Source organism: Marmota monax, unplaced genomic scaffold (genome assembly GCF_021218885.2).
Source record: "Marmota monax isolate L192 unplaced genomic scaffold, Marmota_monax_Labrador192_F-V1.1 WCK01_AAM20220418_F8-fsc00052, whole genome shotgun sequence".
NCBI classification, from domain to species: domain Eukaryota; kingdom Metazoa; phylum Chordata; class Mammalia; order Rodentia; family Sciuridae; genus Marmota; species Marmota monax.
In genome coordinates, this window is record NW_026693473.1 from 10,678,486 (window position 1) to 10,800,381 (window position 121,896).

The 121,896-nt window shown below is 35.9% G+C and overlaps 1 protein-coding gene and 1 pseudogene across 4 annotated transcripts; both read right to left on the reverse strand.

Moving 5' to 3' along the window:
- Positions 1 to 37,258: 37,258 nt before the first annotated feature.
- Opa1 (OPA1 mitochondrial dynamin like GTPase) lies at positions 37,259 to 121,029 on the reverse strand. Of its 4 annotated transcripts, XM_046457874.2 has the most exons (31): positions 120,790 to 121,029; positions 113,102 to 113,420; positions 112,360 to 112,456; positions 111,136 to 111,243; positions 110,614 to 110,667; positions 109,891 to 109,952; positions 102,352 to 102,462; positions 97,739 to 97,792; positions 92,104 to 92,208; positions 90,289 to 90,375; positions 88,339 to 88,452; positions 85,170 to 85,250; positions 84,973 to 85,047; positions 84,587 to 84,658; positions 84,399 to 84,498; positions 83,942 to 84,072; positions 81,517 to 81,589; positions 81,343 to 81,415; positions 80,323 to 80,438; positions 79,287 to 79,351; positions 78,504 to 78,580; positions 72,644 to 72,809; positions 70,195 to 70,347; positions 68,814 to 68,922; positions 67,470 to 67,549; positions 64,110 to 64,250; positions 61,644 to 61,760; positions 60,432 to 60,525; positions 59,886 to 59,996; positions 42,650 to 42,724; positions 37,259 to 40,328 (listed from the first exon to the last, which is right to left on the reverse strand). In XM_046457874.2, the coding sequence occupies exons 1-30, from the start codon at positions 120,819 to 120,821 to the stop codon at positions 42,660 to 42,662; spliced, it is 3,042 nt and encodes a 1,013-aa protein (XP_046313830.1). In that variant the 5' UTR covers positions 120,822 to 121,029; the 3' UTR covers positions 37,259 to 40,328; positions 42,650 to 42,659. The 4 variants fall into 4 exon arrangements, with proteins under 4 accessions (XP_046313830.1, XP_046313831.1, XP_046313832.1 ...); XM_046457875.2 differs by lacking the exon at positions 110,614 to 110,667 and having other exon boundaries at positions 120,790 to 121,028; XM_046457876.2 differs by lacking the exon at positions 102,352 to 102,462 and having other exon boundaries at positions 120,790 to 121,028.
- Positions 92,227 to 97,732, reverse strand: LOC131424676 (glycoprotein-N-acetylgalactosamine 3-beta-galactosyltransferase 1-like; annotated as a pseudogene).
- Positions 121,030 to 121,896: the final 867 nt, after the last annotated feature.

The window sequence follows — 121,896 nt, forward strand, 5'->3', positions numbered from 1 at the left end:
TTCACTTTCTCAGCATTTTGAAGAAGGAAGAAAGGGCCGAGCGGAGAGGGAGCATGTCAATTTACAGGTTGATTCAACCTGTTTCAGCTGGCAGCTGGGGTGGTGGGGCTGGGGACACTTGACCTCCATATATCTTCCAAACAAAGTGGGAGGGAAGGGTTTCCTGCCATCCTTTGTCATCAGGCAGGCCAAGCCTGGCTAATGGGAACTGTCACCTGGGCCTTTCCAGGTCAGAAACGAAGAACAGCAATTAACTCCTCTCAGGGGCTGTGGCCCTGAGCAGGCCCTGCTAGGCCAGGTAGCTAAATCATTAAAGACACAGTTCTTTTCTGTGATAAATTGTGCAGGCGCGTGAAACCCGCTGCTGGCCATTAATCTGGGCTAATCAGGTTGAAAGCTGGGTTGTTTTATTTAGTAATTAACGGGTTATGTGAAAAACATGATCCATGGCCTGGGGTGCATCTATAGAGCAGTGTCCGGGAGGAGAGAATGGAGAGCAGCAGGGATTCTCTGGAGAGCCACTCAGGCCTATGCAATTACAGCCATTGGCAGGGCCTGAAAAATGACCCTGGGCTTGTATTGACACCCAGGGAAAAAAACATTCCTGCCAACAGCGCAGGCGGAGTCTTGAAGGCCGATAATTGCTCTCTCCCTCCAGCCCCTCGCTGCTGCCTGCTAAGCCAAACCCAAAGTTTCAGAGATGCACGGTCATGAGGCAGGGGCCATACGGCTCTGCATGGCTGTGGGCGGCCTGTATTTGAAAGCAGGCTGATTGAAGAATGGTGCTGTTTGCAGAAATGATGGTCCCGAAAGGAAGGGGAGTGGTGGGAGAGACAGAAGTGTCCTTCTTAGCACATTAAGATTGTGGCTCAGAGCTGGCCAGTGGGGGTTGACCAGTTGGCGACTAGATGGATGCAAATGAAACTCAGGATAGACGGTCAGTGCCTGAGCTGGGAGCACAAAGAGGGGGATGTGATGCCACAGAGAGAGCCAATGTCACTCAGGAGCATGTGTTCAGGGTAAAGAAGAGAAGGCCTTGCTCAGGGCCCAGGGAGGCCAAGCTGGAGGTCAGAGCCCAGGGTGCCTGGTGCCACTGGTACAGTCTTCCTGGATGCTCTTGAGGCAGCAGAGACCAAGCCTTGCCTATTTGCCATCTCAGCTGTCCTCACCTCTTGCCTGCTTTCTCCAGGACCTGCCTCCACACCAGGTGCAGGACTATCTTTTGCAGTGTCTGTGGCAATAGCTACCTCCTGTCTCTGGTTCAGTCTCCCCATGGAGCCAGGGTGATCTTTCCAAATTACAAGTCAGCCTAAAACCCTTGGGGCTCCCCTGAACGGTTTAAAGATAGAAATCACCATTCTTAATAGGACTGACAGGGTCTGGCATGAAGTCAAGGCCCTGCTTGCCTTTGGCCCCTTCTCTGGCCAGTTTCTTCTCCTTTGTCCATGAGACCCAGTCACACTAAATTTCACTTGCTTCTTCAGATATACCAGGTTCACAAATCCACAAATCTGTGCCCTCCTCTCAGAAATCTCTTCCCAGTGCCCTCGTCAACCCTAACTCCTACTTCATCTTTGGTTCTCAGAAGAAATGGAAAACTCACCCAGCCCTTGAACTGGGTCAGGAGCCTTCCTTGAGATGCTACTGCTCTGTGCTCTCTGAACAATCTTCACTTTGTGGTCCATATTGATTTGCTTCTCTCTTCCCCTCCAAGCTCAGTGAAGACAGGGACCACATGCATATTGCTGTTAGCTTTGCATTTCCAGCTCCTAAAATAGTTTTTGGTACAAAGTAAGCGGTCAATAAAATGTTGAGTGACTGACTGAATGAAGATATTCATTGACTCAGGAAGGCCTTTTGAAGGGTGTTAAATCTCAACCTCACAAACACTCCACAGATGGCTAATAACTTCTTGGGTCATGCTGCAAGTTAGTGGCAGACCAAGAAGGGTATGTTTGTCTCCTGCCTGGTCTGGGGGTCTCCCTGGGTCACCCCAGCAATCTACTCCATTTGGATTCTCACTTGCCACCATTCACATCTTCTTTGGAAGATTTGTTATTTAAATTCCTTGTGGAAGGCCCTCAGTCTTTTTGATCAACTTAAGCAATTCCTCCAGATGTGCCGCCTATTCCTATCAGTGGGAATATTTGACATTTCAGCATAACATCAATGACTAGAAACAATGTCAGGAACTCCTGAATGTTTACATTAAGCTTCAAGAGTCCCCAGAGGCAGTTTAGTTGACAGTAAAAAGTGAGCATTTTGGAGCCAGAGAAACCTAGGTTTAAATTCTGGCATTGCCATTTATTAGCTATTTAATTTTGGGAAATTTACTGGAACCCTCTGTGCTTTTCTTATTTCATCAATAAAACAGGGAGTGATAACAATAATAGTGGCAAGTCAATTTTTTTGTTGTTAATAAATGAGATGCTAATAAAAAATAAAAGACAATATGTATTTAGTTCTTGATACTATGTTTTCTATGTCTTATCTTACTCTCCAAGCAACATATTCTTCTTATTTCTATTTCATGGGTGAAAACGAAGTATAGTACAGAAAGTTTCAATTAATTGTCCAATAAAGGTCACGGTCACAAAGTGGACAGCCAGAATCTAGACAAGGGCCATCTATTTCAATTTTAACCACTTCACTGAACCATTCCCAGCACTACCTATGAAGCCCAGGGCTGACATAGGTGCTCCATCCATGTTACCTGGTTTGAGTGGTAGCAGCAGCAAAAACAACATTAGAAGTCACATTTTGTCAAGTTCTTGGCTTATAGCAGGCACTCAATAAATGGAAGATTGCAGAACTATTTTTTGCCTAAGGAATCTGTGCCCACAAATTTTTTTTTCCTACTTTTTCTATCCTTTCGGTAAAAGGCATCTGTTGGAAACCCACCCAGCAGTTTTCTGGGGAGTGACTGATGATATTCTGGTCTTCCAGGAGCCAATTCTGTGTGGGTCAGGTGTCCTGGCACTGGCTGGCTTCCAGAAAGTTAGCTGCTAGGACAAGATGTGCCAGGTCCTGAATGGTTGGTTTCGTCTCCTTCCAGGCGCAGGGCTAAGTCCTGTGCACACAGATCAGAAGAATATCAGATCAAAATATCCAGGGTCTGGCTGGTGCAGTCCCTGGAGGAGCATGCAAGACCTGGGGATCTCAGCTGTCCGTGGAACAGGGTCCTGGGTGTCAGTTGGAGAGCACATCCTGATGGTGGCCTCCTGTCCCTTCAAGAATAGCCATGTCCTAGAGAAGACATTCTTACTGTCTTCTTCCCTCAAAGATGGGCATCTTTCACTGGTCTTACTCTCTAGCTAAGCAAGGGCAGGTACCAGCCACTCAGGTCCCACCTAACAATATACCAATGGCAGCTGCCTTGGCAATGGGAGTTCCTTGAACCCCAGAAAGAGTAGGGTGCCTGCTTGGGGATCTCCTATGAGGGTGGATGTTAGCATGAAGATGAAGAGCCTGGACCCAAGAGGTTTGATTCCAGGCTCTGTCTCTCGCTAGTTCTGTGACTTTTCTTAACTTCCCAGAGCCTCCATTTTTCCCTCTGTACTAATGGGAATAGGACAATACCTATTTAATAGAGTTAGTTCTGTGATGATCCTAAGAGATAACCTTCGAGAAGCATAGGGACATAGTGATTGTTCAGTAAAGTTCAACTAGGTATTCTTGTTAGTAGAACCTTCTTACCCAGTGCAGGAATCCTTGCCATAGCTAACCTACAGCTGCTCTCTCTTTGGCCACTTCATCAGAGTGAGTGATGGAAGGCTCACTTTCTTCCCATGCTGCTCTACTGTTGCCCAACAACTCTGATTATAGGATGGTTCTTCCTTCTCTATGTGGCAACTAAAAACGATACATGGCAAGCCTGAAATGAAAGGTATCCAAGATTTATTAAATGAAAAAGATCCAGCTGCAGAATAATATACTCATTAAAGTGAAAATTGCCCTGCTCAGCCCTGAGACATCTCAGTGACTAGTCATAGATATTGACCTCTCTCTCTGGCTGATTGGTTCCCTAGAGGGACTAGAGGAATTGCCTTCTCATGGTGGCTTTTTAAGGCAGCAGGGAAGGCTGATGGGCAATTGGAGGTGGGTTTAGGTGGGAAGATTCCTACCTTCCTGCTGGTTTATTCTCAGAGCAAATCAGCCCCAGGAGCTTGATGAAAGGAAGCCCACTGGCCTCAAAAAAAAAAAAAGTGGTTTAGGGCCTGGGGGGTGTAGCTCAGTGGTAGAACACTTGCCTAGCAGTCTTGAGGTCCTGGTACTGGCGATTGTCAGTACCACCACCAACAATAAAAAAAGTTATAAAAGTAGTTTAGATCATGTTTTTGGAATCACATCCAGGATATAGAATTAATGGGGATTCTCAAATCTGTCATTTAAAAATTTCCCTATATTCTAAAGAGTGGGCCAGGTATCTCTTATATCAAACATGGTTCATGCACCTTGGGCAATCTCAAAGAATTTTCTTTTAGAATATTTTAAGAATTTGACTGAACACTTCTTGTCATCCTGGGATGATGGCCTACAGCCACCCACAGCACCTGTTCCCTCCCCAGCCCCTGGGGGAATCAGATTTCCTCTCTGCAACCATTATACCTGGGGAGGATTGCATTAGTATTATGTAACCACTGCATTAGCATAAAGAGAAGGCTTGTCTTGTCTACTGACATTGCCTCTGCCGAGGAGGTTTCTGTGGGCTCCTGCAAGTCTACAGATCTGGGCCACATGACTATGTAAAGCACCAGTCATTCTTTTATTGGCTCTTACAACAAACCCATATGGTGGAGCCATTGGATCTCCATTTTACAGATGAGGAAACTGGGGCAAGTGGGAGAAAGCACCTCATCACACAGTTCCATGTGGAAGGAGGAGCCCTTAAGTCATGCTTTGAAGAAGCACAGAATTCAACCTGATCAAGGAGGCCAGGTGGTGGGACAGCACCAGCAGAGTGATTTCACAAGGCATCGTCACTTGCAAGAGAAAGAGAAGGGGAAAAGAGACACAAAGCAGATAATTGAGTCAATCCCTGTTGTGCTAAACATTGCCCCAAAGATCTGGATCCTCAGCATCTAAGAGAGAGCTGAGGCTACCTGACATAGCCACTCTGCTCATTTGGATTCTACTCTGCAGTCTCTACCTTCGTACCAGGTACCAGGTGCCAGGTACAAGGTAGACAGAAGGTCCTGTGGAAAATGTAGCCTGAGCTTAGGCCAAGGGGCCTGTTTAGGGAGGCACAATTAAGGGCATTGTCTTATGCTGCTGCTGATGGGACCCTTCCCCACCCAATGGGACCTGAATCTCTGGAGCATATCTCAAGTGGCCACCTGAGAATGGGAAAAGCTTTTCCTTTTCGAGCCAAACTTGATAACTTAGAACATTTATGAAATAAACAACCTGTTTTAGTCAGCTTTTTCACTGCTGTGCCTAAAAGATCTGACCAGAACAACTGTATAGCAAGAAGAGTTTATTTGGGGACTTATGATTTCAAAGGTCTCAGTCCATAGACAGCAAGCTCCATCCCTTGGGGCTCAAGTGAGACAGAACATCATGGTGGAAGATTGTGGCAGAGGAAAGCAGCTCACATGATGCAGAAAGCACAGAGAGACTAAGCTCAGCTCACCAAATATATACCCCAAAGGCATGCGCCCAGTGATCCACATTCTCCAGCCACCCCCTACCCACCTTCAGTTGCCTCTCACTGATTGGGTTAAGACTCTCACAACCCAGTCATTTCTCCCCTAAACTTTCTTGAATTGTCTCACACATGAGCATTTGGGGGACACCTCAGATCCAAATCATAACAACCTAAGAGTTTGAAGTGGGGGAGGGGAATCTTTCATAAGATGATCTCCTCCTGGGCTAGGAATACAAAGGAAGCAAGGTTTGCAGTCCATTCTTCTAAGTAAATGTTTCTTCCAGGCCTCACTTTCCCCATCTGTGGAGCAAAGGACTTTGAGTTTCCTCTACTCTGTTCCTAGGTGACCGTAAATCCCATACCTTGATTTCCTGTGTCCCCACTTGCGGAAGCCCGAGGTGCACATATCTGAAATTTTATTCAAGAGGGAAGCTTTGATTTACAGAGGGAACCCCGGCATCAAAAGCAAGAAAGCACTCCATTTTTCTGCAGCAGCTTCAGATGTGTGCTGGGAGCCACATCATCTGCACTGTTTGTTACCTGATGATATAATTATGCAGGAGTTCCCATATGTCCCTCAGCTGTGGCCTGCCACAGCTTTGGCCTGCGGCGCCCCATAGATTCCTCCAGGTCTAAAAGTACCTATTTCAGGTCCTGGTGCCAAGTTCTACCTGTTTTTCAGATTTCAGCAACTGAGGAATAATGTTTTTTAAAAAGAACCTAAAAAGTGGTGCTCTCTTATAATCCCAGTGGCTCAGGAGGCTGAGGCAGGAGGATCGCGAGTTCAAAGCCAGCCTCAGCAAAAGCAAGGTGCTAAGCAACTCAATGAGACCCTGTCTCTAAATAAAATACAAAACAGGGCTGGGGATGTGGCTCAGTGGTGGAGTGCCCCTGAGTTCAATCCCTGGTACCCCCTCAAAAAAAAAAATCTTTAAAAATACACGAGAAGACACACACACAAGCATGTGCACACACCTACACATATTGTTCAGCAAATGTGCTCTTGGGCCCTGTGCTGGGTGCCAGGGCAGCAGGATCGTGAGGGCGCAGAGAAGACAATCACTCAGGAAGTGACATCAGGGTCTGGTGACTTACATGCCCCGTGCATTGGGCATTTGGCATCACATCTGATCACAGGAGACTCAGACTGAAGACAGAAAGCTCACCTCCCCCATTCATAGAGCTGGGGAGGTCACAGAGACCAGGCTGCTGACCCACCGGCCCCTCACTCGCTGGTCTGATCACGTGCAGCTCCCTAGGGACCCCATTGTCTGAACAGACAAGCCAGGGTTCATTTGGGAAACCCGTCCCTGGGAATGGAAAGGGAGATTTCAACCATGGAGCTGGACTTTTGTGTTCATACAACTGTGTTTTGTTTCGGGGTTTTGTCTTTTTTCAAATAACACTACACAGAGAACCCTAAGAAAGTCCCCAGGCTGTAGCAGGCAGAAGCATCATTTCTTTTTATTCCATCAGCCAGGGGGAAAGGAATAAAAAAGAGAAAAGAAAGAGAAGAAAGGGAAAGAAGCCCCATAGGACCCCTCCTGTGTCCTTCCCATCAGCCACGTGGGTTTGCACAATTAAATCTCAATAGTTCCTTCCAGGGCTTTGTGGGGCTGCGGATGCCCCATGAGGATGGTCCCTGGTGCTCAGAGTGACTTTGCTCTTCACATCAAGAGATGAGAGGTCGAGCTATGCCTGCAGCTCCTTCCAACTGCACCTCTCTGCACGGACCCCTCCAGGGGCTGAGTTGTGTCCCAGCAGCAGGGGAATCCCATGTCAGGCAGTAAGGGACCTAGGCTGCAGAAAATGACTTTATTTGCCTCTTAATTTAATTTTTTTGTAGTTGGCAAAGAGAATTTATCACAAATGTTTGGGTGGTTTAGAGCAGGAATAAAAAAAAGTGTATTTTTTAAATTTCAGATCCATGAGGGATCATGTAAATTGGACATAATCTAGTGTTTTCTATTTTAAAAATCCTGAATTTCCAACTAATCTGGTAATAAATTATGAGCATGGAACTTAAAATATTTTAAGTGTGTGTGTGTGTGTGTGTGTGTGTCTTAAATCTAAAGCTATAGTATCCAATAAACCTCTGTCCCATTTGTTAAACAAAAAATGTAGGTAAGTAGAAGTAAAGCAAAGAAATTCTCTGGAATGGGGGTCCCTCATATTTCTCCCCTCTCCTCCCCTTCCATCCATCCCCTCCCCATTTCCAGGGCAGCCTCGGGCTGTTGTTTCCTTGGTCCCTCAGCCCCCTTCCATAAATCGATGGTTTCATTCCTAGGGATTTCTCAAAGCCCACTGCCTGCACGGAGCATCGCTTGATCCTCTCCCTGACCCTCTGAGAGTGACCTTGGCATCACCAGAGCCCTTGCAGATGTCTGCCTACATCATTGTTTTTCTACTTCATGCACTGATATAAGAGCTTTGCCAATTAGTTTATCCTCAAACTTGTTCTTGTCAAGGTCAGTAGCTGAGATGCATGTGTTCCCTGGTGCCACTGCCTGATGTGCAGTAAGTGCTCCACCTGTCTGGGCTGAACTTTAGGGCACAGGATGCGAGGCTGAGCCTGGCTAGCTGCCACCTGCATCCACCAGGATATTGGTTGTGGTGCTGGAAGTTACCTCTACCACTTTGTTCAACAAAAGTGTATTAACCCCATGAATCTGCTCAGTGTAAAAGAACTCATTTGGTCTTGAAGGGGTGTGTGTGTGTGTGTGTGTGTGTGTGTGTGTAATTCTGGTCTTCCTGGTGCCAGAAGTGGAATGAGACTCTGCAGGAGAGGTGTAAAAGACACTGGATAAGAAAACGGTACAGGTCTGAGTATGAAACTGTGACCAGAACGGAAAGGAAGCCCTCTAGGTCACCTGGGACATGACGGTCAGGTGGTACTGAAGAGTCTGCCATGTGAATTAGTGGAGTCCTTGAAGTTTTTCAGCAAAGAAGTGCAGTATCAGTTCTTTCTGAGTGTGACCACTGTTTTGCTCACACTGGACTGGGAAGGGAGATGCCAGAGACAGAGACTCTTGCACAGGTGACTGAGCCACTAGGCCATAGTGAGGCAGGGGAGGGCAGAGTAAGAGCCACACTGGGGGAAGGAGCCTCTGCAGGGAGCTGCTTGGGTGTGAGCCATAAAGTCTGGTCAGGTGCCTCACCTGGGCCCCTGGTGCCCTGTTGGTGTGTGCTTGTAACTATCTGACGCTTGCCTCCTTCAGGACTGTGTATTGCTTGAGGCCTCAGAACAGCACTCATCCCCTGCTTCTGGCCCCGTGGAACATGCTCAAGACTATAAATGTTGAATGAATAAGAGTAACTCAAATTTATACAATGTCATTAAAAAACACCAACAGTGAAAGGTAGGTCTCTTGTTTGGAAAGGAGCTAAATTTTGGGTAATGTGGCCCCTGGGTTGATCCCTGTCCCTGGAAGGGTGCAGCTCCTAGAGGCCTCCCAGCTTTGCCTTGCCTCTTGTCACCTAATGCAAATCCAGTGAGAGCACTAGGCCAACCTGGTTTCTAATCCTGCTCATCATGATAGTCAAGGCCAAGTTCGTGGGATATCTGCCCTGTGCTGGGCCCTGCGATATGACACATCATCTCATTTCATTCCACTTCATCTCATGATGATCCTTTGAGTAACAGGTTATAATCCCATTTTTCAAAGGTAGAAACTAAAGCTCAAAAAATTCAGTGACTTTCCCAAGGTCACACAAGATATGATGGACCCCAATTGTTATACCGTGAGCTCCTTGAGGGTGGAGTATGGAATGCTCACCTTCCTGTTCTCCAAACCTTGTCCATGATCTGCAACTTTAAAATATTTGTTGAATGTATGGGGGCTTCTGACTGATGATATATTTGGGAAACCCAGGGGGACGTAAGCCCCCTTCCTTCTAGAATTCCTGAAAACTCTGACTGCAGACAATGCTTTCAGGCATCCTTTTGAAGAGGTATGGCCTTCAAAGCTCAACCTACTTCTCATTAAGTCTTTATTGTGAGCCAGATCTGACACTTAAAACCAGCACGGTCACCTGCTACTAGGCACAAGAGCAAACTTTCCATCAAAAGCTGAACAAGCTTCTTTTATGGTGAATGCATCTGAAACCTGCTCACTACCCAGCCACTGTCCCTAGCCTCTCAGCTCTACCCCTCCCGTCTCCAGCCCTTTGTCAAGAAACTCAGAGGAAGGGACAGTTGAACTCAGAGGGGAACGTCTTTGTGGCTAGAATGAGTTAGTGCTGGGGCTGCTGGCCCAGCCACTGCTGCTAAAGTTTCAGCTGCTGTGACCACACAGAGCACGCCTTGTTCTTTCATGAAAGTTCTAGTCCTAGTTTCCTTACAGGGATGGGGAGACTTCAGCAGAGCCTTTGTGACCAAAGAAATCTCCTGGACAATAGGGGCACCCTCCTATAAAGTGCCAGTATCACCCTAGAGAGAGAACTGAGGCTCCCTCACTGCACAGCTGCCCAACACTTGTAGACCTGGAAAGTTCCATGAGAGCCCAAGAGAAACAGAGGGCTTGGGACTCTGCTGTGCCAAGCTCCTCTTAGGCCAGATCACCATACTTAGAGAATGTTGCTAACACCAGCCACACCACGTGAGGACAAGATGACAGTACACCCAGCTGAACTGTCTTGCTCAGGAGCTGGCTTTTCTGTCTGGTGTAATGAGTGAACTCTCTTTTCTAGAGTTGTTTTTTTTTTCCCAAGAATTTTATGATCAAACACAGAAAGTTTAATGGGAGATGGTAAGGATGGAGATGGGTGAGACTTAACTGAGCAATTACCTAACGTCAGTTGTTATAGGAAGCACTTCAACTATAATTAATGTTCATTAAGCACCTGTTATGTCCCAAGCACCTTACCTGCATTATTTCAGTCTATATTCATAACTGTCTTATAAGGAAGGTAGAAATATTATCAACCTCATTTTATAAATGAGGATGCTTAGATTCAGAGAAGTTGAGTGACTTGCCTAAGGTCATACAGTTTTCAAGTGGTGAAGCTGAGATTTAAAGGTAGGATGTGAATCCATGTCTGTGCAACATAGAATCCCATCTATTTTTTTCTTCATTGAAGTACAACTGACTTATAATAGACTATACGTATTTTAAGTGCTAATAAGTTTCAGCATATGTGAAACCACATCACAATCCATGTAATAAACATCCATCAACCCAAAAGTTCTCTTGTGGGCTTTTGTAATACCTTCCTCCTGTATCCAGACAACCAAAGATCTGCTATCACTATATATTAGTTTGTAATTCCCAAAATGCATGGTTCCTGGAATCATACAGTGAGTAATTTTTATTATTTTTTAAATACATCTTTTTAAATTCAGCATAATCATTCTGAGAATCACCCACACTGTTGCTCACATCTGTGGTCCATTTCTTTTGACTGCCAAGTGGTGTCCATTGCATGGTTGGAAAGAGCAGTTTGTTTATCCCTTTTCCTGTTGGTGGACACTTTGTTTATGTCCAGTTTGGAGCTGTTACAATTAAAGCTACTGTGAACATTTGTGTGCAAATCTTTATATAGACACATGATTCTCTTCCTGGTGGGAAACACCTAGGAATGGAATGGCTGCATCATATACGAGAGTTGTGTATTTAACATTTTGAGAAACTGCCCACTATTTTACAAATGGTATGTCATTTTACATCTCCATCATCACTGCATGAAGACTCCACTATTCCATGATCTTGTCAACACTTGGTGAGGTCATTGTAGCCAATCAAAGAGGTGTAGAGTGTGCTATACTATCTCCCGGGTGCTCTCTGCCATTGGGTAAATCTCTCTTTAAATATATTGTGCATGTTTTTATTTGTTTCTTTTTTATTTTGTCTGATTGAGTTTTGAGAGTTTTTGTATATTTTGAATATATAAAGTCCTCCCTTAACCTGATATATGATTTGCAAATATTTTCTTCCAGCCTGTGACTTGCCTATTAATTGTCCTACCAGTGTCTTTTGAAGAGAAGAAGTTTTAAATTTTGCTGAAATCCATTTATCAATTTGTTTTTATGGTTTGTTAGTTGTCCTATCTAGAAAAATGTTTGTAAAGGATTTTTCCTGTTTTTTTTTTCTATAACTTTTGTAGCTGTAGTTTTTATATTCAAGTTTATGACCCATTTCATGTAATTTATGTACAGTAGTTGCCTCTTATCTGCAGAAGATACATTCCAAGACCACATTGGATGCTGCATCCTTGAATGGTACTGAACCCTATATATATTTTTTCCTTGACATGTACAATTGTGATAAAATTTTGCTCATAAATAAGACGCAATAGAGATTAATAATAACAAAATAGGACAATTATAACAACTTACTGCAATAAATGTTCTATGAATATAGTCTATTCTTCTCAAAAATTTCTTATTGTACTATATTCACCATTCTTATAGTAATGTGAGATGATACAGTGCCTATGTGATGAGATGAAGTGAGGTAAATGACAAGGTGTTGTGACATAGTGTTAGGCTATTACATAAGGATTACTTGAACACAGGCACTGCAATATCATAACAGCAGATCTCATAACCAAACAGCTACAGAGTGATTAACAGGTGGGTAGAGTATACAATGCAGACACACTGGAAAAAAAAAGAATGATTCCTGTCCTAGAAATAGAGCAGGATGGCTAGAGATTTCATCATACTACTCAGAATAGTATATAATTTTAAAAATATGAATTGTTTATTTATGTAATTTTCCATTTAATATTTTCAGACCACATTTCTCTGTGGGTACCTGAAAACTGCAGAAAACAAAACCAGGAAAGAGAGGGGATTACTTTAAATGTCATGGTGAACAAAGGATTTGTTTGTTTGTTTGGTTTTATTCTTTGCATGTGGATGTCTAATTGTTTCAACACCACTTGTGAAAAAACTATCTACTTTGCACTTTTGTCAATAATCAAGTGCCTATGTGTATGTGGATCCATTTCTATACTTTTCGCTGTTTAATTGATCTATTTGCCTGTCTCTATGCCAAATCGCACTTTCCTGATTCCTCTAGCTTTCTAGTAAGTTCTGATATCAGCAAGTGTTAATGCTTTCAGTTCTTCTTCGGCAAACGTGTTTTGACTTTCCTATTCCTTCATATTACTGTATAAATTTTGTAATCAGTTTGTCAATTTCCATTTAAAAATCCAGATGGAATAGTGATGCAACTCAAATCTCGAATTACATGCTATCATTCTGAACTCTTACCACAAATTGAAGATTTTTGTCATTATTCTTACCATTTTTTAATAATGTAAAATCCAAGACTCACACGGGTTATAGAATCTTTTAGTGACACTGTAAAAACTTAACCAAAGTCAGCTGCCATTCTTACTACCAGACACCACATCATAGGACTTAAAGGAGCCAGGAGGATTGTAAATCACATCCTCAGCTGGAATTTCCCACTGGAATGAAGCCATCATTAGGTGTTTTCTTCATTGAAAAATAGCTTTTCCAAAATGCCTTCTTCATAATACTCTTTTAGTATCCTAGTTCTTCAGTGAATGGGAACAATACACACATCTATGCCTGCAGTGCCTCCTCTCCAAGCCTCACTAGCACCACCGTGATGGGAACCCATTCGCCTGACTCATTTAGAAATGCTCAACTATCCATTACTTAAAAGGCATGCACTCTCCTGCTCAGAAACACCAATGACACCCAAATGCTACTGAAATGAGGTGTTTTGTTTTGTAGAGTTATGCACATTGAGAGCAGAAAGCGACCTTAGAGATCATCTATACCAAAACAACAGAGAAGCAATGTCCAGCTGTTTTGTTTCAGATGTGCAGGTTGATAATCAAGCAGAAAAAGTGACTTGAAGGCAAGGAATTTGTAAGTCCATTCCCACCAGGTATTCTAGTCTTGATTCTGTTTTGTTTTCAGCTTTATAATGGGGTTTGATTCCAATCTCTTATGTTTTTTTTTTCCTCTAAAACTGTAGAAGACTGACCCTGACAGGGCTTTCCCCCAATTGCTTTCCATTCCCTGTCCCTGCACCATCCTCCAGGCTGCCAGTGTCCACACTCTGTGCCTTGGCTTCTCCTGGTCCCTCTGCCAGTGGTGCCTTCTCCTTCATCTGTCTACAATGGTTTGTTCCTGAAATACCTTCACTCTCTACATTTGATGCTGATGTTAAATGCCACCTCTTTCATGAAGCCTTCTCTGATTGTCCCAGTTGCATAAGTAGGTTCTCCACCTACCACCCCCGGTTCTTATCATCCTGGGTCCAAGATGAAAACATACCAGATGGGATGAACAGCATGTTGGTGTCTATAGAACAGAAAATGAGTGAATTCAAGGACACAGTAACAGACACATAAAATCAAAGCCAGAATGAAACCCAAAGAGACGAAAAGAGAAAAGTCAAAAAAGCCTGGGGAGTCAGTGATCCGTGGGACAACTTCAGGTAGTCTTTAAGGAGTCACAGGAGAAAGGGGGTACCTAGAGTAATATTAAAGAAATCATGGCTAAGGTTTTTCTGAGTGTGATAAAAACTATATACTCCCAGACCCATGAAGGTCAACAAACCCCCCAGCACAAGAAACATGAAGTACAATCAGGCATTATTTTAATCAAATTGCTTAAATGTGGCTGCTATGCTTTGTATATAGTTGGTCCCTCAAAGGTTTATGTGTTGAAAGCTTGGTCCCCAGTATGGTGGCACTGAAAGTAGTGGGTCTTTTAAGAGGAAATGGGTCCTTTAAGAGATAATTAGATCCTGGGAGCACCACACTTAGAAAGAATTAATAGTTCTCACAGGACCAAGTTAGTTCCCCCAAAAGCAGGTTGTTCTAAAAGAGTGAGCCTGACTCCTCCCCATTCTCATGCTTCCTTGTCCCTGCCATGCACAGCAATTTCTGCAGGTAACGATCTCCCTTTCTGCTTCTGGGCCATGTTGTGATGTAACCATGGGGGGCCCTTGCCAGTGCCAGCACTGTGCTGTTGGACTTTTTAATCATCAGAATCATAAGCCAAATAAATCTCTTTTATAAAGTACTCAAGTATTTTGAGAAAAAACCAAAGCAAAAAAGTCTGTAAGCAGCTTAAGAAGAAAGATGTTATCTACGTAATGGGACAAAATATAGAATGAGAGCAAACTTCATGTTGAAATGATGCAAGTTAAAAGTTTGGAGCAACATTTTTCAAGTTCTGAAAAGTCAACCAACTTCTCTATATCTAGACAAACCATCACAAATAAAGGGGGAAATAAAAATTTCTTCAGACATATAAAAGCTGGAAGAACTCATCAGCAGAACATCTACATCATAAGAAATCTTAAAGGAAATATAGGCGTTGGGTAGAAGGAAATGATACTAACATCATCAGGAGCTGCAGAAAGGAATGGAGAGCACCAGGAATGGTAATTGCACATGTATATGCATAAGATCTTCTCTCATCATTTAAGTTCTTCTACAAGATTATTTTAAAAGATAATTGCTTAGAAAACTAAGATGTCCCTCTCAAAGATTTTTCTCAGATTCACAGTACCTTCTGTTTCCATAATGAAAATCAAGACACAGAATGCCTTCTTCTCTCACAGGCTTTTCTTGAATTATATTTTCTACCTGTAAACTCAGACCCCCACCTCTGATTGTCTAAAAGCTCAGGTATTAGCAGTGCTTGTCTGGGTACATAATAGTCACTTGTTTAATGTTTGTTGAATAAATTAATGATGGCATTTGTTAATGGGGGAAAAAGAGATAAGTGCCATTTAAGACAAAAATAATAAGATATTGGGCATCCATAGAAATAAAATTTATAACAATAGCACAAAGATTGAGAGAGGAGAAATGGAAGTATATTGCTGTAAGGCTGTTATATGTGAAACATAACATTATTTGAGTTAGATATATGCACATAAACCAAAGCTAACATCCCCAAACCATGTAGCTATAGCTAATATGCCAATGGAGGAGATTAAATGGAGAAATAAATTACAGTCAGTTAGTGTCATGAGCCACCCATGGGCTGTGTATGGACTGTCACACATCACTGCCTAATTGAATAGGAAAATCTGGTGTCTGAGAACTTCCAGTGGACATTTCCTCAGGCTGACTGCCCAGAGACATTGTGAGCTCTATTCAAGTTCTGCCAGGTCCCACACAGCAGCAGAGATGGGGTGACCTGCAGCTGCACAGCCCCTCTGAGATGGGTGTGACCTGCTAAGATGCCAATCAACCTGCTGACTGAAGGACATCACCAAGCAAGACTCCACTCTTGAAACCTTACCCTTGCTTTTTAAAATAAAACACAGGAGCCATTTTCTAATTGTTTAGCTCCAGCTCCTGTGTCCTGCGTCGACTGAACCTATCAGGGCTCCATCTTTAAAACTATCCTTTCTGACTCTTTGTCTTTTGTTCTTCACTAATTATTCTAGACTTCAATTTATCAGGATGCTTATCCCTCCGAGCAGGCAAGAATTCCCTGGCAAGGTGCTGGCCACCCAGTAATAAGTTAGTTCAAAAGAATGAAAAAAGAGAGGGAAAAGGAGAATAAAATGTCAATCAAACATGTAGAAATATCAAAATGATAGGTTGAAAACGATTGGATTTATACCCAACATGTCAATAATCACACTAAATAGAAATGGTCTAAACTTATAAATTAAAAGGCAACGTATGAAACGAATATAGAAGACTTAACAATTGGTGAGTCTGATTGAAAGGTATTCCCATATATTTTCTTATAATTTTTCTATAACTTTGAAATTATTTTAAAAATTAAAATTAAAAAATCATAACCTTTGTAATTATTTTTTAAAGCAATAGATACTGTTTTTCTTTTAAATTTCTCTTCTTAAGTTCTTACAGGCTCTTGCTTTTCCATCTCACTGAATTCTGGTGGGGTTGTGGCTCTGGGTAGGGAATCAAGACCTGAATTTCAATTCCTGTTTCACAAGGCATATCACTTGATCTCTCAGAACCTCAGCCTTTTCATCTGAATATGGACACAATAAAACCTACCCCACAGGGAGACAGTGTGATGTGTACAAGGATGTCCAGTGCTGGTCAGTCAGGAGCACTCAGTTAAAGGCTTGATGCTCAACAGAAGCCTGGACCCAGGAATCTTGAGTCATTTTTAACCCATAGGGTGCAGTTGAGAAAACCCTTGTCTCTGGAGTGAAGGCTTAGGCAAGACATAAGAAGAAAAAAAAAAAAAAAGAATGCCAGGGGTGGTCATTGATTAGCTCCTGGACAATCTGCTGTCCTCACCCACCTCCAGGGGATCCTTCCTGGATCCTGATGGCTGAGAACCATTCAAGTGCAGTACACACCAATGACTCTTTCAACAGCCCCAGCAATGAGGGAGAGTGTGCCACACCACACAGCCAACCCCTGTGCTAGTTCTGTCCACTCATCTCCCTGCTCATTAGGGCTGAGACCCTGTGATTTCACAGCTGGACTCTGGTTATAGACCTGCAAATAGTCTCCTACCCTCCATTCTTGCTTTGTCAGCTTCCTTCTCATCTCCAAATTTACTCCTATCTCTGTACTATAGCCAAAATGATGTTAAAATATATATATTTTTAATAGACTGTGTTTTAGAGAAATTTAAGTTCTCAGCAAAATTGAGAGGACAGTCATAGATTTTGCATATGCTTCCTGCCTGCCTGCATGCATAATCTCCCCCATTATCAGCATCTCCCAATTGGTACAATTGTTATAATTTATGAGCCTGTAATGATACATCATTATCTTTGAAAGACCACGAGGGTTACACTAGGGTTCAGTCTTGGTGTTAAACATTCAATGAGTTTAGATAAATGTGTAATGACATGTATCCACCATCATAGAATCAAACAGTTTCGTGGCCCTAAAACTCCCCTGTGCTCTGCCTCTTCATCCCTCTCACTTCTAATCCCTGGCAACCACTGATCCTGTGCCCACTGTTTGCCTTTTCAGAATGTCATACAGTTGAAATCATATATATGTAGACTGTTTTTTATATTGGTTTCTTTCAATTAGTAATACACATTTCTGATTCCTCCGTGTCTTCCTCCATGGCGTGTGTGTACACTTGAGCACATGTGTGTGTACATGCCCATATGTCCTTTGTCCAGATATACTAAAGTTTATCCACTTACTTATTAAATTATATCTTGGTCATTTTCAGGTTTGAACAATTATGAATAAAGCTGCAATCAATATCTGTGTGCAGGTTTTCATGTGGACATGTTTCCAACTCATTCAGAAAAACGCCACAAAGTACAATTGCTGGATCACATTGAGCATATGCTTAGTTTTGGATGAAACTGCCAAACTGTCTTCAAAATGGCTGTACCATTTTGTGTAATCAGCAGTATCCAATAAGGGTTTCTCCACATCTTTGTCAGCATTTGGCATTGTCAGTATTTTACATTTTGGCCATTCTAAACCACATGCAATCATATTTCCTTGTTTTTATCTTTGCTTGTTTGTTTGTTTTGTTTTTTGCTGTAGTGGGGATTGAACCCAGGGCCTTGCACTTGCTAAGCAAGCACTCTACCACTGAACTACATCTCTAGACCTTTTTATTTTATTTTGCGACAGACTCTCACCAAGTTGCCTAGGCTGGCCTCCAACTTTCCATTCTCCTGCCTCAAACTCCCAAGTAGCTGGGACTACAGGTGTGCACCACTGTGCCTGACTCTTGTTTTTAATTTGTTATCCCCTAATGGCATATGATGTTGTACAATATTTACATGCTCATTTGCCATCTGTCTGTCTTCTTAGGGGAGGTGTCTGTTAAGATCTTTGATGCACTTTTTAATTGGGTTGCATGTTTTCATGTAAGTTGTCAAAAGTTTTTGTATACTAGTTTTCTGTATACTAAAATATACATATATCTGATATACTTTATCAGATTTTTTTTTTTTTTTGCAAATATTTCCTTCCAGCAAAACAACCTTTGGAAAAATCAATTTGGATTATGTCACTTTCTTGCTCAAAATCCTTCAAGGGCTCCTCATTTTCTTCAGCATAAAAACCCAAACTTCTTAGTTTGTTCCAATTTAAATCAAACCCAGACTTCAATGTCACCCCCAGCCTTCCTTAAAGACACACACTTGGTTCCAGTCAAACTAGACTGTCCTCTGCTACCTAACCCTCTGCATGACATTTATTATGGAGCACCTATTATGTGCCAGATACCATATGATGTATATTTTTATAATTTCTTATTATGACCATGGTAAAGTAAGGGTTTATTCCAAGAAGACAGTTGAACTGAAGGACACCTGGATTGGTTCTGCTCTCTTTGACCTCCCATAGCACTCAGTGCCCTCTTCAGAGAGGACTTCTCTAAAATTATTTCTTGCCTGTGATCAGGATTCTTACTGTTCCTTATGTTCAATTTATACCAAACCATGTGAGCCTCTTGAGATGAAAGCCCTCTCTTGTTCGTATCTATTTTCAAGAACAGGGCTGAGCCAGGAGTCCGAACTGAATGAATGGAAATCTCCTGTGCCTGAACCCTGTGCATTCCAGCAGCGTTTTGGAAAGAGTCACCTGGGCCTCCGCACACACCACAGTCTGCTTCCAGGGCATTGGGTGACTAGGCCTGGGGTGTTGCTGGCACCGTGTTCTGGAGGGAAATGAAGCAAAGACCTCAGGACAAGGGAGGTGATAAAGTTGCCAAGACTCTGGGTCCCTGCATGGAGGCCTACAGGCTAAAGGTGACCACGGGTCCCTCTTCCTCTAGTTGGCAGAGTCTCTTGACTTTCTAGCCACTGTGGATCAGCATGTGTGCTCTGGTAAGAGGGTAGCATGGACCCAGGCTCTGGGTTTGGGTTTGAGGGAAATTTAAAGGTTCTATCTCATTGTTGGGGCAGCTGGGAGCACATAGTCTCTCAAGTCATCACCAACCCAGCTCCAGGGCCTGGCACGCAGCATCGGGCAGCACACTGCAAAATGCAGACCTCAGATCCTCATCTGTAAAACAGGAGTCATGATGGTTGGGCATGGTGGTGGGGACAGGGGAAGGAGGGCAAGGCCACTTCTGCAGCAGCAGTGTCCTGGGGATGTTGCAGGGGTTGATGTGAACGCAGGAGAGAAGTAGATGAAACCGAAATTTTGCATGGGAGTAAACAACTGTTGGTGCTGCTGTGGTTGTTTGTAACTGTGTTTCCTTGCTGGGAATGAGGTGATTTTTTTTTTTTTGTCCCTTGACAAGAGACACGAAGTCCTTTAAAAAAAGCCTTCTTGGGGATACATTTGTTAGCTTACTCCTTTCTGCCTGTGGATACCTCTGCGAAAGCATCATTAAAGTCTCCCTCCCTGCTGTCTTCATGTCTAAATCGGAGTCCTCGAGAAAGCCCAGACAGCTGTGGAAGCTATTCCTCGAAGGGCTGAGCTTTGAAACAAGTGATGAGAGTCTGAGAAGCCAGTTTGAACAATGGGAGACACTCACAGACTGTGTGGTCATGAGAGACCCAGACACCCAACGCTCCAGGGTTTATCACTCATGCCACCGTGGAGGAAGTGGATACAGGCAGGAATGTAAGACCAAACAAGGTGGTGGAAGAGATGTGGAACCAAAAATATGTCTCAAGAGAAGATTCTCAAAGACCAGGGGCCGCTTAACTGTGAAAAAAATCTTTGTTGCTGGCATTAGAGAAGACATTAAAGAACATCACCTATGGCCAGGCATGGTGGCACACACCTGTAATCCCAGTGGCTCAGGAGGCTGAGGCAGGAGGACTGCAAGTTCAAAAACCAGCCTCAGCAAAAGAGAGGAGCTAAGCAAATCAGTGAGACTCTGTCTCTAAATAAAATACAAAATAGGGCTGGGGATGTGGCTCAGTGCCTTGAGATCAATCCCCAGTAAACCCCTTCCCCTCCAAAACAGAAAAGAACATCACCTACAAGATTACTTTGAAGAGTACAGGAAAATTGAAATGATTGAAATCATGACTGACGAAGGCAGTGGAAAGAAGAGGAGCCCTGCTTTTGAAACTTTTGATAACCACAACTCTGGATAAAATTGTCATTCAGAAACACCATGCTGTGCATGGCCATACTGTGAAAGCAAGAGATGGCCAGTGCTTCGTCTAGCAAAAACACAGAGGCAGTTCTGGAAACTTTGGTGGTTATTGTGGTGGTGGTGGTGATGGAGGAGGAAACTTCAGTGGCCATGATGGCTTTGGTGGTAGCCATGGTGGTGGTGGATATGGTGGCAGTGGGGATGGCTACAATGGATTTGGTGATGATGGTGGTTATGGAGGAGTGGCCCTGGTTACTCTGGAGGAAGCAGAGGCTATGGAAGTGGCGGGCAGTAATACGGAAACCAGAGCAGTGGTTACGTCAGGAGTGGTAGCTGTGAGAACTGTAATGAGGGGAGGAGGCGGAGATGGCTTTGGGTGGTACTGGAAGCAATTTCGGCAGTGGTGGAAGCTACAATGGTTTTGGCAATTACGATAATTAGCCATTAAATTTTGGACCCATGAAGGATGGAAATTTTGAAGGCAGAAACTCTGGAGGTGATCCTTGGTCAAACTAGAAAACCAAGGTGGGCTGCCATAGCGCAATAGCGATGACAATGACAGAAGGTTTTGATACTGCCAGGAAACAAAGCTTAGCAGGAGAGGAGAGCCAGAGGAGTGACAGGGAAGCTATAGGTTACAGCAGATTTGTGAACTCAGCCGACACACTGATGGCAGGGCCTCGCTGCTACACAGAAGACATGGTTTAGACAATACTCAGTCCTCGAGGGCTGTAATTGTGATTCATCATGTAACAGGTTATTTTAGTTTCTGTTCTGTAGAAAGTGGAAAGTATTCCAACAAAGGGTTTTCATATAGACATTTTTTTTGCACCCATGCTATTGACAACCAAATTGATAATTCGACCATGAAACTGAATAAATGTATCTTTAAAAAAAAAAAAAAGGCCTTCTTGGACTGGGTGTGGTGACAGAGGAAACCTGGCCCAGACACTCTCTGCAACTCGTCTCCCCTGTGAGGCCTTTGTCCTGAGCTGAGAGTGCCAGCTCTGATGTGCCTGTCAGCCATTCCACTCCCCACGCTGCGTCCCCACGCTGTGTCCCCCCCACACACATAGAAAATGCTGTAGGCATGCTAAAGGGAAGGGAGATCTGGTGACAGCGTGTCCAGAAGGTTAGTCTCCAACCTTCTGCTTTAAATCTGCCTGGGACACGTTTAAGAAAGAGTGGGCCACATTTAGGACCCCAAAACAACAAAAAAATTTAAGATACCTCTGGTGGTGGCATGGCTTTGGGATGGTGGTATGGAGGAAGGAGGCAGGTGAGGCACTGTGGGCCCAACAGAGGCCATTGTCTTAGAAGGTACACCTGAAGCTGTGTGTTGAGACTGGCTCACAGTCCTCCTGTGTCTGCACCTCCCATGCTTAAGACCGGATAGTGGAGGAGCCAGGGATCGTAGACTTCCATTGGCAGAGGCTGAGAGACAGGAAGACCAACTCTGTTGTTCAGTGGAGTCAACCATTGCTGCCAGAGCTTGGAAGGGGCTTGCATGAGAGTTAGAGGTGGAGCCAAAAGCCAATGGTGCCTGGCTGAGTTGGAACTATGCCCTGCTGGTGGAACACATGTAGTATTGGTTTTCAATGCCACGTTTCAAAATCTTGGGGCTTAAAATAGTCAAGACTAATGTATGCTAGAGGTCTAGATAGAGGTTACCTTTGTTGCAGAGAGTGCCTGGAAGGGGACACAGGTGGGTCAGGGTCCTTGACATGGATGCTTGATACCAGGGAGTGGCAGTGTGTGAAGAGTCTTCCAGCTGTACAGATTATATGTATACACATGTGGCCCAGGCACAGTGGCACACACCTGTAATCCCAGTGGCTCAGGAGGCTGAGGCAGGAGGATCGTGAGTTCAAAGCCAGCCTCAGCAAAAGCGAGGCACTAAGCAACTCAGTGAGACGCTGTCTCTAAATAAAATACAAAATTGGGTTGGGGATGTGGCTCAGTGGTCGAGTGCCCCTGAGTTCAATTCCCAGTACCAAAAAAAAAAAAAAAGAATCTTGTGACTTAGCTACAGCTTGGCTGCTCCCTGAGGTATGTTTTAAACACCCCCAGCCGTAACCATGGCAGGGGAGAAGGTTGGAGGGCTGGCTGCTGGTGCATATTGGCAGAGCAAACACACGGGCCTCCCAGCACACCATCCTCTCTGTGTACACAGGGTGTTAGGCCAGGCTCTGCAGAGCTGCACTTCATGGTAACAAAGACAACAATGCCACCATCTCCTAACTGTCAATAGCATGCCTTACTCAAGTCTTTGGTCCAATATTTGCAGAGCCGGAGGAGCCACGTCTGCTTTGCAATATTGACTTAGATTCATCACTTACCAGGAAAACCTGAGTGTCTGTGCTGCCTGCTCATCGGCCGTGGCCTCAGGCAACACGTGTGGGGTCGTGGAAAATCATGACTTGGTTTCATGGCCGTTGTGGCTGTTGTCTTTCCCACGTTCCCTGGGAGTCAGGATGAGGCGGGAGTCAGGAGTTTCCAGGCCGCTGATGAAGGTCACCTGAGTCCTCTGTAATGCCACCTGCAAGATTTGGGAAGAAAGGAGTTGGGAAAAATGAAGCTCAGAACCCTCATCTCTCCAGCTGCAGCTTCCAGGACATGGCAACTAGAAAGCTTTTCTTTATGACAAAAATTTTTCTTTTTCGTAAGAAAAACAAATTTCTTTTTTTATGATTGGGCTAGACCCTGTAAATGCCAAGCCTGTGAGCCTTCCCTTCAGGACTTGGCTTCTCCCAGGAATTTCTGAGTGAGACACTTTATTTTTTTATTTGTTTTAATTAGTTATACATGACAGTACAATGACCTTGACATATCATACATTTGAATCAGATGGGATATAATTTCTCATTTTTCTGAGTGTCCAGGTTGCAGAGTTACATTGGTCATGCAGTCACGTAGATATCCACAGCAGACACTTTACACTGACAAATCCAAGAGACTGCTTTCCAGAGACTCTGTTGCCAAGGGAAGCAGTGGCTCCCCCTTTGTAAGCTCCAGGGTCCCTCAGCCCGGCTGTGACCTGTGACCTCCTGGCTCCCTGCCTCCCTGTCAGCTGGTGAAAACAAGGGGCCAGCCTGCATCAGCTGGACAAACGAGGGCCTGGACACACTGCCTGGAGGCTCTGCTTTTGCAAGGGGCTGACCCCTCTCTGCAGGTGCTGTGTCCCCAAGGCAGCCCGACTGCCCCTGCCCCGTCAGGTGGCAAGGAGCTTCCATGTCCCTGCTCTGAGAATGTTTCTCTTTGCTCCCTTTTATCAGAAGTGCTCTGACCAGCCTCCCTGCCCTGCCCTTTCTCTGCCTCCAGGGCCCACACATTCAGTGAGGCCCCCACAACCATTAATTTAGCCAATTTCCTGGGCCACACCATCCCCTGGGGACCCCACTTTGGTGGGCAGCAGCGGAACAAGACTCCCTGCTGTTTCCCTTCCCTTTTAATGACATGGGACAAGCTTCCTTGAGCTGACTCTGGGAGGCAAGCCCCAGGCCAGCCTGGCTGCCCTCCGCGAAACAATGCACACATGTTCCGGAGAATTCCCTCCTCGCCTAATCCGGGCTGGGAAGAAAAGGGCTTTTCTTCTTCTTGTCAAAGGGAGTCTTCGATGCTAAGATACCATTTTGTGTCTCAAGTCATGTCACGGGACTTCTGCCTCGGCCTCGCTGCCTGCTCTTTAGAAATGAAAGACACAGTCCTTGATTCACCTCAGGACAAGTGCCCCCCACCCTGCCCTCCTCTGAAAATAAAAGGGGGCTGGGGGCCAAGGGAAGCAGGAAAAGCTCCCCACGCCCACTGTTCCTTTCTCATCCTGGCAACCTCTGCTTTCCGGACTGTTTGCGCAAAGGATGAGCAGAGAGGGCAGAGCCTCACCTGCTGATCTCAAGGGTCATGAATATTCTTATAATCCCCTGGAAAGAAGGGCCCTTTCATTAGTGAAGCAGATCCTGTCCTGGCGGCCTCAGCTCTGCCACCTCCTCCTACCCACTGGCTCTGGCCTCCTGTCTGCTGTCCTCTCCACAACCTGTGTGGGCTTTTCAACCTGGGCTGGATGGAGACCCAGGTTTCCACCAGGCATCGCAACACTACTTTCCATCTCTAATCCACTTCCCTATTTTATAACAATAAAGAGGTTACAGACATGCAACCTGCTGCTACAAAGGAGCTGGCTTCGGTATACAGAGAACAAATTTCCTGTATTGCTGGTGGTTGCATACATTTATGTTTACACAGTAACCTTAAGTGATGAATGGATTTGAAGTAGCTTTTGGAAATACCCACGAAAATTCAGATGAAGAATTCAAAGTTAAACGGGGGAAAGTAGCAAAATGAAATTAAGTCAAAGAACAAGTTTAATACCATAGACAAGACATGTAAAGGCAAAGTTCCCTATCAGCACAAGGATAGGCTGAGGGCTTCCTAGCAGCCAAAGAAAAGGGAGAACAATGGTTAAGAGAAGCTAAGAGTGTGGTTGGTTTTAGTCAGGAAAAGCAGTTCTCCCTCACACTGAGTCTGAGATACCTCTATCAACTTGTGGGACCGCAAACAAAACACCATACGCTGTGTTGAAAGTGTCTCCCCTAACATTGCCACACTAAAGATATCATTTCATCAAGCCATGCTAGAATTCTCTGAAGTTGGATTCTCTGCATATTCTCAAGAAAAACAGGCCTCTAAGGCTGTTCAAGTTTTCTTTGGAGTCCATAAACACCACCACCCAGGCAGTGCCACACAGGTATTACTCTCAGAGACCTGTCCTGAACATACTGATGCAAGAGACAGGCTGTAAGCTGCACTGTCCATTGAGTCCACCACCCACAGTCCCAGCACAAACAGAGCCCCAAGGAATCCACAGAGCAGAGCTGGGCCTGGGCAGCTCCACCGGCTGATCTAGGCTGGCTGGGGGAAGCAGTGCCCTGAAAAGGTCAGGGTCACCGTTTGCTTAACAGAGAGCTCAGGAAACATCTCTGGAAAATAAATCATACTCCGGCGTCAGGGTGAGTGGACCCTGCAGGAAGAACACAAGATTCCATCAATATTTCTGATGTCAGTCTTGTCTTTGGTTTGGAAACAACTGGAACTTAAGTTACACCAAAATAGTATCCTAGTAACTATTGGTTTTGAATAGTTAATGATGAACCCTCATCATTAAATGCTAAGCATTTAAGTGCTATAAATTATTGGGCTTTTAACCTAAAAAACCCTGAACACACAACATATACACACTCTCCTTTTTCTTTTTTAATGAAATGACGAAATCAAGACTTAGAGAAGAATTTGACAACACACAGCCAGGAAATTAGCAGTGCCAGGATTACAACTCAGTTCTACAGATTGGAGGTCTCACAGTGTTCACAGGATACCATCCAGGAAAGAAAATCAGATTAGAATTGAGCTATGGAAGTCTTTTGGTTCAGAGACCATTATTATAACAAACCAGCCTCGCCATATTGTCCTCCAGGGATTCATTTTTTGCTATATTTGTTTCGGGATTGGGCCTCTAAAATCCTTTACAGCTAGGACATTCTGATAAACTCATTGATTTGATAATAACTTATTGTATTTGGCACTGCATTGTGGGAAAATCAGATGAAGTCTCTGATCTCTCAGAATTTACAATCTAAATGGGGTAGATGGACACTAAGAACGTAATTAGAAACATGGCATGTAGTAGGAAGTCACAGTTCTGGGTGCTCCAGAGGCATCAAATTAGTCTGAGTAGGGGTGAGGTCAGGGAAGAGCTCCCAAAGGAGGTACTATCTAAGCCAAACCCTAAGGATAAGTAGCAGTGAGTGGGACACATGGGGGTGGGGGTCGAGAAGAGCACGTGCCCAAGCCTAGGGTGGCACCCAGTGTGTTTGAAGAGTCTATTTAAACAGACCTAGAAAGTTTGTGTGACTGAGGTTCACAGAGGGGAGGCTGGAGAAGGCAGAGGTATACCTCTCGGGGCCTCCAAATGCCTTACTGGTGATTTTAGGTCTTTTCATGAGGACAATCAGTAGCACAGGTTTAAGCAGGAGAATAACAAGTACATGTGTGCTTTAAAACATCATCTGGCTGAAGTAGTGAGGGTGGGCTGGGGGAAAGCAAGAGGGGAAATGAGGAGGTTCTGCAGGAGCTCTTGGCCAGACCAGACGGGGAGAGGCATGGAGGGCTGAGAGATGTTCAGGGGTCCAGTAGGCTCTAGAGAATGATTTGATGTATATATTGGGGGAGAGGGAACACTCAAGGACAACTCCTAGTTTCTGGCTTGGGCACAAAGGAAAATATCACCATTTAGTGAGGTAGGGCAGAATGGACTGAGTGCAGATTGAGGAGGATGATACTGGGGTCAGTTCTGACGGACCTTTGAGAAATGCAAGTGAAGAGGCTGATGAGGCTCCAGTTTCCTCACCAGCCTGGACTCACTGGTGATTAAACTATGGTTGGAGCTTTAACAGTAGCTGAAATCCAGGGACAGTGGACAGACTGAGGGAGGACCAGGACAGAGCTCTGAAAAGCACAGGAAGAACTGGCAAGGGAGACACTGAACACCCAGAAAGAGGGGAAAACCAGGAGTACATGCTGTCATGGAAGCCAAGAGACATCTAGTACTTCAAAGAGGCAATGGCCAAGAGTGCAGAATGCAGTGGTGGTCATGAGGGTAGCCTGGACACTGTCCAATGGATGTCATGACATGGGTGCCACTGGGGATCTTAGGCAGAACAGTCCTGGTGGAGTGGTACAGGTCATCTGGACACAACTCACACACGGGGATCCCTGGCTGGACCACCTTCTAGAACTTCACACCCTGGCTGGACCACCTTCTGGAACTCACCATTCACATAGATACATCCTGATTTCAGGTGAAGAGACAAGAGGTAATTGTCATGAGAGCAGATCTTCAGATATTTTACACAAAGGGTAATTTCAAATAAGTCACTGCTTTGTATTCTGAGGTTTGGCTATAGGATCAGAGGCTACACTACAGAATAAAAACAGTGATTTTTCAATTTTTTTTTAGTTGTAGATGGACACCGTATCTTTATTTATTTCTATTTGGTGCTGAGGATTGAACCCAGGGCCTCACACGTGCGAGGCAAGTGCTCTACCACTGAGCTACAGCCCCAGCCTGATTTTCAAAATCTTAATGTTACAAGTTTTGAGTACCCCAAGTGTTTGTTGGTTGTGTCTCTTGATATTTATTATATTTAAAGTTAAAACAGAAAAAGATTAAATACTTATCAATTTATTTAAAAAATCATAATCATATTATCATAAATAACACGAGAAATGCATGTAGTGGTGAGAGCATTGTTTTCATTTTGGCATTTCTCTTGAATGTCTGTCTTGATGAAAGATGACTGAATTCTCATATCTTCTTGTGCATTAAGCCTATTGAAATCTGTTGTTCTGGTTGAAGTATAGGAAGAAAACTTAGCCTCACAGTTATGTAATAGAAAACATAAGAATTTAATAATTTTTTCAGGTAATTGCAAATCTACTGTACCTACAATGTAGAATCTGAAACAATCAATGAACTTGTCAAATTCTGTGAGCTAAAATCCATTAGTGTGCCTCCCACTTTGTAGGGATCTCTACCCATCCCTGATTGGCCATTTGTAAATATGGATTCCCTGGGTTATGCAGATCTTCCAGAGGTTGGTGTATATTTATTCTTCAATATTAAAAAATCACATTAATTCCTATCACCACCATTTCATCAGAAATTTACTGAGAATCTGTCAAGTGCATGATGGCAGATAAAAAGCTTTTCAAAATTCTCATTTTTGTTTGAATATGCAGCTTTATTGTTGGCAACAGTTACAAGAGGGCTGTTTTCCTTGAAATGACACTCACTCTGCTCATTGGGTGAGAATCCACCTGCTATATGATGAAGTCTGCATTAACAGAAGTTGTCAGTCCATGCTTTGAAGCAAAATATTCCTTGAAGAAAATGGTAGTTTAGTTTACAACCATAACTATCAACACAGTGATAAGGGCACATTAGCATTATAAAAAATCATGCTGTCTCTTGGGACTCTAAAAGGATCTCAAGGACACCAAGGGTCACAGAACACTCATGGTCCACTGGTGGTGCAGAAGGAGAGTTGGCATCTCAGAAGGCAGTTAATTATCAAGACTCTCTTTAATGCCAAAACCAAATAAACAAACTAATAATAATAATAAAAAAGAGAACAACTTGATAGTTAAAGGAATTAGAAATGCAGACTGTGCTGCAGTTTTAACTGTGTTAGAAATTTAGCACAGGAACCAGACTATTCCATTAAGATTTGATTAATTGCTGGGTGTGGTGCAAATGCCTGTAATCCTAGGGACTCCAGAGGCTGAGGCAAGAGGATCCCAAGTTCCAAGCCAGCCTTGGCAAGTTGGTGAGGTCCTAAGGAACTCAGTGAAATCCTGTCTCTAAAATAAAGTAAAAAAAGGGCTGAGGATGTGGCTCAGTGGTTAAGTGCCTCTGGGTTCAATCCCCAGTACCAAGAAAAAAAAAAAAAAGAGAGATTATTCTTGTCTGTTAATATCTTTAAAAGACTAGAAATAATAACTCTGAAAGCTATATGTCAATTAAGGAGAGTTTTATTTATAAAAGATAGTTTCATAAAAACAGAATCAAAGCTTTCACAAAGGTTCAACATGACAAGGGCCTTTAGTAAAAACCAATCAAATCCTCTTATCGATGGGGGAATAAAGCAGATTTTAATTTTAATTTTAGATAGCTCATTCTGTCAAGAATGTGGATGGTACATGAGAGGTGAAAATGATGGCCAGTAGCAGTAACAGAGGTGAGGACATGGGTCGAGTGAACTGTGCCAGGATCAAGAATTGGAAGGAGAAGATGGTAAAAAGACATGAATCAGATGAGCTGTGTCAGAAATGCTAGATCCACACCCATCCACACACATACTTAGCAGATAGCAGACTATCCCTTATGATACAGCAACCGTGAGTGAGATGATTTTATATAAGCTGTGCAATAAATATAAAATAATGATGATGATTCTGGTTTACTTCTTTCTCAATGAATTTTAAAAATAAAATGTGCCTTCAACATTCAGAATTCATTAAAATGTATAAAATGGGCATGAGAAATGCCATTTTCCCCTGTTGACATTCACCCGTGGGCCTTTCAGAGTTTGAAATAGTTTGTATGTTTAGAACAAAAAGCTTCTGTACATATATATATGTGCATCTCTTTTCAAACAAGGTTTGGACTTATCCATGGAGCTGGAAGTAGTGCATAATGGCATCTCTGTATGAATACACACACATTTTTGCAGTTTTTTTCATTGTCACCAAAAAAGTTGATGAGAACAACATAGAAGAGGAAGAGTTTATTTTGGCTCACAGGTTGAGAGTGTTCAGGCAATGTACAGCTGACTTCCTAGCTCTGGGCCTGAGATGAGGCAGAATATCATGGTGGAAAGCAGTTCAGATCAGGGCAACAGGAAGCAGAGTGCCACTCACCAAAGATAAAAATATAAACCCCAAAACATGACCCCAGTGACCTAACTCCTCCAGCCACACCCTACTGTATCTATAGTTACAAACCAGTTAATCCATATCAGTGAATCAATTCACTAATTAGTTACAACTATCATGATCTAATTGTTTCACCTTTGGAAACTCTTGCCTTGTCTCATGCATGAGCTTTTGTGGGTCATCTCATATCTAAACCATAAAATTCCACCTCTAGCCCATGAAAGCTCATAATCATTTAACAATGGAAAATACACTTAGTACACTTCAAAGAGTTCCCAGGGTCTTAAAAGTTCCAGCATTCCTCAAAAGTTCAAGTCCAAAATCTCATTGGAAACTCAAGGCAAAGTTATAAAGATCAAAAGCAATATATGCATCTCCAATATATAATGGCTCAGGAGAAACATTTCCATTCCCCAAAGGACAAATAGGAGTATAGGATGGGACCAAAGCAAGACCCAAATCCAGCTGGGCAAACAAGTCCTGTAATTCCATATGGAGTGCCTGAGGCACATGGCATTGTGATGTTTTCCCCAAAGGGCTTGTGTAGCTCTGCCCCTTGTGGCCTTGATGGTTGCAGCCACATGGGCTCTCTTTTGGCTTGTCTCTGCTTGATTCCTACAGTGGTCCTTGGCAGATGTTCCACAGTACTGGCATCTCTTAATCTTGGGGGTCTCCACTGCAGCTTTGGCTTTCTTCTTAGGTCATGAATTGCCCTCTCAAGGGCATCCTGCAGGTGACTAGGATCTTGCAACACTTTGTCTGGCCTCCCAGGCCTTCCTTTGAAATCTTGGTGGAAAGCTCCACAATCCCATAACTTCTGCATCCTACATTAATGCATAGGTAAGACCACATGGATGATGCAAGGTCTGCTACCATCTTGAGCAGTAGCCAAGTCTCCTGTGACCAGCTTGCAGCAGCCTTTCAGTGCTTGGGTGGCTGAGCACAGCAAAACAACTAGGCCCCTCTGGGCAAGCAGGGTGCCCCCATGGTCTCAAAGGCATTTTTACCTTTACAACCTTGAGTCTTAAGACAGGTGTGGCCTTGTCAATTCCAAGTTGCTCTCAAGCCATCTTTCCTATTGTTTCTGGGTAAAGTATACAGTGTCTCTTTAGTGGTTGTAATAGTTTTAATAACCTCAATTTCCTTAGCCCCAGTTTTACACGTACTTTTCTGGTCAAACTTCAAGTTTTTCAAAATTTTCTCCTCCTGATTATCATAGTAAACTTGGCAAAAAAACCACCCATAATATCTATGTCACCACTTGAATGCCACATTAATGAGTCCATCACTTTTTTTTAAACTTTTATTATATTTCTGGGTGTAGATGTTTAAATTCATCCTCACAGAAAATCTCAGGACACGGGCAAAATGTAGATAGTTTCTTTGCCAGAATGTAACATGAATGGCCTCAAGTCCACATTCCAATAGGGTCCTCCTCCTCTGACACTTCATGAGCCCAGTCTTCACTGTCCACAGTCAACGGACATTTTGGTCTTCTGAGCTCCCACCACTGAATTATGCTTATGGCACTCTGAAGGTTTTCCAGCTTGCATCTCTAAACTTTTCAAAAATTCCTTCCCCTGCAAACCAGCTCCAAAAACTTCTGAACCACATGGTCTGGTTAGTCACAGAAATAACCCCTCCAATTGGTACCAATTTGTTTTAGTCAGCTTTTTCATTACTGTGACCAAAAGACCTGGCATGAACAACATAGAGGAGGAAAAGTTTATTTTGGTTTATGGTTTCAGAGGTTCAGTCCATGGCTGGCTGACTCCATAGGACTGAGGTGAGGCATCATGGTGGAAGGGCATGGTGGAGGAAATCAGCTCAGGTCACAGCAACAGGAAGCAGAGAGCTCCACTCACCAGGGACAAAATATAAACCCCAAAGACATGACCCCAGTGACCTCCTTCCTCCAGCCACACCTTACCTGCCTGTAGTTATAACCCAGTTAGCCCATATCAGTGGATTAATGCAATGATTAAGTTATAACTATCATACTCTAATACTTTTATTTTCCATCTAAACCATAATACTGGACTGCATGAAAAGGAACTGTTACCTCAGGGTGGTGGAATAGGTGGGAAGGAAACTACTACTACACCTCCATCCCATCTGTACCTGCTCTTTTTCTAGGATCTGGTCAAACTAACATGGCCTCTCATAAAAGGCCTTATCAATTAGTGAGCTGTGTAACTTCAGACAACCTCTTGTCTGAAGAGTTGATCTGTTGGTAAAATGGTTATGATGCCAACCTTGGTATGTTAAAACAAAAACAAAAACAAGTGAGGCAATGTATTTAAAATACCTGGAGCACAGTAGATATTTAATAAATGAGAATTTCCCTCTAGTTCAGCCTCTTAATAAAGCTGCATGTCAAAGAAGGACTAGAAGTCATGTTATTTTAAGAAAGCCTCATCAGCAGCATCACCAAAATCCACTGAGGCTAGAGATCAACAGAAAGCTGTAATTTAGCTGCTAGAATTTGAAAATTGAGAGGTTTCACATCAATACTCAGAACCCCAATTTATCTTGCAAAATGCCTGGCTGTGGAGGCACTGAATCATGGCCCTATACCTAATTCTTCATGTGACAGAACAGAACATGCCTGGGCATCAGGATATAAAGTTTGTAGCTCTAACACTAGCTTAAAAAATTATTATTTTCTCTGGGCCTCTTTTCTTTTTGCAAAATTAGAGCTATCACTGTTTTAAAGCTGTAGTTCATTTTTTAGATAAACAATGAAAATCCGAGGGCAAAAAAACTTCATATCACTTTTCTAGTCACACCATACTCTATACAATTAGCCAGATATTGGGAGGCTTTTAAACTACTTTAGAATATATAAATAATTGGTTTGCACAAAAGATTATTCAAACTACAGACATCAGTATAAAAGCCACAATGATTCAGAAAGGGGAAAATCTTTTTAAAACAAATAACTATTTTATGCTTAAATACATAGGAAGATTTGAGCTTCCCACTATGAGATGATGAACATGCAGACATGCTGCATATCCATCTGCTCTAGAAAGTTCCTCATTTCCATATTCTCATCTTGTAGCTGTAAGGAGGTTGAGCATGCCACGCCTCATCTGTGGAGGCTTTCTGCTTGGCTGGCTTCAGACAAAGTTACCATTAACTCCCCAACCTGCAAGAAAATGATTTGACACAAAGGATTCCAAAATGTCCTCCTCTCCCCCTACAAGCCTGCAAACAAATGGTACAGGAATGAGGTCAGAAAGGAATCCCCGCCTACCAGGCCGCTGAATTCATTTACCTACCTCAGAGCCCATTCAGGGAAAGGGGTGGGACAGGGAACAAGAGATGCCTGGAGGCCAAGTGGAGTTTGGGGGTCGAGCGCTACATTACAAGATTTGACAGGCCTTTGCCAGCCTTCAGCTTCTTTGTGTCTCTAACATAATAGAGAAACACAAACTGAGCAGCCCAAGATCTGTGGTTACACCCTTGGACAGAGCACACTCTTTGCAAATGCTAATAGTATTGTAGCATCCTGTCACCCAGGAACACAAAAAAGGATGTTGATTTTCACATGAACCAGAACAGGCCCATTGTACACAAGTTTGTGACCAACTTGTAGTATCTGCACATCAAAAGTCCAGCCAATCATAGAGTACACAGCTGGCGAACTGTATCAAAGGGGGGTGCCCAACGAGAACATCCAAGTCCAAATGCTTCATTCCACCAATAGGGTACCATAACATAGTACTTTTGACATGAACAAAAATTACACTCCACAATCTTGATTCAGCTATAACCATAGTAATTACAAGAATGTAAATGTGTCAAATGTTTAGAAAGAAGAAACAATGTGTGGAAATGGAAGTGGTTTTGGGCTTGTACCCACAGCCTCTGAAATGGCAGAGGCAGCAAATGTCAGCGATGTTCAATACACACTCATTTTTGAGGTATTCTGAAAAGATAAACTCAGGAGAGTTTTGGCAGAAAAGTAGCAATTTCTATTCTAATAGCCTTGGGAAGCCAGAGATATCTCAAGGCAAGAAAATTAAAGAAGAAATGTATATAAGATTTCTGGAAATAAATTTAGTTGAAATTGTAATGGCTTCTACTAATAACTTTCAAAAGGGTTAGATTTATTGGACAAAAGAAGACAGTCAAAAGGAATAATTTGAGAAAATCAAATATTCAATCAAGGTTTTAAAAACTGGGGTAAAAGTAATTGTTTCTTAACAGGGCAATTCAAAAAAACTAAGAGGCTCTGCATGGGTAGTGAGAATTAACATGTTGAAGAGAAATTGCAAAACTCTAATTTTTACTCCTAACACTTAAGGCCTTTCTTTGGCTGACATAAAATTTTAACTCCCAAATCTCATCTTCTTCAGTACAGCTGCACGAGGAATCACATCTTTGTTGGTAATTCCATTCTTGCGATGCAACAACAGCTTTGTACAGTCAGGGCTACTTCTATTATTAAATGAGCTCATTTTGCCCTTTTTAGATGTATCATGTGCCCTGACGGAAAGTGTTCCTGATAGCATAAACATACTACCTTTCCTAAAAGTATTTCTGGAAGGACAGTGCATTTCAGAGAGTACACAGGTTTGTAATAATACTGCTTATGATAAAGGATGCAAAAAAAAAAACCACCCTGGTTTCTTTGCTCTGGATTCAGATTTTCTACTTAACTCCAACATTTCAAAGGAAAACATAAAATTTCCATAGGACTAATTTGGCAAGATAGGATACTGAGAGTTAGGCTTCAGGGGAGTTTCTAGACCCCAAAATTCTAATGGGCAGTTATAATACTCCTCTTTGTTTTCTAAGTCCAGCTAAGACTTTATAGGAGCTTCGTAAGGATGTATTCATACTCCAGGGATGGCTGCAAACTTTTGGCACTTCTCGACATCCTTCCTCCAAACATGTAAGACTGACAACAAGAGGTGCCTGATGTGCCTCTTGATGTCAGTCTTGCTCATGGCAATGAGAAGGCAGGCTCACCATTGTCACTGGGTGTATGCTACTTATGTCCTTGAGACCTCGATATGGTGATTTCTAGTTTTTACTATATATAAATTAATTGTAGAAAAAGATTATATATATATATATATATATATATATATATATGGCATGCAAGGGGATAGGCTGTATACATCATGGCAAATGTGAGCACTTCCAACGTAAGTTCTCTAGACAAATACATTCTTTCCATATTTTTAATTGGTACATTATATTTATACATAATGGTGGATTCTTTGTGACAAAGAGGAGGAAACTTTGCTGGTACAAAATTATCCAGTAATCCTGACATCAATGAACTTAAGTGATAACAGATTTATTAGACTTTTGCAATATACTATGTTTTTCCTTCAAATAGATGCATCATATACTATTTGTTTGTGGAAGTCAAGGACATTAATATTAGATAAAGAGGTAATAGGTAAGTAGTCCAGATAGTATTACTTTCTGATGATTTGGCCTGATTCTCAAATAAACTTTAGTGAAACAAGAAGTTGAAATGAACCTATTCCACACAAATTATTTCACAAATATTGCAGATCTCATGAGCTTTGGTTAAGTGTGAGATCACATAAGCCATAGTGAATAAAATTCTTATTTCCATATTGTTCCTCAATGATTCAGTAACTGTAAGAGTAAATTCTGCTTTGAATATTATAAAGTGCAATGTGTATTCCCAACAGAGCCATAGAGATCTATCTCTGGGCTCATGCTGACTAGGTCTTCAGCAGTGCCTCTTATCTCATTCTCAATTCCTTGTTACACCTAGGTTAATGAATAAAAATACAAACAAGAATTTTTTTCTTTATCACGAAAGACAAAGGAACAACTTTGATTTAAAACTGACTAAAAGTAGTGGTTAGCTGGATGTGGTGGTGCATGCCTGTAATCCAAGCGGCAGGGAGGTTGAGGCAGGAGGATTCCAAGTTTAAAGTCAACCCCAGCAACTTAGTGAGACCTTAAGCAACTTAGCAAAATCTTCTCAAAAAAAGCAGAGGTGGGTGAGTGGGTCCTGGGGATGTGGCTAAGTGGTTAAATGTCCCTGGGTTATATCTCCTTATCAATGACTTGACCCTAAATGAACCTTAACATTGGCCCTACAGAATGTGAACATCACTCACAAATAATCTTTCAGAGAGGGACTATGCACAAACTCCCAAGTTTTAAGCTAGGAATTCTGTTATTTTAAGAAACAGGTTTAACTTAATAACTTATGATATAGGTGTGTCTTACCCTCAGTTCTTCAGGCTCAAGATCACCCAGTTTACTTGATATTGTCCTACTTTTTTTTTCTTTTAAATATATTCTTAGCTGTCAATGGAGCTTTATTTATTTATTTATTATTTATATGTGGTGCTGAGAATCAAACCTATTTTTTTAAATAATTTTTGCAGTGCTTGTCTTAACCCTCAAGTTTTCCATATTTATCAATTTAGTTTAATGTGTGTATAACATGACAATCCTAGTTATCATAAATTGGGTATGTGATTATTTTAAAATACTTTGTAATGTGATATATCATATTTGTAAATGATAGTTACATTAATTCTGAATTGAATATGCTAAAAGAAAATATAAACTGCTCTTATAAGTTTTCAGTAACTAAATACTTCAAACTTCTTGAAGATTCTGAACTTGAACTACACAAAAGATTAAGAGCTAGCATGACTGAAACTTATCTTGCCTGTGCACCTTCCAAATGAATTTTTTTTCTTTATTTTTAAAAAAAGGATATTGACATTTATTGATCAAAAATATAGTCTACAACTACTGAGTCCTCGTTATTGAAACAATCATGACTTTTGAGTCTTAGTAAACCTCATATACGACTGAATATGTTAGCATCACTAATGAAAATGATGGCCACGGCAGCAGAATGCAATTACAAAACATGTTATATATTTTACAAAAAAAAAAAAAAAATACCAAAATGCTTTGACAAGTATTGAGATATGGAAAAAAAACCCTCACCAGTTGAAAATGGTAATTTTATAACTGTGCAGTGTCAAGTATGTGGAATTTAAGCTTTTGTGTAAAGTATGTGGAATTCAGCTACATTTGTTAGACCATGAATTTGGTTACACTATAGGGTTCCTCATTAGAAACAAAGAAAATTTTTAAAAAGATGCTCTTCAATAATAAAATTATAATGTGATTTAATTATCTTTTAATTACTTATCTACACAAATGACCTTAGATCAAGCACAAGCAAAATATAAGTTGCAATAACATCTACATGTAGTATGAGGTTTTTAAAAAATAATACAAAGTTCATTCACAGTGTACAAGTGAAAAACAAGCTTTAAATATTTAAATAACACATAGCCATGATCATTCAAAAGGTGAACACATTTTTAAGCATATTTCCATAATGCTAATATATCTGAAAGTAAAATACATATCAGCCTTGAAAATTGAGATAAAGACCATTACTATGATCCCATTTATTGAAGAGAAAACATCATGTTTGTTTTTTCAGGTAAATATATCTAAAATAAATACATACAAAATTATTAACTAGCTAAGGAATTCATCTTTAAAACCCATACACTGAATCTTGTATATGAAATTCCCAAATTGTAACATGAGGAAGCAAAACTCTCCGCAATGTTTCCTACTCACTTTTACATTATTGGTTCACATTTGGTCACTAAATAATTTATGTGAAGGAGTCCTTCTGAATAAAGCCTGGAAAGCAGAATAACACAAAGAGAATTTAATTAAATGACAAGACAGGCTGACTGCTCTGCCTGTGACTATGGCCACAGTCAATTAGACAGTGAAGAGCAAGAGCTACACCACTTGCTTCACCTATACACACTGATTAACATCCTGTCCAACTAATTTTGGCTATCATCTGTTAAAAATTCTTCAGCCTCCATACAAAGCTGTATTCTCCCCATTTTTTGAAAATTCTGACATCAAACAAATGATTTCTTGTCCTATTTGTCTTCACTTCTGCATATTGAATATCTGAAATTATTTTTTTTACCTTGAATTTCAATCATTTTAAATTTTTGAACTATAGACACAACACACAAGATTTACTGTTGAGACTGAATTTTATTTTTTTCTCTTCACAGCATCTGCATTTAATAAATACCTGTTTTTTGAGGGCGGGGGAAGCATATTTAGTGTGAGATCAGCTAAAATAAAAAAGAAAAGAAAAAACCACGAAAGAAGCCAATTTTAATGAAGGGGACAGATAGGAAGAATGTCAGTATTCATATGGGATTGTTAATAATACGTTTTTATGATCTATTTAACATATTTAAGTTATAATATTGATCTCCTCAAAGAAGCCGTTTCTTCGTCCCCACCACCATTTTTAAAATTTATACACATGGAAGTGATAAAAATTACTAACTAACACGAGGGCATTTTTTTCCCCTCTAAAGTTCACAGTAACAAATATGGTCCTATTTCTTTCTTTTTAAAGAAATAGGTGTGTAGTTGTAAGAAGTATTTTACAACTTCATGAATATTACCATTGTAAGATGTCTGCTTCAGTGAGGGGTTACCTACCTATTGTAGCTATAGGTAGTAGTAGAGGTAGAGGCTAGCTAGAGTGTTCAAGCAGTGAAGCCATCTCCTAATCCTTGTATAGAACATCACAAAGTTCACTCCCTTTCTGCTGACCACTGTCCATAGACCCCCCAAAACCCACAAAATGTTCTTGACTACTCATCTACAAAATAACAATATGTATACTGCTGCTAGCTGCTAAAAATTGGATCTACTTATCTTATCAAACAGTGTAAAGCAAATATTCACGGAATTTCTAGTTTCTGAAATATTTTGTGACATTCTCCAACTCTGTATATGAGGTGTCATATCTTAAGGGATTATCAATTTTTCCTGATTAAAAAAAAAAGTGGGAATTGGGCAAAGGAATTGTTATCAACAAGGGAATTATAACAATTCCAAGAAAACATAAAATTAAGTAAACTGTAGAATAAAAACTGTTATACAATGGGCATTTTTATTAGCATAATAAAGACTTAAAAAGGTAGCAAATGAGAAAGACATTTTAAGTTAAAAAAAAAAAATGGCATATTTGCTTTAAAGCCCTTTAACCAATAAAGATTATACAAAACACAAGAAAATGTTGTGAGGGTATTATTATAACTGAACTGCAAAGAATTAAACTTTAAATTTTTCTCTAAATTTTCAGCTGAGAGAGGGAATGGTCAACATCATTCTAATTGTTGAAAGTTTTTAAAATAGTATATGGAGGCCCTGGGAGTGTAGCTAAGAGTATAGCATTTGCTTGGTACATGCAACGCCATGGGTTTGATCCCCAGTACTGAGAGAAAAAAAGAAAAAACTCATATGAAAGAAAGTCTTTTCCTGATTCCTAGTTCAAATGTTTGACAATATTCTAAATAAAATTAGTCAATTGATTATCCTTCATCTTTTTCATCATTTGTCATAATCCAATGGCTCTGTCAATAGGAAAAAGAAACCACTGTTAACAGGAAGTCTAACTTAAGTATACAATATTCAAAATGAATTAATTTCAAATGGATATAGGGAGTGTAAAAATAGCAACTGAAGGTAAGCTGCTACTGACAACTTCCAAGGCTAACTTCTTGTCTAGCAATGAAGGGTTGAGGTTCCTTTCAATGAATATACACTGAATTATTATAATCCAAATTAACCTATCCAAGGGGTTCTTCTGTTACCCAGTTTTCTTTCATGTGGTGAATATAAATTGAATTATCACGCTCAAATAGTTCCTGGATATAGAACATTAAAGATACAGACAATGACTTAGCAGGCTACCATCATTTTATATACAATTGATAACTTCTTAAAAATTGCTATGTTTTATTCCAAAACAACTAGCATTACATTCCTGGAAAAGAAACTTGACAGTGAGTAACATCTGTTAATAAATTTAGTGCCACCACAAATAAGACAACAGCAGAGAGCAAGTTTCTTATCTTCAAGGAGTATACCTAATGGTAACACCAATCTTATAATCCCAATTTGTCACTCCAGAACAACTGAATAGGATGTCAATGCCATTTCCACTGTTCTTTCATTCAAGGCAGCTGATGGTTAAAGTGCCTGTAACGCACATAAATTATTTGTATCCTATGACTTTATTGTATGGGTAGAAAGGTGGAATAGCAGAAGAAAAAGAGGCAGGACAAAAGACTTTGAAGTTTTCTTTCTCTAGACGTACGTAGAGGTGATTACATTGTGAGTAGAATTCTGTAAAAATAAACCCATTTGATAAATTTAGGTATAGGGAGACAAATGCAAAACTTCTAAACAAACTTTATTACTGCATGATCACAAAAAAATTGAAGTTTCACTAAGTTTGCAAGTTTTATTGAAATTATTTAGAATATCATCTACCATAAAACATTAGCATAATTTTATCAAGTATGATGTCTGAATGAAAATATATTAGAATTCATTTCTTTTTAAAGAAAAAGTTTAAAATCTAACTAGTAGAGAAGACTACACAGTTGTGTTGGGTATAAACATCCTCAGTAAATATTAGAATTATAATTACTTCAAACTATTTTTTTAAAAGCAAAATGAAGGCTAAGGAACTCCACATACATTAAAACTATAATTGAGCAATTATTTCTCCCAATGCTTGGTAACTTTTCTAAAATGATTGGAATGAAGAAAGGTTACCACTCTGCCAGATTTACTGTTTTAAATGGATCTTTAAGGTAAAAAATAGATCATGTGTCCAATTCATAGATATTTTGCAAGAGTTTAGAGTCATAAATCACAAGGATTGCTAAGGGCCTTAGAGACTCCAGGCATGTAGGAAACAAGAAAAATTGGGATGGTTTTCCTATGTGCAAAGTCTCTCCACGCACCAGTATCATCACAACCTGCTTTTTAGGATTGTACTATACTTGTTCCTGAGACACTCTGGCAGAGAAGAGGAATATCTCTAGCAGCAATCGCAATTAGATATCACACTGACCACATTAGAGGGCAGACATTATTAGATAAAACATTGGCTAATTGGAAAGCTGAGACAGGAGGATCACGAGTTCAAAACCAGCGTCAGCATTGGTGACGTGCTAAGCAACTCAGTGAGACCCTGTCTCTCAATAAAATACAAAATAGGGCTAGGGATGTGGCTCAGTAGCCAAATGTCCATGCCCCTGGGTACACTGGTAACCCCCAAAACAAACAAATAACACTGGCTGGCTTTGAACTTCCTCAGTTAATTACAAAACCCAGAAATGTAGCTTGTAGTTTTAATGGATTTGGTTTCTGTGGGTTTTCATAAATTATTTTCCCCAAAGGCCATATCTATAAATGAAAATGTCATGTGAACACTGGTGCCAAAAAGGAGAAGATCCAGATCACGAAGCACTAAAAATGTTCATCGCTAATCCTATCTAGTCATACTAATTACCATGACCAGAATGATACTGGAACATTTTATGGTTTTAAATAACTTTTTACACATGGAAGATGTAGAAAAATTTATAAATGTAAATAAACACCTTTAAAAGCACCAAAGTTATATTTGGCTTGTGTTAAAGATAATTCTGCATTTTTGTATACTTCTATATATCTGTTCTTTAAAGAAATAAGCAAAACAAAGCAACAAAGCTTTCCTTGAAATGTGTTTAACTCCTTCCTTTCTCATTTATTGCTGGAGTACTGTTATAAATGATGTATGATCTGAGCAGTACCTCTCTTTTTAGTTTGCTTTCTCAAAAATATTTTCCCTATAGTAGAGAAGAGGTGGTAGTTTTGCTAAGACTGAACTGGGTGCAGCCAGGGAAGTAACTTTACATTTCTACTCCTTCCAGTTCCCACCCTGTCACATGCAGGCTGCTTGTACACAGCTCACAGATAAGGAATGGAAATTTTACAATAAATGATAATGGCTTAACCATAGCATTTTTTTCCCTTCAAATTCTTCAGTAAAAGCAAACAATTACTGATTATAATGCTACTAAGGGAAATCCTTAAATATGTATTTTATTAGAAACATGCTTAGAATGCCAGACTTCACAGAATCAGACAAGTGTCAGTATATCAAGATCAGTAATAAATTCTAAGGCTGTGTAAGTTAAACAGAAAAAGGTTTATCTAAATGCTTTTAAACAAAAGAGAAAAAGATTAAAAACAATTATTAAAATTACTATAGACAAGCCAAATAAGAAATTTTACAAGTTGAATATTTAACATATACATAATTATCCAATAATTATGAATAAGGGATAAAACAAATAACACAGTTCAGTTTTTAACATGCAGATGATGAGTGATCTGCAGATTATAAAATATCTTAGCTCTTTACATTCACCTTTGTTCTGCCTATAATGAATGCTGGAGGATATTTTTGGTTCAGCCAGACGGCAATCAAGTTTTTTAAAGGAACATTATATACATGAAATTCAGAAGCTATTTCTCAGATTCATGCCTTAAAGTTATTACATTGTAAGGAACAATCAGGATATAGTCAAGCAGAGTAGTAAACTGCTAATAAAAATTTAGAATACAAATTTTGTACTTGGTACCAAAGCAGCAGCAGATTTTTTACTCACTTAATACCGTTTACTTCTCCTGATGAAGAGCTTCAATGAAAGCATCAAGTTTTTCTTGAATTTCTCTAACTTTCTCTATGGAGATAAAAAGAGATAATGAATGAGTTAGCTAAATAAAAACAAATTTATTTTTTAAAGGCATGGCAAACCACAGGAGATAATCACTTACTAAAAGGTCTAATATACTTATTTAACTATCTGAAGAATAAGGAAAAAGTTAGAGCCCCACTACCATACCATCTGAGGTCCACATAATGTTTTTTGAAAGAGGGAGGACAAGATGTGTGTGCTTTGGAATCTATTAAAAGTTAGGGATTCTTACAGAGAATACATGTATAGAATAGATGTACCATTCTGTATATAATTTTAGTAAGTTCTCATATTCTTTGAAGCCCAAGCAAGGACTCAGCAAATCTAAAACAAAAAAATTTAGCAAGACCATTTTAAGAACTCAAAAAAAAAGCGGGGAGGGGGACCAAAAAAGAACCAAAAAATATATTTTAAAAAAATGAAAATACAGATGGATTTCTAACTGTTATTAGACTAGGAAATGACTTTTTAAGTATAAAGTAATAGGAGAAATAACAAAGGAAAGATCAACCATTCTGATCACATAGAAATGTATGCTTTCACTTCTAAATATCACAAGATTAAAAGGCAAAGAAAACAGTGGGAAATATTCACAACATACAGAGAAAGGTGATAACACTTTAAAAATACACACAAAAAAGTACTTTTCCAGTTGTAAATGAAAAAAGTTTTAAAACACCAGAGCCAGTAAAGGCAGATTTACAGTATTTACTTGATATAAGTTTTTCAGGTTTATAGACTTCCAAATGAAATCTTGGAAATGTACATTTTTCTCTACAAATGTGAACAATCTGCAGTATATAATGATCTCTTACTGAAAGTGGAAAAGTCATGATTCATATTACTGACAACTTAATCCTGCATCTCCTATATTATGGTTTACACTAAGCATGATTACAAACAGTTTTGTAATATAACTTAACATATTATGGAAATTATCAGATAAAGTGAGCTGACTGGTTTAAAGCTAATGATCTACAGGTAAAACTGGCAAGCATTCTACTTGTATCCACAGAAAAATCATAGATGATACAGTTCATATTCAGCATTTATATTTGAAAGAAAATAATCTGCAATTAAAGATACAAGTGACTTTTTTAACAGCAAGGGGCATTAGTGATGAGTACCCAATAAAAGAAAGAACTGTTCTTTTTGTAGATTCTTAGCATCGCATGCAATCATTACAAAGCCTTCTATGGCTGTGTATTAAGACCGTAATATCACAATCATTTTCTGACAATTTAGTATTTCTAACTTTTGATTAAATTAAGATTAATATAAAACCTATGGGGAAGAAGGGTCTCCTGTTTTAATCAAAGTATTTGTTGAGCATAACTATGATAATAGTTATCACAATGGTGACGTTACTTCCTTATAGACAAGATTAAACTAGAGGACTGTAGAGAAAAATAATCCCAACCTATGTCTTAGTTTAGTCCATACATTTTGATAGGCTGGCTTTCATTTCTTAATAGCAGTCAAACTAGTAAACATAAGTACCTTCCCAAAATAAGGCTACATTGTTAGTTTTTAAAATTATTCCGTCTAGTTGCTTAGAAACAGTCAAGTCTGTTTTTTGCAATGAGTAGAAACGTTTCACAAAAGTACAATTTATCAGTTAAAGGATTTTTTAAAAGGGTGTACAGGAGGAGGATAAAGTTTTCTAAACTGTCTCACAGAATTCTGGAAATGGACAAAGTCTTTAAAAACTTGAATAGCACAGCACACAGAAACCTCAGAGGCATTTAGAGGCTCAGTAGTGCCTCTGAATGCTTCCATGATAAATACTTCTACTTGGGCATATCGTACCTTATAAAGAGATTTGATACATGATTTGAGAGCAACCAGGCAGCTAGCCACACTTTTACCCTATTAATGACTTCTACCCTCAGCTGGACAAAATATCTGTAGGCATGAGGTACAGTGGTATCACTTAAAAGAACTATTTAACATGAAAACCATAGAATTTAAAAAAAAAAAAAAACCTGTCAAATTTCCCTTAAGAAGTTACGCTTTTATTAAAAAATCTTATATTTAGACTATCAGGACATAGTACCACCATGCCTTGAAACCTCAAGAATGACACAAAGGGAACTTAAGTGGGGAGCAATTGTGATGGGTGTCATGAACAGAGGGGAAGCTTACAAGAAAAAAATATCAGTTGTCACAGATGTATTCTTTTAATGCTAACTAAAAAAAAAAAAAAATTCATTTATTTGTCATTTTTTCACCTGCCCAATGCACTTATTGTACACGAAGATATCCTTTCTTTGGGAAGCATTCCTTGGTTACTCTTTCACTCAAAATCTATGAAGTATCTACTATGTCTGTGGTAATTTCAAATGTGACATTTCAGTTGCAAGTGGTGGCACACACTTATAATTGTAGTGACCTGGGAGGTCTGAGGCAGGAGGATCACAAATTTGAGATCAGCCTCAGCAAAATTTAGTGAGACCCACAGAAACTTAGGGAGAATCTGTTTCAAAATTTAAAATAATTAAAAAAAAAAAAAAAAAAGACTGAGCTTGTAGCTTAGTGGTAAAGTGTCCTTAGTTCAATCCTTAGGGCAAAAAGAAAAAAGAAAAAGAAATTTCATTTGGTCCTCATTCAATCCTGTAGGTGTAACTACTAAAGATGTGGATGTTAAAGCTTGAAGAGTTAGCTCTGTCTGTGTTCCTATAATTCAAATGTAGTATGATTCAGTATCATAAACTGAACATCAATAGTAATAAAGCAAATACTATTATTTTAAGTCTATTTGTTACAAATACTACCTTTAATGTGAAATAAGATATATTTCAGTTAAAATCAGGAATATGAATATAAATCAGATTAAGTGTTTATAAAGCAAACTCCCTTTCCTATTAAAATTTTATAATTAAAGAATTCTGATAGAATTTGTGATTTATTTGATAAATGAAACCAACTCAGGAAGGGATTATCAAACTACTATTTCTGTTACACAATTCTAAATGAAGTGAATATGGAGTCTACTTTCCATTTTACCCAATGTTTACTTAAAAGATGAGCTATTTCAAACATCAATTCATTGTGCTTCTTGATTGAGTCATGAATATTCCCATAATCCCCGACTCATAAACCGCCAGTCTCAGTGAATGAAGTTTCTTCTTTTTTCTTCTCTTTAGATGACTTGACACCCATTCACATTTTGGGTCTCTTTATCTCCACATGAAATGATACTGCTACTCTCATTTTCTTTTTGAGTCTTCTGATACTTGCTCTAAAAGTCTCAAATATAGACTAATCTGTAATTAGGTTTTGAATACACTGTGAATGCCAAAGGCCAAACCCAGGAGAAGGTTCACTTCAGTGGTTAATACCAGTTTAGAACAGGAACAAAGAGCTACACACAAAACACTACCACATGCACTGAAATAAACCTTTTACAACTTTTGATGTTTTTAAAGAAAGCATGAAGAAACAAGCTGCAAGCTTACTACTGCAGGGTACTTTAAGCAAACCACACATCCAAAGATCCAAATGTCCTCAACAGAACTGTTTTATAACATGCTGCATAAGCACTTTGTACCATGCTTTAAGATACCTCTTAGGTGAGATTCTGTTATAAAGAGCTGTTCACTTCTAGACTGAAAATTAAAGGAACACTTCTTACTAGTATATGTTGTTCCTTAAAAGATTTGCCTTTTATTAGACAATTATACTATGCAAGTACCTTTTAGAAGAAAGAATATAAAGTGTGGGGAAACATAGGGGAAAAAAAGAGTAAAAACAGATTCAAGATAATGAACATGATAGTTAAAATCTTCGATTAGACAAAGGCAAAAAAAGTGCACTTTATAGCTGATAAAAGGAAGAACCAGAGATACAGTCAAATGGGTACGCCTCAATCTAGCATTTATCTTCTGAGTCTTGAACACTGTTTTTTTTCCCTTAGAAACAGGCATGATTATTTTTCAAGACTCATTAATGAAGACAAACAGAATTCTACCTCCTGTTACATGAGGAGGAGGCACCAATTCATATCTCCTGAAAACCTAGTTAAGACTGGCATAGACTTCCAAAGCTGGGGTCCTAGACTTCTGGGATCTGTGAAGGCTGGGTTATTTCCATTATTTTAAAAATTCAAATGGAAATTTTTGTTTGGGCTAGAATTACATCCACTTTCTTCATGACTGTTTATTTAGGTTGATTGGGAACTATAATTGATAGCTCCATGTTTCTAATTTAAAAGCGTGTAAGTGTATTATTGTAACAAAATCTTCTAAGACTCGACTTCACAAACAGTAATGAAAGGTTTGATGACCTCTCCCCCCTTTAAATCCCTGTTCTAATCCTCTGATTATCAATGGGGGAATATTTTATATCATTTTTAGAAAGGAGAGAACATAATATGATGTATATCACCTCATAGCTTACACTACAATGTGGCATTTTGCCATTACCCTTACAACTGTGGAGAAGTCATAGTCCTCGTTCTAATTGATCACATGCCTATAATTATATCTTTTAAAATTTTTCTTTCTGTTTACTCCTTGGTGTCTATTTATTTGATGTTAACATTCTGGAAAAAAATGTAATCATAAACTGCAATATATTTTCACAAAGCTATATGATTCATCTTGGAAAGATCAATTTTATAAAAGTTTTTCTCATGAATCAATGTGGGGAACAGCAGGGACTGCTTTTATGAATTCCCTACTTAAAATCATTGAGCCTAGTACAATACTTGCTCTGTAATAGATGTCCATGAATATTCATTCAGTGTTCAGAGTTGAGTGAACCAACTTAACCATAACTTAATTCAAACAGTAAAGATGATTATTAAAATATTTGCTATTTTATGACCCCTAAACCATATGATTTTGAAAGAAAGTTTGTCTTAAGAAAGTCCGTGAGGTAAATTACAACTTATGTTTGAGCCAGGCTCATTTTTGACTAATATGATCAAAACCTCTTCAAATACTTTCTACATATTTTGAAACCTATTCTCCAGAAGACTTCAGTATGAGTACACACAGATTAGCCTTGTATCCATGTTTTCACACTTGTTAGACCCTTCACCTTTTCAAAGTGGATGGTGAACCTAATTTCAGCTCACTGATTATTGATCTGCTTTAATTACCAACAGAGTATTATCATTCCAGGTGCTTGTCAATATCAACAAATATAAAATATTTTTATATTTTATAAATAATATTCATGGAATATTGTCTATGTGGTATGTATAATTCATCTAGTTCTTTAGATATGTTTTATCTTTAGGTAAATTTAACCAAAGAGCTGTGAATTTGGACTGCATCATTTTCATTTTTCACAGATTCCTTATGAACTTACACTGAGGAACATTACTATGAAGAGTCCATGAAATGCATGATTATATGTAGGCATTTGATTCACATTCTTCAATTCTGTCTCTACTTTAAGAGGACGGATGAGCAATTTCTCTCAGGTATGTGTACCTGGCATACCTACCCATCTCGTAAGTACCTGTCTGACAGTCACCATGAATCAGGTAACCAACTTAGTTTTCCAATGTACACCAACCATTCTGCCCCTAGCAAAACATGTGGAACCCTTGAACATGTTATTTTGAGGGGTTAACAATCTTAATCCAAACTTCACTTCATTTGCTTTAGATTTTCCCTTTCTTCCCATTCAATGTTTTCACTTAAGTATTTTTATTTTTTGCATAGAATATGTTTATAAACTGCCTCAAGTCCTTTTAGGGATACGCCAGGAAACTGATAAACAAACTAACAAGCTTGTTTGTAGGAAATGCCATTAGCCAACTGATTTACACAATATGCCATAATATTGTAAAAGTGGTCTTTTTATATTAGTAATGCTTTCTAAATCAGTAATTTAAGAACATTTTGCAGGGTGGGGACAGGGACTACATATTTGTCATATTTAACCTTCTAGGAATAATTTCTACATGGGCAAAGGAATTTATTTTTATTTATGCTCAACAGTTGGAAAGCTCAACATTATAAATACCTATAGCATTTGTTTTCAGCAATAGAAGTAAAAGATAATAAATTTTTATGGAATTCATGATCATCTTTTTAAATATAAAAGCTATACAGATTCTACCATAAGATTACAATAAGATTATTGTAATCTTATCTACCATAAGATTACTGTGAATTATTTTGTATGAAGTACATGAAATATTTCATATTATAACTATCAATTCAAATTATGAGCAATAAAATCTTTAAAAGTTTTTGTATAACTAATTAGAACAAGTAAAAAAAAGTTATTTTACATATGCATTTAACAGTTTTATTTTCTCCAATAAAGGAGAACATACTTGCAAAGCAGGTAAATAAATTCCATTTGCCTGCTTCTGCAGGAAAATCTAAATATCAATATATTTTTTAAAAATTTAGGCAATTAATTAGGAAGACTGAAAAGAAATCAGTGAAATATTCTGTCTCAATAAGCTTAAAAAAATTGATCATGTTTTTCTTTTCTATTTTCCTCCATTCTCAAAAGTATATTATTGCTCTGAGTTTTGTTAGGAGAAAAGGTGAAACATTTTAAGAAAAGAAAAACCACCCAGGCAGCCCTTAAAGAGATAGGACACCATTTATCACCTGCAAAGACAGATTTATAAGAAGAGGGCCCCTTCTGTTCCTTTAAGACTGCAAAACAGATGGGAAGTGAATGGACAGTCAATGGGAGGAGAAAACACATGGGAGGTGCTGCTGTATGTATGTTCCCAGCATAAGAAAGAGGTCAAGATTGTAACTGCATGACTGGGTCCTGGAAAGGGTCTTTCTTCAAGCTGTTACAAAGACAAACGCTGTTCCTCATCCTGCTGTCAAACTGTTATAAATATTGGTTTGTCAAAAGACCTTCAGTGCTGAAACTTTAAAAAAGGAGGCGTAACAGACAAATGAATCATGAGAATGATTCTTAAACAGATCATAAATGTAATTTTAAAAGTAAAAGGAAATAAGATCAGAGAATGTACTGATTCATGAAACCAACTAAAAATTCACGAAAAAAAATACAGAATTAAAAATCTCGGTATTTAATAGTTACAAATTGAGATAAAATGCAAAAATGAAATAAAAGTCATATTTCCTAAAATAAGATGTTGCATTAGGACAAAGTGTACTAAACAAGAAGAACAGAATTCATGCTTTATTAGGCTGACTTTACAACTTATGTTATTCATCACAACAATCCTGGAAGGAGGTATAGTGTATAGGCTGAATATCCCTTATCTGAAATACTTGGGACCAGAAATGTTTTAGATGCTGCTGCTGCTGCTGCTGCTGCTGATGATGATGATGATGATGATTTTGGAATATCTGTTTAGACTCTATGGGATGAACATTCCTAATATGAAAATTTAAAATTCAAAAGCCAAGAAAAGTGTCACATTAGCACTTAAAACTGGATTCTGGAGCATTTTGGATTTCAGACAAGAAATGCTCATCTTGCATTGGTTCCATAAGTTGAAATACAGCTCAAAAAATGAAAATAACTTCAGAATTACTTTCACATATCTGTTAAATTAGAAAATCTTTTAAATTTTACACCGCAATTTCTTTTTCTCAGTAGAAAAGGAAAATCAAAAGTTAATATTGCAAATGACAAATATTATAAACTCGAATTACTTTTTTTTAAACAAATGAAATCATTATGCATATCTTGAGGAAATACACTTTTTCTAGATTCTTAATGACTATTTTCACTAGGAGAGTAGGCTCTAAAACTAACAAAATCCAAAAACAATTCCAAAAAGATTTTATCTCTAACATATATTGTTAGACCCAGCTTTATCATAACTACTTATATAACTGGCTAAAAATCATTAGGCTCAATGAACATCAATTTACCCGCAAAAAAAAAAAAAAAAAAAAAAAGGAAAAAATGTCTTATAAGCTCCATATGACTTTAAAAGAAATGTAAGTTTTGTAAACTGTAAAGCACTATACAAATGTGAGGGACAGATGAAAGCTGATTCCAAAGTATCAAATGATGCAGTTACAATGGGAATATTTTCTAATCCCAAGTGCTAATGCTTTCTCTTATTTTCAGTAATCTTGGAAAAAAATCTATTTCAGCAGAAGTGAGAATAAAAGATCACAAAGTTAAGAAGCAAGTGCACTGTTATAAGTAGGGCATCAGGCAAACAGAGTTTTCCTGAGTAAAACAAAATTAAGATCAGAAAGTAGCTGGACTATATGTAAAAACCAATCATTAGTTTTATGATGAGATTGATTTGAGCATTGAGAATGGTTTGGGAGACATAATGAAAACATAAATACACATAGGAAGGCTAAGGGTCCTAAATATAGGTAGGGGATTAACTTTCAAAGGACAGTGATTCTCAGTACATGTTACACTACATTCAATATGGTTTCTGAAATATTTGGAACTATATAAAGTAAATGGAACCATAGGTTTTATTAATGTTGCTTGTTTCTCTGAATGAACATTTTGAACTAAATTTATGTGAGGAAAAGTAAGTGAAATTTAGCTTATTCTGACAGATGAGAAACTAGAAATAAGGGCACTGAAAATGAAGATATAGGGGTATAACAGGAAGTCAACCAGAGAGCACTCTTAATGAAAACTGTGTTCCAGAAATTATAAATTGGTAGGACTACATTATAAATTTTGTTAAATTACAATGTTAAAATGGTAATCTCTGATTGGCAACACTTAAATAAATTTTACCATCTATATTTTTGTAATTCACTATAATACATGTGTACTAGTTTTGTGATAATAACAATTTTAAAAACCCACTAAAATTATGATAGTGTACTTGGTAAAGATCTGTCTAAAGACATATACCTCAGGGTATAAAGTAGTACAATAAAAGGAGATTCTAAAGATTAAAAAAAAGAAATCAAGTTCTTGGCGCAGAAAGGAAATCTAAGTTAAAAACAGCAAACTTCTTTCTATGACACAAAATACTAAAAGTAGGGAATAGATGAAAGAAATGTTCTAAGGAAAAATTAGAACAGAATGTTCTGTACACAGGTGGAAACAACGAAAGAGAAAATCTAGTATTTAAAATATGCTAAACAAGCTGGAAAACTTCACTAGTACAAGAAAGATTTCAATTCATTTTCGGAGGACAGACCCAAGATTGGAAGTTGCAGTAAATGAGAATTCACTGTGAATTACAACCACTGAGGATGATACCATGATGTGCAATTATCATGTGGATCTCATGCAATGTCTCTTGGTACTTACATAACCATGAAGAGGTTATCTGGGAAAATATCTGTTACTTTGAAGACTGTGCATATCATGTACTATCTTCCCTTCCCATGGACAAGATAATTAAGATTATAAAATTTCTAAGGTAACTTTTAAATTGTGCTAATGGGGGGTAGGGATAAGAGTTTAGAAATGTATAAAATTTAGAAATGTATAAAATCATAAAAAAATTAACATTCCTTTCGCCTTAGCCCACCCCTCCAACCACCCTGAGAACTGTACTTCACAGAGGCTACTAGTTCGGTGGGTATCAATTCACCAATTTTTAAGCTCTCTGTCAAAAATGTGTTCATATCTTGCTTAATTTTGTTTTTTATAATTGTTGCATAGGTCAGTGGATTGTTTTCTGATTATATTTAGGTTTCTGTTCTATTTTTTTCCATTTTGGAAATGGGGAGAATACTCAAAAACATAAAAGTTAAAAAACCAAACCAAACAAAATTTAATACAAATAAAAATATTCACTCTAATTTCTCTCACTGAAAACCACAGTAAGCATTACTAGAAGGGGAGAAACAGCCTAATCTCTAGGTTTAAATATGTGCACTGGCTTTTTGAAAAATCAAAGAATATTTTCACAATGGCACATAAATAAAACTTAACTTTAATATAAAACTACAGATTCAATCCCTAGATTACTGAAGCAAACTTTCTTGCTTTTATTAGTACTTTTAACAAAAGCTGAGTTTAGAGTAAAAAGAATATACTTGCTAACAAAGTGTTGAGTACCAGTAGCCTATATAATAATATGGAGCAGTAAATATCCTTTTAATCTTGTACCAATTTATCGATATCCCACAGTCATGATTTTCAAAGAGACTCAGGCCATGAAAAATATGCTCCATTCTAAAAGCCCATTTTGATTCTGGATTTCCTCATCAATAATTTGGAAAGCTAACTACCATAGCCTTGTCATATGGAATTCTGTGTATAAATGACTACTTCTCTAACACATAGGAGTTTCCCCAAGGATTATTATGTTTTGTGAAAACTCTTCTTCCTCTTTGTTTCTATTTATTTATTTATTTTTTTTTTGTGGCTAGAACACAAAAAAAGCAGAACCTGCCTCATTTTGCAGACTTAATCCTTTACTATCTTCCTTAGCAGCTTTCATCTATCAATTTCACTTTACTATTAAAAAAAAATTACAAAGGTAGAATTTAAAACGGCAATCACTTTTACCCCCAAAAAAAGATGTCTTAAAGAGTCCATGTACATAATGCATGAATTTAAAAAGAAGGGGAAAAAAAAATATTCACTCAATACTGAAAAAAAAGTTTAAGCACTGATAGCTTAAACCACTGATGACCTATAAATAAGAGGCTTCTATGTAGCTGAAAGCGAGACTACAAAATATGAGGAAGCAAGTGGGTGAGTATAAAAGTGAATATAGCAAATGTAAACTGCTGTATGAGAGAAACGAGATGACAGTTTTCTGATGAGAGAGAGTAGAAGAAGGTTTCTTAGGATGAAAAGGGCCTCCCTCCTCCTCCTTTTAAGTCAAGAGAAGGGGATTAATGAAGACTCTGTACTAAAAGATCATGATCAAACATTCACAGAACTTGTATAATATATAACATAAGGTATGGTGAACTGAAGACTGAACCAGATCACATGGTCAGAGTGGGTCAATCATAACAGACATGAAAATATTTTCTTTAAATGGTTATTTTGGTTGACTTACAGTTGCTAATAATGGGAAGCCTTCATTCTGTTCAATTGAACAATCCACTGGCAGTACCTGAATAAGGTTTTTAATAACCGAAGGAAGGCAAATATGTAGACAGGAGGGAAAATAATGGTTTAGGTTCAAGTGATAATTATCGAAAAGGAGGTACATAAGAAAAAAAAAAGAAAGGAAAAATACTGTTTAAAGAAATGCTAAAAGCTAGGAGAGATGAAACAGTGTTGAGGCCAAACAAACACAGTAATAGTATGAGAAACAAACGAGGATATACGAATTATGGTCCTTATAGTGCATCATTCCCGCCAGAGGACCTTATTGTATTCTTTATGATGCACCCCCACTTTTTTTCCTTTTAAAAAAGATTTCCTCTGGCCAGGGATGGTGGCTGCATGCCTATAATCCCAGCAGCAGCTGGGGAGGCAGAGGCAAGAGGATAGCGAGTTCAAGGCCAGCCTCAGCAAAAGCAAGATGCTAAGCAACTCAGTGAGACTCTGTCTTTACATAAAGTACAAAATAGGGCTGGGGATGTGGCTCAGAGGTCAAGTGTCCCTGAGTTCAATCCAGGGTACATACATACACACACACACACACACACACTCTCTCTCTCTCTCTCTCTCTCTCTCACACACACACACACACACACACAAAAAGATTCCCTATGGATCTAGATATCTAGAACTCTACAGCTCAATGTTACCTTCTCCACCTTTAAATCCTTTTAAAATCATTTTCTTTCATAAGTCTTTAGAATGAAAATGAACATATTATTGTAGTTGGAGTTCAAATTAACTTACCAAATTTTCAACAGTCATATTATCGGACTTAAAATTTTTATCCCAATTAAAAAAAAAAAAACAAAAAACAATAAATTGTCTTGTTGTGAAGAGGAAGAACTCTCCAAGAGTACGGGTCCAGGAGTAGGTGATGATGGATGTTGGTGGGATGACAAAAATTACCTTTGGAGTCTTGTCAAAATATTCATGTCAGAGCCAAACCTCTAGGAAAATAGTTTTTTACATGTGTACATGTAACTTACTTTTCTGTGAAATATAAAGTTCCAAATTCTAATAATATTTTTGGGGTGATTTTCAGTCTAACAATATTTCAGGGTCACTGTTTTTATCTACCACACTCAAAGATATGATATGCATGGGAGAAGTTTAGGAATGTAAAGTGACCAATGGAAATTAAGTTCAAGAGTTATCTTAACATTTTTCCTTTCTAAATACATTAGAATAAAACCATACTGGCTAACTAAGGGTTCCATTTAGCTATCTGATTTTTATTCAAGTTTTACCATGACATAAAGATATTCTATAGCTATTCCATAAATCAGAATAATGTTTGAGTTCAAAAAGGTCTTTTTAGGTTTAAGTAGCTATATTACATTCCTCTTCTCATCTTAGCTTTTAAAATAATAGTTTTAGATTATTTTGCTGCCTTCTTTCCATCACTTCAGAAATGAACTAGTACATTTAATAATGCAATTATTAAATATTAATATGAATAAAAACATTTTCATTATAAAAATGATTTGTTATTGAATATCTGGTAGCTAAGAATAAAAAAGAATCTTCCATCTATAGACTGTATTTTTAAGTTTTAGGATCACAAATGAATCTTATGCAGATGAAGATACAAAGGTTCTATCTTGGCTCCTTTCTAATTATCCAGAGAAAGCATAGGATGAAGGATAAGAGGAGACTGGGAACGTGAAGAAACACAAAGAGGAGCCCTAACAGCATTGTATACACCCAAGAGAAACAAACTTTAAGTTTCCAGAAACAATTGCTTGCTGTCTGGGAGATGCTCAGGCATCAAACAATAAAGAACAGTCAACAGAGGCAAGAGGCCGAGCACGCTGCTGTGATTCCTTCTCTCTAATCCCTCTGAGCTCCAGTAAAAAGGCCAGCTGTTGCCACCTCGCGTAGGGAGTCAGCAGAGCAAATTAACTGCCGGTATGGGGGAAGTTGAGGATATTGGAAAATTCTAATTTACCAGCCTCTTTAGTTATACTGTTTTTAACACTAAGGATATCAAACTATACCATTACAATAAGCCTGTACAATGGAAACCCGAGTAAAGAAATTTATCAATGTTGACACATTTCATTACTAAATATGAAGTAATACACTGAAACTTGTTAGAAAACATTTCAATGCTCCCAATCTACCTCAACAAAAAGCCTACATTTAGAATAATGGCCACTTTGTTCAATTAAAGATTCCATATCTGTCACAGCTGGACTTTAGGACTCTAAATATGAACACAAACACACTAAAAAACTGTCTGAATTTTGGGCAACTTAAAGGCTACTTAATTATGCTGCAATTTGACAGAGTATATCTGGAGATATATTTATAAGTCATATAAAGAAAATTAATTCATTTAATCTGTTTATGGCTTCACATATACTTTGGAGTTCTTTGACCTAGATGTTCTATCAAAGTTCTCATATAGTTTGAAAGCTTTTTAAATTATAGGAAGTACACAGGATAACTGTGAAGATGAAAGTCATCATCACTAAAATGTATGTCTTTCTGACCCACCTTGTGGAGGATACTGTTAATCATGGAAGCAACCCAAAAAGAATAATTCTGTATAATTATATTTTTTCAAAGGTTTGAGTTTTCCCCTATAAGTTAGTTCAGTGCAGTATTAAAATATCAGGTTGAAAGTTGAGCAATCTAAATGATAGTTAATGGCTCTTTAATTTTTGGGTATTAACGATTACACAGAGAATACCAAGTAAAAGTTGGGCTTTAGTGAATGAAAGACAGAAACCGAAGTCTCAAGCAATTTTATAATAATGGTCCAAACACTCACAATAACCTAATTAATAGTTGATACAATAATCACAGAATAAAGAATAAAAGAACTCCATGTTGTACTGAGGATGCTTAGCAACAAACAGTATGAGCCATTGTTACCGTGCCCAGATCTCAGTTTCAAAGGAGGGATGGGGGAAGAACAAATTACAACAAAAGTTTATTAAATCTTGGGGCTGGAGTTGTGGCTGGCTCAGTGGTACAGTGCTTGCCTGGCATGTGTGAGGCACTGGGTACAATTATGGCCACCATATAAAAATAAATAAAAAAAAATAAGAGTTCATCCACAACCAAATATATACATAAAATAATATATATATATGTTTATGAAATCTTAGCATTCATTTGTTTTATATGACAATCAAAAAAATTTTAATTTATAAATCAAAATCTATTATAACAGAAAGGACAACTCTGAATTGAGCCATAATACCAATCTTCATCTTTCTAAAGAAAGTATTTTAAAAGTGGTCTATTTCAACAAATAGTTTGGTCATGTTACTAAAAATTACACTAGGAGTTAAAATGGATTCCATCTAAGTTGACATTATATTTAAAAGGTTGTAAAAAATCCTTTGAAATTAATCTTACTAGAAAGTCAAAAGAATCTCAGAGGTCATAATGAATATATTTCAATACTGGACAATTCTAAGTGTAAATAGGTACTGAAAAAAAAGGAATAAAGGTACAAAGATGAGCTGCATTCTTATTAAATTGTCCATGAAGTAACTCAGTCTTTTGATATATTCAGGTCATGTTTTCAAATGTCATTTTCAACCAAGATCCTTACATTAGTTATAAACCACAAATCTTTTTTTTTAAAAAACCCTTTGTGTGAAGATAATGTCAGAATTACAAGAGTTACAAGAACACTACAAAAACATTTTTTCCTGAAACATTACTGTCTTTATGTCCCATTACTCCAAAATATTCTATTATGTACTACCTACAAATTAGGATATTTTTCTAAATAATTCCAATTTAGTAATCAAAACTTGAAAACCAATACTGGCATATTAGTACCCAGAAATGCTCAGATCTCATTTAAGTTTCACTGATGGTCCCATTTATGTCCTTTAGACAAAATTCAAAAGTTCAGGATCAGACACTCCACTAAGTTTTCATGTCTTTAGTCATTCTCAGTTTTTCCTTCTCTCTCATGGTCCCAGTAGCTGAAGATTATGTAGACTGTACTTTAATTTGGGTTCTTCTGATATATTGTTATGACTGGATTTAACTTATGCATCCTTACTAAGAATATCTTGGAAGTGAAGCTAGGGTCTTCTCATTGCACTCTGTAAGGTGGCACATGGTTTTGATGTGAACATTACTGATATTAACTTTGACCACTTGATTAAGGTAGTGAGTGTCAGGTTTATCCACTATAAAGTTACTCTTTTCCTTAATGTATTTTCTGTGGAGATATTCTGTATGATCATAGAAACATCCTGCTACTCACCACTGATTTTATTCACTTATTGACATAACTATCAATTTATGGATTCCTATTTCATTTGATGAGTTAAGATTTGTTATTATTATTTATTTTGTCATCTAAATTGTCCCAGGTTTGGCCAGTTAGAGTCTCAACAGGGCCTCTGTGTCCTGTTGACATGTCCCCATCATCCTTCAAGCACTTCCTTACTTTTAAACCCTAACATGCTGCAGACTTATCCTGTCCTCTCCCTGCCTATCTCCAGAGATTCTCATTTCTAAATATGAATCCTCTTCTCTGTGCTTCTTGAGACATTTTTTTCCTTCCTCATTTCTTTGCTCTTCTTAACTAGCTTCATTTCAATAGTGAATATATCTTTTCCAGAATGAGGAGAAACAATGTACTATTTCTGATGGACTCATTTTAAAGTAAAAATCAATGAATCACTGAAGCAATGAAATAATTTAAGACCCAGGTAAGCTTAAGACTGGTAAAAATATGATGCATCAAAATTTTAATCATCCTCACATTATACTACTCTTCACTATTTTGAAATTATAATGAAAATTCTTGATAGCTGCTCTTTCTCTAAACTTTATAAGCTAACATACTACCCTCTTAAATGAATATGCTGTATTAGAAACTTTGGTCTGTATGATACAGTATTGGCTATTAAGCTCAAAATTTCAGACTGCAAGCATCCATGATGATATTCCCAAGAGTTACACCAAAGATAAACAATAAGGTGAAGACACTTTCAAGACTCTTTTTCAACTACTGAACAAAATCATGGCTCATCTCCTTTAGTGTGAATGATGAAGCTGAGTCACTGGTGAAACCAACCCTTGCTTATGAATATTATTTGGTACATTAACACCACTATAATTTTATATGGACAAAAGGAGCACTATGAAGCCATAGGACTACTTGCCCTTAAAAACCATCAAGAGAACTTGGCTTGATAGTACACAGAATTTGAGTTAGTAATATTCTTTCTTTAAATAATCAAACTGGGAGTGGAGTAGAGGGTATAGGATTATGTAGGCTCTATTATAAAATATTAGAAAAAAACGTCATTTTTCAATCACTTAAAATATACATGCTGATAAAATTCATTGAAATATTTTACTGTCTGATAATTATCCTGAGGGATTAAAAAAATTGTACACAATTGTGACAGTGACATATCTAGTACTAATTTAGCATGAAATTATGAACCAGGGACTTCTAAATACTTGCAGAACAAATTCTCTCAACAATCATTATGATAGCAGTCATCTTATAAGTAAAGGAGACATGACTTTGGGAGATTCTGCCTAAGATACAGCTTATAAACGCAGTTCAGATCTGAGTGCAGGTTTTCTGTGTTAGCACATACTTACCTCTAATGCCAAAGTGGCATGAGAAACCTAAATATAAAGACAGATGACTAGAAACAGAGATGTAAATGTGTGGATGTGCATCTGTACATGATTAGATGTACACAAACACAACAGTATTTCTAACTCTCTACACTGAGAATACATGGGAATTGTGATATTTCAATAATAATGAGACTATCCAGTTCTCAGATCTTGATTTCTAAATAAAAATCTCTAAAAACTGAAAGCTGGGTTAGGGAATGAGCCTGGAACATTTTGCTATCTGGAAGGATGATGCTGGGACAACAAGTAAAACTTGAACGGAGTCTGAGAATTACATACAGCAATGTCTCAGTATTAGCATCCTGATTTGGGTAGTTGCTAGAAAATCCTTGTTTCTAGGAAATACACAGAAAGTACTTGGAAATGATGGGACTTTAAGTCAGTTTCTTACTCTGACAGTTCCAAGAGAAAAAAAAACAAAGTTCCTTGTGGATAGATACTTTAGCTTTCCTATAAATTCTAGATTAAATGGAAAAACAAAACAATGTAAAAGGTGAAGGGGGAATAGGAGGTAAGGTAGGGAGCAGGAGGATCTACTTACTGAGGTCTTCTGCCAGTTGAACTCGTTTGCCAGTCAGCAATTTAACTTTCTTCTCATTGTCTTCAGCAAAATCTTCCAATACCTCTTTAACGTTTTTCTCTAATCGCCTAACTGTTCAAAGTAAATAAAAAACTTGAGGAGCACTGTTTTTATGATGCAAAGAATGATAAAATTAACCATACATGAAGAGTAAGTCATTTTTTAATCATTTATCAATTTTTGCATAAAGAAGGTAGATGCTCGGTATGCTTTATCTCCCAACCTTTTTGAATTACAATTTATTTTTACTATTTTCGGGGCAAATTATAATTTTCAGCTTTTCTAATCAATCTCTTTTTAAGGAAGTATTTTGGAATTGTTTTATTAAAAATGTCAAGTTAGCCGGGCATGACGGTACATTCCTGAAATCCCAGTGGCTCAGGAGGCTGAGGTAGAAAGACTACAAGTTCAAGGCCAGCCTTAGCAACTTAGTGAGACTGCAAGCAACTTAGTGAGACCCTGTCTCAAAAAAAGGTCAAATTAAAAAGCAGTTTCTATGTGGCTTACCTTCAGTATTTGTAAGTTGTTGTCGTAGAGTATTTGCAGTGATAGCAAGCATGCGCTGTATTCGCCAAAACAAGACCACATCATTGCATTCCAGCTGAAATATTAAGTAACTAAGATTAACAAATAAAAAGTAAAAATGAAAACCATGACTGTAAATATAACTATCAAAATCAGTATTTATCCTAAGTTTTAACAAAATATACTTCTTTACTGTAGTTTATATAAACTACAGAATTTTTTCTATACAGATTGATAAGATCTTGCATGATTTGGATTCTATCTCAACCATACCTACATAGCTTTGTTTTAATTTCTATGAGTAAGCAAATAAACTTGGTAAGTAGAAAATTTCATTGTGTTACAAAAGTAGAAATTCATAATGTATACTCTCAATTTATATTTAGGTTTAGTTAACAACCATGTTTGTCTTAAATATGTCCTTAAGTTAACCTCTTTTCTTTGAGTGTGCAAGTCATTTTTTTTAAAGCTTATTCTATTACGAAATGTTCTTTTCAACAATTAAAGTTATGCAAGAAACTTGACACTTTTATATAGGTTCATTTAAACACAGATTTATTTTAAGCTGCTGAAAACAACAGAAAAGTGTTTTGGAGGTCTCACAAATACAGCTTTTTCAAAAGGATATTTAAAAGTACTTTTACTTATAAAAAAATGGTCAAAACACATCAGTCTGCTGCCATCTAGGGGTTACTTAGAAAAATGTTCTAAACTATAAAACAGTTTATTATGACTTTAGTTCTTTCAAAGAATCATTTAAAACAAGATTCTAGTGATATGAAGAAATAATTAAGATATATGACAGACTTCAAATAAAATTGCTTTGCTGTATGATTTCTATTATGCAAATGGATTATACTACACACATACACTCCCCAGAAAAAGTTAAATCTCAGAAGCACATAGAAATGCTAACTAAAATAACTTTCAAGTCTAAGGAGTATAAGTGATTATTTATTTTACATATTCTTTTACATTCTTTAGAGGCACTGGGAATGATACATATGGTAGATGTAGTCACTACCAAAGTAGCACATATATTTGAAAAGATGAGTTAGAATACCTTTTATAAACTATATATATTTTCTAGATGAACAAAGGACTTAAAATTCATATTAAAATTAAAGCTTAATTTTCAATATCTTTAAACAACTATTGCTAAAAAATATTTCCCTTTGTTTTGGAAAACCTTACCTCAGAATCTACAAAATGCCTTTGGTAATAATAAAAGCCTCTTCGACAAAGGTTACAATGATTTAGAGCTGTTTTTAAGAAATGTCTTCTATAAACTTGATGCCAAGTATCCTTAATCTAAAATATGAAAACAAAAATTAAAGTGTTATTTTATACTCTTCACATTGATCAATCACACCAAGAAGTTATACATAAAATTTATTACAAAAATGTTAATTAAAAGCAACAGCAAGGTTGTTATTTTATCAACCTTCTTTATTCACTTACATTGTTTTTCAAGCCAAAATTACATTTACTAGTTCATGTATTTCAAAACATGCAATGCTTTAAACAAGCTTGTTGTTTTATTCAACCAATTTGTAGAACAGATAGCGCGGGAATTATCCTTGCCTAATCAGGACAAAGGAAACCAAGGCAAAAAAGAGGTTGAAAGGCAGAGTTAGGACCAGGAATCTGATCTTGGAACAACAATATTTCTTTCTTGTTGGTGCTGGAGATTGAACCCAGGGACACTTAACTACTGAGCCATACCCCCAGCTCTTTTTTATGTTTTATTTAGAGACAGGGTCTCGTCAACTTGCTGAGGTTGGCTTTGAACTCACAATCCTCCTGTCTAAGCCTCCCGAGCTGCTGGGATTACAGGTGTGTGCCACTGTGCCCAGCTAATATTTCCTTTTTGATAATTAAACTTCACCGCTATCATACCAGTAGGATCCCTACCACTTTATTACTACATAATAGTATTAGAGCTCAATGCTTCTTCATACCTATTGTCTTTCTTTGAATATAACACGAATAATGCTAAGTAGAGAAAACAAGTATCAACAACATGTTTTGACAGATGGGCAAAGTGGGGCTCAGAGAGTTATCAATTATTAAATGTAATGTAATGAAACTGTACTAGAATTTACAACTCCTGATATCCAATATTCTTGTGATAGCATTTGGCTTCTTATTTTAGATTTTTGTAAGACATACGAAACAAAGCACCACTTAAAAAAATAGATTTCTCTTGCTTACAGAAAGGAAGATATATATATATATATATCTCCATATATATATATATATATATATATATATATATATATATATACACACACACAATCTATATCTTTAGATTTGGGCAAAAGCTTAAAAAAATCATACAACATTTTCTACTCCACTATTAAGAGAAAATCCTTCCAACTGTATTAACCAAATCAACATAAATTTAAAAGTATCAAACTGAATATAAGAAGAGTATCACTTAAGCAAAATATTTGGGACCAGACATATTTCAGATTTCAGAATTTTTTGAAGTATCTGTATACACACAACAAGGATTCTTGGGGACAGGACCCAAGTCTAACCATAAAATTCATTTATGTTTATATACACCCACACAGCCTATAGGTAACTTCATACAATATTTTTAGTGCCCCTGAATTTTGACTATAACCAGTTACATGAGGTTTGATTAGAATTTTCTTTTTGTAGCATCAAGTTGGAGCTAAAAAAGTTTCAGATTTTACAGGATATCAGATTTCTGAATTAGGGATGCTCAATCTGTTACAACTTTTTATTAATAAGAGTAAAGACCAATGTAGACAAATTAAATCTATATTCAACTAAAAAATCTCATATTCAATTTATAAATAATGTTAGTTTTATAACAGCTTTAACTACTTTCATATTGACCAGTTTTTTCTTTTCTTGTGAAATTTAAAGCAAGTATATGTATTTCTCAAGTGCAGAAGAAATATAATCTTTAAAAAAAATCTTCTGGGTGATTCTGAAATTTTTATATGACTGTTCTCCCCACTAGATTAACTTTTCTAACTGGGTTTCACTTAAGCTAATATTAAAAGGAGCTTCTGAATCCTTTATTTTCTAGCAGGAAATGGAGACCTGTAAAGTTTTATTTTGTTTTTTAAAAATTTGTTGCAAATAATCATTATGAAGGTAAGCAAAAAGTAGTCTGAAGTTTAGATTGTCCTCTTATTTATCATAAATAAAGAAAATGAGATAAAACACAAGTCTTATCCAATTCAATAAAAACATTCATATTTTTTCTAAATCTATCATATGTATACTTGACTGCAAAACATACACAATATATGTGCAGAATGAGCCATATTTAAACAGAAATTCTATTTTGCAATCTAAAACAGTGTGACGTGATGCAGAGATACGGGTCAGTTTCATCCTTTTTTGCAAGAACTGCTGAACTTGCCCAAGAAAATCCAATTTTCTAAATTTCAATTTCCTATTTATAGATTATCCTTTAAAAAGCAATACTGAGCATAACATTTCTTCACAAAATAACTTCATATAATAAAAATGACCAAGTTTTCATGTCAGCAAACGTGGAAATAAAGTAACATTAAGCAGTTAGATATCTATGTAACACATTACAAGCAATAACATTGTACTGCATAAAACAATGATTAAGAAAGCAGATTTGTATTTTTCAGCAATATTTATTACCAAGCTTGGATCTACTTCTACTCCTCGGGATTCCAGGTTCTTTCGGACGGTGGTTATCTCATCACTTGCCAGATAAGCTGGGTGTTCCTCATTACATTTCAACATCTTCTCCAATTCATTCTTTGTTTCATTGTGAACAGACTTTAAAATGTTGAAAAGAGGACTATGCTTAGATGCTTTTACTTTGGCACTTGTAAAAACAGAGTCCAATTTTAATAGGTACATCGCTATTGCATAATAGGTGACACAAGCTTAATCACAGCAAGAAAAAAACACAGTATCTAACACAAATATGGGTAAGTGATCTATGAATGCAGGGCAATTTGCCTTAAAAAGGGGAAAAAATAGGAATCAGACCTATTTATTAAATTTTACTCTTGCTGCAATGTTTTACTATTGAAGTCACAGCACCAGGTATCTTACTATATACTTCCTTTTCTCCACCTACTTTAGGCTTAGGGAAAAGAACTCTGAAAACGAGAAAAGATGATGTTCTGTAATGCCCAAGAGAACTCAGATCTGTTGACCTTTTTTTCCCCTGATTAAATACAAAATGCTAGTTTGACATTTTAAAAAAGTCTTTTCATTAAAAATCACACTTCAGACTGTTCCTGTGAGGTACTTATCATTCTTAAATGATTCACTTTCAGCCTCTTCTCTATAATTGTTCATAAAGCTCAGCAAAGGAGGAAAACAGATATAACACACATAAACACACATTATAAGTTTGAAAACAAGACTTTTATACTGTGTCAAATTAATTTTTCATTTTTCAATCAATTGTATGATTAAAAAAAAATCTATTACTCTAAACAAGTTACAACAAGACTTTGCTCCAAACTGTACCACAACTATGGAATATAAGTTTTTAAACAAGAATAACACTTTTAAATGCAACTAATTAGCTTGTAAATGGAAGTACCAATTACTACTCTCTGAAGATATGGCACATTAGGAGAAATATTAGGAAAGAGGCATTCACTGTTTGGTTAAACATTTCTATTCAGTCTGAGGTAGGAAGGAAATCTCTGTTAAAGGAGTTCCCTCTAACTCGCCCTGACCTGCATTTTCACTTCTACCTTCCTAGACATCAAGCACTTCACCATGACACTTAGTCTTCAAAAGACAACTGCTCTCTTATTTATCCTGAAAATTAATTCAGCTCAGACAGGTGAAAATGTTTCAAAGGGTATAATTTTCCTAGGAATCTAAGGAAAAGATAAAATAAAAAATACTTTTCAGAGCATGTAGCATGTATTTCTAATTTACAGGACAATCTTTTTTTTTTTTTTTTCCTTTCCTGCTAAATCCTGTTACTCAAGACAGAACTGTAACACAGCTACCTAAACTTGCAATATGAGACCTGGAGCTATTCTCAACCTCTTCTAGAATTTGTTTTCTATGGTAATTTCTGAGTGTGAGATATAGAACCAACCAGGAGTAGGAAGGATTGAAGGTCAAAAGAGAACCTGACTCACAAGTCTGACACGAGGCTATCTTTTGAAGGAAAAAACTAATATAAAGACATCTCCCCAGGTGATTCAGAAGTGTCTCCCCTCCACAGCCTAAATGTCGCCTCTGTTCAGTCAGCTGGGTACACATGTTGCCCTGTAATTTTGGGGAGAGAAAGCTCTTCTCTGAAAGGTTTTCATTGCTCATCCAGGCTTACACATCTTTTGCAATGACCTTAAAATAAATTCCTTTACTTCTCTTCCAATTCTAGTAAACAAACAAACAAAAAAAATTTTAAAAACCCTGATAATCAGGAATCTTTTCCAAGTATGTTCTGGCAAAGGATATTTACCACTAGATGCTAAGGCAAGTTCTGCTACTGTTGTCTATTATGGATATTTTAGGCCCAATTTCACCTAAGCTTGAATTGAAAATTCATTCAATTTTCTCTTGAGTTTATCTGTCTTACACCAGCACTTTGTAATCAATCAATGCCTCTTCCTGTCTCAAATGTCAGAAGCCTCTAATGGATTCCCCAGAAATCCTCCTCTGACAGATCCCCTCCTCTCAGCCCATATGTACAGGAGAGATAATTGATGTATCCTAAACACATGTTCTAATCACCCACTCTGTCTACCTTCCCAGCTTCTCTGCAAGCTCTTAATGAGTCATTTTCCACAAAAGTCTTAAGAGGAAAAAAGAGAAGGAGAGAGGAAGAGAAAGATGGGGCTGGGGGAGGGAACTGTATTCAATATTTGAGCCAAGTTGAGAAATCGGATATCTTATGAAACAAGAAATGTGAAAAATTAGAAGAAAATAGGGTGTTGATTATATAATTCAACTATTTAAGATGATGTATAAAGAACAAAGTGTATGTCCTTAGGTAATTTTTCATTATTTTTATCTCCTCTCCCAATTTTTCTACTTTTTAGTCATTTTTTTCTCTAATTAAATGGGTACAAAAAAACAAAACAAGAACAGAAAGTAGATTGGATGTTATCTTTTTCTTACAACTTCACTCATTTGTATATTTAGATTCTATATTCTATTTAGACTCATTTAAGGAATAAGTGTAAGAACAGAGGTATAAGCCTGAAAGTGAGACAGGAAAACAAGCTAAAAATAAAGAAGGAAAAAAAGTGGTGAAGGCAGGGATGAGGACATGAATGACATACATTTTTCTGCAATTTACTTATTTTTAGTTATTTATCATTAGACTTTTCCATTTTGTTCTTCTGAAGTGCTCTTTTAACGTTTACTAAAGGAACAAATTCTGTAACTATGTCCTGTGTGAATCTTTATATTACATTGCAAACACAGGAACAAAATATACAAAGCAATAAAATAATTCGAATAGATTTCCAACAGAAAAATCTAGGGAGAACAAAATACGGCAAAAATCATTATATTATTTTTCTTCCTAATCATATTCTATGCATCTTTTGAAATCCTTTTCAGTTTTTTCCTGTTCATAACTAATCCTTTTTTTTTTTTGTAGTTGTAAATGAACAGAATGCTTTTACTTTATTTGTTTATATTTATATGGTGCTAAAAATTGAACCTAGTGCCTCACCTGTGCTAGATAAGCATTCTGGCACTGAGCTACAGCCCCATTCCAATCTTTTTTTTGTTTTCTTAATCTCAAGTAGAGAACTGAAATAAACAAAGTAATAAGCCAAAAAAGAGTCATGCTTTATCTTCATTTTCTTTTATTAACAGTTACTTGACTTTTAAAACCTTCTCAGATAGTTTCTTCTTTATTTTAAAGATTCATTATATCTTAGAAAGGCAAATATAAAATATTTTAAATTCTCAGGATTAATCTAGAGCCAGGCAAAGATTATATTTTAATGCTTGAATTAAAATGAACAAAATTATATTATTATGAGACCACAGAGTCATTTTTACCTGTTCTTGGGTCCGATTTTTCCAGTATATCCACCTTTTTCTCCAGTCTGGGCCTATCATGTTTTCAATTGCATTTTCAGCTAGGAAAAAACAAAAAAAAAAAACCTTAAATTAATTCATCAAAGGACTTAAAAACAGCATACTAACAGGGACACGGCCACATCAATGTTTATAGCAGCACAATTCACAATAGCTAAACCCCGATATTCCGGAGTTAATAATTTAGATGATCTTTTTTTTTTTTTTTTTTAATATTTATTTTTTAGTTTTCGGCGGACACAACATCTTTGTATGTAGTGCTGAGGATCGAACCCGGGCCGCATACATGCCAGGTGAACGCACTACCGCTTGAGCCACATCCCCAGCCCGTTAGATGATCTTCACCTTTCTTTTTTGCCATATGAACTAACATCTAGGTTGGTTCCACCTAGATGCCCTTCAGTAGATGAATGGATAAAGAAAATGTGGTATATATACAAAATGGAATATTATTCAGCATTAAAAGAGAATCAATTCATGGCATTTGCAGGTAAATGGATGAAGCTGGAGAATATAATGAAAAGTGAAATTAGCCATTCCCCAAAAACCAACTGCCGAATTATTTCTCTGCTTTAAGCATGCTGAGCCATAATATGCTCTGTGTGTGTGTGTGTGTGTGTGTGTGTGTGTGTGTGTGTAGGGGAGGATTAAATGAACTCTAGATAGGACAAAAGGGAAAAGGGAAGAGAGGGGGCATAGGGTTAGGAAAATTAGTGGAATGCGATGGTTATCCTTACCTTAAGTACATGTAAGAAAACATGAAGGATGTGACTCTACTTTGTGTACAACCAGAGATATGAAAAATTGTGCTCTATATGTGTAATATGAATTGTAATGCATTTTGTTGTTATACATAACAAATCAAATTTTTTAAAAAAGAATTTTATTACTTAACAAGGATAAAAATTATTACTAACAATGATCTTACTTTCTTAACTATTTCATGTCAATATAAAATCAGTTGAAATAAAGGAAAAATGTTGATTGATATGGGTACATGTATAAGAAAGAATTATGTGTCTAAAATTTATGAAAAGTACAATTGCTTATAGAATTCCTAAAAGTGTACCAAACACAAATATTCTGAATTATACCTTTTTAGAATATGAATACATGTAAACATCATGTATCAAATTTATTTATTCTTTTTAGTAGTCATGAAACACTTGACTGAAAAATCCAACAAATATTCAACTATATGAATGACGAAAATCTTGAAATGTTTTATTTTTACACTGTTCACTACTGCTTCACCACTGCAAATGTTCAGAACTCAATTCAGAACCCACATTCAAAGATACTTACTATCCTTGAGACGAGCCTGAAGAGCCTCTTCCATAAAATAAATAGCTGCATCCCACTGCTGCTTATCAGAAATGGACCGGTCTTCTAAGGCATTGTGCTGAATCACCCTCTGAAATACAAGCAATGAAAAAAGCTGGGTTTGACTCAATGTCTCCTTATTTCAGTAATTTCATATTAGCTTAGTGAATATTCAAAATAACAGATGTATTTAAAATAGCATAAAAACATATCCCTTCCATCAAAATGCAGGAGTTCTTTTTATTTGCCTGCTTATTTATTATCTTTCTGTCTAAAAAAAAATAAACAGTGGAGATCCTCTCCTGGCTCACATTAAACAAGTTAACTATGAATGAAGGGGAGATAAAGGTAGTGGTAGGTAGGTATAATATGCATTGAACTGCACAAAATGCAACAGTCAGAACCCCGATATTCAGGGGTTAATAATTTAGATAATCTTCACCTTTCTTTTTTTTTGCCATATGAACTAACAGTCATTAGTATTTTTTAAAAAAAGAGGAAAAATTAATAACTATTATTTCATTGTTAAAAGCAATAAAAATAGTAATAGGGTAAATAAATGCTTAAAAGACCTAGATCATATATGTTAGATATTTGTTTTAGCTGAAAATTTGTTTCCAAATTTTATAACTTTTGAATGAATGAATGCAAATGGCATCATTCTCTAAGAAACCCAGTCTTTAAAGCACTTAACAAGAATAAACAGTTTTCCCAATATAAAGACAAATATTTCTTCAAAGCAAAGTTATAATTACAACCAGTTCATGGTGAGATACATACGTTTCTATAGCACTGCTCAATCCTTTCATTCAACAGTACCTCTCATGACTCTCTAAGCATGGCAGATACTTAATAAAGGTCTGATTATGATGGTGAATATTGGATGTTGGTCAGGAACTAGACTCTGCAGTCTGAGCAGGCTCTGAACCCCAGCTCTGCCAATGACAATTGGGCTGTCCAAGAATTACATCAAATAATGCTTGCAAAATGCTAAGCAGAGCTCCTGGCACAAGGCAAACACTGAACACATGGTAAAGATTTTAGACCCAGTTATCTACACACAGGCGAATAAAATGACTAACGGATGACAATATGTGGAAGTTTACGGGAGCCCGCTTACTGCAAAGTTTGACTCATTTCTGAAATGATAGCCAAGATGAAATAGCAGAGAGTGATTTTAGAAGAGCAGAGAAATGTTAAAGGGAAGATTACAGAAAATAAATCTATTTCCTTACTTTAGTATTTTAAATTAAGAATTTAATATTTAAAAAGGCATATAAAAATTATCTCCTATGGAAAAAACTCAATTTGAGAAATCATGTTAAAAATGATGCTGACATCCTAATTAAAAAAAATGACATACCAAACTATCTTCTGCAAAATCATTCCACTTGTGGCGTTTAATACTTTCTTCTTTTACAGCCTCTTTAAGTTTATCAAATATGTCATCATGTTCTTTTCCCTTGGGTTCTGTCATGAAGCGGGAAAATTCTTCCTGTAGGGTCTCCCAAGCAACCTACAATTATTTAAAAGAAAAAACCCCTGTGTTTATACTACATACTTTAATATGAAAAATAATGAAATCAAGTCAAACAGATGTGATAAATCAGCTTATCAGGAAATGCATATGAAGGAAAGTACATTAAGAAAAAGGCAGCAAATATAAATTATGGTCTAGGTAGTGGGTGGGACAGGTTTGGCTTCCTGACATGTTTGACTATTTAGACACAGTGTATTAAATTTTTAGAAATTAGTCACCAACATTTAAAAACTGAGTGACTTCATATAAATTTTATGGACAATCTGGAAATAATATACCCACATTCCCACATGACAACACCTGGTAGAGCTGAATAGGGGCCACTTCCTTTAGATGAGGTTTGCATTCCAAGTCGGCTAGAAGATTTAGTTAACTTGTTTATCTTTATCATCATCATCATCATCATCATCATTGTCTTTATTTTGGTCCTAGGGATTGAACCCAGGGGTGCTTAACCACTGAGCCACATCCCCAACCCTTTTTATTTCAAGACAGGGTCTTGCTAAATTGCTTAGGGCCTCTCCAGCCACAGGTATTACAGGTTTGTGCTACTGGGCCTGCCTTAGTTAACTTGTTCATTTCAACCTGTAAGACAACTGAGTTTGCTGGCTTCTACACCATAAAAAGTTCAAAATTTCTTATTGAGTCAACTATCTTCACATCTTGGCCTTTAAGCAAACACATGAAAAAAAGGCATAATTACTTTCAAAAATAGCTTGAATACAAACAAGATACAAGCATTATTCACTATTGTATTATAGCTAGCTCCTAATAATCTAATAAAAGGAAGAGTACTGTATTAAAAAATAATTAAGAACTAAATCTGGTTATGATTAGGTGGGCTTTTAAATGTTGGACTTTGTTTATCACACCCTCATTCTAAATATAAGAAGTTATGGCATAAAGACAAATGATTGTCAAAAGGACACAGTGCGTTGTGAGGTATTAACATCTGCACTTCCTGACCCTCACCAGATTCATGTTCTTTCCATTGTGCCTAAGGTTAAGAACAATAAGTGGGGCTGGAGCTGTAGCTCAGTGGCAGAGCGCTTGCCTTGCATGTGTGAGGCACTGGGTTCGATCCTCCCCACCACATAAAAATAAGCAAATAAAATAAAGGCATGCTGTCCATTAAAAAACAAACGACAACAAGAACAACAACAAAAACAGTAAGTGGCAGGAGACGAAATCATGGTTTTTATGATCACTTACCACTTACACTTGAATCTTAGGAATGAAAATATCCTCTCATGGGATAGGACTCAGAAAACTGTTAGGGCCAGTAGTAAGGAGGGCTAGTGAAGCGGTGGCAGTAGCTCACCAATTTTTATTCAGGGTAAATATCTTGAGAACTGTGTGAAGCAACATACTACTTAGGCAGAAAGGCAGCAAGAAAGAGAGGCTTGAGGAAACTGAGAACAGAGTTAAAGCAGCACAGGACTGAAGCAGGACAGGAAACGGGAGAAGTCACACCTGAATAATTAGAAACTGATACTTTGTTTTCAATGTCAGTGTGAAAAAAAAATTACTTTCAATGTTGACTCTAATTTTGTGAGCAACCTCACAAAGAGTACTCCGCACAGAGCAATGTGCAGGACAGGTCAGCCTGGACAATGATGATGATCATAATAGCAGCTGCATTTCCTCAGTAGTTACTATGGGTCAGGTGTTATTTAAGAATTTTTTACATATATGAACTCATTTATCATTTAGTCCTTATAATAATTCTGTGAGGTAGGAAACAGCATCATTTCTGTTTTTTAGATGAGGAAACAGAAAGGTTAAACACCCAGCCCAAAGATCACACAGCTAAGAAGTCGAAACAAGATACACAAGTAACAAAAATGGATTCCTTAAAGTACTTTTTATAATTGTTAGTCTAATTGGCAAGAGCCTACCTATGAAAATTAATAGTGTAATTTGAGCATTGTAAGAATGAATAAATAAAATGTTTGATCTATTAAACATTTTCCTAAGTTGTTCAATATATTTCACATTCAAACAAATTTTGCTGGTTTTGTTAAATGTTATCTTTTGGAGAAGAACCAATGCCTTCAGGCAAACACCATCCCAATTAGCAAATTTTTATATCTACATTAGCTGGTAGCAACATTAAAGTTAGTTCCAACAGAGAGATGAGGAACAAAGCATAAATGAAGTATAAAGGCCAAATAGAAAAATAGTGGCTGTGATGAGAGTAAAATCTAAATTTCACAGCTCCTACTCTCTTCAGATAATGCTTCTTACCCATTTAATTAAATTATATCCTAACCTCTACTGCTTTATTTGGAAGCTGTTTATCAGTCCACTGTTTAAGCTTGATATCCACTGTGGTATTAAAAGTTCCTGAATTCATGGTTTGTGCAGCTGGAAGATAGATGTTTTCAATCACATGAGTTGATACTCTTTCCCACAAAGACTGTTGAAGGATTTCCTCCCTGAAAAGCAAAACAAAATTATAAGAACAACAAATTTAAATATAATAAGTTTCTAAAATCAGCTTGATTGAAGTATCATTAACTTACTATAAATTGCAAATAAAGTTTTGACATGTGTATGACATCTGTGAACTACAGCAATCAAGATAACAAACATATCTAATATCCCCAAAGCTGGAACCACTCTATGTACTGTGACTATGATTAATTTATACTTTCTAAAACTTTATTTTTGTCTTCTTTCACTCAACAAAATTATTCTGAAATTCATCATGTTGTATGGGTTAATATTTCACTTATTTTTATTGCGAGAAGTATTCCATCGAATGAATTTGTTCATCCATCCACCTGTTGATGGATGCTTAGGCTACTTCTAGTTATTGGTTATTACAAGTAAAGATGTTATGGGAATACATTTAAAAATCTTTGTAAGGACATACGCTTTCATTCCTTTTGGGAAAATGTCTAAGAGTGAAATAGCTGGGTCTTTTGATAATTATATGTTTAACTTTTTAAGATATCACTAGACTATTACACAAAATGTTTGCACCATTATACATTCCTACCAGCAAAGAATGCAAGTTCTATGTCCTCTATGTCTTTAACGGCATTTGGTATGCTCAGTCTTTAGTTTTGGCTATTGTAGCAGGTTTACAGTGGTATCTCCTGTGGTTCACATTTCTCTAATAACTAATAATTTTATGCATTTTTCATGTGTTTATTTGTCTAACATTAACATATACTTTATGTGTTTACTGTAGAGTTTAACAAAGAACTTTTGATATAATTTTTACAATTTATCAGACCACATCATAAAGCAAAGTGGTTTTATGGTATTGCTAGATGAAATAACTTAACACATCATGATTAAGGAAATAATATAAAAGATGCATGATCAAGTTGAAAATATTTGTAAGAAATTTTAAGAATACAGATCACTAAATAAGAAAAAGAAATTATTTTAATTAAGAAAAAAGTGAAATCTTAAGAAAATATTTGTCTTCCCTTGAACCAAATTTTACTATAATAGGATTCAAAAACAAACAAAAACTAAAGCATAACCAAATCCAAACAAATGAAAACAAAAAACCACATTGTTTATCATATGGTCAGTCTTCAGTATAACCTCAGTCAACGCTGGAGGTCAATCACAGAGCTCAGAGTGGCAGAAACACCCCTGTTGCCCAAAAGCAAAACAAAGAGCTTAGCTGCTGGTTTCACCTGGCCAATTTTAAGGTCTTTCCATTTCTGGTCAGTTATAACCAGAAAACTAGAGTTCAAGGAAAGGATACATCACTGATGCCCAAAGAACAGAGACCATTCAGTCACTGAGTAATGACAAAACGTGGATGAATTTAAGAAGATGAAAGAAAAGGAGTCTGTAAGGGATTCCTACTGAAATGCCATTTGAAATACAAATAGGAAGATGTATGAAAACAGAACAGAAGACCAGGGTACAGTCTCTGACCTCTAGGGCTTTTTTCTACTCCTGCCTCAGAACAGGTCTGATCTGTTATTTCTTTTTAGGACTCTTGGACCAAGAATCTACATCCTTGACACACTTTTGAAACTGTAACAAAATCCAGAGTACCAAATTCTGACAAGCCTACTTCTTTCCATTCCAATCCATAACAGACAGTTGCTATCACTTTCCTTTATACAGCCTCTCCTACCCTTTCATCACCAAGTTGTTGTCCTCTGTCCCAGGCTCCTACTGCTCCCCTCCATCACTATTTTTAATGTGGCCACAATATCAGTTCTATAACAAATAAGGAATTTTACACTCTCACTTTTTCGCTGTTCCTTTTATCTTTAAACCTTTCTGGCTCTCCCTTAAGGAAAGTGATTGTCCTCAAGTTTTACTGAATGGAAGCTGTCAGCAGTTAAATGTGCTTCAGAATTGGGAATTAGAAGCTATGTTTTCTTCACCCTATAATCTCTCTTCTAGATCATTAGTCCTCAACTCTCATATAAAAACTCCTGTACTATGAAGACACCCATCTGGTTGTACCCATCTGCTATCCTTCCTGTTACCATCATCCAACAATTCCCCTAGCGTGTTCTATAGATTTCTTCGTTGTAGGTTTGTCCATCATCCAGGGATACAGTCTACAAATACCCATACATATAACACTGTAGTTGTATCCTCTTTATCGCCAAGAACTTGATCTACATTTCATTTTAACTAAGAAATACTTTTTGAAGTGGATTTTTTTTTTCTTTGAAAGAAGAGGACTTATGCTGGTTGCAGTGGTGCATGCCTATAATCACAGGTTGACTTGGGAGGCTAAGGCAGGAGGATCTAAAGAAAAATAAATAAATAAATAAAAAGGGCTGGGATGTAACTCAGTGGTAGAGTGCTCCTGGGTCCCATCCCCAATATCAAAAAATGAATAAACAAATAAAATGAAAAGAAGAGAACTTACTCAATATAATAATTTCAACCAATACAGAGAAAGTAATAAGTCCCCCAAATCTTTTTTCTAGGAGACACACACTTTGTAGTTTATTATTAAAAAGTATAGTGCCTATATAAATATTGTATATGGGTGTGTGTACTTACACAAGTGGACCATATTATTCATACTAGTTTATAAATGCTTTTTACAAATCTTAATGTACACTGTATATAGTTTCCCATGTCAACATCCTGTATTTTTTAGTGGCTGCCCAGTAATCTATAGGAAAATCAAATACTATGTAATTCTGAATAGAAAATGTAAGTTACTGTCCATTATTTTTTACATTTATAAACAAAACCAAGGTGAAGATTCTTCTGTGTTCATCTTTTTCAAATATATCTTCATTTTCATATATTCCTAGTAATGTCATTGCTGGATATAAATATATTCACTTAATGAACTCTTCTTCATTAGCTACCCATCAAAACACTCAAATCTTGTCAATTCTATTTTTAAGGTAAGCTTTTGAATATCTTGAAAATGGCTCCACTTCTTCACCTACACCACCACTACCTACATTTATTTAAGCCATCATCACCTCTTATTGTAGCAGTCAACTGCTTCCTTACTTCTAGTTTTCTCCACCTGTATTCCATTGCTGTATCACAAAGATCTTTCTAAAATATAAATCTGATCTAAACCTCTTCAATGGGCCCCACTTATGGAATAAATTCTAAGCTTCTGAATATGGCTTGTAAAACTTAATATTCTGGCTGTCATCTATTGTTCTATTTCTTACTTCCTGACTCCATCTATGCTAAGCCAGTGGAAACAGCTACCTGGCTTGCCTCTCTTGCTTTTACTGCTTGGTCTCCGTGATACCTAACACCAATGCACCCATTAAATCTCTGATTATGATTTTGTAGCTCTTCAATTCCTCAAACTTGAATTAGGGGATTCAACTGTGCTTTTCTTTTTTACTTTTATTTTCATTCTTTTAAACTAAATTAAAATAAACAATACTTTTCACCAAAAATGAATACCAGAGTACCTTTTTAAAGTTCATATCTATGAAGCCAACCAACTCTCCTACTGGAAAAGACATATACTTGTTGATGGTCACATGTTAATGATATGCCAGTATCTCCTACTTATATTAACAATTGGTTCTTGAAAACCAAGTACTTTATGTAGAAATGCTGACAGTCTACAATCCAATACATGACAAATCAAAACACCAACTTTTTAAAAACACAACTAAAATACAGTTCAATGTCTACAAATGAATAAAAAAATGTTAGGAGCTAAGGTGCTTATAACACTGAAATATAAATCAGTCCTGCGATTTAAATAATTATATAGACATTAGGCATGTGTCCTAAAACATCACAAGACATTATGCAGCAAGAGATACCAATAAAAATTTATAAGGCAATATCAACCATGTCACAAAAATTAAATGTTTTCAGTGTAGTGCAGTTAAATTCAATGTGGCATAAAGTTAGATTAGGACTTGTTCTTGTGATTCATATCCTTTTAAGCTCTAGAGTCTGAAGGAAAAAAAGTCAATGAAAAGATGAGAGAATTATCTGATCTGACAGCTCACAGAAATAATTCTCCAGGAGCCAGATGTCGCAGTTCTCACCCTTGCCTTTTCAATGGTCAATCTTGCAGTACAGGTTTCTTATTCCTTCCCTATCCATTTAGCCCCCTGGTATTAAATAAATTAGATTTATCTTCTGGGTTTGCATCAGTATAGATATTCTTTGATTTCAGGATTGCTCTGTCCAACCAAAACTAAGCTTTCCATTTGATGATGCCAGAAATTAATTAGCAGAAGGATCAGTTTTCCCTCCCATAAACTAAATGATTATATGTTTTAGTTTACAAATCACTTACGAACATTACTCTCATACAACCTGACAAAGCAATTAGTTCTGTTTTTGCATCTAAACACAAATATTTATGTATCTGTTTCTTGCAAATTCAAAAGCTAACTGACTTACACAACACTACTGCAATAGGTTAAAACATAAATATATCAAACATAAGAAGTTGTATCATATATATATGATTAATAAATCAACAAGTATAGATAAGATCAGATCTCTTTTTTGGGGGGTGAGGATTAAGGAGAGATTAAAAATGGTCAAGTACTGCTAAACAGATCTTACTTATCTGTGACGCTGAGATGGGAATGGCAAACTTGAGAAGCAAGTCTGGGAATTTAGAGAGACCTTGTCTCAAAATACAAAACTAAAAAGGGCTGGGGATGTATCTGAGTGGCAGAGCACTCCTGGATTTGATCCCAGTACAGGAAAGGAAAAAAAGGGGGGCAAATATTGACTAAGAGAGAAGAAGGATCATTACTGAGGAAGAAAGGACACTGGGATGGGGAAACTAGTGAAACCAAATTCAAATTTAAGGACTAGACACTAGTGTCCTGACTTGGTGGTGAAAACCTTCAACTGAGCAAACATAGAAGGTACTAAAAATATTTATCATGAATGGTAGTAAGAATAGTTTTGCTACAAGAATGATAAATTCTTAAATATACCATAGACCATGTATGGAAAATAATTTAGGCACAAAGAATTTATTAATCAATATAATGATTGCAAAAATTTCAAAGCTACTTTTATATAGCTGACTGAGGTACATGTAGTTTATTTGTTTATAATGCCCAATCCAACAAATTTAAGAATGCCCAAATTAACACAAAACATAAACTGAAGGTGATCCTTCACGTTAAAAGAGATTCGTGTGAGAATTTACCTTAGGTAAAATGCTGCAGAGGTAAAAAGGCAAAAATAAATAAATAAATAAATAACAAATCTTGAAAATGTGATCTGTATACAATATAGCAGGAGTATGTTTAGAAAGCAATAACTGTCCTTACTCCAAAATGAGAACTTGGGAATATATACTACTTTCTCTTTATAAAACAATTTTCTCTACAGTTTTTTTTCTCTATGATTAATCTAACAACGAATTCTAATAGATTGTTTGCTATGTATATAAAGCATAATTTATGAAGACTTCACCTAAATGATTTTATAGAAAACATGATTATATATTTATTAACTGTAAAGAAAAGCCAAAGATTTAAAAGACCACGTATAAAGCTATCTTCCAGAAATTCAATGATTAGGTTACAATTGCAGACATCTTGCAAAGATATAATTTTATGCAACAATAAACACTGCTTTATCAATCTAAGTTTGCATATTTCATTTAATTCAACTAGTAACATCACTGAGACAAGGGATTAATGGCAAAGTCAAATACTCACCAATGTTTCGGTGTAACCTGGCTCAGACTGATAACTTCATCAAGGATTTCATTTTTAGCTTTTTCAAATAGTTCATTCTAGGCAATATAGATACAAGTAAGATTTTTTGCAAGACAATAAATTTGCCCTGTTATGATTTTAAGGAAACCAAAAGAAAGCCTTTGGTAGGGTAGTAGGCTGAATTTATGTATAAATATGCAGTTCTAGCAAAAATGCTCTTATAATCTATTTTTTTGATTTTTTTTTTTAGGAATATCATTATCCAGATAAGGACAAAAAAAGTGATACGAATATTGATATAAATGACCACCTTACTCAGTTCCAAATGTAGGTTTTCATTAGCATTTTTTCCCCAAAGATTTCCATATTACTGCTGTTATATGAAACAAGATTTATCTATTTAGTGTAATAGTAAATAAATGTTGGTTGGTTGTTTTACAACAAATAGTATTTTAATATTAAGGAAAAACAGTATTCAGTTTCCACTAAATTAGAGTCTACTTCTCTAAGGTAAAATGCTGAAAGGTAATTTTTAAAAATTTTTGATTACACTTTAAAGAATATTCTTCAATTCTCAGGACATTTTAACACTTGTTTTGATATCTTATGATACCTAATTACATTATGAAATACAGTAAACAATTTATTTTAGAAGAGATAACTGTGTCTATATTATAGTCCAAACCAAAGCAATTTAGCTAATGAGATCTCTCATTAACATCAATTCTGTTAGAATACAGTAAATTAAAATATCTACAAAATATACGAGGTACCATATATTACCCGATCAAGTTCTCGCAGCCGAGGATAGTTATTCTTCCACTCAGTTTCAAGGTTAAAACGTGTTGCTGAGGAAGAAGGAAACTGTTTTAAGTTTATGATTCTCATTTATTTATTTATTTATTTCTGTGTCGTGCTGAAGATCAAACCGAGTGCCTCGCACATGCTAGGCAAGTGCCCTACCACTGAGCGACAACCCCAGCCCCATGATTCTCTTTCTTCTCAGTTGTAATGGTGAAAGGCTATCTTGCATATCTTCTGTATCAACCATATTTCTGAGGGTGCACCTATGATTCCTTAGTACTCTGGGTTCTTAACATCTCAGAATTTTATAATTGCAATAGTTATCTAATATTTTCTTTGATTCTAATTTTCCCATTTCACAAACAGGTGCAGCAGCTTAGTATGGCCGCTAAGAGAAGGATCTGGAGTTAGACCACTAAGATTTAAATCCTCAGTCTAACTGCTATGTGACACCAGTTGTGTAAATTACTCTGCACCTGTATTCTCTTCTGTGAAATGGGAATAAAAATAATACTTAACAGGTTGCTCAGGTACTAAGTGGGATAAATATATAAATTTTCCAAATGGGAAAAGAGAAGACTATATTCTCATCAGGTGATGCTATGTAAGGAAAGACACAGAGCAGTAAATTGTGGGACTAAGAAAACAGGACAATATAGCTGAAGCACAGGGTGCTCTGCGTCCCAACATGTTTCCTCACATTTCTTTATAAAGAGAGAATCGAAGTTCTGTATAGTTTAGTAAGTAAGCTTCCTCTCAAGCATGACTACAAACTTCTTGACTTTTTTAATACTCTGTAATGGCTCCTAGCAATGTTTCTTCTCAAAGGGAAAATCCCATAATTAATGACACACCAAAGGTTTGTGTTTTTCCATTTTCCACTTATTGTCTAACAGTAAATCAAGTACAACTTCTAGGCAACTATAAAGAAAGGGAGTGAAACATGATGGATGCTGAAGATTGCCAGCTAATAAAATGTCTAAATTTGTTTGCTTATTTTAAAAATCCAACTTACCCTTAAAACTATCAGCCTGTTGTTCAACTGACTCTCGTACCATTTTCCAAAAGCAGTCTGATACAGCAAGGCTTAAATTTCTTGTAGTCACTTGGTGTGCCTTTAGCATACTTGTCCTATTGAAACAAACAAGGGCTAAAATATATTCAAATGGTAAAGGGACAATAATACTACCACTATCTTGGAGAATGCACCTGTGTGTTATGAGAATAGCCACTTATATCTTTTATATAAGTTACGACACTATCAAGTATGACTTTCTGTGGTGAAGGAAAAGTTCCACAACTGGGCAATCCAATAGAGTAACTGCTAGCCACACAGGGTTACTGAGCCCTTAAAATAGTTGGACCCACTGGTTCTCTACTTGTCCAGTGTCAAAAATCCTTTCCTGAGTGTGATAAAATTTTTAATTTTATCAAATATTAACTAATTTAAATTTTTAATAATTGCAGACTAGCAACTATTGTATTGACAGCACAGTTCCATGTCTGTCAGTTCTTCCCAACAGACACTTCTGTAGGCTGTTGGCAGATACACTATTCTATTTCCAGAAACACTCTACGTATAAAGCTTTAGTATAATAAAATTGCCCTTTTAGCTTTTCCTTTTTAGTCAATACCTCTATTAAATTCTGATAATACTTATTCAGAGATATTCTTTTGACATCCTCAGTTCAACTTTCCTTAATACTTTAAAACAAAATGTGAACACATATTTTAAAAAGAAAATGCTAATTTTAAAAAATCACTTTCTAAGTGAAATAACATAGGAGGTGTGAGTGCTGTCTTCCAGTGTCCACATCTTCAGGGGCAATTTACCTTCCCTGCATCTGCATACTATGTGACAAACTGTTCCCAATTCTGTCGGAGTAGCTGAAGAACTTGCTTATTAGATACAGACCACTAGTTGGGGAAAAAAGTCCATGTTAAATTAATAGCTACAAAACAATGACTTTTTAAGTGAAAAGATTTAAACTATCCTCTCACTATAAATTTTAAAATACTTTTGCAAGATACTTACTTTAGAAGTTTTGAATTCTGAAAAAATTCTTCTTCATATTCTCTTATAGCTTCAATGCTTTCAGAGCTATTTCCTAAGGTAAAAATGATGATCAAATTTTCACCAAGGAAATTAATCTTTATTACTTGAAAAAAAAAAAACTGAAAATGAGTTATAATAATCCATCTTGCATACCTTTTCCTGTTACAACAGCAAAATAGCCCAGAGCTTTCATTGGGAAGAGCTTTCCTTCAATTATCTGTTGAATCTGTTTTTAAAAGTAGGAAAAATAAATGAGATAGAAGCTTACATAATTTTTAAAAGGATAATACATAATTTAGAAAGCAAAATAATTTGTGATGCTATACATGTTGAGCAAAATATATTAGTATGTACAAAAGCATTTAAATGTAATTCAATTCCTATTTGAGAAAACCAAATACATTTAATTTTACTATTAAAATGTCTTATTAAAACATATGCACTGAAATTAAAACTTGGAATGATTATGTAGTGCTTTGGAGTTAATCTCTGAATTCCTGCTCTGCCACTGAACAACTATGTAGCCTTAATTTTTTCAAAAAGGTTGTTGAGATTATGAGATAATACAATACTCTGCATAGGCAAAGAAAAGCACTCAAATGATAGCTTTTTATTATTATTTTCCCAGTGTCTTCAAATATCTAACCTCTAAACAAGCTGGATTGTCTTCTTTTAGTCTTTCTTCTTTCTCCTTCCCCCACCTCCTTTTTTAATAGTTGGACCCATTGGTTCTCTATTTGTCCAGTGTCAAAAATCTTTTTTCTGAGTGTGATAAAAACTAGATGCTAAACCCAGAAAAGTATATATATGCACAGAAAATATAAGAGTTTCTACCCCTGAGGCCCATTCAGATGAATACTGGGGTAGGAATTCCTCTTCTAAGACTCATTACAATCTAGGCTAATGCTGAATCTTTGACATGAAAAAGAACAAAATAAACTTTAATTCTATTTCAAATGAAATTCAAACTGACTATCCTACAAAGGAGAGAAAAAAAAAAGAAAGGTCTGGAGAGAAATGGAGGACACAGAAATTTGTTTCTACTTTACCTCTCTCCTCTACATCAGGACCAATACAGCCACATCAGGCCTTACTCTTAAAAATAAGGCACAGCGGAGGTCATGAGGATATGGAGAGTTAATACAGCAGGACTGCTTCCTTTTCCTGGCATCTGGGAACTTAACTGATAAACAATCCCCTATACTGATATAAAACTTACTCTAAATGAAAGTGGCTCTTTGTACAAGTAATGTGGTTTGTGCTGAACAATGTGCCTTCCTTGTGGGAGTCTGGAATTTTGGTACATGAGGATGTCCATCTGACAAGCATCTGACAAAAAACCTTAGGTGTGAAGTCTCTAACGAGCAATTTGTGGCTGCCAGACTTCCTTTGTATCCTTTCACTGTAATAAACCTTAGGTGTAAATATAACTATGTGGTAAGTCCTGTGAGTTCTTCTATAGAATCACTGAATCAAGGGCTGGTCTGTTTGGGAGACTCCAGATACTGAGGAATAGTCCCAGAAGGTGTAAAATGGGAAGGACACATTCTATGAAGTAGCAGTGGGGCTGGGTACCAAAGTCTAAAGCTGTTGTCACACACGGGTAGGACAATATTACTCAAAGATGATAGCTTCCATGTATATAACAAACACTTCTGTGCCAAGCATTATTCCAACCATTTTACCATATTTATTAAACTCATTAAACCTTCACAACCTATGAGACAGTACCATGAATATCCTCATTCCACCAGATGATGAAGCCTTAAGCTCTGAAAAGTTAAAAAATGTACTCAAGATTACACAGCTACAAATGATAAAGCCAGGATTTGAAGCTAAGCAATCTGGCTACAGATTCTATACTCTTAACACAGAAGTTTCTGTCTTTGCAAGTAAATAGAGAACATCTTTAAGAGAAGACTTGAACCCTAATAAGACACACAAGGAGGGGGGAGAAATAGGAAAGCTGTTAACAGATTTCAATGAAATTATTCTAAACATATTTTTCTAAGATAAGAGACACTTGAATACTACATGTAGAACTCACAGAATTTAAAAAATGAAAATGATCTTAGATCTTATCTAGTCAACTAGACTAAGCTGGATTCTGGATTGACTGGATACAGAAAAGTGATTAAGTTTGCCTAAGACCACACAACCAGTTGATAGTGGAGCATGGATGAAAGCTGGGAGCCTGATGCTCAATAAAACTTATCTACTATACCACGCAGTCTTGATGAATGAGAGAAGGTAATCCTTCCTACAGTAAAATGGCATATGTAAGATCAAAATAAATCTATACTACCACTGATTTGTGGAAGAAAGGAAGGGAAGGCAAACATTAGCAGTTTAAAATATTTTGTAAGTAAATTAGTTACAATATACATGGAATTTTATTTATATTCCAAAATTACACTTGAGTAATTTACTGTAATTTTCTGATACTTCATTTTAAAATAGGAATCAAATCCCACAAATGCTAACAAAGATTAAAAAATAAAAAAAAAATTAACTAATCCCTATTACAGCTAGAGCTATTATGAAGAATCTGTTTTTATAATAAACAATTTGCCCTTACCCTGCTTGGACTAGCTACATTCTTCTCTGCCAGGTCTACTTTGGTCAAAACAAATATGGTTCTTCTTCCATGAGGATCCATTTGACTGACTAAGTCTGTAACAATACTGCGTTCAGCATCCACAGATCCATCTGAAAAGTTGAAAAATGACACTATAATAATTGCAAAGTAAATACAAACTATACCTTAATGTCTGCTTTATAACAAGAACCATTTTCTTAATACATTTACCTTACTTATGAAAGGAAACTCTGAACAATAAAAATTTCTATGATTCCTAGAACGAAAAATATGAAAATATCCTCAACTTCAATTCTATATGCAAATAAAATGAAAAAAAAGGAAAAGTAAACATCTATTTGTCTTGTACATTTACATAATGTGCATTATTGGGGGTGAAGCTTGGATTACTAAAGAAAGCATATCAATGTAACTACAATTGTTTAGTATGATTTACCTTGAATACACAGTATGATGGCATTAGGATTCTGCATGTAAGCTTTGCTGATACTGAAAATAGTTTCCTTTGTGTCAGGAGCCATGCCTGATGTGACAGTCTTGAAGAAAAAGGTTTTAAATGTCATTATAAATGTTACCCACAATAGAAATTTAAAAAAAAAAAAATCATGTTTTGTCTATACTTACATTTATCACACCTGGTAAGTCGACGAGCACCATCCTCTGTAATCCAGGGCCTTTCACATTTAAGGATATAGTCTATTCAGGAAGAAAAAACATAAATATGGGGGTGGGGGCGGATTGTTAAGAATTTTTTTGGTGCTATATATTCTGAAAATTCAGCATCTCATCCATTCAGATGAAGTATTTGGAAAAAAAAAAGTTGTTCTAATCTTAAAAGTAATTATTCTAGAATATTATCCACAAAATGATACATTATTTAGAATATTTTTCAAAAAATCTCTGTATCTTGGGACAGCTATAATCAAACATCAATAACAATACTGAAATTTACTTGAAACTATAAACAATGCAATTCTATAAAACATTTTGAAATAAATTGCAACCCTTACCTCAGGGCTAACTGTACAACCTTCTTTCACATTTTTCCTCATTCGAAGTTCTATTTCATGTCTTAATGCTGCAAGCTGTTAAAGGAAGACAACAAAATTCAAAGAAATATTAGTTCACAGATATTCCATTTAATTGTCTTAAAAGCTCACAGGGCTTATAAAGTTACACACATAAGCCTTAGATGAATTCTACTTACATCTTCCTCTTTGGTAAGATCAAACTCCCGAGAACTATCTTTAAACAAGGCCACATGGTGAGGACCTTCACTTAGAGTCACCTGAAATTATAGAAAACAAATAACAATGATACATTATAGTTAATATTAATTTCTACAGCACTTACCTGGTCCAGCCAGAGCCACTGCATCACACACATCTGACAGTTCTTCACACTAGAGCTATCACTCTGGCAGTTCTGTATTGCTCATGTATATATCATATGTGTTGTGATTTTCCAACAAGATTACTGGCTACTTCATATCTTGTAACCAAATGCTCTTCCCCTTTTCATTCCTTAGTCAATGTCATGAAGAATACAGTGAAACTTGAAAAACTCAAAGAAAGGACTACAATTAACTTCAAAGGTGAATTCAAGTAAAGGACAATTCATTTATTCAACATTTATGCTTATGACCTATTTGTCAAGTGTTGCAGTTAAGAAAATACAGTTGACTGGCCCTGTCTTAGGCCTCACTACATAGTAGGAGAAATATACATACACAGAACAGAGTGGCAAAGCCTAAGGTGCCACAGATAAGAATGGCAATGATATTAGGAGAGTCTGAGAAGCTTTACCCAAGGAGTGGCCCTTGGACAAGGGGTTTTATAAGAACTTCTAAATTTCACATTCCTTAATTTAGCAATTATACTTTTCACACTTTAATTTTACTATTTTACTTTAAAAATACAACTCCTTCCACTGACAGTAACTACCAGGTTAGATTAAAAAAAAAAAAAAATAGCGCTGAAAACAACAACGGCATATCCTGGACAAAGTCCAGGATCCCAGGGGGATTTGCAGGGGATTCTCCTGCAGCTGTTTTCCATCAGAGCATTTGTTGATTTGTGGCACAGGGCAGAGGACAAGAAAAAAGCCTGAAACCTGCAGCAGTTTTGCTGGATTAACTAGACAAAAACTGGAGTTCAGGTTTATCAAGTAGACATGATTCCAGAGAAAAATTAACTGCAAAAGTGACACCCCGACAAAACTAAGCCCTATATCCTGTGCACTGTTTGCCTTCAAGACATGTGCATATTAGAAAACCAAGCAGAAAGTAGCAGCAAAGAGACTAAAATGCTAAGTCAAGACTTTGCTAATTTCACTGTCCTGGGGAGACAAAAATATGGAGTGCAGGGTCCATCAAGAAGGAGAAATCTGGAAAAAACCTGGAAAAAACATTAGAAGACTAGTGGCCAACTTAAAATAGACAAACCTTATCTGTTTCAAGAAAATCTGTTCACACTACAACTACCTACCAGAACAAAGTTAATTCTCTCCTGCATTATTATCCACAACCTCTACAATTAAGGTACTAGTAACAACACCAAATGTAGATTTCCAATTGATTATGAAATGTGATATGAAGCATAGGTTCACTTTGAGATGGTGGAGGTACCCCAAATTCCTACCAATAGTAAAATGGATTTAAAAAGTATAGTACGTTCACTCAATAGCACGGAAACATGAAGAAGGAACAAGTATCACACAACACAGCCAGACCCAAAAAAGTGCATTCTCTTGTTTGAATCATACTAGACCGCCCAACACTCCTTGTTGCAATTATAAAAAGATTTCACTTCTTGAAGATTTTGATATCAGCTCATTGTCTCATTTTCTACCACTATTCTAGCTATAATTCTTGGTGATTTCCAATTTCCCAATTCTTAATAATTCCATACCCACCCCACCAGCTAACTGTAAAACAAAGAACAACAAGGAACACCCTCTCCCCACCAAAAAACCCACAGATTCACTTTAAATTTATGTCCACAGATCTTAATGGGGATTTCTAACTCATCAATCCTAACACTACTTGACTTCATCAATTCACTACTACAGGTACATCAACTTCTCATAAAGTCTTCATTTCTTTCTCTTGTCTCAATTCTTTCTCCTTATATAACAGCTGATAATTTGGCTTCTCATTTCATTGAGGAAGCAGAAGCAATCAAAAAATTTCCATATATATTCCACTTATGTGTCCCCACTGGTAAACTGAAATGATTGCTTTTCTTTTCTTTTCTTTTTTTTTTTTTTTTTTGGTGGTATTAGGAACTAGGAATTGAACCCATGGCTTTGCATAGGCTAGGCAAGCAATCTACCACTGAGCCACATTCCCAGACTTTTTAATTTTATCTTGAGACAGGGTCTTGCTGAAGCTGCCCTTGAATTTTTCATCTTCCTGCCTTAGCTTCCTGAGTAACTGGGATTACAGTGTGTGCCACCATATCTGGCCACACCACTGACTGACTGCTCCTCAGTCTTTGTTGTAACCTTTCAGCAGCATTTGACCTTACTGATCACTTCTTTCTCCTCACTATATTTTCTCCTGATCCCAGTAAGGTCCTGATTCCCCTCCTATTGCATTGGCTGGACCTTCACACATTCCTTTATTGTCTCTTCATTCAACTTTTTAATATTGAGAGTGCCCAGGACACAATCTGGGTCCTGTGTTTAGGTCCACAACCTCCTTCATCACTAGCATATACCTCCTTTTTCCCTATTAAACATGGCAAGAAATCCTGTTGTTGCTACTTTAAAACAGATTCAAAATCAAATTATTTCTTATTACCTTCAATGTTACTTCACTGGTCCAAGGATCAACTGGATAATCTGATAGCCTCTCACCTGGTTTCCATGATTCTGTCTATCTTGCCTTTATCTAGTTTTAACATAGCAGACAGACCCCTTAAAAGGCAATATAACTCTGCTTTAAATTCTACACTGGCTCTTCATCTTATTCAAAATAAAAATCATGGTTTTTGCAATGGTGTGCAAGGCCCTAATGATTTGCTTCACTCAGTCCTACATTATCTCTGTGACATCATCACAACTCTCCACTCTGGTCAAGTCACACTGGTGTCTTTACTGTTCCTTAAACATGACAGTGCTTCTCTCCTCCAACCACCCAAGGAGCTGTGTACTAGCCTGGCCAGCCACTGTACCTCCACTGTCCTCATCCACACTCTCTTTTTCTGCCACATGGGCATTCTGGCTGTGCCACTTACTCATTTCTACACTAGGAATCATTCAAAATGCTATATAAAACTTCTTTTAACTAAAAGTCTTGATTTCCACCCAATGAACAGCCCTCATCAAGTGGTGACTTTCCTGAAGCACTTCATTCAGATGGCTGTTTTTCCTACCTTCACTGGAGAACGCGTCATCATCTCTCCAGATCCTCGAGGGAATATTCGTGCTTGAGCAATCATTTCCAACACACTTGTTTTTCCAGCACTCTGATCTCCAACCACAACAACCTTATCACAAAGCAAATAACATTTATTCATATTTCTCAGATAAAAAATTTGCTTAAATAGATATGAAATGTTGCTTTTTTAATCTTTTAAAATTATTATAGTTAAAAAATGAGTTTTTGTCTAACCTACTGAGCCTATCTATTCATTCCCTCTCCCCACTTATTGTGGGTTAGCCTCCACATATCAGCAAAAACATTCAACCTTTTTTTTTTGTTTTTTTTTTTTTATTAGTTGCTCAAGACAATACAATGATCTTGACATATCATACATTTGATACAAATTGGGTATGAATTCTCATTTTTCCACGTGTACAGATTGCAGGATCACATTGGTTATACAGCCACGTATATACATACAACAATACTAGTGTCTGTTGTATTCTGCTACCCTCCCTACCCCCCCTCCTCTCCCCTCCCATCACCTTCCTCTACCCAATCTACTGTGACATATTTCTCTCTCTCTTTTTTTCTTCTTCCCCCTCACACCATCATAATAACGATGAGGGAAGGGAAGGGGGATGGGAAAAAGAAAGACAGTGGAATGAATCTGAAATAATTTTCCTATGTACATTTCATATGAGTACACCACAGTGAATCCCACCATCATATGCATCTATAAGAAGGGGTCTTAACTAGAATAAGATATATTCTATGCTGGTACAATTATATCACAATGAATTCTACTGTCATGTATGATTAAAAAGAAGCAATAAAAAAGTAGAAAAGGATGATATAATTTTAAAAAAGAATAATTTATAAGATAGATGTGTCAGTTAATATGCTATATTAGGTCAAATTTCTAAGAATAGGGGTTAATGCTATATTAATGTAATCCATCTTTTTGGTATAAAATATCAGTTAGATGGAGGTTCTAGTTTCATAGAGAAGTAGGAAAAAAGTAATGTAGAAAAGGTTGAATTTGCATTAGAATGAAGAACAAATGCCCTTGGAAGCAAAGGGTTATTAAATATCATATTAGATTACTGGGGAAAGTATTGTGGTCATCTTCAGGGTGGACTAAATGTACATCCTTCTGAGAAGCCTCACGTAAAATCTGATAGAAGATCATCAGGCAATTGTAGCCCTGAGTTGACTGGTTCGTGCTGCAGAATGTAGTTGTTTGTTTTGATTTCCTTTCAACACATGGTAATTTTTCTCCCCTTTGAAAGGGGGAAAAAAATGGCTTTTTTTCTTACGTGTGCAATGAGCAAAAGATAATTTTTGTTTTTGGAAACAAGATATTCAGACATCCAGTTTCAGAATCCATGATCAATAAAGCCAAATTAAAAATTAAAAAAATGAGTTTTTGAAAACCCATGACAAAATGATGGCTGATAATAGCAAAACATTAATTAGATCCATTATTTATAGCCAAATTTTAATTTAAAAAAACTTGTGCTAATCAGTTAAAACCACTTTTTCTAATACTAGATTACTAACTCTCCACAAACTTTCTATAGCTAGTTTACTCTTTAGAAATACATTTAAATTCTATTAGGTTAAATTTCATTTGTGTGCCTAATTTAATTCATGGTTCAGGTATTTTACTATTATAAATTTAATGAATTTATAATGCCAAATATCCAATAGACTTCCTTCATAACATTATACAATACATAAATAAGATGTTAATATGGAGCAAAATAAAGAGTCAAACAGTACTCAGTGCTTAAGCTATCATCTGAACACATAAATAATATTATATAGGTAAAAATTATGTATGTCTATGTGTGTGTATATATGTAAATGCATACAATATGTGTATAGATACATAAAACTCTTAAGAAGGTGATTTTTGCTAATGAGCAAGTTCATTGTGTATTATTTTTTCACTTACCCGTGGTAGATGATCTTGTGTATTATAACTGGCATCATAATCAGAGAGAACATCAAGAACTTCTGAATACATATCAATCAAAGATTTCTGTAAAATTTTAAAAAATTAATAGAAGACTGAAACATTAAGGAAAAAAATACTACAGATGTGTCTAGAGAAAAAAATGTGATATGTTCAAATTGTTTTTCCATGATTATACTGCTTTTTCCAGTTACATAAATATATCTTCATAGTAAACATTAAAACACTAAGGGATGGGAAAAGGAAGAACAGTAGAATGAGTCTGATCTAAATTTCCTGTGTTCACATATGAAGATACCACAGGGAGACTCACTATTATGTACATCCATAAGACACTATTAAAAAAAAACTGTAAGAAAATCAGTTGAATAAAGGGTAAAATGCCATTTCATCTTCAGTTTACCTTAGAGTTTCAGTTTAATTTAGAGAAAAAATTTAGAACTTCCTAAAATTAAATAATAAAAGGAAGGTATTATTACTGATGAGCTAATATTAAATGTCAATAGAGGAAGACCATTAATACCAAAAAGGCCATAAAAGAGGCCAGGTGACCAACTGACAAGGAAGCTATTATTCTCTGCCAAGTATGGGGTGTGTGTGTTTGACAGGGAGAAACAAATAGGATATAGAACATATGCAAATAAACATCTGAGGCTAAAACTAGAGAAATGATCACCAAGAGGACTGTTAAGCCAGTAAAAGAGGTTAAGCTTCCTCTGACACCTAGGAAGGCTACTATGTTAGAGCATCTGGGACAGATATCCTGGATTGCTTCTCTGTAGATAAGGAATGAACATGGTGTCTTACATATAAGTAAAATATCTGAAGACCAAACAAATAAGCCAAGTGGTCTGGAAAAAAAAGACCCATTTAATAACTAAAAATAAGGTGCTTTTTTTTTTTTTTAAGATAAGTTATTTAATGCCAAGATAGAAACAACATTAGGGTTTAAGTGTCTTAATCTTTTATACCTGAAAGTAATTAAATGGTAAGCAACTGTCATTCCATCTATCTAAAAGCAAGCAAAAAAATTTAAAAAGAAATTTCATTACCAATGCATTTTATGAGAGAAAATGCCATCTTTTAGGTAAATTCTCAACATACAGTTACATTTGAATGTGGCTTTTCTCAACTGGTAAGAGCCACTTGTAAATAAAGCCATGCTAGTTATCTATTTGTACTGTCACGACTTAAGAGTCAGAGCTACCAACACATTCTTTAAACTAGAATGAAATCTTTGGACCTTGGCTACAGAATGTATGTGCCATTAGTACTTATTGTGCTTACTTACAACATTTAAGCTAAATGAATTACTTTAATTTCATTAAACACATATGGCTTGGCTTGGTTTGGTGGGAGATAGTGGTAATTACCAATGTGATAATAAAATCATCATAGGCTTTTTCGAAAAATTCTTATAAATGCCAAAGAAGCTTCCCCTAGAAGATGAATGTTAATTTTTAAAATCAAAGTGGCTCAGTCATTCACTGGACATAATAGTAAGGCAATGATGATGTCATAGTTAAATGTCCATCAAATTAATAATTCTAATTATATAGATGTAGAAATTAAGCCTAGAGATAAAAACTTTATTTCAGAAAAATAAATTCCCAAGGAATTACTCTTAAAAATAAGGCTTTTAGGAATCCAGTATAAGAATAAATCTGGGAGACTGTTGACATTAAGTTGAAAATAAAAGGATAACAAAACATTTTACAGTTCCTTAAAAACTGGTATCAATGAACAAAGGCTATGTGTCAAAGTTTTGAGAATTAATAAACTGAAAGAAAATACCTTCAGCTTTCTATGATGGATGCCTTTATCATCTTTCTGCAATACTAATTTTCTCAATTCTTTGTTCTCCTTTTCTAAACGTTCCAAGATTCTCTGATACTTTAGCTGCAAAAAAATAATACATACAATTATATGAGAAAAAGATGGGTCAACAAATATTAAGTCCAAATTAAAATCTTCCAAAATTTTGAAGTCATATCACCTATTTAAAATGTATATTACTTTTAAAAGGCTTATAAGGCAATAATGAAACTCTGAATATTAAATAGTGAAATTCACAATTTTCTATTGTAATTTAGCATTTAATTTGAAAAATTCTTTACAAATTTCTTACACTGAAAAAATTAAGTTATTTAGAAATATCAAATATGTATGAATTTTAAAAAGTAGGTTCTGAAGTACACCCTTAAAAGGCAGTATTTCTTGTTATGTCAAAATTTAAGGTTTTCATTATAGGACCATTCGACAAAAATTCAGATTCTTTCCATTCCCAAGTTATTTTGTTTTAATTGATGCTATGATATAAAGTAATAACACAATACTTGAGCATGTAGCATGTGATAGACTCTCTACTAAGTTGTTTCCCATGCATTAACTATCTTAGCCATCCTAGAAACGTCACATGGCAGGAGTTATGCAGAGTAGGATCTTAATTTAGGGATGTGTGGTGGCATGCCCAAGGCAACCTAGCTTGTATTGGTGGAGAAAAAGAGTTTTTGAATATAGGTTTGTCTGAGTCAGAGGTTCAAATTCTTCCGTTTTGTTAAATGCCAATGCCCAGAGAAAATATGTCAATATTTAAAATAATGATATAAAAATAGATTGTAAAGAAAACTAATAAATTCAAAGAGGATATTCTGTCAAAGGAGTTGCTTGGTAACCATCTTCTCTTCTTAAGTGAATGTGATCCTTTTGAACTGGTCTTCCTCATTCTTATTTCTTCTAAACATTGAAAAATGTACAAGAAACTACTAAGAAGCATTCTTCCCAATAATCAGCAGAATGTTCATGTATAAATGTATATCATAATTTTCATAATAGAAAATAGTTTTTAAGAAAAGTTTTTAAAAAAATTTCAATCTTTTGATTAAAAAAACATATTAGAACAAAGTAAATATCACTTAAACATGGTCCTATCCTCTGAGAATGTCCAGCTTAAACCAAGTTAAAGAAAACATATAATTGAATCATATAATATGAAACAGTTTACGTTGCACTATAAACATTTTTTACACATCCATTTATATCCACTAATAGCACATATAACAAAATTCTGGTAGATTACTGTTGCCTAATATGGTAGTCACAAGCCAAAGAAACTAGTGAACACTTAAAATATGGATGGTCTATGAAGATACACTGTAAGCATAAAATATCTTATTTAATACTTTTACATGGATCACACATTAAAATTAAAGTATTTGGGACACATTGGGCTAAATAGTATATTGTTAAACAATTTCATCTGTTTCTTTTCATCCTTTTTTAATGTAAAACTTTCAATTTTTCAGGTGACCTGCATATTTCTTTCTACTGGAAATCACTGATACAGACACAGCTAATTCCTTGGTTTTATTATATTATGAATTCTCCACACAGTGTTGTGTCAATGCTCAGTGGCTAATAACTACAACTGTACAAAGGGTTGTACTTTTATGTATCCCTTAATATCAAAGGGTTGATATTAAGGGATACATAAAAGTGGTAGGATTTCTACTGGCTCATTTCCTTGTAAATATGGAATCTATTTGGGGATTTATATTTTCATTCTTTAGTACACCTGTCAACTACAGCAATGTGCTATTAGCCTGTCTTGCAAGGTTCTAGAACAATAATATACTGTAGGGCAAATCACAACTTCCTTGAAAGATTTTCAAAACAAAGATTGCTAGGTTCAGGATGTATAACCAATGTGATCCTGCAGTCTGTATACGTGGTAAAAATAAGAATTCATAACCCACTTGAATCAAATGTATGAAATATGATATGTCAAGATCATTGTAATGAGCAACTAATTAAAAAAAAAAAAAAGATTGCTAGGTCCATTCCCAGAGTGGGACAGAGACAAGAATTTGCCATTTTTTAACATACTCCCAAAGAACACTGATACTTCTGATCTAGCGATCACACTTTCAGACCAGTGAATTTTTTAACTTACAAAATGTAGTTTTATTAATGAACTTTAGGATAAGTGCCATTCTTAGTCTACCTTCTTCTTGAATAGATATTGCCAATTATTAATAACCACGACAAAATTTTCATTAGGTAACTATGCATGCGGGGGAGGGTGACTGGTTCATTTATATCACACTGTAAATAAGTATAAACACTGAGCAACCATATTTCCTTCTAAATTTTCTTAAGGCAGGTCTTTTTAGCAGTGTATTTACATAGTGCAGTGCAGTTTTAGCAAAGTTAACTATTTTAGTTACTCAATCAAAATAATATACATGGCCAGGAGCCAACAACAAAATCTTTTCTATTTCTTCAACCTTGTCAGTTTTAAAAACATAAGTTCCTCATATATGTGTGTGTGTTATGTGTGTATGTATGTGCATATACATACATTACCATATCAAACCATTTTAATAGACTTCAGTTTCAGTTTCGTCATTTACTTGAAAGATTTCTATATGGAATGTTTACTCAGAATTAATTCCTCACTGGGATTTCAGGGTTCTATGTCAAATATGCCCAAGTCCTTCTTCATTGTACTGCTAGACATTTTTTGGGTTCATTCACACTTTTCTTTCAAGGGTTTCCTAATTTTACTCTTGGATCTTCATTTTTGTTTGCTTGAATTATTTCAATTTTCAGATAATGCAGGTTGATATATATATAAATAGCCATACAGATGAAGATAATAAACAAGGTATTCTTGATTGTTGCAGAATCAACATTGTGAAAAGAAACTGCCAGATCAGAACAGTAACCAGGACCTCTACAGGAGGATAATATTTATAGTAACAGTACCAAAAAGTTCTGGGTAGATAACCTTTGATTAGGTGGTGTTCTTGTAGAAAGGGATGAAAAGTTTATTTTCCAGTGATTACCTCTGGAATCTCCAGGTTTACATTTATAATTTACATACATTTTTCCCGTTTTCATTGGAGGAATTATGGGTACATCTGACTGTTTTAAATGCATCACTACCAAATCTCTTCAAGGCTTCTTTGATCTCCAGTCATGCAATCCTGCTCTACACAGTACTTCTCCCAAAGTGAATTCGTTCTTCAGCATCATGATTTGAAAGTAGTCATCTCAAATTGTGTAGTATGACATATGTATCATCATCTGCTTTCACACGCCAATTAGCATCTTCTAAATAATGGTCATGAACATACTGAAAAGCTTTAATTGCTTTCCAGTACAGGTGCTCTGCTCCTTTGGTTTTTAATCCCACAGCAGGAAAGTCTTTAACACCGCTTCATTATGACAATGAACTCATGGTAGCTTTTACATGTTTGGACTTTTTCTCTAGATTCTGAGGAACTACCACATCCCAAAAAAGAATTTTAACTTTTTGATAGAGGTTTTCAGTGATGTCTGTTTTCATCTTTATGTTGGCTAGAAACTGAAATCAAATTCATTTACCCTTCTAGATGTTTCTGTCATCATCATCTTTTAACTTTTAAAAGTAATTCTAGCATGAAGATCATTATGAAGAATATTAGCCTATGTGCCACCTGTTCTCCCAACAAGATACTTACTAAATAGCTGAAAACATAAAAAATCCACTGAGGATGGTTAAAAATTTCAACCAAGATTTAGAAGTTATTTCCTGAAAGTGTATTTGTGACATCAGCAACTGCTCCCTTTTGCCCTCCTGGGGACGGAGAGACAAGACAGATTGATGACCTTTCCTCCTCCTCCTAGCAGCAGCAAGGCTGCCGCTGCTGTTGAGATCACTTTAGGCAATGAAGACGGCTAAGGTAGGCCCAGCATGCATTCCAGCTTGCTTGCTCCACTTCTCTCCACAGCATGTCCACATCTATAAAACCAGTGATTCTTAACTCCTGCTGTATCACTATACTATACTGCTTTTAGTTTCTTTAGATAAATACCAAGGAGTAGGATAGCTGGGTCATATGGTGGTTTGATTCCTAATATTTTGAGGAATCTCCATACTGCTTTAAGAGTAGTCGTACTAATTTGCAGGCCCCCCAACAATGTACAAGTGTACCCCCCGATCCCTGCCAGGATTTATTACTGTGTTCTTAATAACTGCTATCCTGACTGGAATGAGATAAAATCTTAGTGTAGCTTCTATTTGCATTTCCTTGATTGCTAGAAATGTTGAACCTTTCTTAATGTATTTGTCACCCATAAAGAAGAAAAAAATTATGAAAACAGAACATCATGCTAAGTGCAATAAGCCAGACTCTGAAAATCAGGGATTGAATGTTTTCTCTTATGTGGAAGCTAGAGCAAAATAAGAGAAAGAAGGTGGTGGACAGGGGTGGTCAGTATCATAAATATATGGGGAAGATCATTAGAGTAAAAGGAGATCCAAAGGGAGGAAGGAAGAAAGGGAAAGGGAAGGAAATATGAAATGAATTTAACAAAATTACATTATATGCATATATAAATGTACCACAGGAAATTTTACCTTTATGTATATGTAGAAAGCATCAGTCAAAAATAAATAAGCAAGTGAAAGGAAGATCAGTAGAAGAAAGAGAATGGGGAAAGGAGGGGAGGGAAGGCAGGGAAGGGAGAGAATGTGATTAAAATCAAAGTCCATGCCATGTATGATTTTGTCAAAATGAACCCAACTACTATGTACAACTAACTATAAGTGCTCTATAAATAAATAAATGGCAAATAATAAAAAATATATGGGGCCACCCAGAACAGAGGTGATTGTAGCATACAGTCGGGTATAAGACTCAATGAAAAAAATCAAGGAAACCTGTAACTCAAAATGTACATATTAGTTGTTTAATTTCATCCAGATTGATACTTGTTTTTTTTTTTTTCCAAAATAGAAAGACCCAAGATGAAAAATCTTTTAACTTTTAAAACTAACTCTTAATAATTGTACATTAATGTTATTTATATAGAATATAGATGATGAAGTGATAAGGCAATTTTGCACTAGAAAGTCATCTACTAATAACACTGCACAAGTTACCTACTCACAGAACAGATCTTTAAAATGATGATTTTACAAACTATTAAAAGAATAGCTTTTCAAAGTGGAACCAGAAATACCTTTAGAAAAGTACCATCTGATTGGTTTCAGGCTTCAGAGAAGCAAAGAAAAAGATTTCTGAGAGCTCACTAGACATATGTGGTAGTAGACTCAATTCAAATTTCTTTAACTGTTGCCAATTAAAGAAATTATTTTATCAATATAAAAATGCAAGAGTCAGTTCATACAGAAACAACCACTTTCCTTCCTTTTTTCACAGTACACTCAAAATGAGACACATAAATGTGTTAATTCAATACTTACATAGCTCCTTCTTAGTTCTCAATTAGCTTTTCTCTCTTAGTGATAACAAGAGTTTATCAATAACAATTCCAAATATTGCTTTGTTGAAAAAAGTAAACTTCCAAACTTACATATCATCAAACTTACATAGGATTATTTTTAAAAAAGATCCTGGGTTTTCTTACTCATCAGAATTACCTGAGTATGCAGAAGTTCTTCTTGAAGTTGGTCAATTTTCTCTTTGTCTGACACCTAAATATTTAAAGGAAACTAATTTTAGTTGACTAGAGTTAGGTTTATATAGAATGTACAGTAAGTTAAATTTTTAAAAAAGTATCAAGAATGAAAACCGATAACTTTATATGTATAATTAAAACAAACTTTAAATCAAGTGATTTTTTTTAAAGAAAATACCAGCATCCAACAATAAAAATAGGTCATCAAAATTTTATATATTAAGAAGTAAAAACCTTATAACAGAATAAATTTCCTGTTGTCATTCCAGTCATTTCTTATGAATGACTTGTTAGAAAAATAGCAGACCAACCAACATGTTTATTCTTAAGAGGTTGTTCTGTACTAAAGCACAGGGACTTACATATTTAGAGAATAAGCATTCATCTCTCTCTAGAAATAAATTTTGGGAAATCAGATACATGGAATTAAGTACAGCTACTGTAAAAGCTCATTGGTCACATTATATATTTTAAGGAAAAGTTATTCATTTCTATACTTTAAATAAGTTCATAATAAATGCAAAAAGGTAAGTTGCATTTTCAGAGCTTTAAGTTGAACCAAATGCTTGTTTTTAAATTCAATTCCAGTGCAAGATCTGCTAACCCTTATACTTTAGGGAATGCATTTGCAGCAATGAAACCAAATACAGCAACTAACATCGATTTGAACACAAAACGAAAAAAGAATAAAATCCACAGGTATTGTGTAAACTACTTCAAATTGTTATTGATAATGTTAACGTAATATTTTTTAAAACTCCAGAGAACTTTATAACAGGTTTTAAAGTAGTCACAATACAAATCTAAATGCAAAATACAATGATCAATTGTAATACAAACGATGTCACTTATGAAATTCACAAACTGTACTTTGACTTCTTGATAAGGTACAGAAGTTGTCATCCTTAGTCTTTAAAAATTACTTTCTAATTTCTGAAAAGTTAAAATTTGTAGATGTGAATTTATATCACAGGAGAAAAAAATCAAGTTAAATTCATATTCTTTTTCATTTAAATCTTTGCACATATTCACTGTGCAATTTAAGCAATCAGAACATCAATGGCAGCAAATACATGCGAAAAAATTTTAAATGATTACTGAGGTAGACATTAATAAGTCTTGTCCATGCTATAAAGTTATTTTCAGTTTTTTTTGTTTTTTTTTTTGTACCGGGGATCGAACCCAGGGGCACTTTACTACAAAGCCACATCCCCAGCTTTTTAAAAAATATTTCATTTAGAGACAGACTCTCACTGAGTTGCTTAGGGCCTCATTAAATTGCTGAGGCTGACTTTGAATTCATGATCCTCCTGTGTCAGTCTCCTGAGCTGCTGGGATTACAGGCAAGCTGTAATCTACTGTGCCTGGCTATTTTCAGATTTTAATTCCTATTTCTAAGCATTTTTCAAATTTTTCTCCAAACTTTTACTTAGATAAATGGCAATACTTGCTAGAAATAATAGACATATTTTCTTTTTCTTAAAAGACCATGTCTGAAAATCTCCAAGAATGACTTGGTAATGAGAAAAAATATAAAAAAACTTTGTTTTTGCAATTCTGTATAGCAAGCAGAAACTTGCTGATAATATTTTTTCTCATTTTGACTATGTGTATGTAGAATGGACAAGAATTATTAATAGTCTCCTAAAACATAAGGAGATAAGCAAGTTGAGGAGGAGCCCATAACCCAAAAAACAAAATTTAGAAGGCCAATGAAACAAGAAATAATTCCATGTTACAATCATATGGTATGCCATCATTTTGTAATAATATGGTCATAAATAATTTGTTATGCAGATTAAATACCCAGATCATTTAAAAAGGCACTTTGAGATTTATTTTGCTTATTAAATATTACCCAAAGGGAGCTAAATATGTAAAACATACATAAACATTAGTTTCAACTATTTTAATTTTGAATATGAATATTTACTGATTTCATATAATATATCCTAAATTATTATAGAAAATCCAACACACTCAACATCTGGGGCAATAATTAAGAAAATAATAATAATTATACAAAAAAGGTTTAAATGTCTCTTATAAGCCAAGAACTGTAAAAGGTTAACTTAGTTATTAGTTTGGTAAAATAAAAAGTTTCAATATAAAGTAAAATGATGTTTATTAGCACATAACTCAATCTTGATTTTAATATTAGTGTTTAGAATAAAAACTGTTGAGATCTGTATGTATTTGGATTTGGGGGAATATTTAAATTTATTATTTGCTCTTCTGGCAAAATTGTGAAAAATAACTCATGCATAGTTTACTGCAGCATCAAAATTTATCTTAATGTTATATTAAAAGACAAGTGGTGGTGGAATAAAAAACAGATCTATTTTTTTTCTAGAAAACTTTTAGGTTTCTAAAACAAATGTAAAGTTTAAGGAGAATATACGTTTATATGTTTTCTTCTACTTTCAACCAGAAACTTATCCTAGGTCTTAGCTAGTAACTTGGGTACATTTTATTTTGCTGTGCTTTGCTATTAAATTCAGCCACTTACAATGAGAAGCTCATGTCCTGTTGTTTAACATTTTAGTTTTCGTTATGAAATTAATTTGAAACTCACCCTGACAGAAATGATATCAATGGTCTTGAAACCAGAGCTTTTCTACAATTCCAGGGCTGTGAAACTGATGGAGAAAGAGCGGAATCCTCCGCAGAAACAAGCTAAAGCTGAAAGAGAAAAACCTTTACTAGCTCCTCACAAAACCAAGCCTGATTTTAAATAAGTATTTCTTACTACTAAGCCATTGTGGCATTCTGAAATACATATACAAGAGGGTCACTGAAAGATTTCTATATATATACATACTTTTAGGAGGCAAAACTACCACAGGCAGTTTTAATCTACTAGCTCTTCTTGAGCTCTTTCACTTAGAAGATACTGAAAAAACTTGTTAGTTGCTTCTAACAAAATATTAAAAAATGAAGACCTTTTTATAGTTTCAAGAAGGTAAGGGAAAAACAATAATTAAAAAGCAACAAAAAGTACCTCAAATAAAACACAAATGACTAAAATGACAAAAATCTCATAAGAACTTTGATCATGCCAGTGAAGAGCTGAAAAGTCACCTCTGTACCAACTCTAGGAAGGAGGAGGTAAAGATTAACTAAGGAACTATTCTTTCAGAACGGTAAGGAGAACTCGTTACAAAAGAGTGTAAATTATTTTTTAAAGTCCCACTTATAATTCACACAAGGTAACAAAAAGAGGGCACAAACAAGGCCTGTCTGGTGCCCAACTAAGTGTATTTTAATAAACAAAATAGAGACCTACCAGTCTCTATTTTATAAACAAGGAAAGAGGTACAAAATGCTTAAATGAATAATCCAATAAACATTAGAAATAGGAATAATATTTCTAAGTCAGAAATAAAAACTAGTAAAATAGGCCTACAATGGATATTAACCTTTTACAATGTAGAAAATGAATGAGTGTTTATTCCTAATATCCCTGTATTGTTAGATTCAAAAGCACAATTTAACTATATCTTAGAATCTTAAAATGACAGGGACATATTTCATCATTATAAAAAAAACACTTCAGAACAACTTGTAAATAAAGCTATATTTATATTTCTAAGTATCATACTAGAACACACTAACTCCTCCCGCTTCTTTCTGCAACAAATCTATGGTATGAATAGGTTAGCCTAAACATCCAATTAGATAGACTATTTAAATGGTACACTCACAGGATACAGAAAAGAGACAGTTAAAGTACCACTTAAAATAAGTCCTTCCTTTTAACACATCTACTTTAACCACATACAAAAAGAACTTATTTTCTTTTCCTTCTTATGTTATTCCTTTATTGAATGCTAATATAGATTTTTGATTCCACAGCCATGGAATTGAGAAGAGCCAGTAAGAGACACTGAAAAAAATAACAGAATTATGATGAGTACTGTAAAGTATTAACCACCACCAAATCAGATAAGGTTAGCCAGCAGAATTATGGAGCCTAATTATTATCTACAGTATTGGTTGATGTAGACATCAGAACTCTCCTGGAAGTTAACTGTGTGAATTAATCTTTTTTCCTAAATAAGGTCTGTGTATAACTTTAAAACTATTTTATCTAATAGATGTAACATAATTAACTGATTTTTTGAGATTTCAGACTATAACAGCAAAATCATTAATTATTTCACTGGGACCTAAAAATCTTGTCACAATACAAACTTAGGAATCTATACTCTGGTATTACCTAACAGCCAAAGCAACCTCTTAACTGCATCAATTTTGGGGTGACTCAATAACTGGACCACATAAACAGTAACTCAGAATCTTACTCTAAATACAAATCCATGGACACTCACAGATAAACTAATCTTTGGAAACTAAATTGCTATGCTTGAGCTTGATATTTTGAGTTTTGTCTATACTATACTACATCCACTCCAGGAAAGTTACATATCTTTATGATGTATCTTTTTTTTTTTTAACTTTGTTAAAAATAATTTCTTGTAACTTGAGTCCATGAATGGATTAAGGCGACATGATCTTGGCAGAAATGGCTGATTAGCGTGAACATATCAGTAGCCCCCTTAAATCATCCATCACCTTGCGCTTCTGTTGGGCATAGCTCGTGCTATACTGGCCAGCAGCTCTGCGTGCTTCTTCTTCATGCTCTTGAATTTGCTGTTGTAAGAGAATGAGCTCACCAAGCAGACCCTGCCATGAGTTTACAATGAGGAGAAGAGGAAAATTGGGGAGGAGAACAATGTTAAACCAAAGGGCACAACAAAGAATAGATGTAAGATAGGGAGGAATGGATAGCTTAAAACAAAAATGGAAACTCATGCACCTTTAGAGCCTTCATTTAGCTGGGCTCAGTACTGCATTTCCATTTTCACCCTCAGTAAAATTAGATGTCTCAGAAACATAAAACAGTATAGCTTAAAAAGTGAAAAGGAAAATGCAATCGTAACTGTTGAATAAAGTAAGCCGGATATATAATATCAACACACAGTAAAACCTAGACTAACTGGAATGTTCCAGGAAGGCAGCATTGTAGTTCATTGCATTTCCTGGTATAACCCTTAATTTTGAATTGCCAATGTGAGCCAATGTATGCCCCTAACTTGGAGAAAAAAGCAAAACTGCTCATCTTACAGGCCTAAATCTAATACTCATCCATAATTCTCACAGGACTAATTGGAAGACCATAATAGCTTATTTACTTATTAAGTTATTATTCTTAAGTAAATATTTTTCTTCGATACAATTTCTTCAATTGAAGACTACAATCTCTCAAAACCCCATTAATCTGAGTTTTCTAGCATCAAGGTAATCAAGGTTTTACATTAACTCATATATTCTATGTGCTTTTTCACACAGCTAAAATTAAAATTTTTGTAAGTTAAAAACTGTGTTATGCTCTATTTTGATTTTATATAATATTAAATAACAAGCTTGACTGTATTTTCACTTTTTATGCGCTGTTTTGACATTAAATAGAAATAGACTCTGAGAACATAACCAAGTAAATATCAACTACTAAGCAAAAGCACTATAAAAGAACATAATAAAGACATAGAGATAATATAATTATTATGAAAATTAAAAATGAAACAAAAGCCAGTTTGGATCCAGTCACAAAATAATTACCTTTTCTACTTCTAAAATTAATTCCACTTAATTGGGAAATGTTAAATGGGTACAATTTTTGTTATAATGTATTCACATGAGGCATGATAATAAAAACATGTAATTGTACAGTATTTTTAGTTACTGGTCTATAAGATAATGGATCTTGAGAAATGTGGAAGAAAGAATAACTAGAATTTGATAAGGGCATAAGTTTCATATTTTCTCAATCAGAAATCCTAAAAAGGTAGTTTCAATGAATGAAATAACTAATCTGTATAAGAATAGTGTCTGGAAATCAATGGGCTCTGTTTTTATAAAGTCATAAAAACACAGACTTAGGAAAGCCCCTACTTACTTACAAAATAACCTAAATTAGGAGTTTCAAATAGTTTCAGAACTTTTTAAATGACTTCCAAAAATACTTTGTTTTGTAGAATTAGAAAGTCTAAAATGCTAGTAAACATTGTTAAAATCTAATTTATCCAGAGGCTTAATTTATTTTATCTTATAGAACCCAAAGACTTAAAAGAGTTTTCCAGAAAATAAACACAAAAGTTAGTATTATAGTAAAGCATTTTAAATTGTATAAATGTTAATATACAATTTGGGGAATCTGTGCTTGATCCTTAATTTTAATACAGTAGGCTATGATCATTGCCAACATTAGACAATGCATAAAACTGATCGGTTTACTACAAATCCAAGGATGGAACTAATTGATATGTTTTCCATATGACAAGTGAAATTTCAACATTTGTTTCCAGATTCAATAATATAAAATAGATTTATAAAGTCTGAAGTTATCTTTAAACACATATCTTTTGAATAAATCAGTTTTATTAGTCATTGTCAAATCTATCAAAAAATAAAATGCCAACTATCTATCTTCATCATTTCCATAATTTCTGTCATTTTTTATATCTTTGCTTTTCATCAAGCAGGAAGAAAAGTAATCTGACAGATTTATTAATTTGTTCATTTATTTTGGTCCATCACTTTTCAAATCACCCAAGTGTTTAGATTTCTCTGCCTTAAAAGAAATCTTCCTATGTTGACTTACACAGTAATGTACCTACTATCTATTTATATACCACCAGTAATAAAATTTATAAAATGCCAAAGCTTTTATATTTATAGCTTAAATACCCTTCCCTAGGTTATTGCTTATATATAAATACAAATGAATGGTAAATACTCTAATATCTATTAGATTATAAGAAAATGCTCTCTTTCTAATAACACCTCACTTTCCTTCCAAGTCTGTTATTGAAGCACTGTTATGTGAAGATAGGTGAAATTAACTGTTACCTCCTGAAAAAAGTAGGGAGAAAACACGAATTAGACGCATAAAAAGCTATTTACACTATGCTATATAGTTTAAGGAAGTTACTTCTCCCCAGTCTTAGGCAACAAATCTCACGCTCAATACCCAATGAAGGGCTTAAACTTTATAATCTAAGATCATGTGGAAGTAAGAGGACAAGGAATGTATGCACCTGCTTTTCAATATACACTCCTCAGATGTACAAAATATATTTTTATTAATAAATATTGAAAACAAGCCTGGGCATTTTTATCTCAAGAAATAGTACACAAATCATTATTCTTAAAATACTACATAAAAAAAAAAAATTAAAAAAAAAAAATACTACATAAAAAATACAGTAATTGCTATAAATAATGATAAATAATTCCTGTTAAGAATCAGGGGGATAGTAGAGGATAGGAAAGGCAGCAGAATACAACAGACACTAGTATGGCAATATGTAAATCAATGGATGTGTAACTGATGTGATTCTGCAATCTGTATATGGGGTAAAAATGGGAGCTCATAACCCACTTGAATCAAATTGTGAAATATGATATATCAAGAACTATGTAATGTTTTGAACAGCCAACAATAAAAAATTAAAAAAAAAAAAAAAAAGAATCACAAATGATATATTCTCTAAACATCTCCTGGCTGTTCTCAAATTGATACTGTAGTAATTAGTTCCATTTTCATGTACAATGCTGTCAGCTTTGTTTTATTTTTAATCATGACATAAGATCAGGAAAATCAGTAGCAGTCCAAAGTGTTTTTGACCCATGAGGATCAATTACACTTAAAAAAAAAAAGTGATAATAAAACAATACAAAGGGAGGCATATTTAAATTACTATTTAATTACTAATTAATTTGGCAAACACTATAGTGCTCAAACTGTGTAGTCTATAAAGACATGATTGCCCACAAGCACAAATGAAACACTTACTCTCTGGTTCTGTAAGGAAGTTTGCTGAGCCTTGATTTAGAAATTTTATGGTAACTTTAGTCTGACAAAAGAACTTTCTGAAAGTAACAACTTCTTTCCCTATCTTACTTAAAAATATTCCTAAGCATTAAACTACTTTCCAAAGTTTGAATAATTCTGCTATTTAGTTAGTTAAAAGAATTATTTCTGCCCCCCAAGTAATACATAATTCTGTTGAAGATATTTATGCCAAATGAAAAATGCTTTATTGGTTATCACAAAGAAACAGGTCTTTCTATTTAAGATGAAATTGCTCCAATCAAGAAATATCATATTCTACTTTACTTTTTGGACAATTTCTATACAAACTTTTAAGGGAAAAACAAGAGAGCTGTTGCCAGAAATTATCAGTATTACAACATCTACTAAATTCCCTTTGTTCTAAATAGTTACATAAAAACAGTATTATATACATATGTATGTACATATCAAATAAAAACATTTATTGTTGCTTTTCTTCCTTTGATCCCTCAGTTTCTCATATACTATGCTCCAGGATGCAAGCAATTTGGGATTCTGCCTGAGAATTTAACCAAGGATAGTTGCTCAGAAAACTTAAGAATTTCCCAATTCCATGGTTACTTGATAGTGATAGTTGTGAGAATTTAATTTTGCAACAAATTCTACATTATCTGTTGTATGAGGAATCCCAGAAATGCAAACCCTATGTAAGCAACATTACCACAATTGAGAATATAAATACATTAAGTGCTTTTATAGCTAACACACAGTAACCAGAGCAAAAAAATCTTTGGGCCCACCTTTGTTAACATCAAACAAATGTATCTACTTTATATCAGCCTCTCTTTTACTAAGTTAAAGCAATTAATTAATTTTGCTAAGAGGTCAACACTATCCTGAGTTCTCTGAGGACAGAGATTTAGTGACAGAAATGGTCCATTAAACAGTAAGAATTCAAGCCAAAGTAAATAGTATTTCATATGGCAAGTATTCTAAACATTGAGGAGAGGATAACTGAAGAAATTAAAATGATTATTTAAGAATTCATGAAGGGGACAATAAGCACAAACAGAAATTAGGCAGGTTAAAAAAAAAGAAAGGAGATATTTCAGTTGGAAGATAAAACAAACCATAAAAATAAAAATTAGAGTAACATGTTGTAACAATATTAATGTATTATCATTTAATAACTACACTGAAAATAATATTACTACTTTTCGTGATTTGGGCCTTTAAAAAGTCCTTCAAATATTTTCTGTGAATCACAAATGTGCTTGTTACCTTGAGAATGGCCATATTACTTACTTCTGTGAGATGTTTACGACCAAATAGAAACATGATAGAACAAAAGCAGAAAACAAAATGTCTCTTTTAACAAATTAATTTTCACTAGAACATGATAGTGTTAAAGAATCTAATAAAGAAGATACACTAATGGTCTTACTACTTATATATATGACTAATATGCAGATTTAAATGATTCCATTAATTAAAAAAAAAAAAAAAAGGCCATCAGTCCAATTCTGAAATTGTCTTGAGGTAATTTTTAAGTTCTCTGAGTCTCAAGAATATTATTCAGTTTATAAGGATGATTTCTAGTATTTTCCTCTAGAAGATACAAGTATTAAACTTAACAAAAAAGTATTTATTAAAAAGTGATTTTACTGTATGCCAAACATACCTCAATAAAATGGCTTAGTTAGGTTAAACAAAGTGGCTTTACTATTTTTCAATGTTTTATTAATCAAAGATACATATCAGAAATTTCAATCAACATAGCATAAATAACCAATATCTGCAAACTAAATGGATATAAATCCAGGTAAACCAAAGAATCTTGATGATTACTTAGCCTGTGCGGCACTATGGGGGAATATATTCTTTCTGTACAATTTTTGAAGACCTCTCTAACAACTTTCCCAAACACCTGAGTCTAGTGAGCCTAGATTAGAAACCAGAGGTAATCAGTTCATCATGTTGTTCCTTCTGTCTGACTCAAGTCAAACTATCTGACATCTGTATTTCCTTCCACTCCCATCATTTTCACTTCTGTTGACTTTGAATGGTTCTAATTGTTCATTTACTTGCCAGGACTTTTCTGAATGTGGTCTCCTATTAGAAAGGACAAATCTTTATTTTAGTTCTAGTTGTAAAAACATTTTCCATAGAAGTCCAGCCAGAAACTGTTTCAAACCTGACAACCATTTAACTGAAGTGTGACTGCTTCAAACCCTACTTTAAAATACTATTTTAAATCTTGGGTTCTCAGACATCAGACTGAACCAATTGAAAGATTATCAGTTAATCTCTGGATGCCACCCTAATATTTCTGATCATCATCCAGATTTTCAAACTTCATGTCTCTGTTATTTCAAAAAGGCTACTGCTATGCAAAGGTCTCTTCTTGCCTGATTGTAATCAATCATCAATTGTAGGGAATTCTCTTAAAATCAGATCAATTTATCTGTATCATGTCTGAGTAGTTCATTATTCTCAAGCATTATAGGCAACAGTCAATCTTTAGAGACATCAGCTGAGACTGGAGATAGTTTTTTCCACATATAAATTTTTAATATTTACTATAATTTAATTGGTAACAAAAGCAGCTTAATTACAATCTAGATTCAGTGTTTACAAAAAATGTTTGAGTAGAAATAACTGATGAGATTTTACTGGGCAAAATAATTACCATAAAATATAAAAAAGTTAAAAGGAAACAGTCTACAAGGGCATTTATCTTCAAACAAGCATTTATTTTCAAAATAATTTATAAAATAAAGCAATAAATTTACTTGCATGTCTACTGTATAAAGTAAAATCTGTAAATATATTATCCAAAACACATTCTTTTGCTTTATCTCTACTGCAGAGCTCCCAGTTAATTATTGATTATTCATTTATCAACTTGGCGGTTTTAGAGGAATAATCCCAAGATAAGCTCTTCTATCACCAAAGTAATCCTAGGTCATATCAGAAAGAAAGCAGACATGCACACCTCCTCTAACTGATTTAGGCAAAAAGAAATATTGTCACTCAAAAAAAAAAAAAAAAAAAAAAAAAAAACCCACACCATCATTCTAACAAAGGTGCTTTCTCTCCACTTATAGATAAGTAGATTAATTCATTTATTGTTTACTTGCCTCAAGAACCAAGGCCTGGGCTCAAAATAAGCTGCACCTTACCAATGGTTAAGAGTACTATTTGGTTAAAATTATGTAAGTGCAGTGTATCAAAAAAGATTAAATCAGAAGCAAATACATACACATTCTGAAATATACTTTATCCAAAAGATAAAGTTAAAAAGCGAAAGAAATAAATCTTGATATATAATTAAAATCTGGACCATTACATAAAATGTTCAAAGTTTAAAGAGAGGGAAGGAGACGGAAACCTACAAACAGGAATCATTTCTTCTTCCTTTACCCCAAATAAACATAAAATTATTTCCTATTATTAAAACTCAGCATAAAACATATATATTCCATATTTAATTTTAAAATGTTTAGAATATTTTTCCATGAATCTATTTATCTACATATTATTTTTCCAAAATTTTTTGCATAATCAATTATTTTCCAAAATCAATCCCATTCCAAAAGGATAAAAGAAATAAAGACTAAGAAAATGTCCAATAAACATATAATTGTAAACAGTTACACATGTTATTCTAATTTAGCAATTTTATAACATTATAAATTGCAATTCTCCTATAGCTTTAATATGGATTTTGCTAAAGGAATGTACTGAAATCAACAAACTTCAAATAACCCCACACATAGTTTTGTGGACTCTAATTTCCTACTCTATTCAATATCCTCCCCTATGTAAAAATTAGTCTCCTGAAGATTTTCATGAGAAAGAAGATTAATAAATAAATTCAGAAAATCCTGTATAATTTGATTCCTCTTGGAGGTCCACAATGCTCATGAATATATTAAGGTCTGTGGAGTCCTGAGGAAAGGAAATCATCTTGCTTTATATAGACTGGCTTTCACCACATGTATTTAACAACAAAACTTTTTCTTGGAGCCAACCCTTGAATTATTATTTCAGAGAATATATTTGAAGAAAATGGGCTTGTCTAATATTTCCAGAACCACCACATAACATTTTTGCACTAAGATTAGTAAAAGTACATCTATTTAGGTAATTTTGTATTTGCTCCTCTCATGCTGCCACTTTCAAATCTTCCAAATGGTAAACACTTTAAAAATCTTTCAAGACTACCTATAAGAAGAATTCTGTTTTATACTTACCTTTCTATAATGCTTGTCACTTTCACGATCTGTTGCTCTAAATGCTGTTTCTCCAGGTGAACCTTAAAAATATGCAATCCTTTAAATCCTTTAAATATGCAATCCTTTAAATTCATAGCCTAAGCTAAATTCCAAACTATGTCTCATTAATCAAAAAGTAAATTGATTTTAGAGCAACTCAGAGTCAAAGCATCAAATCACTTTTATTTTCATATAGAAAACTTCTAAAAATCACAGCACATATTTAACTTATTTAAAAACTATTTGGCTAAAAATTATAATAAAAAAAATAAGGAAATCTTTGGTAAAGATTATTTTACATGAGAATACTTACAGTTCAGACAAATACCACTGTCATCAAGCCAAGTATATAATACAAAAACAAATTTAATATGTCAACCATGACAGGGCAGATGAGACAAACTAAAATTACTTTTCATTTCAATTATCAAAAATAATTATATGTTTCAAAAAATATTTTGGCTAAGCAAATTTTAATAGGTTTAATCTTATACATACATATTTAGGAATTTTAGTTTTATTGCAAAATAATTACTTTATTCTCTGCACCTAAAGGATAATGAGTTTGCTTAATATATTTCTGGGGTTTTAAAATTCAGCATAAGCAGTATTATAATTTTGGTCCGCAACTTTATTTGCAACTAGTTTATTAGAAGCATTTAAAAGGCATGTTAAGGTCAGCAAAAATGTCTTTTTACACACCTAACAAGAGAAGTAGGTCAGAAGCTTCTATGACTTCACTAACCAATTTGTGACCTGTGAAAAATTAGCAGAAGGGGAAATAAAAATGTAAAATTTAATAGGAATGGCAAACAAAGGTGTCTGAGATCTCAGATTTATATCACAATAGGGTAGTAATTGGGCAAATATGCCAGGGTTGGCCTTATAAATTCTACTTGTTATGGTCCGTGAAATTAAATTTTGTTTTAAAATCACCATATTGGCTTTAACCAATTATGAAAAGCAAATACATAGGAAGTCTCATCTACTTGTCAAGAAGTGGTGCTATGTTTTTCCCTCACTTACTAAAAGTCAAGCATAAATTTTCAGTTTATTGAGCTAGAAAAATATTCAAACCACTGTATAACAAAATTTAGAAGTTTACCATTTTCAGAAAACTTACTAAATATTTTAATTTAAAAGATGGAAATAAGCAAATACATGTATACATTTTTCTCTGTAGTCCTTAAATCTCTAAATTAGATCAAACGGGTCCTTTGTTACCTGTGGTGAAAAAGTCCTTCAATAAGCTGAGGCTTTCAACAATCTTGTCAATGTCTGGTGCTAACTTTGCAAGGTCTTCTGAATTAGGAAGGGCTTTTCTAATTTTCTCTGAAGAAAACCAAAACACATAAATAGTCATCAACTGTCTCAAGAATATGACAGCTATTAATCTAAGGGCTATAAAAGTATTAATTTTCTTAATTCTCAAAGGAACTCTACAAAATTGCTACTATTGTCAACTCCATTTACAGATGAGATAATGGGGCATACAACAAGGAAGTAGGGGAGCCTGGGTTCAAGCCCAGGCAGGTTTGCTTCGGAATATAGGTTCTCTGGCCAATGTAGTGGGAGTAGCAAATGTATTATGTTGAAAAGTACCCCCCATGAATATTAGAAAAACAATTTGAAAGTGTGCTTTTCCAAAAATGCCTAGTCAACATATAACAGTTTTATTTTTAAGAAGTGCTGTGAACAAGTGCTTACAGAGATTAAAATTCCAACTCCATTTACAACTAAGACAAGAAATTAAGACAATGTCTTAAAAAGGAACTGAGGAAAAGAATTCAATAAAAATATTTTTTAAATCACCATGAGTTACTGATAATAGCTGATAAATATATTTTTTTCTCATCTACTTATTAAAAAGGGGAGAGGCAGTATCTGATTAGGAGGAGAAATCATTCTGAATACTGACAGACTTTTAAGGAACATGGCTAAAAGCAGAAAAGTTGTGTGGCAGAATGGAAATGCTGACAAAATGTGTTAAGTAGAAAAAACAAAAAGTACATGTCCTTATGACTGTATAATTTTTAAAAAGAAACTAAAATTCTAACCACATACAAATAAGTACAGTTAAAAGAAAATGTTTTCTATAAGGATGGTGGCAGCTGTGTTAAAGTGATGGACTACTAAATACTTTTATTTTTTTTTTAAAGAGAATATTTATTTTTAGTTTTCGGCGGACACAACATCTTTGTTTGTATGTGGTGCTGAGGATCGAACCCGGGCCGCACGCATGCTAGGCGAGCGCGCTACCACTTGAGCCACATCCCCAGCCCTAAATACTTTTTCATACAACTTTTTTCTTTGATATTCTATTGTTTTTATTGTTAAAAGAAAACTACTACATATTAAGACTCAAAACTTAAGAAACTACCTCAATAAACTATTTCTCTTTCCTAAAGAAATAACCATAAAAAATATTTTAATGTTAATGATACGAACCAATATCAATATACTCATCAATTTCCCATACAATGTCAGGCACAATCCATTTATAATCACTAAGGTCTGGTATCATATCTTTCCACTGATCAAAAGTCTAAAAGATAAGAAAGCATGTTAATCAGATTTTCTAAATACCATATAAAAAATGTAAAGAACAGTTATTTCAATTAAAACACATAAATCTATAAAGACCAATGTATTGTATAATGTACTAAGCTTTGAGAAACAAATTTACATGGCTTTAGCTCTTCTAAAAACAAATCAGTAGGCAAGCATACAAAACATGTAAATACTCCTCTACCAAATATAGAAAATAAAAAATTCAAAATATGTAACTATTTTAAGCTGACTTCATATTGGCATTAAACAACACCATGGAGAGCAGCAGGAAGATATATCAGGAGACTGGACACCTTCTCTCTGAACCCAGAGCTGCCAAGAAGTGGCCCTGTGAGCAAGCTACCTAACTTTCCCATCTAGGCTCAATATCAAACCTATATTTCTCACTCTCAGCTCAGGGACTTTCCTCTAGGCTTTTTTATCTCCTATAATTATAACTAAGATTCAGAAGGTACATTCCTTTCAGCATCATTAAAACAACCTGTTACATGGTAAAGACACACAATAAATGTTTACATCAATTACACTTAACCACACTAAAAAAAATGACTTAAAACTACAAAAATTCAAACTAATCATACTGGAATAATTGGAAAACCAGTAGGAAAGTTAAACTTACCTTTTTAGCTGTATAGCCACCTCCAACAGCAGATCCCAGTATAAGATATCGAAGTTTTAAGAGCCTTGCAGCTAACCGTGCTGGCCAAAAATTCCTGCAGGGCTGGTAGCCATATTTAATTGGAGAAAGTTTCAATTTACGTAAAGGAAGGTTTGTTAGAGAAGAGAACTGTTGAAATGATGTCCTTAATTGGGGTCTTTGAAACTTTAAGATAGGATAATGTGAACAATAAATACTTCGTGAAACCAGATGCAGTTTTTGGAGTGGTAAGCTTCCTTTTATTCCAGAGTTATGTTTCACCAAGGATTGGCAGACTTCACTGAAACAAAAAAGTACAGGGGTGGTAATGGCACAAAGGAAATAATATAACAAAGCAATATTATAAAGAAGAGACACATGCACATGTGACCAACCACAATGAGTCATAAAACTGTTGATATTTATTTGTTTATGTTGATATTTATTTATGTTATTTATGTTGATATTTATTTTGTTGAAGACAAAAATGCATGCAAAGTTTTGCTTTTAAGCACAAAAACTGTGGCAGTTTAAAAAAGTTATTCTTTTATCTACGTCTCCCAATTCTAAAATAGCCCAGGGATGGGTATTTTAAAAAATTATTCAGTCCCACCTAGGAACCTGGCCCCCAGAAAAACGAAAGTAGCAAAAAAGCCACCCCAATCTCCAAAAGAGAACAGAACCTACATGTACATGTTAACTATATGAGCTCTACCCTACTCTCCATCCAGAAGAGAATGAAAGGCTACCAAAAAGAACCACATGCCTGAGCTTAACACACATTCATAGTTGCTTACAAATGATCCGAGCCCAATTTTAAGTAGCTTTAAAATATTAATTCATTTAACTACATGGAACTTGAAACTTCTCAAGAAAAAGAAATTATGGAACATAAAAACAATGTTGTAAAGGATAATAGAAGGAAAGTGGAATCTCTCCTTCCTTCCTAAGTGCCAGACATCGTGCCAGATGCCAGTCATCTCCCCCCCCCACCCCCCCTCCGTTTTGGATATCAGGGATTGAACTCAAGGGCCCTTGACCACTGAGCCACATCTCCAGCCCTTTTTAGTATTTTACTTAGAGACAGGGTCTCACTGAGTTGAATAGTGCCTTGCTACGTTGCTGAGTCTGGTTTTGAACTCACCATCCTCCTGTCTCAGCTTCCCTAGCCACTGGGATAACAGGCCTGCACCACCATGCCAGTCATTTTTACAAATAATACTTACTGCTGGGTAACTCTTAGAAAAACCCAGTAAGCCAAGTACCTTCTTTCACAAATTTGCTTTTTAAAACTATGTCTTGCTTAAGGTAGAATGAGTAGTAAATGGTGGAAAAGGATTGAAAGTAGGTTCAGCCCAACAATAAAGCCCAAATTCTTTCCACAACAGACACTGGTAAGCAAGAATGTGAAAAGCAGTAGATGCATAGATGCCCCAGATAGGAGGCTGCGATAACATTTTTTTGGGGGGTGGGGGGAGAACACGTAAATTTTTTAGGGTGTGGTATGAATTTTCAGGAAGAAAATGTCATTACATTTAGGTATTGGTACACTTTAGCTCAGAATCATTAAAAATATGTGTTTCACCATTATATAATATGGAAATGAGTCTTATTTTCCTCTATGGGTGAAGATTATATATAGTATTGTCCTTGTGAGAGAGAATGAGTGCCTCCACTGGTTCCTCTTTGTACCCAGGGACTGAGACCTAGTCCTTCAGATCAGGGTGGTTTGGGGGAGTTACCTTGTGTTGTCAAATGAATCAGGTTCAGCCTTGCAAGTCAGGCATCTACCTGAATGCATAATGATGATAGAGGGGAAGCATAGGAGGAATGGAGGAACTTTAGATAGGGCAAAGGGGTGGAAGGGGAAGGGAGGGGGCAAGGGGGTAGGAATGATGGTGGAATGAGTTAGATATCATTACCCTAAGTACATGTATAAAGACACGAATGGTGTGAAAATACTTTGTGTACAATCAGTGACTTAAAAAATTGTTCTCTATATGTGTAATATGAAATGAATTGCATTCTGCCATCATGTGTAACAAATTAGAATAAATAATAAAAAATTCAAATTAAAAAAATATATAATCTGGGAAATTGAGATGTGTTTATTAGTGACTCACAGGCCATGGCTAACCTATATCACAAATAACTTTAAGAGACTGCAACAGTGACCAGAAAATGACCTCTACTTTACTGTAATGCTAACATATCCAACCAGGAATAAGTTGAGCCTAATTTTCATAGCCTATGGTGTATGCTAAAGCACTCTTTTAAGAATCACTCATGTGTAACCAAGGCAGTGACATTTTGAAGTATTTGCTGCCACCTCTGAAACTGTCAGGATGACAGAGTCTTGCTCTGATTTGAGATTCTATAGGAAATCTCAAACTCAGAAAAACTGAGGAAAAATAGAGTTTAATAGTAGGAGAAAATACATATTGCCAGATCAGGCACACTGCTTATTTGTAATTATACATGTAATTGTTACTTCTGATCACAAAAACTTTCTTTATAAAAGTTGGCAATCATTTTGTATTTTAAAAAATAAAAAAGCTCTGTCTCAAAATAAACCATAATTTCCACTGTCTTGTAAATATAAGTCCCTGTCTTCTTTTATCAATCAAGAGATTAAATTCTTCTGACATTAGACTCTGCATATCTATAAAGCAAAACTTCATCTTAGCTTCATATTGCTTCTACCCCAACAATCATTAACTATAAAAATTAAAGACAAAACAAATCCTTCAAATCAAAGGCATAGTTAAGTGGTACAAGAGTTAAGTTTCTGAGAAGAATTAGTCTAGACAGTAATTAAAGAAAGTATGATAACAGTGTTAGTTAAAAGTGTATCAGGAGGGAAGTGAAGAGGTGGCCTGATTTCAGTTGTACCCACTGCATCTACACCATCCTCTTCTTTCTTCCCATGTTAGATTACATCAAATGCTCCTCTTCCCATTGAAGGTAAATCCCTAAAAGGTATTCTTGCCCTATCCTTTCAGTTCCTCTCATCTTAATGAGGAAATCAAAACCTCCTAAACCAAACTACTTTATTAAAAGCTAAACCAACCTGGTTTTCACTTCTACCATTCAATGAAACAACTTTTACTTAGGACACCAAGACTTCCAAAAGGCATTTTCTCCTAGTTTTTTCAGCAATGTGAGACAATCTTAACACTTCCTCATTGTTGGAACTTCCTGTTACTTGGCAGTCTCTAATTTTACCCCTATCTAACTGGCCATTCCTTTTCAGTCTCTTCCTCAACTACCTTTTAAATGCTAGGAGTTTGTTTAAGTCTTAGATCCAACCTACTTCTCTTTTAACTTTCCCTAGGCAATCCTATCTACATCCACTTCCTCAATTACCATCACATACTCATGTTTCTCAAGTTTTTGTCTAATACAAATAGGTAAGTTCCGGTTGCTTGTATTGAATTGCCTACTCAAAGTCACCACTTAGGGATCAAAAAGGTACCTTAAATTCAATATGTCCAAAATCTTGGACATTGACATCTCTCCCATCCTCCTAAATCCTGACACTTCTACAGTATTTCCTATCTCTGAAAATGGTATAAGCAGCCATCTACTTAATTAGTCAGAGTTGAAGATCCCTTTTTGATACATATTTTTATCCTTACCATTACCAAAGCACTCTCCTGAACTCAAATCTGGTCATTATCATACACCTGCATCCATCTATTAAATGGATCCCCTGCATTTAGAATAAAATCCAAACTGCTGGTCTATAATGCCCTCCATAGTATGGTCTCTGTCTCATTCACTTGCCTCAAAGCTCCACCCAGACTAATTTTCATCTAATTCTTCAATGTGCTATTCTCCTTCCCATCTTAAGACCATGAGACCCGCTATCTACTTGACTCTTGCTACTTACTGATCACAGTTTCACCTCCAGCGTTCCCTCCCTTCCCCTGAGCCTTCATTATAATGTGAGTCCCCCTGCTACAGCTCTTTCTGTACTTTTCCTTCATAGCATTTATAAATAACTACATAATAATGTAGTTATTGGATTAATATTGGTCTCTACCAGTAAACTAAAATCTACCAGAAACAGCCTCTTGGCTGTTTACCACTATATTTCTATGGTCCTCACTGCCTCACAAAGATAGACACTCAATAACCTGCTGCATGAACACAGGTTATTGGAATAATTAAATTACAAAAAAACAGGCCAAAGAACCTAGCAAATGCTAGCAGAGTAAGCGCTCAATAACATCACTTCAACATAATTTGCACTAAACTTCACTACTGTATAACTCCTTAACCTTTGAAAAGTCATTTGCATTTCTTATAAAGGAGTTAATCCAAATATATACCCACCAAGATGAACTCCAGTACTGAGTTCATACCTAGGATGTTTTTGCTTTTCATTATTTTCTCACAAATTTCTAAAATTTCTATTTCGACAATGATGGCACTAATAACTATGGGTGAGAGATAGGGACAGGGATAGAGTATTCAAGTATTTCAGTTCAGTAATTACAAATGAAATGTTCATCAATTAGTTCTCTGGAAGAGATAACAGACTTTATGCAAATCCTAATACTTAAAAAGACATCCTCAAGAATTACTTCTAGAGCTTCCAATTCAAAAGATAAATGTTCATACAGGAGGGGATTGCTTTTTACAACAAGATTCTCTTGAGATACAGTGGGAAAAAAAGAGAAGCAACTGAGATTTACTGAAGCACTAACTGTGGAGAAGGATGTATGGGTCACCCTCTAGTCCATTCCAATCCAGCCAAATGTTAGCTACACTAGTTGCCCCAAGGCTGAGAATCTGTCAGAGAAGAAGGGACGAGCTAAGTCCATGCATGCATGTATGTGGGAACTTCCCAGAGTGAGCCTCTAATAGTATTAGTATATGTAACAAGTTCAGGTCACCCCTTTACTCCCTAAAATGAAGCCTGCAAGTTGATATATCAGATATCTAAAACATAGTTTGTTCAAAGCTCTCTCATTCAGGGGTATCCTGCACTGGCATCTATACCAATTATTGCCCATCAGGTTTAAATATAATTTAGGTAACAGACTCTAGAAAACCAGCAACTCTTAAGATGAGGACTAAGATGTCATTATTAGTCCTGGAAAAAGAACAGATATGAAATCCTTATTAGGATTTTCAGGAAGATCTGTGAAAATATTACAGACATAAATAAGAGAATGTTGTTATTCAAAAACTATTTTTTAAAAATAGCAAAGAACATCAGAAAGCTTACTGAATTAAACATGCTTTTAAGAGTCAAAAAGAGCTTAAATACTAAAAAGGTAGTTCGTGGAGATTAAAGTTGCAATGGCCAATATATTTTTAAAAAATCAAAACCAATAATGGAAAATAAATTAAGGAAATCCCCTAGAATGTTGAATAAAGAAAAAAATCAGGAAAACACTAGAGAAAAGTTAAGTGATATAAAGAAGAGATATGCAAAGAGGGTGAGAGAATGGGGTGAAAGCATCCACTAGGTTCTGGAAGAAAGTATCAAAGCTTCTGGCTGCAGTCTTTTTTTGTATACTATCCTTCAAGTTAAGATCAACTTATAATGTAAAGATATATATAAAATGTAGAGACACACACATACATAAAGATGAATGTGTAGTGTACATCCACATATTAGAGTACATGCATTTTTTTTTTTTTTAACAGATAAAGGATACAGACCATAATTTGGAAATCATGGACACACAGGATCAACTTAAGAGGACTAATAGTCATTTTAAAAGTGCCTAGAAAGAAAAGAACAGGAAAAAAAGAAATAAGGAAAAAAATTTCCCAAAACCAAAGGAAGATAATGGTCTATTTCACAAAAAGGCCCATTGAGTGCCAAGCCAGTTGGTGGTGAAAAAGGAAACCTATATCTGAACAAAAGCCCTGAGAAATTTGAGAGTATATAGTGGAGATCCTAAAAACTTCCATGAAGGGAAAAAGAGACTGCTATATGCAAACAAAACTAAAAATCAAAAGTGATGCAAAATAGACTCCCTACTCCAAGAAGTCATCTACTTTCTTGCCTATCTATCATCTCTTTTAAAACAACAATTGCAAATATATAGTTTTCATTAATTTTTCATAAATATTGCACCCAAATAAATGCTGGTCATTGGTCTTCTCACAAGTCCATGAGCATGTGTTTATATATGTATGTCAAAAATGTTTAGGTTCCCACCTGTTAAAAAGTAGGAATTTAACTGTACTCCTTCATAATATGCAAAGGAACTATTAGCAAAAGACAAATTCCACAGTTTAAGTTTTCTGACTTTCCACAGCTCCATTTCTTCTGGTAGCTAAAATGTGCTGTCATCACAGGACATTTTTAAGCCAAGACTCTATGACATCCATAATAACTTTAGAAACAACTTAGTCCAACAACACCCAGTTGAATAAAGCAAAAAGTACCAGTTATAAATTAGTTTGTCTTTAAATTCAATTTTGAAAATTTTTCCTACACATCTTAATTGCTCCAGAGTATGCTGTTTTTTGCAGTCTCTTCTTTTTTATTTAAATAGATGTTTCCCCATTAAATAATGAGAAGTAGAAATACGAAGTGTGCAAATAACTTACTTTGGTGCCAAGGACTGAACTTACTCAAAAATTAAAATTCTATAGGATTAAAAATAACTATGCAATTATTCTAATTGACTAACACTGTAAGTTCTGCATTTGCACTTCAGTTAACTTTCAAAAAACGAATGGATTGTATTCCTTATAAACACTGTAAATTATCTACACCATTAAAAAAGTTCTGAGAAAAATTCAAGGCCGGTGTTTACAGGTGGAGTTAAGAGGAAAACTTTTAGAGATGGAAAACTAATATTTTTTTTCAATCTTGCTTGATGCATATTCCTTCCTATTAAATGCCTTCAACAATAAGTATGAAAGTTATCTAAGGTTATTAGAACAAATTATATAAAAAAGATAAAATCAATTAATATGCTTAGTATGCATATAGTAATCCACAAAAATGAATAGATTTCTATGATTTCCTATGTAGGAGTTAAACAGGCCAGAACAACAATGACTGTATAATTTGAAAGGTAGCGCAACATTCGCTTCTTTTGCTTTAAAATGCAAGTCTCAAGTCTCTTCCTTAAACACTGTGAAAATGCTTCTTCGAAGATGGCATCTCTAAATACCATCTCTGACACCATGTGCGTCACTGTTCTAGATCTGACTCCCAATAGAGGGTTAGGCAAACAGGCAGAGGCCCTTTCGCCCTGCAGAAAAGCCTAAGAACTACAGGTGTAAATGTACACATGGCATGGAGATGGAAGCAAAGGCAATTAGGGAAAGCGCACAGAAGGCCATACATGGACAAAGCCAGAACAGACATGGAGAGAATTTGAAAAAGAAACAAGTGAAGGCAGAGATAACAGCGAGGTCACAAAGGTGTAAAGGACAGCGACAAAAGGACAACAGAGAAGGGCCAAGACAGGCGTCCTGAGTCTTCAAGCTGGTCAGGGACGACGGTCGAAACCGAAGCCAGCCAGCTCCGCAGATAAGCCTAGTCAGAGCTCCTGTAACTCGGGTCCTCAAAAATATCGGGGAATTCTCCAACCGCCCTCGGCTTGAACAAGGCGTTCTCTGCACATTCTGGACGTAGTGATGGGACAATCCTGGCCCTGAAATACCGGGGCCAGGTTGGAGCCCGCACTTACCAGGCCACGGCGACCCGACGCATTCGCCACATCTCTCCGGCGTAGAGGTCACCCAAGCGCCGAGACGGCCTCGCGGGAGCCCCCGTGTCAGCCCCAGTGCGGCTCTTGATCTAAGAATGACCCAGGAAGAGGCCTCGGTAACAAGGGCACTGAGAAGCCGCTGAGGCCCTCCCAATGGCGCATGGACTTCCGCAAGAGCCTGCCTGGCACCCGTATTCAGTCCGTCACTGAAACCACCACTCCGCCCATCCTAGGGAAGCAGCACGAACAGTCCGCGGGGCCTGACGCATGCGCCCACAGCCTGTAGGCGGGAGCCGTGTACTTGGCCTCTCCCCACATCCCCGCCCTGCCCTCGTACTTTCTGGGTTGAAAGGCTTGGAGAGGGAACGAGAGTGGGGCGTAGTAAAGGGCATGAAATCCGTGTTGGTAAATGCTCACTGTGTGCAACCAATTAGTAAGTGTTGGGTATTAAGGAAAAATAAAGGAGCCCAGAGACTACAAAATGAATATAATAGAGTAATTGAATAGAATAATAAAAATTAGCAATTGCCCCTTCGCCCTACTTTTGTAGCCCTTCTTTGTTTAAAAGCACTTTCATATCCTTGAAACAATCTTGGGAAGCATGAGGAGGAATCATGAATAAGTTAAGTGAATTAGAATCTCTGAGATTTGAAGGGGACTCAGGTCATTAGGCCAGCTCTAGGTTTGAAATAAGAGTGTGTGTTTTAAAAAGGCATCAAAAATGACTTTGTTCATTTATTATCTAGCTGGCTTTCACCTGAATTCTAATTCCACTAATTTGTTGAAATGGCCCTTGTCAAGGTTTCCAACAGTTCCATGTTGTTAGTGCTTAGTTACCTTGGAGCAACATCAGCTGAGCACTCTATGGTTAACCTGCATTTCTGTTTGGGCTTTCAGGACACCATATTCTCTTTTTCCTCCAAGAGCAACTAATTACTAGTCTCCTTTTGCTGTCTAAATTCTCTAACAAATTTCTCAATGTTGGAAAGTCCAGGATCTTGGACATTCTGATTCCCTTCCTTTATCTACTTTCTCTTCCTAGGTAATTTAAGTCCGTTGCTCTTTGAAAGTTTATATTTTATGAGA

Coding starts and splice junctions, on each gene's coding strand:
- Opa1 (XM_046457874.2), bottom strand. CDS start 120,821: ATGTGGCGAATGCGTCGGGTCGCCGTGGCCTG. Junction 110,668..111,135: donor GAAGGACTTTTTCACCACAG/GTAACAAAGGAC, acceptor AATTTTTCACAG/GTCACAAATTGGTTAGTGAA. Junction 79,352..80,322: donor ACAGGCTGATAGTTTTAAGG/GTAAGTTGGATT, acceptor CTTCTTCCTCAG/CAACACGTTTTAACCTTGAA.